We start from the raw sequence: 139,360 nt of genomic DNA, 5'->3' as shown, positions 1-139,360 counted from the left end.
GCACCTCAAAGAAGCAATAGGCCCAGAGGGCAAGGAAATTCTTGGACTCCCAAGCCTGCAGAAAGAATCCCAGAACCTCCACCCCTCCCCAGCCAGAGTTATCTAGGGGAATCAGCCTATTGCCCAGCTCATACCTCATTTGCTCCCTCCTCCCTGCCTGAGAAGGCTCCATTGCCAAAGCCCAAGAGTGAGCCAAGACTCCAGACATATGGGCTATCTGGCAGGCTCACACTCAAACACACATACATTCACAGACACCAGCACGCACTTGTCTTTAGGGTCCTTCGGAGGGAAAGAGTGGGGGAGGCCTGGAGAGAGCGCAAGTTGGGGGGCTGTGCCCCTGGCCACATCTCTGAATGGGCTGTCGTGTAGCTGAAGTCAGGGTCCTGTGGCATGGAACTTCTATCCATTTATCCATTCTGCCATCTAGGATGGCAGGAAGCAGGGCATCTGGAGGATTGTGCGTCTGTGAGTGGTAAGGGGTCTGTCTGCCTGTGTCTGCGAGCGTGACAGGACCAGGAGCCAGGGTTGCACGCCTGTGTGAGCAGTGGTGTGGGCCTGGCTTCTGTGATGCCGAGCCTGGATGCGTATGTGAGCACGCCTCCAGGTGTTCTCAACTGTTTTTGCCTCTTGGGAGGATAATGGTGGGGGTCTTGTGTGCTTAGGGTTCTTGTAGGCCACGGTGTGTCACTCTTTGCGTGTGCGCGCGCGCGTGTGCCTGGAAAAGTATGGCTGTGGCTGTGGCCGCGTCTCCGTGGACGCACGCCCCACCTCGGCTCCCCTCCCGGGCCTATCCGACCCGCATCCTTGCACCCGGCTGGGAGCCGTGCGGCCGCCCGCCCGGGGGAGTCCCGCCCCCTCCGCCCGAGTAAACTTTTCCCAAATCCCCGAGCCGCTTAGGGCGAAGCCGCCCCCGCGGCCTAATCCGCGCCCCCCGCGGATCTGCATAATCGGGTTAGCGGCCGCGCTCCCTCCCGCTCCCGCCGCCGCCGCCGCCGCGCGCGATTCTCTCGCTGTCACTTAGGGAGGCTCAGCGCGATTTGCGGCCTAATCCCCCGGGATCGCTCGGCCGCCGCTCCCCGAGGGGCCGCCAGATTGTTCCCTTCATAATTGATTGACTCTATTTGCCGGATTGGGACTTCAAAGCGCCGGCGGCGCGGGGGCGCCTGGGAAGGAGCGGGGCCCGCGGCGGGTCGGCGGGCTGGGCCGGGAGAGGCCCCTGTCCCGGCGGGCGCCTGCCACCCCGCAGCCCTGTCCTCGGGCCCGGGAGGCCGGAGCACGAAATTCGCCCGCGATGGCCGTGGCGACGGCGACATGGACGGCCCGGATGGCGTCGTCACAGCCGCTGCTGGCGAGGTCTAGGCTGGGCACGGTGCTCAGCGCTTCTGGGGCCCGCGCTTTAAGTCCCCCTGCCAAGCTGGGAGCCTGCAGGGTATTAATATCCCCATTTCACAGGTAAGGAAGCGGCTTCAGAGATGACCCGCCCTTCCTTCTCTGCACACCTTCTGTGGGCAGCACTGTTTTCGGTTCCGGGATCCAGCTGGGGCCAGACTGACCCTGTCTGTGCCTCCAAAGGGAACTTTATTCTGGTGAAGGAGGCAGGTGGCCACACAAGAAACAAGAAATACAGGAAGGGAAAACCACGCCAAGGGCTGTGCGAGTGCCTAGGGAATTGCGAGTGCCTAGGGAGGAAAATTCGACTGAGAGCTCAGGGAAAACTGCTGCTTCTTAGTTTCCCCTGAAACCAAGCCTTGAGGAGCTGGAGGACCGGCCTAGAGCAAAGGGGAAGGCCCTGGGGGCAAGGCATGCCCTTAGCAGGTAGTAAAGCCAAGGGGAACATTCAGGGCTGCCGGCCTCCAGATTGGAGAGGCTGAATCCCTTTTCCACCTGCCCAGCCTCTACTAAGCACCATCCACAAGCTGAGCCCCTCACAGAAATGTCTGGCCCACCAGGCCCAGGCACCTGTCCAGCTCCGCACAGCACACTGCGGGCTCCTCCTGTAAGTGAGGAGGATTGGCCTGTAAGTGCAGGAGCCGGTGGGCTTCTATATCCCATTGATCAAAGACGGCCTTGGTGGGCAGCCCTACACCCAGAGCCTTTTGGAGCCTGCTGCTTCCTCCACTCCTAAGGAGACAGGGGCAGGGCAGGGGGTGGAGCTGAAGGGGCCCAGTACCCTGCCCAGCCATAGCCCAGCTATCAGGAATCCCCAGCCCAGACTCGGGAATCCTCAGAAACGCTTAATTAATTCTTGATTACCCACTGTCTCTGCAGCTGCCATTAGCCACCTTCCCAGCCTGGGCCCAGTTAGGCCATGTAATTAAATTAGCGTAGGGAGAACTCTTCCAGGCAGGAGTAAGATACTCCTCCTCTGAGCCTCCTAGAAGTTGGGGGGTGGGGGTGGTGCGCTGAGGAGGAAGTCTCAGAAACACCAAGGGGACCATACAGGATCACACAGTGGGGCTATAACCGGGGCTCCAATGGAACTCCTCAAAATTAGTTCTGCCCCCCATCCCACCTCTCTTGAGACCTCTACTCTCAGCACATATTTTAAACCTTAAGTGTCTTTAAAATGACAAGAGATTTGCTGCTGTCCTTAATTAAATTTATGCCAATTCATGGAGCTTTTGGAGAGATGGATTTGGGACAGGGGAGGGGAGAGCCTGATTTCCATGGAGTAGGAAGCAGGAGACTGGGGGTTTGAAGCACGAAGGCATCTCCCACTTTCAGGTCAAAGGGGTGGGGCTGGAGGAGGTGGGAGCAGCAGGGTGGTGGCAGGGGAAGGAGGAGAGGGGGACATTAGAAAACTGAGGCTCTGACCGCAGCAGGTCCTATAGGGGAAGGTGAGGCATCTTTCTTTTTTTTTCCTTCTTTTTTTCCCCCCGCCCTGAGGATGGAAATGGAAGCCGTAAACCAAGGCGGAAGGCTGGGGAATTGGGGCCTCTACATAGTGAGGAGGACCTAGTCTTCTCTATGACCACATCCCAGGAGCCAGGATTCCCTCCCTGCATCCTTCCCTCCCTCAATCCTGGGAGATGCTGGCTGACAGCCCTCCCTCCTCCCAAACCCAGCTCCTTGTCACTTCAGAAAATCAGAAATAAGCCTTAGTGATTAGAGGGAGACTCGCGAGTGAGATGGGGCTTAGAGGCCCAGGCTCAGGGAGGTGTTAAGAGGCAAGTGGGACTCAGAGTATTAGGGGGGCAGAGCTAATAGCTTCTCTGGATGCCCCTCCCCTCAGGACTGTAGTACTCAGGGGAGGAGGGGGAAGGAGAGGGGGAAGGCGAGGGATGAGAAGATATGGGGAAGAGACTGGAAAGAAGATGTGGAAGAAGAGAAGGAGGCAGGGAAAGAGAGGAGCTGAAGGAGGGACAGGGGAAGGCGGCAGTGGAATGGAGAAGGAGGGAGTGAGACACGGAAGTCAAGGTGAAGAGAAAAAGTAGGTGAGGTGTGAAAAGTACAAATTGGATTGAGAAAAAAAATAAATGTTATAAAGTTAATACCCAGTGTTGATAAAAGTAGGGACATGGACACTTGGGCACGCACCAGCACAACCTTGGAGGGTCGGGAGGTGGAGGGCATTTGGGCAATAATCATCAGAATTTTAAAGATTTTATTTATTTATTTATTTATTTATTTATTTATGTATTTGACAGAGAGAGACACAGTGAGAGAGGGAACACAAGCAGAGGGAGAGGGAGAAGCAGGCTTCCCACCAAGCAGGGTGACCCGAAGGCAGATGCTCAAGGACTGAACCATCCAGGGACCCCAATCATCAGAATTTTAAATATGCATCCCCAGAGGCCAACCGATTGCACATCTGAGCATCTGTGCCACAGCCACCCTGGCCTGGGGGGCGCACAAGGACAGAGACAGTCACTGCCAGGATGTGGTGCACCAAGCAAGGACCAGCCACATACATCATGGCACAGCCTTCCCACAGAAGACTAGGTCCCTGGGAAGAAGGAGGAGCGAGATCTGAGACTGGGCTTGCATGCTGGTCAGCCACTAGACTAAGTCATTAAACAATAGGAATAGTAGGGTTCCAATTTTTTTTTTAATATTTTTATTTATTTATTTGACAGAAATCACAAGTAGGCGGAGAGGCAGGCAGAGAGAGAGAGAGAGAGAGCAGGAAGCAGGCTCCCCGCTGAGCAGAGAGCCCGATGCGGGGCTGGATCCCAGAACTCTGGGATCACGACCTGAGCCAAAGGCAGAGGCCTTAACCCGCTGAGCCACCCAGGCGCCCCTCCAATTTTTTTTTTTTAAAGCACTTAAAACTATATGGGATATGTGTGTGTGTAAATATATGCAATCGAATATCTGGAAGAAAGGAGAGCCCTAATTACTGTCAGGGGCATATATGGGGTGGGCGTGGGGGAGCATTTAGTTTTTCCACTTTGTATTCTTTTGCTTTATGTTTCTATAAGATTTTTTTTATTATTATTATTTGAGAGAGTGAGAGAGAGAGCACAAGCCGGAGGAGCAGCAGGCAGAAGGAGAAGCAGGCTCCCCATTGAGCAAGGAGCCCCATGCCAGCCTCAATCATGAACCTGAGCCTAAGGCAGACGCTTAACCGACTGAGCCACCCAGGCAACCCTGCATTATGGTTTTAGAATGAGGTTTTTTTTCCCCTCAAACCATGTATTAGTATGTACACTTAAGAATAATAATTTTCTAGGAGGGGTGAGGAAGGAAAGGCAGGCAGGAGGAAGGAAGGAGAGAAGGTGGTCAGGGCTAGGGGTGGGGGGAGCAGGCTGGCCCTAGACAGGAATAGTGATGCATGGTGGGGGGAGGGGTTTTTGCCTCCAGGAAGGTGGGTACCTCCCAACCAGGTAGCTCCCCAAAGTGCCCAAACACATTCCTTACCCCTGTCCCCACCACAGAAAATCTGGCTGAGGCCTGAGTAATTGAAGGCTAATTGGGTTTTAGGCTTGTTAATGCTCCCGAGGATGTTTGCAAGAAGGAGAGCCAGTCGATCCGGATAAATGACTCCCTGTGGGACTCGGGTGTGGGAAGAAACACTGAGGAGAAAGGGAGCAGGAGGCAGTTTTTCAGCTCACTCCAGAGAGGTGTGGGAGGGGGTACAGTGCCCGGTGAAAGCTGAGGAGCCCTTGGACTTCCTGGGGCAGGGGGAGTGGAGGGAGAAGCCGGTCCAGGGAAGCTCAGGGCTTCCCTCATCTGGGCAGGATTCTGACACAGCAGCAGTGGGGACTGGCCATCCCAGCCAGAACCCTAGGCACTGCAGCAGGGGGGTTCCTTTCTCCAAAGGGAGGGAGAAGGTAAGTCGAGCTACCTGTGATAGACAAGGGGAAAACACTGGAAATTCTGCCCATCCCCAGGAGCAAATTATTGGTTTCACAAGGAGATGGGGGCCCTCTTGGGCTGTGCTGAAGGGCATCCCATGACCCAGGCCCTTTATACCCTGTGAAGCTTCCTCTACCTCCAGGCCTACCTCACAGCTCTCTCTCCCACACTCCCCACCACTGCTTCCTCCTCCAGAGACTTCCAGCAAGGAGAGAACTTGCCTGCTGAGCTGGCTGGTCTCTATGTCGCCCCATTCTCTGACCTGTAGACATCTTTGGCTTCTGACTGTTGAGCCTTTTGGAGGCTCCTGACTCTAGTATAAATGTGTGGGTGGCAGGGACGGACCAGAGGAAGGTGGCCTCTTTAGGTCTCCCTGAAGAGACCAGCTGAGGCCAGAGGAGCCCCCAGGAAGGGCAACCAGGCCCAGGCAGCTAAGGAAGAGAGAGGGAGACTCTTAGAGAACGTGAAAAGGTGGTGTTTTGCAAAGTTAGCTTGAGGGGAGCTCCGTGTACTATTTGGGAGCTGGAAATCCCGACTCTGGAGGAACCCACGGTGAGGCCCTCCCCCCACCATAATCCCCACCCTCCATAATCCCCTTCTCTTCTCCAGGGGTCAGAAATACAGGATGCGCTTTTAAAGGATCAGCTGCACATTTGTTTCCTCCTCCTCCTCCTCCTCCTTCTCCTTCGCCTCCTCCTCCCCAGGCCTGACTCGGGGACTCAGGCCCCTGTGACAAGGCAGGGAAACATTTAATGAGTTTGTACCCCCAAGAGTGCAATGACTGACAGCCGCCCCGGGGGTCACCACTCTTCTCATGTCCTGGAAGAGGATGGAGCAGCTGCTGGGCTCTGCGTGTGCATGTGAGTACACGCCTGTGCTCACTGGGCATGCGCACCTGGGGCTCGGGCAGAGGGACTGGCCAGGACCACCCTTCCTGGGAACAGAAGCCTCTTTGAGGGTCTGGGGAAAAGGAAAGGACTTGGGGGACTTCTTGGGGTCCTTTCCAGGGGTGCCTCTAGCCACAAACCTCCACCCTTGCCCTGGTCTCCTCAGGTTACCCTCCACACACTCCACTTAGCCAGGCTGGTGGGAGGGAGGCCTGAGGCTGCCCACAGTGGGGTTTGAAGGAATTGGGGGGCATGGTCGATGGGAAGGCCTGAGTCTGCATGGGTAATGAGGCCAGGGACTGGCTTGTCAATAGCATTTAAGTACTTTTCTCCCATTTTCAGGCCAGACTGAATTATTTATTCGTTTCTGGTCAATCGCTGGTAATGTCATTAACATTTGTCCATCAGAGGTAGGGAACAGAGTGGGAGCGTTCCCCTGCCACTGACCCCCGCATCCCAAACTGACTCTCAGAGGTCAATCCGTCCAGTTCCAGTTCCCTGCCCCTGCTCTCAAGTTACCCTAGGACCAGAATTTCTCAGAGGCCGTGCATCCAGGATGATCTCTATCTGCACATGTCACAGTGTCAAGCCTCACGGAGCTAGGGAGCTAGGGAGCCAGGTCATGGGCATCCTTCCTATTCTTCTCACGTGTACTTGGGTCATTAACTTAGAAAGTCAGTCTTCTCGCATTCAGGCATCACCCCAGCTGGCTGGCCCCTTGGAAGGCAAGCCAGGCCTGGCAAAGGAAGCTGCGGAGGGACAGTGTGGCGGAAGGCCCCGAGAACAGGCCGTCTGGGTAGGGTCCTGCCTCTTCTCTTGGTCTACAGCCTTCTCCGCTTCTTCCAACTCAGCACCTCACATGTTGTTCTTCCTTCCTTCCCCCTCAGACCAGGCTCCCAAGTCCAGGTTCTATTTCTCCCCTCAGACTCACAGGCCCACAGGAAGTGACCTGCCTTCTCCCTCAGATTAAACACTCAGGCCAAGGTTCCTTCTCTTTCCTCAGTCAGTTCTCCAGATAGGGGAGCCTGACTCCTCTTTCAGGTCAAGCCCCCAGGCTGGTCTCCAAGGTAAAACCTGCCTCCCTGCTCAGTCCACAGGACTGCCTACACAGTGAAACCAGAGGCCTCTTCCCTCTACCAGGATTCATCCTCAGGGAAGGGACTGCCGGTCTTGGCCTGGCTGAGCTGTGGGCCTCTAAATCAGAAACTCCTAAATTCAAGCCCTTCAGTGACCAACTGAATCTTCCATGCTCAACCTTAGGACTTAAGAAAGCCAGCAAAGGGAAAGACTTCCTAAGGAGATCCAGGGAGAGACCGCACAAAGGGCTCAAAATGGCGGGAACGGGACTGGACAGAAGGAGAGGCCCAACTGTGGTTCAGTGGCAACAAGCGCCTCAGCCAGGCCCACGGGAAGCTTGAGGCAAGGGGCCAGAACTAGGACTCCTGCACCAACCAAGCTGCCCCCAGGGAAAGGGCAGAACCTGGGGTGAGGCAACTGAGGACCAGTCCCCACAGAGGAAGCTGACCCCGAGCCACGAGTGGCCAGTCCTTGGTAGTGGCTGGAGGAGGCAGGGGGTGGATGGAGCAGCAGGGGTCTCAGCAGGATGGCTCGGTCTGTGGAGATGCAGGTAGTTATAAAAGTCGGGAAGGTGGCTACAGAAGGCACTTTGGATGGGCATGGCAGGATGAAAAGTTTCAGGGTGACAAAGAGGGCTGGGGTCGTGTGAGAGGACAGGGCAGAGATGGTGCGGGGGAACAGCAGTGGACCCAAAGTTTGGAAGACAGAGGTGGTGAGGGGGTCTTCATGTTCCTCCTGCCCAGGCTGGGCCAGGGCTTGAGAGCCGGCCAGGTCCAGGCGGCTGGAGTGGAAGGAAGGCCCCTCCTCAGCACCGTAGGCTCCTCAGTCACTAAGCAGGATTAGCCTCCTCTTCCTCAGGAGGAGGGGCTGGGCTCCTGCCTCAGATACCAGCTCTGGCCCTAATCCCCCTCGCTTTCTAATCCACCCACGACTTTCTTAGGCATTAACGCTGGGCTCTCAGCTCCCTAAGCGCCACCCTGAAGATGGGAGCCGGGCTCTGAAGGGAATTAGGCCAGCCTCAGAGGATGGTGTTGCAGACAACTGGAGGGAGGCCGAGAACAGCCCCCCACCCCAGCCTCTCCCCCTCTGCAGCCCGCCCCCTACCCCCGACCCCACCCCCAATCAGGGTCCAGAGCTTCCCAGGGGTCTCTGCCAGCTCACTGCAGGAGCCAGGCAAGGATGGGGGTTGGAGAAGGTCTGAAGAGAAAGTGAGCCCAGAGGTGGAATCAGACAAGGACATGAGGGTCACTCACAGCCTGGCGAGGGCAAAGAGATAGGAGAGTTGGGGACGCTAAGTGCCACGAGAGAGACTGAAAGGGTAAGCCAAGGTCGAATTGTGTAGGGCCTTGGATGCCAGCTGAGGAACGTGGACTTTACCTTGGGAGGAGTAAGGAGTCATGGTGAGAACATGGTGGGATTCAGGGCCACTGGTTTGATGCCTGTGAAGGACTGGTTTGGGTGGGGGGACAGAGACTGAGCGTGAGGAGGCTGTGATGCCAGCAACAGGCAATGAGACCCAGTGAGGACACCCAGCCAAGGTCCCCCAGCTTCAGCACACAGTCCAGCTAGACAGCGCAGTGCTCCATGTGATGGCAGGGACAGGTGCAGCCCCCGTCTGGCTCGGGGCCTCTGTGCGTATCTGGGGGGCAGTGACCTGGGGCTGCCGCAGAGGCTGGCTGGAGCAACAGCCCATGGGCTGTTGGACGCCCCCTTGTAGGGCCTCTTACTAACCACTATTCCAATCACTGGAAACAGGTTGCTGTGGCTGGGCTACAGCACAGGCCCGGAGTGGCCTGCTGGGCAGGCCCTTCACCTGCCCCAGGACATCTCCCTTTAGGGCTAAGTTATCTGCAGATATTTTTGGGGCGGTGATGAGTATTCATTAACCAACTACATACTAAAATTCTCCTCACCCTACCCCTCAGGCTAGGCAGCTGTTGTTTGCCCCATTTTTTGACAGGCGAGAAAAATGAGGCGCCAAGGAAGTCACTTTTCCTAGACCCGCACAGCTAGCGACAGCGCTGAAACCAGGAAAGCAGAGAGGGCAGGATGACCATGCACTGTCCCAGAAGGCAAAGCAGTGCAGTGGTTGCAGGTGTAACTAGTGACGTCTGATGTGTTGGGGTCACATCCACATCCCGAGTGCTAACTGGGCAGCCTTCTGGAGTTTCTCCTTGGTCAGTGGGTTAATATTGCCAATTCCCAGGATGCCTACAGTGAAGGCGGGAGAGGGGGAGGCCAGGGGGGTGGTGGATAAGAATACACACATGTGCGGTTCCGGGGGGGACCCAGGGCTGGGGGGGGGGGGGGGGGGGGGGGGGACGGCACATGGCTGCCGCCGTTGCTGCCCAAGGCCACAGACAGAGAGGCAGATGTCGATTGCCAGGTCTGTTGGCTTCTTGGATGCACCTTCCCAGAGGTAGGAGCAAGCAGCTGGGGTCCCCAGCCTCACCAAGAGGGGTGAGGCCACAGGGCAGGCAAGTCGGGGTGTTGAGCAGGTGGGGGAATATTAAAAGGCTGGGAGGGTCATCAGGGCAGGTTGGGTAGGCCCTCCCGGCAGGCCCCTCTCATTGGGCCCTGCTAATGAGCTTCCACTGGATTATCCGCTCCCACCTCCGCTCCGTTTACTCTGTCAAATCGAGTTTGCATTTTAAATGGGAATTTGACAAGACGGGCAATTTGTCTGCTGACGAGGTTAATGGGTGTTAGCCCAGCAGACTGAGGAAGGAGAACCCGTGCCCCGGCACGGCCTGGCCTCGGCCCAGATCAATGACCTTGGCTGCCGCTCCCCCCTCCATTGTAGCCCCTCTGGGCCTCCTGGTGGCCAGAGGCTGTCCCTAGCTGTCTGGCTCACCACCTCCAGGCAGTCTTCCCAAAAGCACCGTGCCCTGGGCCACACTCCACTGCTCAAGCTGGTGACATTCCCCTCCTCCTAGAGGGAGACAGGGCTCTGAGACGCTGGGCCACCTCACCCACTCTGAGACTAAGAACCACCCCTCTCAGACCCAGGTACCTAGGGCAGGGCCAGATTTCCCCTCACAGCTGGGCTCCAGGGGGCTGGGCGGTGTGGCCTCCTTCCTGCTCCCACTCCCACCACCCAGGAGATGGAGCCAGGAGAGCTGGAATGGCCACATCCTGAGTCTCAGTGCTGGGATACGGACTGGTCGGCAAGGAAAGCTTTCAAAACCATCGCTTCCAAACTTGGGACCCCATCTAGACCGGGCCCCAGTGCAGGGGGCTCACGGGGGCACTGAGGAACCCTGCTGAGACTTCCTGGTGGGGCCCAAGTTGACCTCCCGGACACCGGACCCTTCCTTGAGCCATGACCTTCAAGGGTGAGCCAGAGCCCTGGTCCCTGGGACCCCAGCCCCAGCCAAGAACAGCACCAGGCCAGGCAGGGTGGGCTGGGGCTGGGGAAGAAGATGTCCCCGCTTTCCCTCCTCCTGAGGGCCCAGCGCCCTTCCCCACCCCAGCTAATGTGCCACAATTACCTCCTAAGTGCCCAGACAAATGTGGCTGCTGGGGAAAGTGACACGGGCTCCAGGTGATGGATTCGTGCCATCGGGGAGCCGGGCGGAGTGGGCCCCGAGCGGGGGGGCAACACTAATATTGTATCAGCGTCGGCGCTGGCGCCACGAGCCGGTGATGAATATGTGTCACTTTACACGGCGCACACTCGGGGGCCTGGCTGCGCAGGCATGGAAAATAGAGTGTCTGGGATTAATGATATTGAAAATGATAGAGAGCAGATTGGAAATGGCTTCGCCCGCCCGACCCGCGGAGATGGAAACGTACCTCACAGCTATCCGCCCGGCCGGCCCCCACCTGCCCTCCCCACCCTGCACCGAGGCCCACGCGCCGTAAGGACCCCGCATCGTGTTCCCACCGGCAGCTCCTTGGGATGGCACATGGTGGGGGGATGGGGTGGGTGGGAGACACACCTGTGAGCAGAGACACAGGACATCAAGGAAATCAGAGCTTCTGACTGACCTTTGACCTGGATCCTGGCAGAGCCTGACCCCAGTCACCCAGTGAAGCTTGACCTTGGCCACAGACCAAGGTCTTGACCCCACTTCCAGCTGAGTCCTGCCTCTGGCCACAGACTGAGTCTGCTGGAGCCTGAGCCTCTCACCAAACCACGAGAGCTGGGGCAGTGGGGCCAGGGAGGCAAGGAATGAGGTGGGAATGCACGAGTCACTCAGCCTAGTGCCTCCCAGGCTACAGAGCAGCTCACAGCCCGGTCTGTTACCCCACGGTGTGGACTCCTGAGTCGTAAGCAAGGGAACAGGTGTCTTCCCTACTGATGTCATTTTAGTGCTTAATTATGTTGGTAATTACCCATGAATGCATACCACAGATATGGGTGTTTACAGTACCTCTGTTTACAAATACAGCTGCAGGGTTGTGTCTAGTGTGTGCGGGAACGTATGTGCCTTGATGTGTTCAGACATCTGGGGGAGATTCTGTGAATGTGGCTTGTCTTAGGCCACTCTGTACAGGGGTCTGAGGAGGTCTGTGGTGAGTGTGTGTGTGTGTGTGTGTGTGTGTGTGTGTCTGTGAAGGTGTATGTACGGTGACCCACAGATGGAGAGGTTCTGGTGTGTGGGCTCTAGTAGAGGGAGGCCCCTCAGGCCTGACCCTGTTTACAGGTGAAATTCCCACCATCAGGGCAAGATGCCTCTCCCTGTTGGAATGGAATCTAGTACACTGGGATTTCAGATCTGCCAGGCAGACAGCAAACCTGAGACCACCAGCCTGGTCTCGGCATCCATCCCGACATCCATCCCGACCCAAACCAAGGTGAGGAGGAAGCATCTACAGCAACATCATCCATTCGTTCACTCACTGGGCTCATCCTATAATACTTACTGTCTTTGATGAAAAGGACAAACATGGTTGTGACTTCATGCCAGGTCCAGCCACCAGAGGAAATAGACATGAAATGAGTGAACAGACAAGTAAACAAATAGTGACATGTTGTAAAAAGTGCCACAGAATAAATAACCAGAAGGCCACGATAGAGTTAATGGGCTGATCCACCATCAGATGGGGTGCTCAGGGTTGGCTCCCTCGAGCTGTGGGGTGAGCACAACAGTGAGTGTGCAGTCTGGACCCTGTCAGGAGGGCAGGAGGGCGAGGTCAGGGGAGCAGCGGGAGGGGGCAGCCCCAGGACAGACTGAGCCTCTGAAACCAGGCTGAGGGAGGAGTCTAGGTTTTTCTGCCAGTGGGTGTAGAGCCATCAGAGGGTTTGTCCAAGAGAGTGACATGGTCATGCCATCATTTTTAAAAGAAATTAGAGGGGTACCTGTGTGGCTCAGTTGGTTTAGGGTCTGCCTTCAGCCTAGGTCATGATTCCTCTCCTGCTCCTCTCTCTCTCAAATAAATAAATAATATTTTTTAAAAAAGAAAAAAAAAGAAAAGAAATTAGAGGTGTTAAGAGTCCAAGCAGGAAAACCTCCGGGGTGGGAGGTGTTCTGGTAGCAGCCCTGGGCCTGGGGTCCGCATTCCTCCACCACCAGCAGCTCCCACACAAACCATCATTACAAGAAGCAACAGCAGGAGCACCAACTAGTGCTTCACAGAGTCCCTTCTGGCAGCGTCTGGGTCCCTTGTGTTCCCTGTCCACAGTCTCCCCAGTCCTGCCACACCAGCCCTACCTGGACCCTTTCTCTGCCTCACTCTCCAACCTGTGGGGTCTCCTGGACATGCCTGCTCCCCCAGACCTCCTGAGTCTGCCCAGGTTTATTCTCACCCCAAGAACCAGTCCTGAGATAGCTAAGAGCTCTTATGAAGCCACGAGTGGAGGAGGGGGCTTCACACTGGTGGCAAGAAGCCAGGTCCTAGAGACAGCCTCCCTCTCCCCCCAACCCCCACTCAGATTCTTGAGGGAGTTGTGGGAACTCTTAACACCGCCCCCCCTTTCCTGCTAATGTGTCCTTTAAGGTCTAGTGCACTGTAAGGCAGGGAGCTCACCTGCCTGTCTGTCTGTCTGTCCCCTTGGCCGTGTGCCACTGAAGAAGGAATCCTAGGTGTCTAGTTCACCACCAGCACAATGCTGGCACTCTGAGAGGCCTGTGGGGAGTGTGTGGAGGGGAAGGACTTGCAGTAAGTCCCACCAGGTGGTGGGCAGAGCTTGGTGACCCGACTCCACCCCCAAACTCAGCACCGGCCTCTCCTGTCCAGGCACCCCGGGCTCCTGGCAGGCAGGCATCTCGTTGGCAGGGGCTTTTGTATTTGGAGGAAGTGGGAAGAGGGGGCTGCTACTCGCTTCCTCTCGGCTTCCATCTTCGGGTCTTCCACTTGCTGCCTTCTCTCTCGGTCTCTCTCAATCTCTCTTCATGTCTCTCCCTGCTCCTTCCTCTCCCTCCTTCCCTGCCTCTCTCTCCCTGAGTCATTTGCGGAGCGGAGATGGCCTAGCCCATCTGGGAGCGAGCGCACGGCCCGGTGACGGAGGCGCAGGTAATAGCCGAGTAGAGGAGAGAGACGGGGAAATTTATGACATTGAAAATGACTGAGAGAGAGTGTGTGTGTGCGCGCGCGTGTGGCAGAAGGAGCAGGAGAGGGTGGAGAGGGAGAGGGAGGGAGCTCTGGCGCTGGCTGGCTCTCTCACACACTCACTCCCAGCCCTACCCGCGCCCACCCCCTCCTGCCAACCTTGTGGAGAAGAGAGGACGTGGGAGATTGGGCTGCCCGCCCAGAGAAAGAAAGACCCACAGACAGACAGACTGTTGGTAGGATACAGAGGGCATATGGGAGGAGGGGGAGAAGAGCAGGTAGACAGATGAAGGCTGAGAACCACTGGGCGGGAGGTGACCTGAGTCTGTCTGTGGGGCCTGCTTGTCCTGGCGCCCCCTTCAGGAGCTCTGGTCTGAGGGGAGGGAAGGGGCGGGGCCTCCCTTTGGCATGTGGTCACAGGGAGTCTGGAATCTGAGCCAGAGATTGTCTAAGAGATGATGCTCAGAAATGGCCAGAATGTGCTTCTGGTTACATGGCACATGTCCTGCCTCCCAGTAGGGCTATATCCTGGAAGGTGCTGGTGTGTGCAGAGCCAAGAAGTAGGTAGACTAGATCTACCTCTTCCCTCTGCACCCTGGCGAATGGCCAGAATGACCTCCCCACATCCTCTTGCAGTCAGAAGAGAATCTGTTTCCTTGGGGTGCTAAGCCCATAGTCCCCCCTCCTCTGGCCATCCCTAGACCACCCAGGATGTTACTGAAGACAAGAGTAATTAGATGTCCTTGAGAGAACTAAGCCTCCACCCTGACTTGTGGCCATCCCAGACCCAGCAGGCCATACTCCACCCACCCCTCTTCAGCCCCATTCTGCTACCCCTTGGCCCTAATGCTACTGAGTCCCCTCCTAGTCACCATGTCTTAACCCAGCGTTCTGTTCTCAGCTCACATTCCTTCCTCCTCTGGGTCTAAGTTTCCCCATCTATAAAATGGGGTTACTAACACCTACCTGTGCCAGTTCTCCTTGGGTCAGTTCTCAGGGTAGACTCTGGCCCACCTGAGTCTTGAGATTCTTCTCCATTGGAGAATGTGGGTCATCTTAACTCCCCAGGAGCTCTCAGCAGTTCTGGCTGACTTTGTGGGTGAAGGTGGAAGAAACAGGACTCCCCGACACACACACACACACACACACACACACACACACACACACAGAGCCATCTCCCAGGGAAGCTGATATATCAGGTTCTCAAAGGGCAGAACCCTCCATGCCCAGACAGGAGGCTGAAGACTAGAGAAGGTGGAGTGTTGCCCCAGTCATAAGCTTCCAGAAGATCTGAGCCAGGTCCTGGGCTACTAGCCCAGACCATGGGTCCTGCCAAATGTGGACAGAACAGGCAGCTTAGGCCTCTGAGACACCTTGTCCCCACTCCCAGCAGCTTGACTATGAACAGGCGCCCAAGGTCACTTTCCAGTCCACAGCCCTGCCCCCTTCTCCCTGCCTGCCTTCCACTGAGGCCCCATCCCTCCCCTCTCTTCTCCTTCTTCCTCTGCTCTGTTGCCCTCCCTGAAAAATTTCTTGGATTAACCCTCCTAGCCCAGGCATCTGAAGAGGTGGCAGATAGAGTGGAGGAATTGAAACCACAAGCTTTAGAGCCAAAAAGGCCCACATCACAGCTCTGCCCCTTGGCTAGGTGACCTTGGGCTCTTCGTTTAATGTTTCTGAGCCTTATTTCTTCATCTGGCAAATGGAACTGTAAAGGTCTGGCTCCAGGACTCCATAGCCATCCAAGTGAGAATCGCATGAAATCATGGATGTAAAGTGCCACACATAGAGGAGGGGCTCAGCCAAGACCAAGACTCTGGCAGCTGGCCCTGGTGCCACATCTATTTCCTAGCTATCTGCTGCACTTGCAGGGTTGAGGGTGTGAGTTCAGGGTAGGAAGAGGAAGAAGAGGTGGCAACTGCTTCAAAAGATTCTTGCTGGGGCACCTGGGTGGCTCAGTGGGTTGAGTCTCTGCCTTCGACTCAGGTCTGATCTCAGGGGCCTGGGATCCAGCCCCACATTGGACTCTCTGCTCAATGGGGAGCCTGTTTCCCCCTCTCTCTCTGCCTGCCTCTCTGCCTACTTGTGACCTCTCTGTCAAATAAATAAATAAAATATTTAAAAAAAAAAAAAAAGACTCTTGCTCACTGAGAAGAGACAGACCCACGCCTACGTTGGGAGAGGCAGGTGAGCCCCGAGAGGCACTTCCCTATTCCGAGAACCAGGGGAAGCCACATTTCAAAAAGCTTGTCCAGTCCGTTCCAAGGCCCAGATCCTCATCCTAGAGGCAGCTCCAGGCAGCAGCAGCCACTGCTCCCACTGGGGAGCAGTGGGGGAGGTGAAGAGTTCACTGGGCCCGTGGGCTGCGCTGGCCTCGGGCCTCCCACCCAGCCCCCTTGCCCTGGCCCAGCCCACTGTGGCCACATAAAAGGTGACGGATGGTTAATGGGGGAGATAACGGGATTCATAAGGGAAATTTATCGGTCACTCTGGTGGTATAAATATGTTTATAGCAGACCAAGGGGAAATGAAGAAGCCCCAATAAATCATTGTGAAGCCACCAGCCACTAATAGGCGAGCAGTCGCGGGAACCCCGGCATTGGCGCCTGTAGACACCCCCCGCTAACTGCCCACTAATGGCACGGCAGGACTGCAGCCTTGTCAGGCCACACACCCAGCCCATGCCATGCAGAGCACAGGAAGCCACGGGCTGCCTCTGCTGGACCTGAGTTCCTCTGCCCACCATGCCACCATCCCTTCAGTAGACCTGGGCTCATTTAGACTGGAAGGGCTGAGAGAACAGGGTAGGGGACACACTGGGCCTCGTCTGGGAAGTCCTACAGCATACTGGTTAAGAAAGCTCCTGAGTCAGACCTGGCTTCGACCCTTGAGGCTCTCGCTTCCCAATCCCAGCCTCTCTTCCTATTTCCCTTCCTGCAAAGTGAAAGTGGTTGGGAAGAAGACAGGGAGAATCCACAGAGCACAGCCCTTGGAACCTTGTAAGCCTCAATAAATAGTAGCTGCTCTGATTCTTTACTTTCCCTTCTGGGAAAGTGCTGTGCACCTGTGAGAATGTTCTTAGAAAGTGGGTAGCACTATCCCCATGTTCTAGATTAAGGACCTTGAAGCTCAGAAGTCAAGGGGCTTGTCCCAGGTCACACAGCTAGAAAGGAAAGGCTTTATTTGATACCCCCAGCTCAGACTCTTCCCTCTGGCCCAGTTTAGACCCTGCTCCTTCTTCAGAGTTCCTGGGGGTTCCCTGTCCCCACCCCTTCCAGGAGAGGCCTATGATTCCAGGGACCTGGAAGTAGAGCCCTGGGAGCTCTGGCAGCAACCTGCTAGTGCTGGGAAGCTAGGCCTCAGTTCCCCCCATCCCACCCACCACTAGCCTTTGTGTCCTCCTCCCCCTGCATAGCAAGGGCTGGACTCACCCCAGCACTGGGGTAGCTGGGAGTTTTCCACGTGATCTGCAGAGAGTGCTTTACACTCAGTCTTGCCCTCCAAACTCTGAGCCTTGATCACAGCCTCAGTTCAACCCATGGTCCCCAGCTCCCCTCACTCCCGCATTCACTCATTCAGCAAATAACTTAGGTAGCTCCCTGTAGCTCCCTGCAGAGGGCCCAGTGGGCAAGGCCCTGCCCTTGCCGCACTCAGGGTCAGGTGGGGAAGAAAGACCTTGATCATGGAATAATAGCACGGGGTGTGCGTGGGACTGAGGCAGGCACAGGGGTCAAAGTGAACAGGAGTCCAGCAGGGTCAACAGGACTTCCAGGTCACACCGAACTGGTTTCACCACCGTCTCTCCATGCTGCGACTCTGCAGACACCCCCAAGTCGGACTCTATCCTCACTCACGTCGTGCCCGTGCCCGTGCCCGTTCCTCACCTGTCCCCCCTCTTCTCCTGATCGCGCTGGCCGGCTCACCTCCACTCGGACAATGCCACAGCCTGCTCCCCAGTTTCCTGCCAAAATTATGCTCCCCACCTTTCCCCCGGGGTTGCAGCCAGCAGTGCAGTCTCCCCAGCCCTGGAGGGATATGGTCCCCACACAGACTGGGGGAGTGGAAACAGCCTTTGAGGTCTTGCCGTGACCCCCCCCCCAACCTCCCCTCACCTCTGACTCTCCGTAGAAGAGGGACCCAAGCTACCTTTGCCTTGTCTGAGTCTCTGCGTGTTTCTTCAGACCTCTGCCTCTCCTTCCCCTCCCAGTTCCTATCTCTCCCTGTCTCTGCGGGTCTCTGGCCCTCGCCTTCTCCCAGTCTCTCTCCCCGTGGCTCTCTCCCTGCCGGTTTCTGGCTCCATCTCTCCCTGTCTATCCCTCCCGAGGCCGGGCGGGGGAAATCGCTCCGTAAATAGGCGGATGGCCCCGGGCGCTCCGGGCGCAGACACTCGTTTTTAGAGCCGGTAATTGACTCCTTTCAGTTGATAATTCATGGCTTGCATATGCGCTTTAATGCCGGCGCCCGGGGAGGCGCGGCGGGCGGGGCGGCCCGAGCGCGGGGCAGGCGGCGAAGCGGCCGGGGAAATAGCCGGACTCTGTTGGCCGGGGTACGGGAGAGGAGGGGGCACCTCTGCGGGGGTCTGTGCGCCCCGGTCACCCGACACAGCTCCGGGTGACGGAATTGGAGTGCGATGGGTTAGGTGGAGAGGCCGGCGGTCCCTGGGCCGGTGGGACGACGCGGGGCTGGCTGGCAGAGCCTTCCAAATGAAGAGGGGAGCGGGGAGAGGCTCGGATCTCCCCTTTCCCTGTGCAACCACTGGGGAAACTGGGGCCTGGAAAGAGGATAGCTCTTACCTGCATGCCACAGCACAGAAACAAGACCAGAACTCAAGGCACCCCCTTCCCCTTCCCAAAGGGTCCTAGCAGGGGGCTCAGGGCCAGCCTTTGTAGACACCCCCTCCTCTTTCCCAGCTAGATTCCTCCCCTGGAGTGACCGCCACCCGACTGCTCTAAGGCTCCTCCAGGAGGAGCTGGCTTTTCCTGGTGAACTCTGGACATCCTGCGACTGACTCCTAGGCTGGGGAGGGGACCTTGAGTCCTCTCCCACCTGGCTGTCACCGTCCGTAGATCGGTCTCATCCTGTGGCTGTGCCTGATGTAATCACTTCGATCTCACAGAAGAAGCAGGCTCAAAGTAGCTGGGAGACTTTCCCACCACCCCAGAGGAGGCTGAGCCAGAAGCTGGACCCGGCACGTGCGCCTTCTACAGTGGAAGTAGCAGCCGCGGGAAGGGGAGAAGGAGGCGAAGCCCTGACCCCAGACATCCCATCTGCACCCACTCACGGCCTCAGCCACTAAGACGAAGGGCACCGAGGAAACCAATGACCTGCCTACAGTCGCACAGACCAGGGGCTGATTTCAGCTGAAGATGGTGCTAGCAGGCTACAGGCCAGAACTGAAGCTGGAGCTGGGGAGGAAGGCAGTTGTTGACCCCAATTTCAGCTCAGGAGAAACAAGAGAAAGCCCAGCCTGGAGGGAAATCGGGCCTGAGGCTGGGCTTCCCATTAACTGGGCCTGCTTGGGCTGGTATCTGCCACTCTTTCCCTAGGCTCATTTCAGACAAGAATAGAAGTCTGCCCCCTATCTCTTATAATCTACTAATGTTTAAACGGCCAGCTTATTCCTATGCCCCCCAATCTCGGTCTCCCCGTCTCTAGTTTTCCCATCTGTGTTTAGACTGGGAAAAGACCTGGAGACCGTGCATCTGAAAGCTGAAGGCAAGGTCCCTGCAGGGCTGTGTAAAGCTCAATGCTGCCCCCTGGTGCCCAAACTGTTTGCAGCCTGTTGGAGTGAGGCAGGCTGCAGAACGCTCTTGAGGTAGAAAAATACCTCCACATCCTGCACCCCTTCCCCCTTCCCCACCCCCAATCATTTTCTCCCAGCCTCTTAGACCTCCCTCTTATGGGAGAGAGAGGACAGAGCAGAAGCTCTGCTAGCCCTGTGTGAGGAGAAACCATGAAGCTCTTTCTCCAGCAAGGATCTCAGACTCAGTGGTAGAGCCTACAAGAGGCAGAGGCCCCAGTGAGGTCAGCAATGACCCTGTCTCATGTGCACCTGGACATCCCAGATGGTTCCTTCTGTGGTAGGTGGAGTCGGGGCTTCCCTCCTGGTGCAATTCCTTCTTAGCTAAACCTCTCCGGTCTTTTTCTGCCTGAAATTCCATCATTTGTGTTCAGAGGAAGTACTCAACAAATGTAGGATGGATGGCCATACAAATGGCTGGAAGGAAGGGTGACATCTATTCCTCCGCATTGAGGTTTTATTTCCAGAAAGTCTCTGCTATTGAGCACAGAGAGGAAGGAGTCCATTAGTTTGCTGAGCTCCCTGGAAATAGTACTCTAAAGAGGAGTGAGAGACAGAAAGGGTAAGTTTTAATGGGGAAGGACCTCGAGAGAGTTCCTGAAGGGAAAGTCATGGGAGAGTTGGAGGGATCAAAGAAGGCTTCCTAAAGGAAGTGGCATTTGATGCAGGGCCCCAAGGACAAAGAAGCAGTGAAGGCATTTGGGTGGAGAGAACAGAGTGACAGAGGTATGGAGGCAGAAGTGCAAAGTGGGCTGGTGGTGGCCCCAAGGCTCTGGGTTGAGGGAACAGAGGGAGGTTACACTGTGGCGGAGCCCTGGCAGAGGAGGTCGGGGAGGACCTTGGGAGCTGCTGAGTGTCAAGCCAAGAAAGGTGCTTTGCAGGCTAAGCACTGGATTATGAGCTTGGGTCTGCATCCCAACCCAGGATCTGTTCTCACTGGGCTTCACTCCCTTGGACTTGGTCTTTGGAATTTTCTTTAGGGGGCACTGGGAGCCATGGTAAGTTCTTGATCAGGGAAGTGCTTAGAAGTCACAGATCACAGAATAGTCAAGTTGACAAGTACCATGGACCTCATCTAATCTAACCCTTTCAATCTGTAGATGAGAAAGCCGAAGTCCAGAAAGGCGAAGTAACTTGCCCAGCGTCACTCAGCAAGCCCGGGGCAGAGCCAGGACTTGGACCCAGGTCACCAGCCTCTCTGTTTGGGGCTCTTTCCCCTCTGCTGCAATCTGGGATATCTTCTGGGGGGACTGAGCTGGAGGCAGAAGTCCACCAGGAAGCTACAGCCCCACCTAGAGCAGAGATCACAAAGCCAACCAGTCAGAAATATTTATTGAGCCCTTCACCCTGTGCCCCATCTTGGGCCAATCTGAGGAGTCCGTGTATTGAATACCCACATAGAAGGACAACAAAGCAAAGAAATCTGGTGGGCTTCTGGGAGGAGGAAACACACAGCAGATAGAGTATTCATGAGAAGGGGCATCGAGAGCAGACTTGGATGAGGATGTAGGAAGGCCTCCGGGAGGAGTAGCCCATCACTCGGGTTCCCTGTGGTTCTTGGCCAAGGTCTCCACCTCCTTCATGAACCGGAGACACAGCTCCTCTTCCCATGGCAAAGCAACGCACTGCACAGCTACAGGAAATCCTATGGATCCTTGTACTGCCTGCCCAGAGAGAAGGTAGATGGACTTAAGAGCCTGCTTTCCACTCTCAGACCCCGTGCCCCGCCTCCTTCACCACTCATAGGCATTATTAGTTCAAACATCTCATCCCCAATCTTTATTAAGAGAGAGATGTCCTGGATCTCAGAGTCCCAGCCTTCCTCAGCTCTCAGTGAAACCTGAAAAAACTATTCTGACTTTGTCTATCTCTAATTCTCCAGGGTTAAGATGTAAAATTTGCTCCTTGTGCAGACAGCCGACTACAATTATGAAATAAAAAATCGAGTATCCACCCAATGTTCTCAGCAAAGGAATAAAGAATATGCAAATCCCTGATCCCAAGCCTGGTCATACTTCCGCTGTGAGAGAGGTACCCTGACCCCAAACACAGACTCAGGAACATGGGGACTGAACCTGAGTCCCGGCTATGAAATCCAAACATACTTAGAGCATTCAGGAATGTTTCCATTGTTTTATGATGATAAGATACAAGCCCTTATTGTCTTTGTCACTGGAGCCAAGTCGACCAGCTTGGAGTCCTGGCTCCCTCCACGTGACCTGTCTATGAGGCATGGCAGCATGGTCGGTCAAGTCTCTTAACCTGTGTGCGCCTCCATTTCCAACTTCGTAAAACCTCACAGGACAGTTATGGGATTTAATGATTTAATATATATACAGCACTTTTAAACAGCTCCTGGAACAGAGTAAGAGCTCAAGACACATTAAATAGTATCATTATTATTATTTTCTCAGAATTCAGGTCAGCAGTTCCACTGGGTGACTCTAGCACTAAAATCAATTTCCAAAAAAGTAAGTTACTTAATGTCTGACTCAGACACACACATACTTTTCAGAGTCAATCTCTCTCTCTTTCTCCCCTTCTCCCTGTCACCCAGGACAAGGCTGTTATCTTAGATCATGCATTAAATATGCACATGAAAATATTTCCTTTTGTGAGCCGCTTCTGAATTAGTAATAAGAAGTATACACTTCCTATTTCCAAAGCCTTATACTGATTGCTTCACTGTTTTTCTTTTCTTTTTTTTTTTTTTTTTTAAGATTTTATTTATTTGTCTGAGAGGGAGAGAACGCACACGAGAGGGGGGCAGGGGTCAGGGAGCAGCAGGCAGAGAGAGAAGCAGGCTCCCTGCCGAGCAAGGAGCCAGATGTGGGACTCAATCCCAGGACTCTGGGATCATGACCTGAGCTGAAGGCAGCCACTTAACCGACTGAGCCACCCAGGTGCCCTATGCTTCACTGTTTTTCAGTTGAGCCTTTAGGACAACCCTGTGGGATAGATATTTTAATTCCCATTTTCCTGGCAAAGAAGTTGAGGCTCAGAGGGGAGCAGGGTCCAGTCCAGTTCCCTAGTAAGCTCCTAACCAGGGGCACTGGCTCCACTCTTCCTGCCTCTGGGATCAACTTTCCCTAACGGAAGTGTCTAGAAGACCAGTGGTTTTGTATTCTCCCGGGGCAAGGACGGAGGCTAACTTGGAGCTCAGAGGGTGTGTTCTCAGAGATGGGGCGAAACCACGGTACAAGCAATAAAGGACAAACACTGGGAATGACTGACCCGGCCCCACACCCACTCTTCCTGACCGGGATGGAGGCAAGACTCAGTCCTGCCTTGTGCCCCTGGGGGAGAGACCTGGAGAGAGAAACCGACCTCCCGGAAACATTTGTCAGAAGTATCTTTGTAGTATCCCTTGTAGAAGGCCAGTTCCTCCTCGTCCTGCAGCGTCACAGTGGTGACTGGCACCACGCCAGCGGGGAAGTTCAGGACGTTGTACAGGCTCGTGTAGGAGGAGACATCTGTAGGCAGAGCCAGGCAAGCACAGATCAGCGGACAAAAGACAAGTAGGGAAGAGTGTTGGGTGAGCGCCCCCTCTGAGGTCATTCTCGGAACTGCAGCCCTCTGGACTCGCAATAGCGCCGCGTTTGGGGCCGAGAATCCACCTGACGGCGGCGGCCTCCTGCTCTCCCCAGAGTGGAGGGAAAGAGAATGGTCGCTACTGAAGCCTTCCTCAGTGCCAGGCACTGTGTGGCCTCTCTCCACAGCGGATCCTTGAGTTCTCTCCACCCCTTGTGAGGCGGAATTGACTCTTCGTGTGAACAATAAGGAAACCGAGGTGGTGGACCGTTGGCTGGTTTTTCACAGACCACACAGCTGATGACCACTGAAGTGTGCAGGGAGGGTGACCTTGAGTTAAAAGGCATCTCCTCTACAGTAGCCACCTGTTTGTAGGGAGTGAGTGATGGAATGAGAAGAAGGAGTGAGCCGGAGGGAGTAAGACGTTTGTAGGGGGGAGTGAGAAGATGGTCGGTGATGTCAGCAGATGCCACGGGCGGGCGCAGGACCAGGTGTGGGATGTGCCTTTGGGCAGTCACTGTGAGGAGACGCAGGGAAGCGGAGTCCAGGCTTGGGGTGGGTTTTCATTCTGCCTTGATAACACCTCTGAGAATTGCACCTGTGCTGGGCAAGGGCGTCACCCCAGGGGGCCTAGGCCAAAGCCACCTTGTGAAGGAGGGCAGCAGGAAGCCAGTTAAGAGAGACTGTGTATGCCAAGTGAAATAAGCCAGACACAAAAGCCTCCTTCCTTCTCATTCCATTTGTATGAAATCCTAGAAAAGGCACGACTATAGTGACAGAAAGAAGATCAGCGGTTTCAGTTTGCAAGGGTGGTGTGAACTGCAAAGGGCCATCAGGGAAATTTGCCGTATGATTAAAAATAGTCTGTATTTTTACTATGGTGGTAGTTACACAGCCAGATGCATTTGTTAAAATTTATCAAATTACACTCTGAAAATTGGTGGGTTTCATTGCATGTGAATTATATTTCAGTAGAGTTCGGGTTTTTTCCTTTCTTTTTTTTTCCCCCCTTTTTTCAGTAAGCTCTGTACCCAACATGGGATTTGAACTCATGACCCTAAGATCCAGAGGCACATGCTCTATTGACTGAGCCAGTCAGGGGACCCTTAGTAAAATTCATTTAAAAAGTGAATGGAAATTGTGAGTGTCTGCTAATAGGTACAGGGCTTCTCTTCTAGAAAATGGAAATGTTCTGGAATTAGATAGTGGTAGTGGTTTCATGGCATTCTAAATATACTCCAAACCACTGAATTGGACACCTTAAAATGGTGAAATTATGTTATCTGAATTTTACCTCAATTTAAGAAATTTTTTATTTATTTCATTTTTCAAAAGATTTTATATATTTATTTAACAGAGAGAGAGCGCAAGCCAGAGGGGAAGCAGGCAGAGGGAGAGGAAGAAGCAGATGCCCCAATGAGCAGGGAGCCCCATGCAGAGCCCAAGCCCAGGACCCTGGGATCATAAGCTGAGCAAAAGGCAGATGCTTAATGACTGAGCCACACAGGCACCCCAAGAAATTTTTTTTTAAGTAGTGAATGGGTGACAGAGTCCAAGGCCACAGAAGCTGTGGCAGGACTCTGGAGTCCTGGACTCCGGATCTCAACCCCACCAGGACCCAGGTTCCTCTCACCTAATGTCATGTTAGAATAGCCTGTACAGAAGGCAGGGGCCAGAACTGGCGTCAGCAGTACATCTAGATCCAAGGACCTCCACTTGGCTATGAACTCTTGCTTATATTCCTGCAGGAACAGTGGTGGAGGGAGGGGTAAGACCAGCAGAGGTCACTGTTTGCAGAACAAGGTCAAGCACTACCAGGCCAGTGGCATTAAACCTCAGAAAGAATTCCCAGACTGTGAGATGCAGATTGAGACACCTGGAGGGAGAGGTAGCGGGGAAGGGTCGGGGCCTTCCCAGGGGCTGAGGTGAAGGGATGGGAAGGGGAGTCTTAGGCTGCAATTATCTGGGAACAATGTATCATCCTAGCCCCAAAGAGATGGACTAAATTAACCTCCAGGTCACCAAGCCTCCCGAACCAGGTATACGTGGGCCTCCCCTACAGGCCAGGCCAGAGCTCTGCCCCCACCCCCATCCCCCAGTCTGGTCACTCCTGTCACCACCCAGGTCTCTGCTGCCCCTGTTCCAGCGGTCCCTTGAGGTCACTTCAGGCACACATAACCTCCACAGCTTTGTGATGCTCCCACAGTTTCTTGGGAATCCTGGGGGAATAAATAAGAGAAGTCCAAAAAGATCAGAATGGGAGGACCCCCTTTTATACAAACAGGGACATTACCATGGAGAGCTAGAGCCTAATCTCAATGCGGGCTGCAAATCAGCTGATGGGCCAGGAATGCCCCCTGTGTCTTGTTCACTGCCCAGAATACATTGTCTGCCCAGTGCTCCCAAGAGTCCACATCCTCTGGTCAATGCCCCACCAGCACCACCACCAGCCACAGGGACTCACAGGCTCCCCGCAAAGCCACAGTTTCTTCCCCTAAACTGTGAGGTCCCCACTCAGCCCTCAGGCCACTCCAGCCCCAATTCCAACCCTAATCCCAACCCAAACCCAAACTCAATCTCAGCTCAGGCCCAGACTTTACCCCAGCCTAAACTAATTCGAGCCTGAACTCAGAGATTAACTCCAAATCAAACCCAGCCCCCAAATAGCCCCAATCTCAACCCCACTCAAAAGCCTAAACTTAACCCGTGTCAGACATGACCCTAAAAACCTAATTAGATCCCAAAGCCTAAATAGCCCCTGCCCCCAGTGGATGCCAACTCTAGCCACATGGCCTTTGCTTAATTCCCCCCATCCCATGGAAGATGCTTGTGAACGTCACCTGAGGACACTAGCACTCACCCCACGCCATGAATCTCTTTAATCTTCTGGCTAGCTCGGGGCTCCTAGAGAGGCGGGGAAGAGAGACCCATTCAGAAACCACAGGGCAACACCTGCCTGCCCAGAATCGGGGTCCAGGAAAAGCAACTCTATTCAGCACACTGACATGGAAGCTTCTACTCCTTTCTAGCCTTTAGCCCCCCACCCTCTCTCTAAAACCCCTTCTTTTTTCTGAGATGCACCCCTCTCTCTCTGAAAGCACCCCTCTCCTTTGGACCCCATCAGCCCTTTCAGTTCCTCTTCTCTGAGCCCCCACCACTCTCTGGGCCCCATTCTGAGTCCTTCTCCTCTCTGGGCTTCTCCCCTCCTGAATGCCTCCCCCACCTCAGGTCCACACTCACTATATACTTCAGGATACAGGCCAAGAAACCTTTGAGTAGGCCTGGCAGACGGAGCAGGTTGACAGTTGTCTTTACACAAGGGTCCACAATGTCCCCCTCACTGAGGAGCCACAAACACGTATCTAGTCAGTTACAGTCTTTCAGCCATCAACCGGCCCTCCTACCTACCCAGCTCCCACTCTGGAGGGAAGCCATGGAAGGAGGTGAGACCAAAGAAATGCATCTGTTCCCACCAGCACCACCCCTGGAACACATGCATCCTGGAGAGGGAGCCCAGGTTGCTGACTTGTTGTTTAAGGTCACACAATTAACCAGAGGCATCCCACCAGTGCAGGCCCACGTAGCCCCTTCCTAGGGCTCAGGGCACCACCATCCCCAGCACCACCATCCCCATCAAGGCACCACCATCCCCAGCCCCACGCCCGACATCTGAGTCCCGACAAACATACAGCTTCTCCAGAAGGGTGGCCCCTCCATCGCCAAACAGACCTCCCATGAACAGGTGTTGGACAGCATACTCTATACGGGGGATGGAGAAGGGGATGATCTGGGGAGACAGAGGCTGAGTCAGGGCCTGGAGTGCTACTCACCCCACCAGGGATTCTCAGCATCCCTCAGGACTTTTTAAAAAATTATTTATTTATTTATGTGACAGAGAGAGAGAGATCACAAGTAGGCATAGCAGCAGGCAGAGGGAGAGGGAGAAACAGGCTCCTCGAAGGGAGCCTGATGTGGGGCTTGATCCCAGGACCTTGGGATCATGACCTGAGCTGAAGGCAGACACTCAACTGACTGAGCCACCCAGGCGCCCCTACATCCTTCAGGATTTAAAGAGAGGACAGGATATCACCTCTCCTCTCCATCCACCTGAGCCCCTCTGCTGCCATGCCACTCCTTCACCCCCCACGGAGAGACCATGGCATTCAAGCGGCCCTCCTTTCCTGCCTGCTTCACTGCGGTCCTGTCTCAGACCACATGCTTCACTGAATCTTCACAGCCACCTCATATGGTAGAAAACTGAGGCTCAGGGGGGTTAAGAGATTGGCCCAAGATTGCATAGATCCATGTGTCGTCAACCAGCAATTCTCAAAAGGGAGGCATGACCAGGACAAGCCACTGGTTGTGAGAGGCAGGGGCTGGGGTGGGGTGGGGGGTGCGGAAGGTGATTTTTGAGGACTGAGATCTCCTCACAGCCATCTGTTGGAGGCAACAGAAACCCAAGCTATAGGAATTATAGGAGTGAGTCCCTGAATCCCCACCCCTGAAGAGGGAAGCTGCAAAATCTTGATGCCTTCCTCACACTAGGGGAGGGGGGCCCACTCTGCTCCCACTGCAGCCCATCAGCTTTCCCCAGGAAGCATAGAGGAAAAACGGTGATGTTAGCAGCTCAGACTCAGATATAACTTCCTTTCTCTCCAAGAATGGCCCAGCCCAGCATGCTCACCAGTCTGGCTGCCTACCTGATGTCCTGCATCCTGGAGAAGCTTGGAGGTGAGCCTCATGGCCCTGGCCATGCTAGGAGTTGGCTGAGTGAAGCCATCGGATTCACAGTAACCAATTCGAAGGAGCTGGTTACTGGAGTACACCTGTGGGCAAGAGGGGCTGGGTGGGGCTCTCAGAGGAGAGTGGGTCTCTTCAAGAGCCAGACCGGGACCTTGGGCCACAGCTGTGGCCTACACCTTGGGCCCGGGGGAATCTACAGAAACTCCCCAAGACCCCCTTGGAGCCTCTCTATATACTTTCCATGCTCTGGGTCCTCTGGAGAAACCCCTGGAAGGACTAATGGATAGGCAAATGATTGGGTGGATGACGTGGATAGGTAGATAGATATAGATTCATGAATGAGTAGGTGGCCATATGTATGACATGATGAATGGGTGGGTGGGCAGAGGGTTGAATGGATAGATGGGTGGGTGGAAGAATGGATGGTTGGAATTGAGTTGGGGTGGGGGGAAAGGTAAGGAAGTAAGTAGATGAATAGACACAAAGACCTTTAAGCTAAAAAACAGCCAGGAGAGGATGGAGATGGAGAAATTAGTAGAGGCAAATAATGGATGACAGAAAATGATCACAGGTTGATTGTATTTGGACATGTGTAGAGATCAGATGAGTAGCATCAACAGAATGGTAGACAGAGACTCTCCCTATGGAGAGGGTTCTAGAGCAGATAGGGCTGGATTCAAAGCCCAACTCTGCCAGTTTCCAGCTTTGTGATCATAGGCAAGTCACTTCATTTCCCCTCAGTTTCCTTCCCTGTAAATGAGAAGCACAATGCTCATTCTATAGAGCGAGTATTAGGATGAACTACCAAGAGCCTGAACATAGTAGATTCCAATAATTGTCACTGAATAAACTAATGCATAAATGAAGCCTGCCAAAGCTGGCAGGGCCTGGAGCAATCTTCCGGTCCAACCTCTTTACCACACCACTGGGGAGCCTGGGGCCTAGGAAGAGATGGGACTTGGCCAAGGTTACCTAGAGGACTGGAAGCCCAGCTTAACCAGATACCAGACATGCTGAGTATCATGTCTGTGTCATGTCTGGAGCCCCTCTCTGGGGGGCAGTGTTAGCTACAGTGCCAAGCAGCTGAGAGGCCAAAGCAGCTGGTGTCCAGCAGGGAGGGGAGGTGAATATGACTGATCATGTGGGCTTCTAGGTCATTGTACCTTGGGCTGGGGGAGAGAATCTTCACAGAAGATAGTCAGATGGTAGACAGGTCAATGAGGAAGGAAAGGAGGGGAGAGGTGGGAGCCCTCCAGACCCAGCTTACCTCCTCCCTGAAGGGCATAAAAGGCACGGTGGGGTCCAGCCGGTGCATGTCTTCACTTAGCAGTGCTCGCAAACACAGCGCCAGGCTCTCCACATCCCGGGCCATGGGGCCAGCCACGGTAGTCACTGAACAGAAACAAGGCAGATTCCTCTCATCCTTTCTGCTCCCGGGGATCCCCATTGCCTGGCATCAGAGGGTGGGGCCTGGGGCCATGATCAGGTCACAGGGTCCTGGGGCCGGGGACAGGGAGAGTCGGCACACTGCGAAAGCAGCTCAGGTGCCTGACAGGAGAATCTCAGCTGGGGCAGAGCGTCAAGAGACAAGTAGGAAAGATTAAAGCTGGGTTGTAAGAAGCACTTCTCACGGAGGGGTTTGGGGGGTGGGGGGGGCGCTTGGGAAACATGCTGTTCCTTCAGATTGCTTTATCACCAGTGGGGCAAGTCTGGGTGAGATAGGGCTGAGTGAAATGTCCTTGGGAGAGAGGAAGGCTTACTGGGTTGTCTCTGGATGGGTGTGGCCACAGGCACAGCGGGTTGCTTACCAGATTTCTTGCCCTTGACAGCACCTGCAACTCCGGAGTAGCTGCAAAACCCCACCCCCACCCAGAGCCCAGCTCAGCGCTTGAAGGAAGGAACAGGCCAGCCAAGCACTCCCCCAGGCCCCAGCACCAGCAAGAGGAGTTGCTTCAACCTTGCTGTGACCCCTAGTACCCACAGCATCAAGTCTAGCCTCTCTGATGGCCTTCAAGGCTCTGCAGTATCAACTCCTTCCACAGCATCCCCTTCTAGCCCTTCCACACACACATACTGCTCCGGGCAAAGAACGCTGCTCGCAGGTTACAGCCTTCTAGACTCTACACCATCTCTGCAAACCCATCCTTCAAAGCCACCTTCAGATTCTGCCTCTTCCAGGAAGCCTTCCCTTCCCTTGCCCCGCCTCTGAAAGTATAAGGTCTAGGCTTTTAAGAAATCTCTGTTGGAGAAAAGATCAGCATCATCCTGTGAATTTCCACAAGCTTTGACCCTCTCCTAGAGCCCCATCACTTTCTGACTCAGCCATTTGCATGTCTAATAGCACAACAGGGGCAGGGACCGGGTCTGAGACTGTTCTGTGTCCCCAGCACACGGGCTACCACAGTGCAGGTATTTGGGGAGGAGGACCTGAAAGATGGGTGGATGAAGGATCAGAGGCGGATACGGATGGACAGATAGATGGCTCGATGAACAGATGGATGGGGAGATGGATGAGTGAATGAACTAATGAATGGAAGGAGGAATGTATATGAATTTGCCAAGGGTTGGGATGTTTGTCCTTTTTTTTTTATCGATATATCCCCAGTTCCTAGTACGGTACTAGTCACAGAGTAAACACTCAATAAATATCTGTTAGATAAATTAAATGGTGGATAAATAGTGAAATTAACTGATGGCTAGAGACTGGGATGATGACTGCAAAAATGGATGAATGGACAAAGGATGGATAGATGGAAAAATGGATAGACCAATGAGCGACTAAGGGAACAGGTAGGTCAATGGGTAGATGTAAAGATGAATGAATTCATGAACAAATAATTTAATGAGCGTATGGAAGGCCTTTTCTCCTGCCACCTATACCAGACATGGTGTGCTGATCTGGGACTGAAGCAGGAGCTATTTGAAGCCCACCTACATTTAGCCGCTTCCCCGAGTACTGAGGTGAGTGGATAAGAGTTGATGTACCAGGCAGGCCTCTGTTCCCCTAGGCTGGGCTGAGTCTCCCCCTCCCCCCAGCACCAGCACCAAGTACCTGAGGCGGTATCCGGTGGTCCTCAAGCCACAGACACCACAAAAGCTGGCTGGTACGCGGATGCTGCCCCCACTGTCGGTCCCCATGCCCAGGATGGAACCCCGTTGTGCCAGCATGACTCCCTCACCCCCTGAGGAGCCCCCAGGTGTCTTCTTCAAGTTCAGAGGGTGCAGGGTCTGTCCGTAGATGGGGTTGCTGCAATAAAAGCTGACAGAAGCAGAAGAAAAAGAGCTGGGAGGTGAAAGTCTCCCCGAAGAGACTGACCCCCTCAGGAGTCAACCCCAGGCCCACTTTGGCTCCCCAGCTCCTCCCCAGGGCTGAGCCCTCCCAGTCTCCCTTACGGCTGAGGTGAGGGCCCAACTGCAGCAGGGAACACCAAGAGGGGACACCAACCACAGCTCCTAACTTAAGGACAGGAGCCCCCAGCCCTGCTGTCAGAATTGGCAACAGGTTCCTCACAAAAGTAGGTACACTAAATGCCAAGGGAGAGGAGAGAAAAGCTGGGATAAACACAGAGATGAAACTCTTCAGAATCTCAGAGCCTGAGGGCCTGTAGAGACTATGAAGTCCACCCACACATTACAAGATGAGGAGGCCAAGGCTCAGAGGGCAGAAACGACATGCCCAAGAACCTCGATCCTCACAGCATGCGTGACTGGTCCGCACCTCACCCCTCCACCCTGAGCCCGGACTTTAAGTTGCTGTCAGTCCTGGGCCCGGCCCCAAACCCAGCCCCGCCTACCCACTTCAGAGACCTGAACAGCGTCTGTGGGATGTTGGTCTTAACGAAGGGAATAGCTCCCTGAGCCTTGAGCACTTCCACAATGACCCCATCCTTGGCTGCTGGCTTCTCCAGGAACTGGGCCAGGCCGCACGTAGAGTCATGGCCCTGCAAGGAAGTGACATTAAGGCCAGGCCCTAGGGATCAGAATGCAACTTCCCAGGGAACAGGCTCTCCTCACTCTGCTCCCATTCCACACATCGTCATGGCCTCTGAGATGTGTGGACCCTGCGCCCTTAGGAGGATTCATGAGCGGCGGGAGAACGTGGTGGGCCAGAGCCAGACGCCTGGGTTCAGATCCCAGCTAGCCACTTTCTAATTGTGGACCTTCAATTACGGAACTCACCCAATGTCCCACACTCAGATGCTCATGGGCTCAGTGACGTAGGGTCACACACACATACATGGACACGTGTGAACATACACCTCATAGCCTACCTTGCAGTCATAGGTGTCCTTCAGGCTGATGGGGACCCCATAGAGGAGGCCCCTCTCAGTCTTCTGGAGCTTCTTCAATGCCTGCAGTTGCTCCTCACACTCGCCCAGGAAATCCGTGAGGCAGTTTGCCTCCTTATGTACCTTCAGTGCCTGAGCGACATTGAGGGAGACCAGACATGGGGCACTCAGTCACCCACCATCCTGACCCAGAGCAGAATAGAAATGGTGGGTGACTGTGGCATGTGCTCCCTCCCATGTCAGCCATAGTGCTGCAATGTTATATCCGTACCCCACCTCCTGTGAGGAGGACAATGGGTGAGAACCCCCACCCCCCTCCAGAGCCAACCGCCACCTCCTCTAAGTAGCTACAGAGGACACTCTCCAGACTGAGCTCGTCATTCTGCAGCTTCTGGGCCAGCCTCTCCAGGGGCAGTTCCAGGATGGCTTTGGGGTCCAGGGAGGGCTCCTGTGGAGAGGAAGGGCAGAGGTCAATGACTGATTCACTCCAGTTCACTCGCACATGCTCAACATCACATCCCCACACAGTTGCTCACCCATCCATGTGCCCAGCCCGTGCCCCTGGACTCGCCCTTAGCATGAAGAACATTTCCAGAACGGGCTCCAGATTGGCATGAGAGTCCCACAGGGCAGATGTTCCCTCTGTGTCTGCCTCCCCAGTGCCCAGCCCGAGGCCTGGCACAGAGGAAGGCCTGCTCCCTCTTGTTGCTACCCAGAAGGGGCACAATGGCAGTGGGAGTGACTCTAGCTGCACGTTTGGAACCCAGGGGTTATGGAAGTGGGCTTCATCTCTGTATGGTTTGCCTTCGGGGGGGCACCTTTCCTTCCTATCCAGCCTTCTCACTCCTGGTGATCTGACTTGGGTATGGGATGATCCAGCCTGAGGGGCAGGAGAGCCGGGACCCAGCCTTGACTACACTCTCTGCTGGTCAGCGGGTTCCCTTCCCTCCCGTGGCCAGCGTTCCTCCAAAGAACAAAGGACTAGAAGCCAATCAGGAGTTACCCAGCTGCTCTGAGCCCAATTCTTCAGGGTATGAGGTGAGGCCTGACACCAGCCCCTCAGGACTCTTGTCAGAGGCAAGCGGTGGCATGACAAGGGCCTAGCACACAGCAAGCACTCAGGAAGGTGAAGTTGTCTTCCTTTGTCCTGCCGCGCCCCAGCTGAGACTCTGATGCCTGCAAGCCGGAGTGGGGGGCTGGATGGGAAGACAGCACGATGGTCCTTCCTTGGTCTGGAGAGTGAGGTGCCAGACAAGGTGAAATTTTCCTGGGAGATTTGGGACTCCCAGTCTCCTTGGTTGTTAAATCTCCTGGACTCTTCTTTTTTTTTTTTTTTTTTTTTTTTTTTTTTTTTTTAAAGATTTTATTTATTTATTTGTCAGAGAGAGAGCGAGCGAGAGCGAGCGCAGGCAGACAGAGTGGAAGGCAGAGTCAGGGGGAGAAGCAGGCTCCCTGCGGAGCAAGGAGCCCGATGTGGGACTCGATCCAAGGACGCTGGGATCATGACCTGAGCTGAAGGCAGCTGCTTAACCAACTGAGCCACCCAGGCGTCCCTCCTGGACTCTTCTTAAATCCCCATCTTGCAGTCCTCGGTAGCATCTGACTCTCAGACACTTTCCTGCTGCAAACTCTCTGTGCCCTCAACTCTCCTGGCTTCCTTCTCTCCCGGGCGGCTCCTTCTCAACCTCTCCTCTCTTTTATTCTATAAATAAATGTTGCTGCTCCTCAGAACTTGGACTCCTTTCTGCCTAATGCCCGCCCTCCCTGGGTGACCTCAGCCACCAGATGTGTCCCAAGGATACCCAGATTTCCCTGTGTCTACAGCCCAGACCTATTTCCTGCCATGCCTCAGACCCATTTTCTGACCCACATATCCACAGATACCCCAGGACTGACTGTTTGTCAAACCCGTTCTTCTTCATGAAATTCCCAATCGATGATACTCACATCACCACAGCAATAATCCTCAGAATCATCCTGGATCACTTCCTCACGTCTGAGCTCCGAAGACAGTCATGATAGCTTATCTCAATCATACGGAACATGTGTTCTAACCCTTACTGAGTTGCAGGCTATATTCCAAGCATTTTACGTATATGAACTCATGGCACTCCTTACTCCCTACCTGAGGAGGTAGGGCGTATTGCTTTCTCTTTTTTTATGGTAGGAAAAGACACTGTGGCCCAGAAAGCTCTTTGCCCAAAGACACTTGGCTCATTAAGTGGCAGAGCCTGGATCTACATGCGGTACTCTGGCCCCAGTGACCATTCTCTTACCCACATGTGTCACTGTTAGGTGGTTCTGCCTCCTTCATATCTCCCATCTCTGACTCTCCAGACTCCTTCTTGCCTAGAACCTTCTCTTGTCTCTCAGTGTTCTCAGCAGCCTCCACACTGGCCTCCCTGCCTCTGGTATCTACCGCTCCAGCCCAACCTCTTCACTACAGCCTAGGTGATCCTATTCAGATAAAACCCATAGGTCCCAAGTGCCCTCAGAATAAAGTTGCAAAACCATTGTCCTCAGAGTGGTTTTCAGGGCTTTCGCCGTAAACATGTAAAGTGCATTTGCGTAGAGATACACCAAGATACACGTTTACCAAGTACATCCTGTGGGGCCAGATTTGCTTTGTTAAGCAAATCTGCCTGCACATTAAATCCTCATGAAAACCTTTGGATAGGAGCTTTTATTATCATTTTCTCCACTTCACCAATAAGGGCAACTGGGACGCAGAGAGGCTAACTCTCTAGCCCAAAGTCATAAAAATGGAGAGACTTAAACCTAAGTTGTCTCTCCCCTCACCACTACTCTCAAATGGCTCTTGGGGAGGGAGGCCTTTTCCGATGAAGCACTTCCTGGGTGCCCAGCACTGTTCTAGGCCCTTTCCCTGCTGGGCGCTGGGAGGCCCATTTCACCAGCCTTCTCTCTCTCTGCCCCATTCCCATATTCTGCTGTTCTAGCCATACTTCCCAGTCCCTTGACTTGTTGTGCCATTTTGCCACCTTAGTGCCCGAGCAAGGAACTCCCCTCCTGTACGCCACAAGGATTTTCAGAAGGGCCCAGATATGGATCCTTCTAGAATACGGTGGGCATTTGGCTAGAAGGCACCACAATGGTTGTGTTGTGGCTAAAATGAAATCCTTCTGAGTCACTTACCAAAAAGCCACTCCCACAAGTGCCCCACCACCCCCAGCGGCCCTAGCCCCTGCCATGGGACTCTGCCCTCTCTTCACAGTCCAGCAGGTAAAAGATTAATGCTCTGCCCAGCAGGGACACTCTAGGCACAGCCCTGATTCGCTCAAGGACTGTGAAGAGCCATTCTGTGCTCATCCCTCACCCTACTCACCCCAGCCCTAAAGAGCCCCAGCAAGCCCCACCAGGGACCATCCCAGCACATGCTGACCCACAGGTGCCCACCAAGCCTGCATGTCAGCCCCTGATTCCTACATGTCTACCTGGAGAGATGACATCCCTGTGGGCAAGTGTCCACTGTTCAGCTGGACCCCTGAGGCTACCACTCCGCTGCAGTTGTCTTCACATGGCTGCTTGTAAAAATGGAAGCCTCTCAGGGAGCTGGGGAGTGGTGGGGAGAACGGGCAGAGGGAGCTACTGGGGGCCACTGGAGGTGGCCGCTGGGACCACTCCTCTGCCAACACGGCCAGCACTCCAGGGACTTGGCGGGATGGATGGGGCTTCCGAGGGCCTGGCAATACATTCACCCACCCAGCTGAGTGTCCCTTGCACCTAATAGAACAAATTCATGGAAACTCACTAAACAGCTGCCCAGCAAGAACAACATTCGTTCTGTTATTACTGAAGTCAGACCTCTGGCATAGATAGTACTTGCTGTGTACACCACCGTAAACATTAGGAACTCACATGAGTACTATAGTTCTAATCATCACACCCAATTGTAGAGATAAGGATGTTAAGGCATGGAGGAGATTGTTTGTTTGTTTGTTTGTTTTGTTTTTTTTAAGTAGAGGAGTCAGGGGTCCCTGAGTGGCACAGTCGTTTGGACGACTGACTTGATTTCGGCTCATGCGGTGATCTCAAGGTCATGAGATCCAGTGTCAGGCTCTGTGCTCAGCACGGAGTCTCCTTGTGACCCTCTCTCCCTCTCCCCTCTCCCTCTGCCTCTTGCCCCCTGTGTGCACTCTCTCTCTCTTTCTCTCAAATAAATCAATCCTTAAAATAAATAAAATAATATGTACAGATCGGAGTTAGGATTCAAACACAGTCCCGCCTCCTCTCAACTACCACACTCCTATTTGTCCTGTTACACAACTTCTCAGGAGGCTCATAAGACTGAGAGAGCTGTAATTTTTTTTTTAAAGATTTATTTATTTATGGGGCGCCTGAGTGGCTCAGTTGTTAAACGTCTGCCTTCTGCTCAGGTGATGATCCCAGGGTCCTGGAATGGAGTTCCACATCAGGCTCCCTGCTCGGCAGGAGGTCTGCTTCTCCCTCTCCCACTCCCCCTGCTTGTGTTCCCTCTCTCACTGTGTCTCTCTCTGTCAAATAAATAAATAAAATCTTTTAAAATATATTTATTTATTTGAGACAGAGAGAGAGCAAGGGGAAGGGGCAGAGGGAGAAACCGTCTCAGGCAGACTCTGGGTTGAGTGCAGAGCCCGACACGGGGCTCAATCTCACAAACCCTGAGGTTTCATGACCTGAACCCAAACCAAGAGTTGGAGACTTAATCAACTGAGTCACCCAGTTGCCCCGAGATTGCTGTAATTTATTTTGACATTCTAAAGATTTTATTTATTTGACAGAGATAGAGAGAGAGCAAGGGCGGCGGCAGACAGAGGCAGAGGGAGAAACAGAGAAGAGGCAGACTCCCCCTTGAGCAGGGAGCCCGATGATGTGGGACTCAATCCCATGATCCCTGAGATCATGACCTGAGCTGAAAGCTCAACCGACTGAGCCACCCAGGCTCCCCTTATGACGACATTCTAAAAACAATGTTTATGACTTAGTTGACAATAGAGATGTTTGATTATATAGAATCTCGGCATTAGAATGGCTGGAGGATTGTGAGTACAACTGCTACATGTTTGGCAGAAGTCAAGAAAGGACTCAATACCAAGAAGTGCCCTCCCCCTCTTGCCACGTCCCACGGCTCTATGGGCCCATCTGGCCTTTTCCACACTCACGGGTGCTGCCTCCTATGATGGTTTAAAAGTCAAAGAAAATATATCTTAGAGTTTTAGTTAATTGATGTACTACCAGTATTTTCAAAGCAATTGTGAAATATGTTTAATATTGTCGAAACTTCCAATGGTCGGGAGGCTAATGTGCCCCTGAGGTGACCAGAGCTTCCTAGTTAGCAGCCTGCTGCCATGAGTGGCTTGTCCATTTACCCCAGTGGACTACGAGTATTATTTTCTACATGCTCTACAGAAACACTGCCTTATCTCAGGCTTTTCTCTCTACGGTATTGCCTTTCCTCTTCCTTCCTCCTTTTGGAAAACTCCTGCACATCCTGTAAGGCTCAGCTCCAACACTACCTCTCCGTGAAGACTTCCCCACCCCACCCTCTGCAGATGGCCCAAAGCCCTTCCTCCCGGGTCCTATAGCTCCACAAGCATTTGGCCTTCACCACACTCAGCTGAGCTGCCTCCCATCGCAGTTTGCATAGCTCTGTTCCCACCATGATACGATACATTCAGACCAGAAGCATCTTTAAGGCAGGTCAAAGTCAGGTGTCAGATTCATTTTGATTACGAATCTGTCCCCAGGGTCCACCAAAAGGCAAGACCCAGAGGAAACCTCCGTCAGATTTTGCTAAGCTGAACTGAACCGGATTTGTTTGAATCCTGCCAGGGTTTGGCCTATGTCTCAGCCTCCTACCTCCCTGGGAGGTAAAGCTGGACACCTGAGGCCTTGAGGGTATCCTTGGCAGGGGGAAGGTGCCCGTGAGGACCTGTGTAGCTTTGTTGGGGAAAGAGTAAGGTACTGAAAGCCAAGAGGTCTGTAGCCTTGGGGGGAAGCTGGAGACACCAAGGGTGACCTCCCCCCAAAACCCTTCCACTCCTCCAGCCAACCAGACCCACACACCCGCACCAGGTACTCAGCCCAAGAGCTCTACATACTAGACGCCCACACATACACTAAGCATGCCCAGACCAACACAGAAGCAGATGTCCTCACACATCAGACACCCGACCACACAGGTAAATGCTCAACCAAAATTCAGACCCAAACCTCAGACCCAAACCAGCCATCCATAGCTAGATGTACACATTCCCATCAGTAACACAATACATACATACCCACCCAGGCACACGTACCACAAGCCCATAACCAAACACAGGCAGCACGCACCCAGGCACACCACTCAACCAGCACACCATCAAAGCCAGCAGGAAACACCCACAAGCAGGTTCTGGTGTGTGCGGTAAGGGAACCCAAATCCGCCACAGTGCACGCACACGTACATGCATGTTCACATGCACACGTGCATATGAACACACACACACGGGAATCTTCTCCATCACACTGATTCACCACAGCAACCCCATTAGCCCAGACTTCTTGCTCACCAACCAGGGAGGGGCAGCTGCTCTCGGGGGGCAGATTGATTTATCCAACTAATTAGCCCCAATTAATATTAATACACATTCTCAGGAACTGCAGCAGCTCGGGCAGAGAAGCTGCCCCTTGGGGCCATCAATCACCATCCAGGGGACGGCAGAGGACACTCAGGAACTCCAGAGCATGGGGATAGCTCCTCAGGCACTGTCCCCAACCCCCACTCCCAGGGCTCCCAGGGAGTCCACCACCATCAGCCACAGTTGGGGACCCTAAGATGCCATGAGCTCACCCCTCATAGGGTAGTTGGGGAGCCCAGGAAGGGGCTGTCACGTCTTCCAGACCTCACAGTGGACCCCAAGCACAAGGAAAGGTGGGCTGCCTCTCCTTCCCACCTTACTCTCTGCTACTCTAGGCAGGTTCTGCGGCGACACCCATGGCTCAGTCCCTTCACCTTCAAGTCCCAGCCCAGCCACGGTGATTGTTCCAGTGCCTTGAAATATCCCTAACCTAAGCTGTCAAAAGTCCTTTTTAAGACACAGAGCTTCCTGGAAGGACCGTATCTCCAGTGACCGCCCTGTGCTTTGCATCTATGAGCTGTTCTCCAACATTTGCAGAACCCGGGGGCAGGGGGATGGGACGGAGAACGTGTAGTCCAGGGTTCCTGTGTCAGTGGGGTGTGGAGGTACTCAGGGGCTGGAAAGAGACCTGAAGGAAGACCATCTGCCTCCAACTGCTTCCATCAGTTTATCTTATTTCAACAAAAAGCTCACCCACCACATTACTGACTCACGTGCGGGGCTGGGAGGACAAAGAAAACGCACGGCCCCCAAACCCAACGGGTTCCAAGTACACAGATGGAGGAGGAACTGACAGTACCACAAAGAGCCAGCATGGGGAGAGCTGGGGATGGGGGACTGCCCCCCCTCCTGCCCCAGGCTCCTTGTCTTCTGGAGGGGATGGGACAATAGCCCTGAGGTGGGATCCTCCCCAGCCCTCCTCTTGAGATGGAGGGCTGGGGAGCCTCCGGGATAGGTGTCCACTCACTTGCTGCCGGAGACGCTGGGCCAGAGCCTCCATCTGCTGCAGGGCCACTGCCCTACGTTTCTGCGCCCTGGAGATCTTGTTCCGTGCGGGAGCACGCAGCCAGCAGAGCCGGGTGGCCCCCAGCAGGGCCAACAGGAGGAGCATCATCAGCCAAGCTATGACAGGCATTATGGAACCTGTGCGGGTAGAGCCCCCTGCTTCCTTGAGAGCCCTGCTGGCTCGTCCACCGGCAGCTATATGCTCCAGCACCCTCCCACTGTGGGCCCATCAAGGGGCAAAAGCCACACATGACCCTGCACGCAGCAGAATCCAAGCTCCTCCCACCTAGTGCTTAGCCCTAGGTGGAATTCCTGGAGCCAAAAGCCATTGGACCTCAGGCCACGCAGAGGAAGAGGCTCAGGCAGAGACAAGCATGGAGAGGAGCCCAAGCTTGCAGCTGGGGAGGTGACCAGGCTCTGATCAGACCTCCCCACACCCTTCTCCCCGATCCCACCCTCAAACACCCCACTAGCTCCCCTGATCTGACCCACAGCAGTTCTTAATGGAGCTGTCCCTGGGGTTTCCCGTTCCTTCCAGAGTAATTGCCCACCCCCTGAACACAGTTCACAGGCTGTATTGAGGTGGACTGAATAGGTTCACTCTGGAGGGCATCTGGTGTCCAGGCAGAGAAGCAAGCAGAGACCCCTGGGAGGCTCTGAAGGCATCAGCCTCTGGGGAGATGATGCCAGGAAGTGAGAATCGAGGTGGGCAGGCAGAGTCCTAACCCCGGCCTCTGTTACCCTCGCTAGGCTCTCATTCCTGACTGTAACACAAGGCCACATCCATGATCTTGGGAGTCCAGACTCCCCAGCCGACTGGTTCTCCCTTCCAGACTCATTTCCCATCGTCTCCTTGTTCCAGGAGCTCCTGGTAGGTTGGGCGGGGGGCAGTGGAGAGAAATATAGGGCTGTGGAGGTAAGGGGGCACCAGTGGTTTCCCAGAGGAGGAGCAGAAATAATGGGAAGTTATAGGGCTGCAGAGCAGGAGGGACTCGTTTGGGAGCCCTCTGGCTCTTGCTGGATCTTCTGGCCCAGCCAGGAGGGGAGAGAGGAGTGGCTGCCCGGGAGAGTGATGGCCCCACCCTTAAGACTGTGAAGTTAGAAGCAGAATTGGTGGGAAGGAGGTGTTTGTGGTTGGTAATATTGAGTCCGAGCTCTGGAGGGTTGCCCAGGGCCAGGTGGCATTTGGCCTATTAGTCACGACCTAAAGGGTAACCCCAGGTGATGAACGGGTCTCAGGGACTAGCCCCTGACATTGGCAAACTCCCCAGGTCCTTCTTCCTCCTTTCAGACTATTTCCCTCCCCCGTACCAAGGCCTCCCTCGATGAACCCTGGCTCTCCCTGATGGCTCAGCTCTCCTAGGCCATCCGGCACCCACACCCTTGACAGCACCTTAATCGTGATCCCTCCTCAAGTTGCACCCCTCCATTAGCACATCACCCCATTTTATTTCTTCATCGCACTTATTAGCTGAAATCGCCTTGTTTACTTATTACTTACCTCCCTCTCTAGAAATTAAGTTCGATAAGCAAGGACGTTGTCAGCCCTTTTCAAAAATGCCTGGCACAGAGCAGGTGCTTGGTAGTACTCCTTAAATGGAGGAACGATGGGCAGACTGAGTTCTTCATTCCCACCTTTTCTTCTGTGTGTTTCTGCTGCCTTCTTCCTAACATGCTTAAGTCTCTCTCATTAATTTAAAAAAAAAGAAAAAAAGAAGAGGGAGCACCTGGGCAGCTCAATTAGTTAAGTATCGAAGGGCTTGATTTCAGCTCAGCTCATGATCTCAGGATGGTGATCTCAGGATTGTGAGATTAAATCCCATGTCTGGCTCTGCACTGGGCCTGGAGTCAGACTGGGATTCTCTCTCTCCCTCTGCTCCCCCAATCCCCCCACTCAATCTCTCAAAAAAATAAAAACAAAACCACAAGTCTTCACTAGGTACCTAGTGAGTACCAGGCACTGTGGTGAGTGCTGGACACACAAGAGCAAACCCCACACACCCCGACCCCAAATGGCCTCCCCTACCAAAGGCACCCAGGGTCAGCGCTCCCAAACCAGGGGGTGGGAAACTTGGGGAGGCAGCAGCCCAGGAGGGCTGGCAGACTCAGGACGTGGTATTGCGGGAGTCTGTTAGAGGTGTGGCAGGTCAGATTGCTCCAGTGGGTGGCCTGGAATGACACACCCCAGGGTCTTTCCTTGGCCCCGATCCGATCAATACATTTATTAGTGAGTTAGATGAAGTTAAAGGGGTGTAGTGCTCAGACTTATGGATGCATGAGCTGAGAGGCAGAGCAGGAGTGGCCCACAGAGCCAGGATCCCAAAGGTTCTCAATAGGCTGAAGCCCTGGGATGATCCCAGAAGATGTGGCTCAACAGGGACAAAGAGAAGCTATTTTCACAGTGTCCTAAATTCCAATGATCACAACCCCAGGGAGAGGAAGGGAGGATAGACAGGGACATGACAGAACCTCCTAGAGAAACACACTAGCAGAGCGGCACCATGAATGGAACTTGCTTCTGTGGAATGGAACAGTATTTGTGGTCCCGAGCCCAGAACCTGGTTAACCTGGGATGTTGAGGGTGTGTTCTTGGGATGACTTGCAAAAGAGAAAAGCAGATACTAAAGTTTGGCTTCGTGGCTTCAAATCTCCGTGCAAGTCTTTGGCCTTGAACAAATTAGCAACTGTTTTTGAACTTGTTTCCCCACCTATAAAATGGAAGTAATAAGGCCCATTTTTTTCCCCATGGGATAATGGGCTAGCAACTCCAGAGGCTAACAGACGTTGGACTTTATTATGAAGACATGGCCCCAGGTCTGGAGTATGGACAGAAACACAAAGAAGCCCTTTTCACACAGCCTGCCAGAGGGCAGACTACCTTCTCCTTGGATAAGTGGGAGGTCTGTAGGTGCAGATGTGAGGAAGAGCAAGTACAGTGAGCAAAAGCAAACTGTGTGGGGGTGGGAGCTGTGCACACTGTCCCAAGCACCCCCCAAGGGCCACACTAGGATGTGGGCACTCAGGAAGGGGTGGAGACCAGAGTGCTCAGCCGCCTGGTTGGGAAAGGCATGGCCTCAGGGTCAGAACCAGGAGTCTGACAGAACACAAATGATGCTAAAGGTTTCAGGCATGATCAGAATGGCTTTTAGAAAGGTCACCCAACTCCGATTGAAAGGACAGTTGGAGAAGAGCAGTCTGGAGTGGAGTGTTCCAAGTACTGGGGCACCAGTGTGACACAAAGGCTCTGGAGCAGGGACCACCAGCTGGCGAAGATCCAGAAACGGAAAGGTGCTCATGTGGCTGGAGTACAAGGAATAAGAGGAAGAGACACGCTAGAGGAGGCTGGAGAGGTAAGCTAGGGCCATGACCCACAGAGCCTTGCAAGATACAGGAGGAGACTGGACTTTATTCTGGGTGGGATGGGAAACCATTAGGTCTTGAGACAAGTGACTCTATCTGATTTACACTTTCAAAGCATCCCTCTGGCAACTGCACAGGAAATGGGCTAGGGAACAGGTGTGGAGGGAGGCAGAGAAGCCCAGTTAGGTTACTGTGTTGTCCAGGGGACAGTCACGTGGCGTGGACTAGAATGCTAGCATAGCAATGGAAACAGGACTCAGTGGCTGCTTCCTGGCCACAGCAACCACCTCCCCCACCCCTTGGCAGCATTTGTCCCTTTGTATAACCTTTCCCCAAGCCCTGATCTCCCAGGGAGCAGATGCGTTCGTGTTAATGGCTAACCATCCCCATAAGTCCCCGAGCCTCTCAAGGTTGGGAGTCAGTCTTGGTAGAGCTCCAGCACCCACTGAGCCCAGGGTTAGGTGAGGCCACACTGGGGCTCAAAGGGTGAAGCAGTGAAGCAGTGAAGGGAAGAGCACAGGCACCCCCATCTTACAGCCTTGTGTCTAAGAGCACAAGGATACTGGAGCACCTGGGTGGTTCAGTCAGTTAAGCAGCTGACCCTTGATTTCAGCTCATGTCATGATATCAAGGTCTTGAGATCCGGCCCTCTGCACCACCCTCCACCCCACCCCTGCGGTTGGGCTCCCTGCCTGGTGGGGAGCCTACCTGAGGATTCTCTCTCTCTCCCTCTGCCCAACACCCCCCCCCCACTCCACTCATGCATGTGTACTCTCTACAATAAGTAATCTTTTTAAGATTTTATTTCTTTATGGGGTGGGAGGAAGCATGAGTGGGAGGGAAGGGACAGAGGGAGAGGGAGAAGCAGACTCCTTGCTGAGCAAGGAGCCAGACTCTGGGATCATGACCTGAGCCAAAGGCAGATGTTTAACTGACTGAGCCACTCAGCTGCTCCCATCACCAATAAATAAATCTTTTTAAAACTAAAAAAAAAAAAAAGCACAAGGATATCAAAAAGAGAGAAATGGGGCAGGAGTAAGAGGCTTGGTGGAGGGGAGGTGGGTACAGATGATTCTAGGGAATGATATGAGGCAAAATGACACAGTAGTTACAAGGAATCTGGGCAGGGCCCAACAACCTGGCCATCCCGATCTAGGTGCCCGTGTAAGTTAGGCCCTCTGATCAGCCCTTGCGTCTACCCTGAAACCGGTCCTACTGAGGCAGGGACACCACTGTCAGACAGTGCAGTGGCCACTGGGCACATAACCTGGTAGAAAAAGCCCCTCTGAAGGAGTAGGAAAGTCAGGAAGGAGAAGGAAGCCTTGGGAAAGCAAGGTGCCCTGAAAAGAATCTGAAAAGAGCCAGATAGAACCGGGCACGTGCCTGACCCGAGGGCTCAGGCTCAGAAACATCTTCTGCAGTAAACAGGGGAGATAGGGCTGGGGCCAGTTGAGAGTAAGTTCTGGCTTAAGGGGGCCAAGAAGTTCCCAGATTAGTCACAGATTAGCCACCCTCCCACCCGCCAGTCAACGCAGTCGTGTAGGAGGGAGGTTGACAGATAGGGCAGAGGTGAGACTCTGAGCAGAGACCACTCACTTCCATCCCAACTGTCAATTCCCAAACCACTTCTTTCCCTACCCCTGGGCCATGGCCTAGCTCAGGCTCCATGCCCCCTTCCCCAGACTAGGATCATGGACATGGAGCAGCCTCCTCGTCCCTCTCCAGGCTCTGGTTGCCCAATCTACTCTCCTCACTGCAGCTGTGGGATCCTTTAAAAACTCCCTGTTGCCCTTGAGACACGATTCAAGTTCCTGAACTGACCCCCAAAGTTGACCTTGGTTTGGCCTCCACCTACATCTCTGCTGCTCCTCCTTTGCCCATTCAACACTACCGTCTACTGAACTCTTCATGAGCTCTGGGTGTATGGCTCCTTCACCCTGGGATGTCCTTACTCCCATCTCAGCTTCTGGGAACCTTCCACACTCAACACAGGTCCTTCAGGAAGCCTAGCTAGAACAATCCAGTCCTTAGCCAGCCCTGTGAGCACTCTGTACCAGATCACCTTGTCTCGTGCTCTCTTCCCAAGGCCTTTGGGCCTTCTCCGAGGGGGGGGGGGGGGGGGGGACGACGACAGCGCCACCTCCTGGCCAGAACTCCAGACTCCCTGGTCACTAAGAACAAAGACATAACATTAGGGTTCCTGCAGTCAAGGAGAGCCAGTGTCCTAAGAAAAGCAAACCTGCCCACAGAGGCCCACTACACAGGATAGACTGGGAAGAAACAGCCCACCTATTTCAGGACCCAGAGGAATGGGGGAAGGCCTTCTCAAGAAAGAGGGATCTGAGCAGGGCCTCAGAGGATTTAATGGCAGAGGAGCAGAAAGGAGAGGGAAGGAGCAGAGGGAAGGAGCAAAGAGAGAAGGGCAATGCCTTGTAAACCAGCAAAGTAGGGTTTAGTCTAAGTGTGGGGGGAGTGGGGGAGGGGAAAGTGCTGGGGCCACAAGAAGCCAGTGTCTCTCCTGTGGGGGGCTGGGAACCAGGAGACTGACAAGGCCCAAGGCCCGAGTATGGCTCAACCCCCAGTGCTCTAACAATGACAGCCACAAAGTACAGAGACTAGAAACATTTCTTGATTGTTAGTGGGCTTCTGCCCAAGTCATACCCACTGCCTGCCACAAGGAGGGGTGTCAGGGAAGAGGGAGGGGACCAGAATGGGGAGCAAGGTCCAGACTCAGGGGGTCTGTGCTTCTTGTTGGGGGAGAGGGACAGGGAAGCCTCTGCCCCAAGCCAAATTTCTCCTCCCAGGGCAGCAGCTGTGCCCAGACAAGGCTGGGCGAAGACCAAGAGGGTCTCAGGTCCTCCGGAGCCAGACGGATGGGCAGGCCGAAGTCAGGATGGCTGCTTTTCAGGGGTCATCAGTCGCTCCACCTCCCGCATGAACCGCAGACACAACTCTTCCTGCCAGGGCAGAGCCACGCACTGCACGGCCACGGGCATCCCCACGCTTTTCTTCATGGCCTGCAGGGGACACAGGTACCGGGATGGAAGGCGATGGAGACAGAACCCCACCAGGGACCAGGGAGCACCCCAGCTGGAGAGGAGGGGCAGCACAGCAGAGTCAGGCCGCAGTCTTTCTGGGAACTGCCAGGGGTAGCCTGGCTGGCTCACCCAGTAGAGCCTGCAACTCCTGATCTTGGAGTTGTGAGGTTGAGCCCCACATTGGGTGTAGAGCTTACTTAATGGGAAGGGGAGGGGAGGAGGGAGGAGGGGAGGGGAGGAGGGGAGAGAGGCAAGGACTGCACGTGCTTATGCTGCATCCCTCCCAGCAGCCAGAGTTGGGGTATGGGTGGGAGTCCAGGGGAAGGGGGTGCACAGGGGCTAGGCCAGGCCCCGTGGCCTCACCTTCTGTACCACATTGTCCCAGATATCCCCAAAGTAGCCCCTGTAATGTTCCATCTGGGCCTCATCGTCTTCGGTCACCGAGGTGACAGGCACCACCCCCGCAGGGAAGTCCAGGCAGTTGTAGAGCAGAGTGTAGCTGACTGCGCCTGAAAGGGACCACAGGGAGCTGGAGCCCTGCCCCCACCAAGTGAGACAGACTATCTCCCAGAGCCCAGACTTGAGTGAATGACAAAGCCCAGGGATCCAGATTCAGGGCAGGCTGGAGAGCCTGCTGAGTCCTGTCCTGTGCCTTTGCCCAGGAAGTTTCCCCACCTGGACCCTTGTTCCTATTTTTCCTGGCTTTTCTAAATCCCATCTGGACTTTAAACTGCACCTCCCCAAACCACAGGCTCTGGATCTCAAGATCTCCAACTTCAGCATGCAGAGCTCCCAGATGACTCCCATCTCTCCAGCCAGTCGGACTGTGAGCTCCTCAAGGGCAGGGACCTCCTGGAGGGGTGCAACCCTCCCCAAGGCTCCGCTCGTACTTCCCAGCAGCCTGTTGGGCATTGGGCTGAATTCACAGAAGAGGGAAGGCGGGTGGGAATGTCCGAGATATGTGCTGGGGCAGCTGACCTCACCTGTGGCCTTGCCTGGGGCGTTCAGGTCCAGAGCAGGGCCCAGCATGGGAGTGAGCAGCACATCCAGGTCCAGCGCTCTCCACTGGGCAATCACAGAGTTGCGGAATACCTGGGAGGAGGCCAGCACACCAGGGGAAGCCCTCAGACCCAGCCCATTGCATGGACTCCTCAATGGAAGGACAGTGATGGGGCTGGCTGGGGGCCCAGCACCTGCCCCTTCTCTGGATTAAGCCACACTGGGATGGAGGTCCTCAGGGCATCTAGCACAGCTGCTTCCAGGAGGCCTCCACTGCTCTACCTCCCATGTGAACTGTAGACATCATTTTTCCTGCCAGAGCAGGGCCACTAGTTCTGGACAGTACTGGGGGTGGGGGGGGGAAGGGGGCAGTGAAGGGGGCATCCAGGACAGATGCTGCAGACTGAGCCAGCACCCACGGATGAGCACCCAGACGAGTGAGGACCAGAGAGCAGGGCCAGAACAGACCAGTCCAGGGAGTGGAAGGGGAAATGACAGACCACTCCAGGGGTCCAGAGGGAACCATGGCTAAGAGATCCCACTGGCAGGTGCTCTTTCCAATCCCACCCCATACCCTGCCTGACTCTAGTCAGTAGGGGGTCTGGCCTCACCTCGATCTCATGCTGCAGTTCCCAGAGCTTGCCAGCCGACCTGGGCAGAAGAAAGGAGGTCACTGGCCCTCAAGGTCACAGCCATGGGGAGTAGCAACATCAGACCCCTACTCTTAACACCACCTCCCAGATCTCACTCCTCCATGGACCGTTCTCAACTAGGGGAGCTCTGAGAGGAAGGTAGCACAGGAAAGAAGTTCAAATCCCTAAGTTCACATCCTGTGGAGAAAAACAGGCCCCACAAGGGATGTAGACTGTGTCACTTGGTGACTTTACAGCAGAGCCAGGCCAGATCAGGCCCAATTCCCAATGACCCTTAGGATACCAGAGACCAGAGTTGTCAAAGGTCCTGAATGCCTGGCAGTGAGAGAAGGGGCAAGTCCGCAGGATGTCAGGGCCTGAAAATGAGGCCATTCGTAGCCTGCTTTTCCCACCCGAGCCACTAAGGGGCCAGCAGGACCCAGTGCAGCTCAGCTCCTGTCAGACCTCTAAGAGCAGGTCTCTCACAGTTTCCTCAGTAGCCCCCTCTACCTTGGGCCTCCCCAATGCTTCCTTTCCTGGTCCTTACTACCCTCATCTAGCCAGGTCTCCTCTCCACCTGGTCTCTTTCTGTGATCTCCTTCAGGCCCCTCCTCTCTAGCTGGACCTAGACTCTGCGAAGACAAACATCAAGGTCCCATCTGAAAGCTACAGAGGTTGCCACCCTGGCTGGGCCACTTCCAGCCTCAGCACCCACTTCCCTAGGCTCTTCCCATCAGAAACCACTTAACCCCAAGTCAGAAGAGGGGGGCAGGAACTAGGCACAGGAAATGTCCTTACCGGGGCTTCATGCTGTTAAGAAAAGCTGCCATCCTTGGAAGCTGCGAAAGACAAAACAGTGTCAGTGACTCAGTTCTGGGCTGAGAGTGGACAACAACCTTCTTCAGGCCAAGCTACCTGTGTCTCTTCCCTCTGTCCCTTCCCCCAGGTCCCAGGTCAGCCCCTCTTTCAGCATGTGACTGGCTGAAGATTGCAGGGCATGGGGAGAGGAGAAGAGTCTGGGTGGGGGGTAGAGAGAAGAGGAGGCTGTGCTTGCCGCTAAGGCGAGAGGGGAAGAACCCCAGAGGCTCCCTCCCAGCGCCCCCCAGCCCTTTGCTCCTGTGCCCTCACCAGAGGCTTCAGCAGGAAAGCCAGCAGTCCTTTCAACCACCTTGGTATCTTCAGAATGGGGATCAGGTCCCCCAGGCAGGGGTCCACGAAATCACCTTTGCTGGGAGACAAAGGGTCCAGTCCAGCACTCCCTCCGGTCCTCCCTCCTGCCCTGCCCCTGCCCACAGCACCCCCAGCTCAATGTCATCTACTCTATGAAACCCCCACCTCCGCGAGACTCGTAACCGCTGGTCTCCAACCCCTTCATCTGCCTTCGTTCCTTTTTTTTTCTTTTTTTTTAAGATTTTCTTTTTTTTCTTTAAGTAATCTCTACACCCAACATGGGATTCAAATTCACAACCCCGAGATCAAGAGTCCCATGTTGTATGGACTGAGCTAGCCAGGTACCCCTATCTGCCTCCTTTTATTTATTTATTATTTATGTATTTTTAAAAATTAACATATAATGTATTATCTGTTTCAGGGGTATTTTTTATTTTTTAAAAAGATTGTATTTGTGTATTTGAGACAGAGAGTGCCCCTGGGGTGGGGGGCAGAGGCAGAGGGAGAAGCAAGCTCCCCATTGAGCAGGAAGCCTGACATGGGACTTGATCCCAGGACCCCAGGATCCTGACCTGAGCCGAAGGTAGACGCTTAACTGTCTAAGCCACCCCGGTGCCCCCTACCTGCCTCCGTTTAGACATATGACTTGTTTCTGCTTATCCTTTGGGACACCCGGACTCCACTCCATATCCCTGGAGCTTCTTGAGGCAGGACTCTGCATCTCCCTCCCTGGCTCACTCAGCTCAAAGTGATAAGGACTCCACGAGGGCAACATTTCCCCGGCCAGGACCTGACACTAAGGGCATCCCCTACTGATGCAGATGCGGGCTTAGAGAGACAAGTGGAGCCGCAATGACTCTTATTTCTGAGGCTGTCTCTAGCTCTAGAGCTTGGGGAAAGGTCTCAGGAGGCCGACCCTAGGGCTTTATCCCCAGAGCCAGAGTGAGGGGCAGCCCCTCGTGCTGAGGCCTGGGCCCTACTCAGCCACAAGCAGAGGTCTCGTCAGCTGAGCCCACATCAGCAGGAGGTATCGTCACAGGTCTTTCTTGCACCTCTGTCAACCCTTAAGGACTGGAAGCTTCTAAATGGAACCAGCTTCTCTAATGAGCTCTGTGATGCCTGGCTGACTCAGTTGGTTAAGTGTCTGCCTTTGGCTCAGGTCGTGATCCCAGGGTCCTGCGATTGAGTCCTGTATGGGGAGTCCTGTCTGGGGCTCTTCTCCCTCTCCTTCTGCCTCTCCTCCTGCTTGTGATCTCTCTCTCTCTCTGTGTGTGTGTGTCTGTGTGTGTGTCAAACAAATAAATAAAATCTTTTTTTTTTTTTTTTTTTAAAGAGCTATAGGGGTGCCTGGGTGGCTCAGTGGGTTAAAGCCTCTGTCTTCAGCTCAGGTCATGATCTCAGGGTCCTGTGATCCAGCTCCGAATCAGGCTTTCTGCTCAGCAGGGAGCCTGCTTCCTCCTCTCTCTTTCTGCCTGCCTCTCTGCCTACTTGTGATCTCACTCTCTGTCAAATAAATAAATAAAATCTTTTTTAAAAAGGGCTATAAAAAAAATAAACATGAGCTCTGCAAAGTTCCTTAAAGTAGGTCTGATCCAACCCACCCACTCTACAGAAGAGAAAAGTACTCAAAAGACAGGCTTGGCTCAAGTCAGAGGAGCCTGAAGTCACAGCATGATGTGTAGACCTCTCTCTTCTTGCTTCACCCTTTGCTTATCTCTCAATCTTTCCCCAGTAGACAAGCAACTCCCCTGCCCACCCCCTTCTCCCAGTGAGTTTTCATCACTCGGGCTCTGCTCAGTTCAGCCTCCCCTCGAGCTGGTGCCTTTCTAAAGTCTCCCTGGCCAGGGATCTCCAGGCTCCACCTGCACAGTTAGAGGGGCAGTGAGGTCCCTGCCCAGAACTCTCGGACCTTCTTTGTGTTCAGTGGAGGCCTGGCCCCCATCTTCCACCAGAGCAGCCCATCCAGGGAGTAACAGGACCCAGCTGATCTCCCTGGGTCTACCCATGTCCTGACCCCACCCCAGAGCCCAAAGGCCAATATCACTCACAAGTTCTGCAGGAAGCTGTGGCCGCCATCACTGAATAGCCCACCGGTTGACAGGGTCTCCAGAGCATGGGGTATGTTGCTTGGCAGGAAGGGAACCAGCTGCAAGATTGAGGGGTATAAGGGCCCCTGAGAAACGCTTGACTCCCATGCCCCACCCCCCATGCTGCCCAGGCAGCCCTGAGGATGGGTTGGACCAGCCCTGCTGCCGTGGGAGCCCTCCCTGGAGCCACAAAGGCAGGTGTCCTGACCCATGCAAACTCCCTAAAAATTCACATCATGAGAGGAGTCAAGCTACCCATAAACTTGTCTCAGATGAACAGGCGAAAACCACAAGCACACTGTCCTCAGATGGCAGGAACCCCTGGGCAGTATGCACCACTGCTTATGGTGGACGGGAGCTTCCCAGTGCGATGCTCCCTCATCTCCGGCACAGAGCTGAGCTCCCCAGCCACCACGTAACCTCACACTTCTGATCAGCCCTCTATCTGCGGGTCCTGCAGGGACATCGTTCCCATCCCAACCACAAAACCATCCCTTGGGTGATGGGTGAAAGGACACTAGGGACAGGTGACAGTCACGGGTACCAGGAATGTTTCCCTGAAGGAGGGGCCATACCAGGACTTCCGGGTCCCCACAGCCATACCGTGTGGCCAGCAGCCTCAAGGCTCTGCTTCGTCTCCAGCACGGCCCGCTTCATGGCCGGGGTGGGCATGGTATATTTGTCGGTCTCATAATACCCCACACGCAGTGGCCGAGAGCTTGTGTAGACCTGGACCAAAACCTCGGAATCAGAATCGAGTCAAGAGGGTGGCCCAGTGTAGGGCTCCCAGAGATCAGAGATGCTACTCAGCCCCAAACACAGCTGCAAGGTTGCAGCCCGGATCCCCAGAAAACTGGGTGCCAAAGAGGCTGCCCCTTTCTGCATCTGACCCTTTCACAAAACTGTTTCACAACGACTCTGCATTCTCACTGGCCATATGATGAAACTGAGGCTTCGGGTCTAGATAAGGAGATAGGCAAACGGGCTGGAGTCGGGCTGGGACTCGCCCAAGTCCACCCAGCGCAGACTGATAAGACTAAGTCCAGGAACCAGGTAACCTGTCTCCTGAGTCGAGGAGTCTACTGCCTGTTTCAGGATTGCAAGTCTTGGCTCCCATGATAATTCTTTCCAGACCACATCACAAGGACCGCATTTCCTCCTTCCCTTCCTCTCAGGAAGGAGGGTTTTTTTTGTTTTTTTTTTTGTGTGTGTGTGTGTGTGTTTTTTTTTAAGATTATTTATTTACTTGACACAGAGACAGAGAGAGAGATCACAAGTAGGCAGAGGCAGGCAGAGAGAGAGGGGGAAGCAGGCTCCCCGCAGAGCAGAAAGCCTGATGCAGGGCTCTATCCCAGGACCCTGAGACCATGACCTGAGCTGAAGGCAGAGGCTTAACCCTCTGAGCCACCCAGGCGCCCCAGGAAGGGGTTCTTAAACCACTGAGTGGTTAGAATAACCTCTGCTAGGGAGGGGGAGCTCACCCCACCCAGCCCAGATTTTCTGCCTGCCAAGAAACACCCTAGTTCTCCTACAAATGGTTCTTGGGCTGAGAAGTGACTCCTATCTCTCAGGGTCAGCAGGTGAGGCTGAGGCCAGAAGCGGGGCATCTTTCCTCCAAGGAAGCCTCCCAGCCCAGCCTCAGAAGTCCTAGGGTTGCCATAGGTGGGCAAGGGCTCCATCTGGCGGCTCTCTGGAGCAGCAGCTGAGCCCAACTTCAGACCCTTGGGTGCTTTTCAAGAGACAGAGCCTCCAAGACCTGCCCACAGTGCCTGGGGCTGCTCTCTGGGCTCCAGAGCACCAGCAATAGCCAAACTCAACCCCACACCCAACCCCACCCCCTGCTCACCTCCTCCCTGAAGGGCAGCGGGGGCACTGTGGGGTCCAGACGGAACATGTCTTCACACAGCAGTGCTCGAAGGCACAGTGCTAGGCTTTCCACATCTCGGGCCATGGGGCCGACTGAGATCTGCACTGTGAGGGCAGGGAGGGGAAGGAAGAAAGATCACCCTGCCCTAATGGGCTCTGGGGCTGGGTCCAAGCAAGGGCTGGGCCATGGCCCAGGAGTGTGAGCCGAGACAAGGAGGTAGGAACTCAGACCTAGACTAGCCTGGGAGCCAAACACTGCCCCCAGGAGAGGCAGGAGCAGAGGTGGATCAGGCAGACCCCCCCTCCTCCAGGGCACTGAGGGAACCCCAGACCTCACCTGCTACCTGTCCATAGACACAGCCCTTCAGGCCACTTTTGCTGGATAAGAAACACAAGATGTCGGAAACAGGAAATGGTCACCCTCTGCCCAACCCCAAACCCACACAGCAGCTTAGAACTCTCACCACTTTGGAAACTAGGAACCAAGGCCAATGGCACTGACATTCCCTCCCAGCAAAACCCCAGCAAGGGACTCCCTGCCTGGGGCCTAAAGAGTTTGGAAGCTAGACTAAGACCACACAGCAAGAGACCCAGAAGCTCCTTCCACCCACCACCCACACCATACCTGATACGGTTCGCCGTGGGCTTGAGGCCACAGATGCCACAGAAGGAGGAGGGAAAGCGGATGCTGCCTCCAATGTCAGTGCCTAAGCCCAGCGGGGAGCCTCCAGCCCCAATAAGGGCCCCTTCACCCCCGGAGGAGCCTCCTGGGCTTTTGGAGGGCTTCCACGGATTCAAGGTCTGGCCAAAGAGGGGGTTACTGCAGTCATAGCTGGGGGAAGCAGGAACAGGTCAGCCCGGGTGCACTGGGGCCAGAGTCCCTGGCCCCGCCCATGCACGAGCCCACCTGAACATGGACTGAGGGACGTTGGTGTGCACAAAGGGCACGGCGCCTTGTAGCTTCAGGACCTGCACCACCACACTGTCACACTCTGCGGGCACGCTCTCGTTCAGACTCAAGCCCAGCGTGGAGTCATGGCCCTGGAGGGAGGGACCAGCACCAGAGGGCTGTGGCTGACACCTCAGGGGCCCTTCAGCGGCCCAGGACCCACTGCCACCGCCATCCTGCGGGCCAAGGCTAAGCCTTGGAGGGCCCCAGGTAAGCCAGGAGGCAGAGCCAGCTGACAGGGACAGGGGTGCAGGAGTGGGGTGGGGGTCAGAGCCAGACAGGAGGTGGGGCACACCTTGCAGCTGAAGCACTCCTTGAGGCTCACAGGAACGCCATAGAGCAGGCCCCGCCGTGGGGCCTGGGACAGCTGAGTCTCACAGTCTGCCAGGTAGGTAGTCACACAGTTGGTTCCTTTGTTTACTTCCCAGGCCTGGAGGAGGGAGAAATAGACACAGGGCAGAGTGACTCTGGCTTTTGTTTTTAGCTGTGGTCAAATATACATTATATAAAATTGGCCTCTTTAAGTCTACACAGGGAAAGGGTGACCAGCAACAAAGCCCAGAGCCAGGAGCATGGAGAATAATTGAGAGCCCAGCACCCACCTCATCTGGGACATCTAGCCCCAGCGTCACCCTGGCAGCATCTGGCCTCAACCCCCAAGATGGAGAGAGCACCTCCAGGGCCAGGGCCCAACCCAGGCACCCAAAGGAGCAACAAGCACTGGCCTCAGACACTCCCCAGAGGGGATGAGCTGGGAGGGAGATGACCTTTGACCTCTAAGCCACATCTCTGTCAGTGAAGCAGACAAGGGCAGGTCCCCACCTCAGGTCACACTGGGAGTCAGCACAGAACACGGATAGACCCAGCTGCCAGCCTCCCAGAGGCCAGCAGTTTCTCTCCTGCACTAGGCCTGGCCCACACCAGCCCCAGCTAAGCCTCCCCACCCCCGGAAACTCTTGAATCTGATAATCAAGGCACACAGAGCAACTGGCTGATACCTATCAGTTAAAGGAGTGGAAGCTTGCCTAAAAGGAAATGATACTGCTGTCCCTGTGAGACATCTGAGGAAAATGGGTGTGGACTGCACTGCCACACCTCAGCCCGTGAGATCTGTGGGTGAAAAGGTAGGGCAGCCGCTTTTCAGGGACACTGAAAGAGGAGACACATTGGTCTGCTGAGCCTGCCTGTGTCCCCTCAGAGCATCCAGGGCAGGGGTCCAGGGTCCTCCCTCCATTGTCAGCCTCCCTCCCCCTCGCTCAGTAGCTGTCATTCACCCAGCTGTCACTCACGCCCATGGATCGGCTTAGTGGTCATACTCACTGCCACACACTCTGCTTCGAGAAACCACAAGCAAAGAACTCACAAAGCACAGAGAAACCACAAGCAAGGAACTCACAAAGCCCAACTCTTTCTTTCCTTCCCTTCGTTTCAAACAGATGCCTGGAACACTTACTACGTGAAAAGACAGAGGGCCCAGCACTAAGTATAAAGACAAGTAAGACAAGCTCTATCCACAAGGGACCCATGTTGACCCAGAAAGAGGCCAAGGCAAGTACAAAAACACCCAGAGAAATGTGTTAAAAAGTGAGCACTGAAGAGGGAACCCTAATTCGGGTTAGGAGGGGAGGAGGGTCAGATCCCTGAAAGAGGATCTCCTTCTCTGAGCCCCAAAGGTTCAACTGGCAGTGCCTGTTGCCTCAGATGGGGCAAAGAAGAGGGAGAAGAGCCTTCCAGGTAAAGGGAGTCCCGCACAAGGCAGGGCTCCGCATGGCAACCTCTGGGTGCCAGGAAACCCCCGACAGTAGAGCTACTGAGGCCCACCCTCCAGAAGGCCTTGGCCAGACAGGATGCTGGAGTCAGCAAGGAGCCGAAGAGCAGAGTTTGAAGAACTGGAAACCTGAGAGGGCATCCAGCCAGGAGGCTGGTGCTCCATCATGGAGGGAGATGGCTGCTGGTGGCATGGGGACCAGGGATTGGACTGGAGAGAGCTATAGAAAGAGAACAGACCACACTTGGTGACCGATGGGGTGGAGGCGGGCGGGAGAGGGAAGTCTGGGCTGAACGCCAGGCTCTTAAGCTAAGACAACATGCTCTGTGTCGCCCCCACAGAAGCACACACACAGAGTCAGCGCTTCTCTCTCTTTCTCCTCTCTTTCTCTCTATTTCTCTCTCCCTCATGCAGCTCCTGGTAGCCCCTGGCACTGTCCCACCCTGGCCCTCAGAGAGATGAACTCCAGGCCAGGTTTTCCCCACAGCCTTTGCAGAGAGAGGGAGGATCCCTGGGGTCCAGGCCTTACCTTTCCAACATAGGTGAAGAGTGCAGCCTCAGGGGACAGCTCCCCACTGTGTAACTTCTGCACCAGCTGGTTCAGGGGCAGGGCCAGCAAGGCCTCTGAGTCCAGGTCAGGGTTCTGAAAAGACACCCCAGGTAAGTAACCCCTCTCCACATATGCCCCAAGTGCTAACAGCAGACACATGTGGCCCAGTGCCCCTAAGTCCCCACACCTGGCAAAGCAGATGCTCACTGTCATGTGGGAATCTACGATAGACACGCCCACCTGCTGCTCTGACACCAGACATGTGGCCCAGCCTAGGCAGGTCCTTGCCACCTACAGACAGTACAGATATATCTCTTCCAGAAGGTTATGGGAGAGGCTGCCCTGGGAAAGGCCACGCCCAGGCTGAAATGTTATGTTATGAAAATGTTATAAAATCATTACAAACCCCCACCACTAACAACTGCCTATAGCCTCCATGCTGGTACACTCTGGGTGTTGATTAAATCTTGTTACCATTCCTATTGCACAGGTAAAGAAACCAAAGCCCTGAGAGGCTAAATGCGTCACCTAGGCCCATACAGGTAAACTATGGTTCTCTGCCCACTCAGCATAGCCCGTCTACTGGCTATCCACCTGCATCTAGCCACCCACATCTAACCCCTGGCAGGGGAGGCAAAAAAAAAAAGGGGGGGAAGAAGAAAAAGAAGACACTGTGCAAAAAAAAAAAAAAAAGAAGAAGAAGAAGAAGAAAAAGAAGACACTATCCTGGGTGGTTGGGGCTATAGCTAGAGGTTATCCCTAAAGAGGGATTTTTTTTTCCCCTTCTTTCCAGATATGTATTAGGTGTCTGCTCTGTACCAAGCACCAAACTAGGCCTGGGGATACAACTGAACAAAAAAGACAAGAAGTTCATGCTTTGGGAAGTGAGCAGGTAATGAAAAAGTAAACAAGAGTCTGAGTCAGTGAGAAATAACTTGAAGAAAATAAAACCCATTGTGGTGCGTGGGGTGGGGGTGCAGGACACACAGGTACGTGCAGTGAGAGAAGAGCTCTCAGAAGGAGGGGGGACAATTTTTCAGACACATGACTGCCAGGTCTGGAAGGCTCCCAGAGTCTCTGAGGTCAGTCCCTGCCTGCAAACCCAGCTCACTCCCTCCTCAATGGTACAGAGCCAGTTAGCAAAAACAGCTAGAGGAGGATCTCTGAATCACAGCCACCACTTCCCAGCCCCACTCCGGCCTGGGCTCTCCTCTTGCCAAATCCAAGAGATACTTGATTCTGTTCTTCACTCCATGTCTTCATCCACTTGCGGGATTCAAACGTATTGAGACCACACACTGGCTCCCTTCGACTTCCTCTGGTTTTCTCCTGCTTCTCTGCTACTTCTGTCATCCCTTTATTCAGTCAGTCAACAGACATGTTCTGAGCACTTACTGTGTGCCCAGGACTAAGTTAAGGGTTATGCATTTGGAGGTAACCAAGACAGACAAGTCCCCGCTTTCAGAAAACCCACACTCAAGAAAAGAAACAAGTTAATAAATGATGGACAGCTCATGGAAAGTGCAAGAAGGCAAGTACACACTGCTGTGACGGACACAGCAGAGGACTGGCTCAGACGGGATGGTCAGGCCTGGCAGGTGACGTTTCTTTCGGCTGTGACCTGAAGGATGAGAAGGAGCCAGATGTGGGAAGAGACAGTTTCCTCTTGTTTCCTCCCTGATGCTGGGAGAAGTGAATCCTCTTGTGGCTTCCAGTCAGGCTCTCCACCTACCCCATGGCCTCTGGACCCTCCATCCATCCCGACCCAATCGAGCTGTGGTGTTCAGGGGCCATTCCCATTGCCACCCACCCCTGTGTCCTTCCCCCGGAGCTCACTGCCCCCCCGCTTTCCACCGGCTCCTGCTCCGTGCACCCTTGCTCGGGGAAGGGCTGCCATCTCTCTAGGTGGTACATGAGGACAAAGGAGTCATCCCAGACCGCACTTTCTCCCTCCCACCCACAGCCAAATCCAGTCAGTCACTGTGCCCACTAAGTAGCTCTGGAACACGGCCACTTCTCCATCCTCTCTACCAAGACCCTTGCCAGTGACCAGCCTTTTTCTCTTCGCTCACACAGGGGCCACCTAACTGCCTGCCTTGCCCAAGGCTTGCCCCACCCATCACCCTTCCTGCCAAGCCAAAGTGCAAAGCCAATCAATCCCTGCCCCTACCCTGCAGGTCCCTGTCACAGCACAAGCCCAGGGCTTGCCAGGAGGTGCTTTCAGGCACCGGTCAGACCCCTCTGCACCCCTCCCTGAGACATCGCCTACTCATGCCCTCCACAAGTCCTTGGCACCTGAGCCTTAACAGCAAGAACACTCTACCCCCTTCACCCCCTTCACTCTAGCCTTCATTTGTTAAACAGATATATTACTTACTTGGGATATATATATATATATAATACAGGGTGCCACAAAGAAGAAAAAAAATGAATCTGTGATCTCTCCACACACACTTGATAATCCCTGGTGATATATTTCTTTTTTTTTTTTTAATATTTCATTTATTTATTTGAGTGAGAGAGAGATAGAAAGCACAAGCAGAGGGAGCATCAGGCAGAGGGAGAAGCAGGCTCTCTGCCGAGGAAGGAGCCTGACAAGGGGCTCAATCCCAGGACCTCGGGATCATGACCTGAGCTGAAGGCAGACATTCAACCAACTGAGCCACCCAGGTGTGTCCCCGCTGGTGATATATTTCTTAAAAGGAGACACAAAATGAAAAATGAACACTTTCCCCACCCACCCCGAGGACCACCCTGACCAGTCCCTCTACTGAAAAAGGAAACCAGAGTTAATGGTTTCTAATGAAAACTTAGAGAAAAAAAAATGTTTATGAAAAACCCAGCATGTATGTAATTATTTATATATGTAGGCACAAAGGAGTCATGCTATATGCACAATACTTACTAACTACACCTTGCCTTGCTCACTTGATGACGGAAATAGCAAAATGGCTCTTTTTTTCCTGATTATATAAATGTGCTCACTGTAGAAAAGAATGCCTAACAGTATGGCAAAGAAAGTAAAAGCCAGCGAAGAGCTCCCCCCCCACCACTAGGGTAATTACCACCAACAGTCTGGTCACCACCATTTTCCACCTTGCGACAAGACACCAAGAGCCCCTATGTGCCTCAATTCAAAGCTGTCAGCAAGCTCTCTCCATTCTCAGCACAAATTTTAACTCTGTCCTTTGTTCTTGAATGCAGATGGCTGATGACACCGTTGCTAACGCTTGTTTTTTTTTTTTTAAGTCTTCAGCTAGTTATCAGGCAGCTGAGACATTCCCTGTTTCACAAGACACCCAGGAAAGTCTGAGCCTCCAAGAGGCCAGTCCACAAACACGGGGGCAGTGACATTTGAATGGAGAATGCAGAGATGTGTACAAATGAATTCTAACAGAGAACAGCAGACACCTGTAGCGTTCTTTTTCCAGGGACGGATACTAGAGCTATCGCTGAACGGCTGCCCCCCACTAGCTGTTTTTCTCCTTGAGGTCTCTACTGCTCTAATTTCTGGAATCCTCCGTGGTCCTCCACGTCTTTTTCTTTTTCCCTCATGGTTTTTATCATGTCTGTTCTATTTCAAGATATCTTTTCCCTTTGGTTACGGAGGCCACGGATCCTGGTCTCAACGAATAATTCATCTACTGAATCATTTCCCTTTAAAGTTAGGTTCGAGTGGGGCTTGGAGAAGCCCAGGAGATGGAACTACAGGTCAGATCCAATGGAAAGACGTGGTGCTTGTTAAGACCAGTGGGGTTCTGACAAAACGGGTTGTAAGTGATGAGGGCAAAGGCACAGAGGCGTGAGCCAGTGCTCTGGTATGTCTCTCCCAGCCATCATATTCCATGCGTGCTAGTCCCTCTCTTCGGCCTAGAAAGGATATTAAAACTCATTCAGGGGGCAGAGTGGGTGGGGAAAGGTGGCCAAAGGGTTGTTACAGATTAAGCCTCACAGGGTCAACAGAGAGTTACCAGAAACAGGCCTGACTGTAGAGTTGCTCAAGGTCGAGAGAGGTGAACCGTTTTGTGATGACTTAGGAGAAGCTTAGGATTCGCCCTCCTCCAGCGATGCCTGGGAACCCTGGAGGCATCCGGGCTCCCAAGCTTTATCAGCAGTCCATCAGGCCAGACCTGTACTACCAGCTCCTGTAATGCCCCCAGGGCCTGCGCAGGGCCCTGCTGAACTTCCTGCCCCTTGCTATTTGGGGCTGGGCTGAAAAAGCCCCAAAAGAAAGGCTGCTGAAACAGCCTCAAATCCCACATCCCCATCATCCAGTGACTCCAGAGCCAAGCAGAAAGGCATCCAGGCGCAGGAAGGAGAAAGGAGCTAGACCCAAAGTCCCAAGGGACTGAGTTCAGCTAAACCACCTCCCTCTTAACTGCCCTCAGCGCCTTCAGAGCTACTGTCATCAAGACCCCATGCCTTTGGGGCACCTGGGTGGCTCAGTGGATTAAAGCTGGGTCATGAACCCAGGGTCCTGGGATCGAGCCCCACATCGGGCTCTCTGCTCAACAGGGAGCCTGCTTTCCTTCCTCTCTCTCTGCCCACCTCTCTGCCTAATTGTGATCTCTCTGTCAAATAAATAAATAAATAAAATATTAAAAAAAAAAAAAAGATCCCATCCCTTTGAGAATTGTTCACACCACTGAGACTACTGAGACACTGCTATCTCCCCCACAGTCACTGGAAAATCAAAAGGTAAATTTCACTGTTTACCTGCCTGGAAAAGCCAAGCATTGATGTTCTGAGGCCAGGCTTTCTTGCCTGGTGCAAAAACAGCATTTTCTATTTCAGAGCCAAATCTTCTACCCTGGAAGGTTTTGTTCTTGAAAATAATGAAGGGCAGGGGTGCCTGGGTGGCTCAGTGCCTTCGGCTCAAGTCATGATCTCAGGGTCCTGGGATCAAACCCCGCATCGGGCTCTCTGCTCAGCGGGGAGGCGGCTTCCCTCTTTCTCTGCCTGCCTCTCTGTCTACTTGTGATCTCTCTCTGTGTCAAATAAATAAATAAATAAATAATCTTTTTTAAAAAGTAATAAAATAAAATAAAATTAAAAATGAAGGGCAGTTGCTCCAGAGGGAAACTGTAGATGCTGGCGCCTGGAGCTGAAGTGAAGGTAGGCCTATCCTTCTACCACCTCACTCTCCTGCTAGCAGGTGGGTTTCTTGTGACGAGGAGGCAAGTTCAGCAGGTGGGAACCGTGGGCTGATCCCTGAAGCTGCCCCCACACAGTTCTTGCTAGGAGAACCGGCTGGCAGTATTCTGGCTTTTGTTGCAGAACGGGGGCCTGGGGAGCATCGGAGGGTACCAGGCCGAGCCAGGCAGCACTGCAAGGATCCGCGAGTGGGGCACCGTAGAGTTCAGCCAGAAGAGGAGGATTAGACAGTGAAGAACTTGGGCTCAGTTAGGGTCAGTGGCCTGTCTGGGCTGAAGCTCTAAGAACTGACTGATGGCTTTTCAGCCAGCTTGATGAATAGAAGCTGGAACCAGATACATATTTATATCAGCAAATAAATAAATATGACATATCCTGGCCCGGGAGCACTATGGAGTAAATTCATACCATCTAAAACCTCACTGTGATCAAGGCTGCGCCCTGGGCCCCTGGGCCTGGCATACTTTTTTTTCTTTTTTTTTTTTCTTTTTTTTTTTAATATTTTATTTGTTTATTTGACACAGAGAGAGAAGCAATACAAGCAGGGGGAGTGGGAGAGGGAGACGCAGGCTTCTCGCTGAGCAGGGAGCTCGATGTTGGGCCCAATCGGAGCTTGATCCCAGGACTCTGAGATCATGACCTGAGCTGAAGGCAGATGCTTAATGACTGAGCCACCCAGGTGACCCTGAGCCTGGCATCCCAAGGCCGGGTCTCCCTACCTATTATTCCCCCCACAATTCTCCCAGGCTGGAATGAGGCTAGAGAGTCCCACTGGGCATCTAGGTTCTAGTTCCAGCTCTGCCCCAACTCTAAAATCACTTGCCGCAGCAGAGCATCTGCTAAGCGCAATTTTCTGTGACTCCATCCTCCTGATTCCTATTGTGTCCCCAGTCACCTGGAATGCTTTCCCACCTGTCAGATCTGAATCCTCTCAAACACAAACCCTCACAAATGATCGTGGCAAGTTTTTCCTCTCTCCATACATAAGAACATCTCTTGGAACTTATCATTTTGACTTCTACCTGGGTCCTGTGCCTCAAACACCTGGAGAGAAAGTCCCCTCCTCTAGGCCCCTCCCTGGGGCCTAAACACACACTGAGCTGATCCGGAAGGAGAAAAGCTTGTTGACAGATCATCCAGGGAAGGGCTAGAATTACACCAGCTCAAGGAAAGGGGCCTATCAGGGGTTAGAACAACACCTGGGCGGCAGGAGCTGGGGAAACTGTTCCAGCCTGGTCCCCTTTGCACTTAGGCAAGTCCTTCCCTGGCTGGCTTTCAGGATCATCATGCACAATTAACCACTTCGAACTGTGAGTGCTCCACATTTCCTTGGCCATCACTCTCTGATTCCCAAGTCTTTCTGTTGTTTTTGTTTTTGTTGTTAAGATTTTATGTATTTGACAGAGAGAGAGAGAGAGAGAGAGAACACAAGCAGGGGGAGTGGGAGAGGGAGAAGCAGGCTTCCCCCTGAGCAACGAGCCCCGATGTGGGGGCCCAAGCGGGGGTTCAATCCCAAGATCCTGGGATCATGACCTGAGCCGAAGACAGACCCTTAACGACTGAGTCACCCAGGCGTCCCATGATTCTGAAGTCCTAAACCCGAGCATCCTAATGGTTCTCAGGCTTGCATTTTAGTGTCCCAACAATCTTGAGATTCTTTGCTACTGAGCAAAGCTCCTCTTGACTCAGTGCAGTGATGTCCTTTCATGACCTGCCCTGTCCCTTTCGTTTTCCTGACTCTCCCCACGGCTGGCTCTGGCTGGCTCTACCTGACTCGGAAAGAGTATGGAATGCATTAGGGCGTGGAGGGGTACCGAAAGTAAAACCTGCGCTGCTCACCATCTGCTCCCCCGCCCCGCGCCAGTGCGCCTGAAAATGCGGCTAGGGATACCCCCGCCCTGTGCCTCCCCCCACACACCGGACTCGAGCGGTCACCTGGAGGCGGAAGCGCTGAGCCGCCTTATCCATGGTCTCCAGGGCTGCCTGCTGCCTCTGTCGCGCCCGGGCCGCCGCGCGCCGCGCGGGCCGGCGGCTAGACCAGCGCAGGGCCACGGCCGCTGCCACGAAGCAGCAGGCCAGGGCAGCCCCGGAGGCGCCAGACAGCGCGGCCCACAGTTCGTCCAGTACCATGATCTCCTGCGGCCGACCGATGCCAGGAGCGACAGACGAGGAATCAGCACGCGCGCGTGCCGCCTCAAAACCCGGCCTGGATCTGCCCAGGATCCCGCGCCCGCCTGCGCGGAAGGGGCGGGAGGAGCGCAGCGCTGCCGCCAGCCCGCGGGGAAGCGCGCTGTTGCTTGGCAGCGGGCCGAGGCAGCACGCGCGCAACGGTCAAGGGCAAGCCCGCACCCAGCCCAGAGGGGCGGGAGGGCCAACCGCTTCCCCCAGCCGCCCCACGACCCCAGCTCCCGAAGACGTGACTAGCCGGAGCCCCCTACGGCAAAGGACTGCCAAGAGGACAGGGAGCAGCGATCGACTGATGGGGTTCGCTGACCTGATTAATCCCTGCAAACAATTCAGAAGCATCTTTCCAGGAGACCTTCCCCAGGTGCCCACCTCTCCCATGCTCGGGGCTCCCAGGGGCACCAGGAGGGAGGGGCCCAGGAAGTCCCGTGGGGAGCCCACCTGCTGCCCCTTCCGTTTTCCCAACCCTGGAACCCCATCTCTCTCTCCCAGGGCTCTTCATGTCCAGACTACCCATCATTTGTTTTGCCCAGCCACCTCCTGCAGACTGGCTTTCCCAGAGTCACCCTTCTCCAGTCATGGGCCCTCCTGGATTATACATCCAGAGAGCAGTGAGAGGACTCCTGACCCGGAGTCTGGGGACCCAGCACTCTTCATTGGGTGGGGTGGGGGTGGGGGGTGGGGGTGTTACATACACAAACAAAATACTCCCACCCAGGCATGTCTCATAGGACTTTATGCGCTTTATCTCGTCCTCCCACGGACCTACGAGGAAGGCGTTTTTATTATCCTTATTTTATAGCTGAGGTAACTGAAGACAAGAGGGGTTCAATGACTTCTGTGGGCCACACACGTGGCTGAGTGGGGACTGAAAACTCAGCTCCAATCTCAAACCATTGCTCTTAACCATCATGCTTTACCACCATTACTGCTCCTGGAAGAGAAACTCTGTGGGGTGCGAGGTGGGAATGTGCTTTGTGGTTGGAAATGCTGTCTGCTGGTTAAATGCTCTGCTGGTACTCCAGTTCTAGGTTTACTTCTCTGAATCTGTGCCTTAACATGTAAAAGGGGGATGGTGAAAATGCCTACCTCACGGGATTGTGAGCAGTCTACGAGGTCCTTTAGGATTGGCTCCTGGAACATAGTAGGCCCTCCTACTTTATTGACCGAATGAAAGGCCCGCCTGTGAAGAGCCTAAAAACTATCAGTGGGTTGCCTGGATGGCTCAGTGGGTGAGTCCGCTGACTCCTGATTTTTGGCTCAGGTGGGGATCTCACTGTTGGGGGGGATGAGCCCCACCACCACTGCCACACTCAGCTCGGAGTCTACTTGAGATTCTCTTCCTCTCCCTCTGCGCCTCTCCTCCCTCTCTCTCTAAGATAATAAAATAAATGTTTAAAAATAAATAAAACTTGGGGCACCTGGGTGGCTCCGCGGGTTAAAGCCTCTGCCTTCAGCTCAGGTCATGATCCCAGGGTCCTGGGCTCCAACCAGAGGTCAGGCTCTCTGCTCAGCAGGGAGCCTGCTTCCCCCTCTCCTTCTGCCTGCCTTTCTGCCTACTTGTGATCTCTGTCTGTCAAATAAATAAATAAAATCTTTTGTAAAATAAATAAATAAAATCATCAGTTATTTTAACAGCAAAATGGTTTATTCCAGAATAGCAGAGAGTTGCAACTCCTGACAACCTAGTCAGGCCAAAAGCCACAGGCAAGTCCAGGGAACAAAGGAGAGGACAGCTCTTTTACAGGGAGAAGGGGAAAATTAGGAGGCGCTATTAGAAACAAGAAGTCCACTGGAAATTTGAAGTATAGTGGCTTTTCATTGGCTGAGTTATGATATTCTCTCATTGGCTGAGGTGTTGCTGGGGGAGGAGAAAATCTTTTTTTCCTCCAGCTATGTATTAAAATAGTGTGAATTGGTAAGGTATGTCACTTCTGGTTGGGTCTGCCATTGAGGAGAGAGAAGGTGTGACAGCTCTTCCCTCTGGCCTGATGATTCCACTTTAAATGAGATTTCCTGGGGCACCTGGCTGGCTCAGTTGCTAGAGCATCCAACTCTTGATCTTGCGGTGGTGAGTTTGAGCCCCATATTGGGGTGTAGAGTTTCCTTTAAAAATATAATAACAGGGGCGCCTGGGTGGCTCAGTGGGTTAAGCCGCTGCCTTCGGCTCAGGTCATGATCTCAGGGTCCTGGGATCGAGTCCCGCATTGGGCTCTCTGCTCAGCAGGGAGCCTGCTTCCTTCCCCCTCTCTCTCTGCCTGCCTCTCAGTGTACTTGTAATTTCTCTCTGTCAAATAAATAAATAAAATCTTTAAAAAATATATATATAATAACAAAAAATGAAGTTTCCTTTTATGGGTTTTCACACATGCATTGGAAGAATCTGGACCTCGGGGTCCAGTAAGTTGCTGTCAGGCTCTTGAGTGTATTCTGGAGGGGTCCAAAGCCTTGTGTTTCTAAGTCTTCAACCCCAGTTGAATGCTGCTGAGTTCCTACTCAGCACTCATAGCCCTTTGTAAGTTTGCCTAGGAAAGCTGACAATGCAGGATGATGGAAACTCCAATCTGAAGTAGGTCTTGCAAGGTCATCCCACCCCATTTCCTGATAGAATAAAGGGATTACAGCCCTCAACGCTTCAATTTCTGGGTGACCTGAGGTGATTCAATTTCCCCCCAACCTTTTTTAAAAGATTGTATTTATTTATTTGTCAGAGCACAAGCACGGGGAGTGGCAGACAGAGGAAGGAGCAGGCTGAGCAGGACCCTGGGATCCTGGGACCCTGGGATCACAACCTAAGCCTAAGGCAGACATTTAAGCAACTGAGACACCCAGGTGTCCCTCAGATTTCCCTTTTGCAAAATAAGCATTCTTCCTGACACACACTCCCTCTCAAGAAAGAGAAACTAAGATTATAGTTATAGGGACACTTTGGCCATTCTAAGGCTTAATCACCCAAATTTGTAACCTGCTGTGAGTTGGGCAACAATTTGTTAATTTAGGAACACTGTTCACAAAATATTCACTTGTATTTCTTGGCTATGATGATGTCTGCTCAGTAGTAGCTTCCTGGAGGCATATTAAACAGGATTTAATTTATAAAACAGATCTGGGGGTATCTGGGTGGCGTCTGGAAGCCAGGGCAGCAAGTCCCGGACCAATTCTAATGTACAGGTCATGGAGCGGGGCCACTTCATTCCTCTGAGAGAGGATCCCTTCACCTTCTGACATTCTGTGATTTCATTCAGCAGGCTGTCACTGACCCCTGCTACTATTTGATAGGCCTCTTGCTGTGAGCTGGGGAAACTGAGGCAAGTACCAAACTTCAGATCTGGCCTTGTGGAGCTCAAGGTCTGGTTGGGAAGGAAAAAATGTGCATAGATCAAGAGACAAAAGAGATCCTTTGGTGGAAATGCAGAGATCATACTTCAGAAACCCAGAGAGCCTTTGGATCCTGGGCCCTTGGGCTTGGGGCAGCAGATAGTACAGATGTATAAAGCTTGGCTCTGAGGTTAAAGTGTCTGGCAACCCATCCCTGTTGTGTAACTGTGTCTGTTTCTTTACCAGGAAAAGGAGGACAATAATGGCTCTCCCCCTCCCCCAGTTCGCTAGTACTATTATAAGAATCAAATGAGTTAATGCACCTAATACAGCCAGAACAGGACCCAACATACAGTAAGAATTCCATGTATCTTGATCATTATATTATTATTGTTATTACTTATTATTAAAAAAAAAAAATAGAGACCCACAAAGAAGGGTTTTCTAGCCTGAGGAGCTCAAGCTCAGGAACCAGACTGCCTGAGTTCAAATCTGAAGTTTGCTACTTGCTTACAAAGTAACTTACAAATTACTTACAAGTAACCTTGAATAAGTCACTTTGGCCTCTTGTGCCTCAGTTTCTTTATCTGGAAAATGGGGGATAATGCCAGCAACTACCTCACAGAATTGGGAAGATTGAGTTAAATCAAGGGAAGAGGTTAGAATAGCACCCTGCCCTTTGTCAGAGCTCAGTAAACATCAGCTCATGAGAAAGCAGGAATGTGATGCAATCTTACCAGTGTTTGGGGAAGGTAACTTGGAAGAGGAGTGGGAGCAGAGGCCATAGAATGGAAGAGCAGGCAGATCTGAGGATGGGGGTGGGGTGGGGTAGATTTCCAGGGCTCTGCCTCTGTTATCCAAAAAGCATCTGTCAATACCATACCATTCTGGGAGTCACACAGCAGGGGATATGGTGTCAGGTGAGTTGCTCTTATGGACAGCCCCTCAGGCAGGTGCTGGTGGGTTCCCTGAGCAGGTTTGGGGGTCCTCCATTAGTTGGTCACCTTCAGTAAGTCATCCTTGTGTGTCCTCAGTTGTGGGGAAGACTGGTAATACCCTGCCAAGTCCCCTTGGAGGTGGGAGCAGGGTTGCAAGAAGGGGAAGGAGAGCTTGCAGAAGGGAAGGGAGATTCTCAGATTCCAGAGGCTTTAAAGTCTGTCTTTGTTCTGAGGGTGAGAACACAGATTGTGCCCCGGTTGCCAGTAACTGCTCAGCTTCTGCATTTCCTTTCACGTAGGTGAGACTTTCAGTCCCGAAGAGGAGAGCCAGAGAGGGACACAGCCCTACTTCAAGGAACTTACCATCCCCCCACCAGGTGATGTGGGACACCACGCTCAGAAGCACTAATTGTGGGGCGCTTTATCATTTCCCAAGCACTATCAAGCCTTTGACCTCAGCTGTCTGAGCCTCCTTAGCACCTTAAAGGCCCTCACTACCCCAACACTGTGCTCTGGGTTAGGGGAGTCTATCTCCTGCAGTAAGTGGATTACATAAATGATCCCAAGACTCCACCCATTTCTAGATCTGTGCTTTTTGCAGAATCACTTCGTAGCTCCTCCCTTCAGGAGGTGGAATCTATTTCCTCACCCTTGGAAACCTGGGTCGACCTTTGTGGCTTGCTTTAACTAACAGAAAGTGTGTGCAAGGAATGTTGTCCTAGTTCTGAGCTGAGGCTGCAAGAGAATTTTCCCTCCCTTTCCTGAAACCCTACCACTACCATGAGAACAAGTCACAAGCTAGATTGCCAGATGATGAGACCACATATGGTGGAACCTACTCGCCCAGTCGTCCCTGCTCAGGCCCTTACACAACTGGCAGTACCCTGCCAAGATAACCAGAGCCACTTGCGAGCTGATACATGAGTGAGCCTAGCCAAGCCCAGCCCCCAGGTAGACTCAGAAAATAAAAAATAGTGTTGAAACCACTAATTTTGAGGTGAATCTGTCACAAAGCAACAGCTAACGGATCTACCTCCTGATCCCTATTGCCCACACGAATAACCGAGGACCACAGACAACTAGCGACTTGCTCAGTGCTACATAGCCAGCGCAGGGAGCGGGGGGCAAGGGGATAACCTTTAGGCAAACCTGGATCTTTGAGAACTGCTGCCTCTGGAATATGGACACAGACATTAGACTTATTAAAAGTTCCTTTTGGTTAGCTTGGAAACACATCAACCTCATCTCCCCTTAAATTTGTTTTTCTTAACCCACTTGGACATTCACACAATGCTACACTCTCTCTCCTAAAAGTATTTGAAACCGTGGGGTAAGTTTCCTCGCCATTCTGTCCCTGAGTTGCCTTATCTGTAACCTGGGGATACTGCACTACCTCATTGGTTATGAGAATTATTAAATGAGTTAATATTTGGAAAGTGTCTAAAACAGGGCCCAACATCTAGCAAAGGTTGTAGAAGACAATAAAACGTGACTAGAAATAAACTATAGCAGTAGCAATTTTACTAGGGGCAACATTTTTATTTTGATCCCGAAAGCTGCATGTTTTTCACTTGGATCTGGTGACATCAGTATGAGCGTTGAGTCAGCTCCTGTGCCATAAGCTCTTCTCTCCAAGATGGCGTGGGAGACAACACCTCGTGGGTGGCAAACCAGTTTCTGAAAGCCAGACGTGCAGAAAAGCACATGCCTCCCTTCCTGAGAAGCACTTGTAGTTAGGCCATTATCACACATTTACCTCTTATCTCACGGACAGCATATTCTTGGTAGGTTGCATGTAGATAAAATCCTATCATAAATTTGTGTTAGAGCTCAACTGGGGATTCATTTTGCAAAGTGAAGAGGGCTTTTGTAAAGCAGATCGGTATCCCTTTGAGGGACATTCAAAATTTGGACCAGAGATGGATCGAATTTCTTTGTGTCTAAAACAAATCTGCCACCCAGGGTTCCCTCAGGGGATTCTGGTCCTTCTCTCTTTCCAGCATCCCCCCCATAAGTTCCAGGGCTGCCTGCTGATGAGCCACAGTACAACCCCAAGAGTCCTCCTCTCACTTGGCTTCTTGCCCTTGGCTCTCCAGGGCTGGGACCTGTGCGATTCCCGGCTCCACCAACGACGTGAATCCCCTTGAAACCAGCAGGGGCAGAGCTGTTGTCTGTGGGGACTCTGATGTCACCCTGCTGGCAGTCTGGACATGCAGCCATAAAGCCCTCTGGCTTCTTCCCTAGTGGGTAACCACCTGCTTAGAATTTCCATCACCAAAAGGGACATCTAGGACAGCCCACGGTTCTAGCAGATGCCCACATTTGGTTCTGTGGGTTGGGTAAACATACAGAGGGGGTTAAAACTCAGTAGCTGATGATTCTGGCAAGCTGATGGAATGAGCATGAGTATGAAGAAAGGTTAACTTCTCAGCCTTCCTCAAACACTTGGCCCCAGTGTTGTCCTCTCCTTTGAACACACTATTCCCTTGACCTCTAATGCCCAGTGTTCCTCAGTACTCTTCTTCCAACTACCCCTACTCTGCAACACACAATGCCTGGTTAACTTCTATTCATCCTTTAAGACCCATTTCAGAGGTCTCGGTTCCACATGGCAGATAAAGCACACAATTACCTTCTCCATTAAAATAACAGAAAAAAAAAAACTATTTTTAAAAGAAAAATAGGTTTTTATTGGCAAACTGGGAAAAAAAAAAGTAAAATTCTTAGAATATCAAAAGCAGGTGATATCAAACAATAAAAGGGAGAAACAGTTCAAGATACCAGGGGGAGCCCAGGTCTTCTCCTGGGGAGCTCTGGGGGAAGATCCAAACAGGAATGGGCCATGAGGACAGTCATGGGAATACAGACAGCACTGCTTGGAACTGTGGAGACTTTGGGGTCTATCCTTGCCATCCTCAATAAATAATAGTCCAGGTTCAAGTCTGGAAAAATACTCTGGAAATAAAGTGCCCCAATCTGGGAAGGGCAACCACTAAAGGCATCAGGGCTTGAAAGGAACAGAAAAGAAAGGAGCTGAGTGACTCCGGTCCACTAGAACAGACAAAGAGCGGGGGACGGGGGGAGAGAAAAGGACATTGATATTCTGGAATCCCAAATTACCTGCCCACTTCCTGGTCACACTCCCTCTCCTGACCAGTCAGCCCTCAGGATCAGGGGAAAGGATTCCTAGGAGGCCATCTGACTCCACTTCCTAGGAAACACACACCACCAGCACCTTTACTAAGGTTTGTTCATTGTTCCATCCTGTACCCTCAGATACAGATGACTGAGTTCCTCACATTCCTCAGTTTCCAGTACATAATCATCATGGATCCATCCAAGTCCCTCTCATATTTTATCTGCCCATTCTTTTATCTTTGCTCCCCAATCTTATCCTCCCCCAGCCCACCCAGTCACTCACTGATCTGCTGACTGTCACTACACATTGGGGTACTTCTGGTATCTTCTAATCTCTTTCACTAAAAATGAGAAGCTGGTCTGTGCCCGCTGCAGGATAGGCTGAGATCTACTTCAGTCACAACACAAATTCTCAGTGGCTTCACACAACCCCAGCTGTTTTTCACTCTCACCACATGCCTCATGCAGGTCCATGGGGGCTCCGCTTAACACAGTCTGATACCCAAGCTGATGCAGCTTCCATCTCAACCAATGTTCCCGTGGTGGGAAGGACATGGCAAATCTGAGGCTCGCGCTCAAAGGTTCCATCCAGAAATGTGGAAGAAAAATACCGTTTCTGCTAATATTTCATAAAACAAGTCACATGGCCGTGCCTAACCGCACAGGGAATGTGGAAGGCAGATCTGCTGAGGACCCAGGCAGATGAGTAACTAGGTGTCTGTGAAAAGTCCTACTGTCCTCCATACCCACAGAACGGATTTCATAGCCACTGATGAATCATGGTTGTGAACCACAGCTCAGAAAACACTAGCTTGGGGGCACCTGGCTGGCTCAGTCCATGGCGTGTGTGACTGTGGAATTCCTTGCGGAATACAAGGTTAGAGAAGCAGACAGAAGCCAACTGTACCAGGAGCCCTATGTTGGGTGTAAAGATTACTTAAAAATAAAATCTAGGAACGGGACGCCTGGGTGGCTCAGTCGGGTAAGCATCTGCCTTTGGCTCAGGTCATGATCCCAGGGTCCTGGGATCAAGCCCCACATCTGGCTCCTTGCTCAGCGGGGAGCCTGGTTCTCCCTCTTCCTCTGCTGCTCCCCTTGCTTGTGCTCTCTCGCTCTTTGTCAAGTTAATAAATAAAACCTACATAAATAAATAAAATCTGGGATAGGGGAGGGGGAGAAAACACTAGTTTAAAGATTTCTTGAGGCGCCTGGGTGGCTCAGTGGGTTAAGCTGCTGCCTTCGGCTCAGGTCATGATCTCAGGGTCCTGGGATCGAGTTCCGCATCGGGCTCTCTGCTCAGCAGGGAGCCTGCTTCCTCCTCTCTCTCTCTCTCTCTCTGCCTGCCTCTCTGCCTACTTGTGATCTCTCTCTCTGTCAAATAAATAATCTTTAAAAAAAAAAATTTCTTACGGTGACCAGCAATCTGGCCCTCTACACCTTCTCTCCACTGCCCCCAGCTCTGCCCCTGGGGACACTTAAAACACCTCTGCCCACTCTGCCTCAGAACATTCGTACTGAGAGATGGCATTTCCCTTGCCCAGGTGTTCCCCTATCCTGGCGTAATACTCTCAATTCCCTCAACTCCTCTTCCCAGGCTGAGACTTTCAGTTTCCTCTCCAACCTGGTCACTCTCCTCAGGCTCCACCCATTTGGCAATGTACCTTCTAATATGTCGCCTCAAAATGCAGTCTGAGCTGCTTGGCATTCAGCAATTCCCACTTACTCAGAGAAAAGAAGGCTGAGTCAGCTGAAGGAGAGGACTGACCTTCAGAAGTATGCTTCGTTCAGCCAGTTATCTAATTTCCTCGTTCAGCAAATACTATTGATAATTATATTCCCAGTGGGAGGCCAAATGGAAATCCGATCAGATTATTTTCTAGCTTAAAAATCCTAGGATGGCTTCCCATCCTAGGGGATTGTTAAGGGGATTACTGAAAATTAGTATAAAATAAGTAAATTAGCAGGACTGGGTGGCTCAGTTAAGCATCTGCTTTTGGCTCAGGTTATGATCCAAGGGCCCTGGGATCAAGCCCCACATTGGGCTCCCTGTTTGGCAGGGAGTCTGCTTCTGCCTCTCCTCCCCATTTGTGCTCTCTCTTGCTATCTCTATCTCTCTGTCTCTCTCTCTCTCTCAAATAAATAAAATCTTTTAAAAAAATGAGTAAATTATCTATGGAAGAAAGTTACCTTAGGAAAACCATTGGTGAGATAAGGACATCCCCATATTTTACCTAAAAGCTGAAATGTACACAAGGTCATATCCACAATTAGACAATCATTGCTTCCCTAACAAATTATGTATCAAAATATGTGTTGTGAAAGTTGTTTTTTGACTAAAAGAATAAAAGACCAAAAAAAAAAAAGAAGAATTACTTTAGTGGTTCTAAGCTTGTTTCTTGATCTATAAAATGGAACTATAAAGAGTACCTACCTATCCCTCAGGGGTTTTGTGAGGGTAAGAAACAATGATGCCTATAAAGCAATGCTTAGCATCGGTCTGGGACAGACACCTGCTCAACACGCAAGACCCATTACTGCCACTGCTATTACGAATAAGGCGGCAAGAGTAGCCACAGTCCAGCCTGGGCAGCAGGGCCCATGGCAGCGATGTGTTGGGAGGTGAAGAACGCCCATAGGGACAAAAAGGAGGTTGGCAGAAGACAGAGTGGTGATTTGAGTTAGCCATCGGGGTTCTGCCTGCCCCCCTTGCCCTCCTCTAAAGACCCTCAAATCCTGAGCCCTTCTAATCCAAAGTTTTTGGTGGGGTTTTTTTTCTAAAGGTTTTTAACTTGGGGTTTGCGGATGATCTTTAGGGAGTGCCCAAACCCCTGAGACTGTGTGTAAAAAGCATTTTTCCCGAGAATGCCAAAGCTTTTACCAGTCTCTCAGACAGATTTATGACTCCTGCCCCTCACAAGGTGAAAACCACAGACTCAAGCCATCTCTCCAATGTGACCCCACAGCTGCCCCAACACTTGGTCCTCTGTGAAGGATGGGCTAGTGGAGGCCACACAGAAAGGGGAAGCCACAGGAAGACTGAGGCAACACTGCTAAGCTTCCAGGTCTCCAGATAGAGCCCCTCCCACAGCCCATATTAAGCCACATTTGGCACTCTTTTTTTTTTTTTAGATTATTTATTTATTTATTTGACAGAGAGAAATCACAAGTAGATGGAGAGGCAGGCAGAGAGAGAAAGAGGGAAGCAGGCTCCCTACTGAGCAGAGAGCCCGATGCGGAACTCGATCCCAGGACCCTGAGATCATGACCTGAGCCGAAGGCAGCGGCTTAACCCACTGAGCCACCCAGGCGCCCCACACATTTGGCACTCTTATACTTCAGGAGCTGGTTTTCTACCCTCTATTTTTTGGTCATCATGTGCACAAAATTGGATTAATCATAATCCTTTTTTTATGACACATTTTAATCATTTTTATCATGTGCAACATACTTTTATAAATAGCTTTTTACTAATTTAATTGACAATAACCTAATCTAACTATGTTTTCTCCAGCTCCATCCTGTCCCCCTACCTGTGGGAACCATTATCCTGAATGCAACAGTGAGAACCCTTCCATCCTTTTTACACAGTTTCATGGCGTATGTGTTCATTAAAAATGTTTTTAAATTCTTAGTTGCGTTTAATTCTAAAACATGAGATAAATACAAATTAAAACCACAATGAGATACTCAGACACACCCCCTGGAATATAGTTTTAAAAACTTACAATACCAAGTATTAGCAAGGATGTGGAACAAAGCATTCTTTTGTTTGAATCACCATGATCTTTGTAAGGAATCTTGGCTTTGAGAGAGCTCAAATTCTAGGTTTTAGGCTACTCTGGCCATGAAATCAAACCAGACACAGGTAACCACTTAGGCCAGTTATAGACCATTAGTAAAGCAGTAGGTTTACTTATTCACCATAAGTAAACAGTAAAGAAAGTGACCTTGGGAGCCATCAGGGGAGCTTCAGACTTTAAATGGCACATTAGGACTTCTAGAATAGGCTAAATTATAGTGATAGGAAGCAGTGATTTCCTGGGACCAAGGATGGGGGAAGGGGGAAGTTCAAAGGAATATAAGGAATCTTTTTTTTTTAAAGACTTTATTTATTTATTTGACAGAGAGAGAGACACAGCAGAGAGAGGGAACACAGCAGAGGGAGTGGGAGAGGGAGAAGCAGGCTCCCCAAGAAACAGGGAGCCCAACACAGGACTTGATCCCAGGACTCTGGGATCATGACCTGAGCTGAAGGCACACACAACTGACTGAGCTACCCAGGTGTCCCAGGGAAGTTTTTTAGAAGACAGAATTATTTTCTATATTTTGATAGTGATGGTGATTATATTATTTTCAGATTTTATTTATTTATTTATTTGACAGGCAGAGAGAGGGGGAAGAAGGCTCCCTGTTGAGCAGAGATCCCCATGAGGGACTCTATCCCAGGACCCTGGGATCATGACCTGAGCCTAAGGCAGAGACTTTAACCCACTGAGCCACCCAGGTGTCCTGGTGATATTTTAATTGTCAAAATTCATTAAACAGTACATTTAAAATTGATTATATTGTATGTAAATAATAACAAATTCTTATAAGTTTTTCTTTTTTTTTTTTTAGGGGCATCATGCTACATTTAATCTTTTGGGACTGAACTTTTTTTCATTTAATATTATAAAGATTTATCCATATTGTTATGTGTCACTGGGTCTCATCTGACAGTCATATAATCTCCCATTGTGTGAATATTCCAGTTAATTTGTCCACTCTGCTGCTCATGGCCATTTGCATTTCCTTTTGGGATTGCTATGAACATTCTTGTACAGATCTTCTGGTGTCCTTCTGGATTTATCCCCAGTATTGGAATAACTGGGCTGTAGGGTAAGTAAATGTTCAATCATAGGAGATAATTAACTATTTTCAAAACTAGTTCTTTGCTTTTCCAACCTGAGTCAGTCTGTCCCCAGATGGACTGGGACCCCAGGGGCAGGAGACCCAATCTCTTCTTGAATTAGCACTGCTTAGCATTCTGTCAGCACCAGGCTGGATACCCGGGAGGCCAAGGGCAGAAACCCAGGGACCCGACGCCTCCCAGCCTCAGCCAGTACTGCGAGTAAACAGCGGGCAGGGGCCACACACCACAGATGGAGGCTAATTAGAGTCCTACTCCCTGGAGCTCCATCTTCCTAGTTCCACTTGACTTTGAGTCTGAAAGATCTTTCAGGGCCCTCAGTTACAATGCAAGTCCCAAGAGGAGAAAAGGCTTAACCTTATCCAAAATCCTTCTCAGCTGACACCTCTAATACCAAAACAACGATCAGCAGGAAAGGCATAAAGAACAAAATGAGTGACAGAAAGAGGAAGAGGAGGGATAAAGAAAGTGGGAGGCACCAAGAACATGAGTATTCTAAAATTATGCTCCCTTTTCTGCCAAAAGACCAGTTTTTCAGAAAAAAAATTTTTAATTAAAAAAAGCAGTATTTTGCAAGTGATCATAAGCAATTTTTAATATCCCTGCCATTGAGGGATTACCTTCCTTATGCTGAGTTACAAAGACAACATAATTAGCATGCAGTCAGCAATGAAGTAATATTGCTGACCTTTAATATAACCTTCACATCCGTGAATATAACCTTCACATCCGTGAGGAAGGGCGGCCCTGTGCTGCTGGGGAAGAGCTCTGAGGGATTTGGGGCTGGGCCAAACCACTGGAAGCAGAGCTCAGCCACAGATCAGGAATTTAAAAAAAAAAAAAAAAAAAGCATAACATAACAGAAAAAGATATCAAGAGATGCCTGCCTACGAGCTCAGAAAGCAAAAGGAGGAGAGTTCCTGCGAAGGAGGAAGAGGAGTCTCACGGCCCACAGTCCCATATACCACTCCACCTCTAACAGCTCCCTGGCTATCTGTCAGATGGGAGCTCCAGAAACGCTTGCTACATGAATGAACAGGGCAGAAACACACAGCAGAGGATCACAGCCCTGGGGCGGCAGCAGCTTCCCCAGCCACACAGGGCAGCAGAGCTGTGGACCACAGAAGGAATTGGCAGCTCGGGAGAGCTTTCTTGGTGCATGTAAGCAGATTATCATGATTGGTTTACCATTGAGACTTTCTAGTTCCTTAAATTAGATCATGGGCCAGCTGTACTATGGAACTACAGAGGTCTGTTTGGGCCCATCGGTTGCTGAAGACTGATCACACACAGAAGTCACTTCCAGTGTGAGAGGTGCTCTGTAACCAGAGGTCTGCCACCAAGCTGAGTTCCTGGGCGTTGGGCCCTAGGAGCGGGTGCTCAGTAACAGGAGCTGGGACAAATGGCACTAAGAGTACTCGCACTGACAGGAGGCCCCAACTACAGCCTCAGCTCAATGGAGCTTCAACAGTTTTATTGGCTAAATGCTTCTTCCCCAGTCTACAGCTGAAAGTGTAGGCCTGCTCACTGCCTCCTCCCCTAAGCTCTTAATGGAGCAGGAACTTTTAGCATAGGCTTAGAAATGGGGGGAGGTATAATAAGGGAGTTAGGAACCTGCTCATGTGCCACAACTGGACAGCAGGACAGAAAAACTCCTATTTTCTAATGCTGAAAACTGTCTATAGAAAGACTTGAACAGGATGGAGACAGGACCCAGAGTGCATCTTTGCCACTGGTCTCAGTTTCTGGTGCCTCCATGGGAGTATACCCTTTACCTTCCTACACCGGGACTTGGGGAACAGGGTGATGCTATGTCAGTCTACACATTTTGCAAAAGTACATGGGCCCAAAATTGGCCAAGAGGTTTGGGATTACCAGCTCCCCAACCTGACAGGATGGGAAGAAAGAAAATGTGTCCATGAAAAGCTTTCGGAAGTGACTCAGGTCTTCCACCTGAACCTTGATGCTGTACTGATTGGCCAGGAACTCAACGGTGCCTTGCACTACATATTCGTTCTGTAAGTGTGAGAGCGAGCAGGTAGAATAGACAACATGGCCTCCTGGCTTGGTGGCAAGCAGTCCAGCCCTGAAACCAGAAACAGAGAAAAGCAGAGACTACTGAGCTTCTCAGAAGCAGAAGGACAACAGGGGGAGCTGGAAGCATGGATAGCGGAGTCTACTGAGGGATGGGCAGCTGTGTTAGCTTCTCAAGTCCCTTCCACAGAGATACCACCAGAAGAGTCTTTCTCAAAGCAGAGAGCAACCCAGCCTTACTCCATGGGCTCTCCTCTGGAAGCAATCCCCTGAACTCTGACTCTGGTTATGGTCCAAACTCCTTCTTTTTTTTTTTTTTTTTTTTTTTTTTTGAGATTTATTTATTTATTTGTTAGAGAGAGCGAGTGAGCACACAAACAAGGGGAGTGGCAGGCAGAGGGAGAAGTAGGCTTCCCGTCAAGCCAGCAGCCTGATGTGGCACTCAATCTCAGGACCCTGGGATCATGCCCTGAGCCAAAGGCAGATGCCCAACTGACTGAGCCACCCAGGTGTCCCTATGGTCCAAACTCTGATGCTAGTTATGCACTGAGCCCTTACCAGCCCTACAGACCCTTGACGTTAGTCACTTTTTCAAGCTTTCAAGCTTGTGCTACTCACTGGGAATGGGACTAGCATGGAGGTAAGGTAACGTAGTGAATTTGTGCAACCAACCCCATGTGTGTCCTACCGCATAGGCTTTTCATGCTCCAAAGGACCCTCCTATCATGTCTGTCTCTTCCAGGTATTCTTCAGTCAGAAGGCCCTTCTGTGGGTGATGGTTGTGGCAAGAACTTCCAATCCCCCAGGTGACCAGCCCCCCGGAGCACTGTGGCACAAAGTCCCGAGTTTCTGTAAATCTGTTACTCACGCGAGCAGCTGCAACTGAAGCATAGGCAACATCTGCCGCTCCTTCTTCCTCGACCGCTGAAAGATATTGTTCTCCTCCTCATGAAGGGAGTGGCGGTCTGTGGTACAGGGCACATCCACCAGCACCTGCCCAGCAGTACAGGGTATAGTATTAGAGTATTAGAGTATTAGTACAGTATTAGAGCTCCTTATAGGCTCCCTCCCCTAGGCCCTGCCCTGAGAGGCTTCCCACAGTGCTCTCTCTGCCCATCCTTCCGTTGCAGAGTAACCGACAAAGCTTCTCATTTTCACCTGGTAGACAGCTGTGAAATAATGAGTGGGAAAACAGTATATTTAGGTCTACTCATGGCTGGTCAAAAAGAAAAACCAATACCCAAATAACTATAATTAAATAACTGATATTGATCTAGAAAGATGGCTTCCATTTTCTTTCCAAGATTTTATTTTTAAGTAACCACTACCACCAACATGGGGCTCGAACCTACAACACTTGAAATCAAGAATCCTGTGTTCCAGGGTGCCTGGGTAGCTCAGAAAGCTTCTGCCTTCAGCTCAGCTCAGGGTCCTGGGATCAAGCCCCACATCAGGCTCCTTGCTCATGGGGGGAAGCCTGCTTCTCCCTCTCCCACTCCCCCCACTTGTGTTCCCTCTCTCTCTCTCTCTGTCAAATAAATAAATAAATAAAAATGCTGTGTTCTATCAACTGAGCCAGCCAGGTGCTCCTAGAAAGAAGTCTTTCATGCTTTAGGGCTCTTTCCTTGCCTCTGTCCTTAGCTATTTGAATGAAACATCCTATTTACAGGTGATAGAATGCCCAGAAGGTAGCTGATAGATTGAATAACAGGATCAGGATTCAAAATTATTTTTTGCTGAAACATATCCAATGTGGAAAAGCTTTAAAGTAATAAATATAAAATAATTCATGCATTCATTATGAGCCTATACTCTGTGCTAGGCACAAGAGACGAAAACAAAAATTAAGACAAAAGAAAAAGTCCTATATTTACATTTCCAAAAAAATCAGCTATGGAAGACATCTGTGCATTTTAGTAAAGCAGAAACACAGGCAAGAAGCAGGCCTCAGGGTTGCTGGGGGATTGGTGGGGGAGGGATGGGGTGGCTGGGTTATGGACATTGGGGAAGGTATGTGCTATGGTGAGTGCTGTGAAATGTGTAAGCCTGATGATTCACAAACCCGTACCCCTGGGGCAAATAATTCATTATATGTTAATTTAAAAAAAAAAAAAAAAAAAAGAAGCAGGACTCTTAAGCCTAGCCAAGATTCTATAAACTTGGTCTTTCAATTTCTTAGAGTGGTTGAACCAGAATGGTGAGAACTGGACAGATTAGATCAACGAGTCAGATGATAACAGAGAGACAATAGCTATATATTTTTTATATTTTTAGAAGTATATGTTTTAATAAATACCTTTAGAATATGCCAATTAAAAGAAAATGCAAATAACTTTAAAACAGGAAATGAGGGACGCCTGGGTGGCTCAGTGGGTTAAGCCGCTGCTTTCGGCTCAGGTCATGATCTCAGGGTCCTGGGATCGAGTCCCACATCGGGCTCTCTGCTCAGCAGGGAGCCTGCTTCCTCCTCTCCCTCTCTGCCTGCCTCTCTGCCTACTTGTAATCTCTCTCTGTCAAATAAATAAATAAAATTTTTTAAAAAATAAATAAATAAATAAATAAATAATAAAACAGGAAATGACTTTCAACATCATTCATAATAAGAGAATGTAAATTAGATGCTTATCAGTTTGGCAAAACCCAAAACATCTAGTAACACGAGTGGTGACAGGATTTGAGAACACGGTACTCTTCCGCATTACCAGTAGAAATGAAGCCGATGTAACCTCCACAGAGAGTTAAGATTTAGTACCCTCTGTCCAATCTTAGATGCATATAAACTTATCTAGCAATGATACTTAAAAAACATAAAACTGAAAAGGATTGAACCCCAGGGTACATTATTAAATGAAAAAACTACAAATACCAAACAGTGAGAATAATATACCACCACTCCTTTTTTCGAAAATACACACACATTGGGGCACCTGGGTGGCTCAGTCAGTTGGGCATCCAACTTTTGATTTTGGCTCAGGCCATGATCTCAAGGTCGTGAGATTAAGCCCTACATCAGGTTCTGGGCTGAGTGTGAAATCTGCTTGAGATTCTCTCTCTCCCTCTGCCCCTCGCCCTGCTTACATGCACACATGCATACGCTGTTAAAAAAAAAAAAAAGAACCACACAGATTTGTATTTGTGTATCCACAAGGGATACATCTTAAAGGATACAGAAGAAAATATGAACAATGGTCATCTGTAGGGAGAGGAAGAAGACAGCCCTGAGACAGGAGCAAAAGTGAAGGATACCTCTCACTAAATACCCTTTTGTACCTTCTGAATTTTGCACCATGTGCTATATTAATATTCAAAAATAAATTAGCTTATTCATACTCATTTTAATCAGAGTTTCTGAGCAACCAAGTGAGTTGAGAGTCTAATAACTCTTTTCCCAATCAATCAGGTTCAACCTCTTTCCTGCTAATTATCTCTAATGAAGATATTACCAACAATTGTGCAGATAGCTGTGTTCTCCCAATCACCCATGGAGAGCGGGCCAGGTCCAGAAATGGCTCTCCATCCTCAAATATGGAGGACTGGACCCTCCCTGCTGAGGGTCTGGAGCTGGAATGGGGAGACCAGATTTGGCCAGATGGATGTCTCAGGTCAGGAATCACTCACCCGATCATAGGTGTCCCCTTCCAGTTCTCCCCACTTCCTGCCATCCCATGAGGTGACTCGAACTCGATTTCTATCCCTGATATTTTGAGGCACATAGCTGTGAAGGACCCTCTGAAGTCTGCCTGTTCGAGAAGTGGACAGATCATTGGCAGCGAGATTGCCTGTGGGAATATAAATTTTAGCATTGTTTTTCCTAATTCTGGAAAAAAATGTCATTGGAACCTTGATAGGGATTGCACTGAATCTTTAAGTGGTTGTGGGTAGTAGGGATAGTTTATACCTGTGAGAATAAAGAACAAACAAAACATCCTACCAGCAATGGTGCTAATGGAGAGTCAGACCAATTCTTGGGAATAGCCAATCAATGCAGACCCCAGAGGCAGAGGCAAGTGGAGTAGAAATATTTATTATGTATACAGCACAGTACTAGACACTCTTGAGTAGGAGCTGCAAAGGCAATCACAAACCCAGGCCAGAAAGGATATGTAAATAAATAAATAAAGCAGACCAAGTATGAATATTTCTAAGTAAGTATGCCCTCTCCTGCTTTTCTGAAATGTGTCTCTCTCTTCATCTTTGGCAGATACTACACACTTACCAAAATTTATTTTCCTTATTCTTTAGTATTAGAACTCCAATTTTATCTGAGGGAAAGGGGAGCAATGTGCCCTATTTCTCAGCCTCCTTCTATAACTAAGTTAGGACTAAGTCAATGAATTATAGGCATAATTATGGTGTGGGACTTATGGGAAGATGTTTAAAAGAAGCTAACACTATTTGGTGTGCCCCTTTTACCACATCTTTTCTTCCTGCCTTGAATCTGAATGTGATAACTGGAGTTCTAGCAACCATCCTGGACCATGAAGCAATCCTGAGAAGGGAAGCCAGAAATAAAATAGGCTGCAAAAAGAAAGAGGGAGCCCAAGTCCCTGATGATTGTGGAGACACCATACCACCCCTGGATTGCCTATGTCCCAGCTCTCTAACATAAGAGAGAAAAACTTTTCTTCTTTAAGCCAGTCATTTTCTATTGTATATGACCAAACCTAATCCTAACTGATTCACCATCTATCTTTCACTTTCACTTTCCCTTTTGTGACAAACACAAAGTTCAAGAAATAGTTCAATTTGCTCTTGGCTCTCCTGTAAGAATAAACATTACCACAAGCTTGATGATAAATGGTGATTGATACCTGGCCTCAGAGTCAAGAAGTGAAAGGGAAAAGTCAGAAACAATGATGAAAACCTAGAGTACATACCTTATACCTTATGGGAGCGATCACTACCATGAATGAGCTTAGTGTTCCCACAAAGGCATAGAGTCTCAATTTTTGAGGGCACTTAAAGAGGTAGAAATTGGATTCTCTGCTCAGGAGGAATTTGCAGAAAGACATGAACCAAGAACAGAAAAGCTGGGTTCCAGTTCGGGCTTTATCTCCAACTTGGATAAAAGTTAAATTATTTACTCTCCTCAGGATTCAACTTCCCCTTCCCTAAAATAGGAGGGGGGCTAAACTAGAGAAACTCCAAGTTTCCTTCTTCCACTGGGATGAAGGACTCCCTTGGATAAGGAGTTGGGATGGGAACAAGGTGCTGGTAATTTAGTACACCTTAGAAGAACAACTCTCAATGACTTCTCCTCAGCCCTTCTCCTTCCTCTTAGTGCAAGTTCCTCCTCTTCCAAGTAACCCCACCTTGCGTTGGTGGTATAGTGGTGAGCATAGCTGCCTTCCAAGTAACCCCACCTTACTCATCCCCTTTCTCAAGGATTCCCGCAGCACTCAGGCAGATCAGCACAGCCTGGCACAGAGGCTGGAACCTCCTGCACTGGACTCATTAAACCGTATCAACACTATTTCTCCTCTCCCTCTGCACTTCCAGAAGGTAAGATCAAATGTGGTACCTTGCAATCACCCACAGGGCTGACCATGAGGCTGGAAGCCAACCCTAACTGTGCAAGTTGGCTGACGAAAACTAGAAGAGAAGGGGTCAGCACCCCCAAAAAAAGCTAGGGCATAAGGCAAGAGGAGCCTGGCTGACCTCCAGCATGAGTGGAAAAACAACAGCCCCTGTCTGGATATTTCTCAGGTCTCCATGGAAAAAACACTGTCTTTTAAAAAATGGGATGTCGGGACGCCTGGGTGGCTCAGTTGGTTGGGCAGCTGCCTTCGGCTCAGGTCATGATCCCAGAGTCCTGGGATCGAGTCCCACATCGGGCTCCTTGCTCCGCAGGGAGCCTGCTTCTCCCTCTGACTCTGCCTTCCACTCTGTCTGCCTGTGCTCGCTCTCGCTCGCTCTCTCTCTGACAAATAAATACAATCTTTAAAAAATAAATAAATAAATAAAAATAAAAAAATAAAAAAATAAAAAATGGGATGTCAGGGTGCCTGGGTGGCTGAGTGGGTTAAGCCTCTGCCTTCAGCTCAGGCCATGATCTCAGGGTCCTGGGATTGAGCCCCACACCAGGCTCTCTGCTCAGTGGGGAGCCTGCTTCCCCCTCTCTCTCTGCCTGCCTCTCTGCCTACTTGTGATCTCTGTCTGTCAAATAAATAAGTCTTTTTTAAAAAATAAATAAATAAAGGTGGGATGTCAGCCAGTAGATAGCTGAAAAGAACACTTCCAGTGCACATGGCCTGAGCCGGGGGCTGCATTTTGAGATGAATAAGACTTGGGCCTGTCGCCCAGGAGTTCATTCTTGAAGAGGGAGAAGATGCATACCAGGTAAAGTTCTGATGCAAGGCTAACAGTGCTAACAGTTGCAAGGGTGACACCCACTGCACGGGAGCATAAGGAGACAGGCATCACTTTGCAGAGGTCAGGAGGGAAGACTTCCAGGAGGTGGCACACTTGAGCTGAGACTTGAAAGCTCAAAGGCTACAGGCAGGCTAGCTGGGATAGGGTGGAGGGTATTCTAGACAGAAAATGTAACGAACAAAAGATGGAGGCTGATTCAAATCACACCGAGTAGCAGAATGTGGCTGGAGCACATTCTGGGGAAGAATGACCTAACGCTATAAAGGGACGCTGAAGCCAGATCTTACTGCTTTCGTTGACAGATGAAGGAGATGAACTTAATCTTAGAGACCAAAGTAAACAGATACAGAGGAATGAAGGTGTCATGTGTAGATTGATCAGGGCCCTGCTTGAATCTGCCTTCAGAGACCTTGCTCGGCTCAGCAACCTTTCTTGGCCAACTGACAGAGGAAAAGAGGAGAAAACTGCAAACAAAAATACACCACCTTAGCAAGCAAGCACTATACCCTCTTTGACCCTGGGACTAGAGCCCAGCCTATTCGGGAGGTCCCTGGCTGGGTGAGGTAGGGACCCCTCCCACCCCAAGGCACCAGCCCTCTGACTTACGGCAACAGCCAGTCTGAAGCAGTGCTAGTGTCTTTCCCCCGGGCGCTGCACATAGGTCAAGCACAGTGTCGCCGGGCTGGAGGCCAAGGGCCAGGACAGGCAGCAAGGAAGCAGCATCCATCAGATAGTAGTCCATGACACCCAGGCTGCCAAGCCTAGAAGAGAGGAGACCACCTGAGAGTCTAATACCAAGTCAGGAGACCCAGTGGAAGTCAAGGCCACCAAGTCCATGCCCTTAGGGGCTACTGAGTTCTACTCCGCAAAAATTCATTTCTCAGACCCACTCTCTCACTCATTCATCCCCACTGCAGCCAGAGGGACCCTGAAAACACAGATCGAGGGGTGTCTGGCTGGCTCAGGCAGTAGAGCATGCAACTCGATCTCAGGGTTGTGGAGTTTTTTGTTGTTTTAAGTATTTTATTTATTTATTAGAGAGAAATAGAGAGTGCATGGCATGTATTAGGGTGTTGGGGGGAGAAGCAAGGTGGGAGGGAGAGGGACAAGCTGACTGGTGCTGAGTGCAGAGCCAGATGTGGGGCCCAATACCAGGACCCCAAGAAGCCAAGAGCCAGTGGCCCAACCAACTGAGCAACCGAGGTACTTCTGGGGTTGTCGGTTTGAGCCCCGCACTGGGTACAGAGATCACTTAAAAATAAAATCTTTAGGGGCGCCTGGGTGGCTCAGTGGGTTGAGCCTCTGCCTTCCGCTCGGGTCATGATCCCAGGGGCCTGGGATCGAGTCCCGCATGGGGCTCTCTGATCAGCGGGGAGCCTGCTTCTCCTCATCTCTCTCTCTGTCTGTCTCTCTGCCTATTTGTGATCTCTCTCTCTGTCAAATAAATAAATAAAATCTTTAAAAAATAAATAAATAAAATAAAAAAAATAAAATCTTTAAAAAAATCCAAAAAAACAAAAACCAACCCACAGATCAATTTACTCCAATCCAGCCAAGCTAGCCATCTTGCCCTGCCTTAATTAAGCCAGGCATACTCCAGTCTAAGGCTTTTATAGCTGCTCTACTTTCTGCCCGCAAAACTCTTCCCAAACAGCCCTGATTTGATTCCTCATTTTTTTCAGTCTCTCCTTAAAGTTACTCCACAAAAGTTATCTCATCAGAGAGGCACTGGCATTCCTTGACTACTCTATCTAAAAATAGCACCCCTTACTCCCATTACCTCTCTATGTGACAGTACTTGTCTCTGAAGCACTTGTTGTTCACTTTACCTATACAGATGTGTGTGTGTGTGTAAGTGTGTGCACTCTCCTCCCTCTCCCTCTTTAGAATGAAGGCAGAGACTTTGTTCACTATAATAACCCCAGCACATGAAACGCCACCTGGCATATAGGAGGAACTCAGTCTTATTGGATCACATATTAAGACACAAAATGCTTCGTGGGTTTAGAGAAGAAGGCCATCAACTGTGCCTCTCACAGTTACCTGAGTCAGGCCTGATGAAGAAATAAGCCCTCATTAGGTAAGAAAGGGGAAGAAGGGAGGAAGGGAGGAAGAAACAAGAGCATTCCAAGAGCAGAAAGAAGAAAAACAAGCAAAGGCATGGAAGGAGGCAAACTCATCAAACTCATCAAAAACGATGAGAAATCTGGTGTAGTAGAAATACAAGGTGAGGGGCGCCTGGGTGGCTCAGTGGTTTAAGCCGCTGCCTTCGGCTCAGGTCATGATCTCAGGGTGCTGGGATCGAGTCCCACATCGGGCTCTCTGCTCAGCGGGGAGCCTGCTTCCCTCTGTCTCTCTCTGTCTGCCTCTCCATCTACTTGTGATTTCTCTCTGTCAAATAAATAAATAAATAAATAAATAAATAAATAAATAAATAAAATCTTTAAAAAAAAAAAAAAAAGAAAGAAATACAAGGTGAAAGAAATTGAAGTTGAAAAACAGAGGCCAGGTTATAAAAAGCCTTAAACCCTATTTTAAGGAGTCTGGACTGTAACAGGCAGGCAATTACCAAAGTCTGTAAAGAAAGGGACATGATCATCTGAATAGAGTTTTAGAAAGCTAGGCAGACTAGAAAGAACAAATTAGAAATAGACACCAGTGAGAAGGCTGTGATAAGAGTCCAAGGCATGAAGACAGGCAGGAACCATATGAGTAGAGACAGAGGGACAACAGATAGCAACCTAATGGTCACAGGACTCCTCACTCCCAGGCGGGTTGTCATAAGTCACTCTCCTGCCTGAGACACAGCTCAGCCACTGGAGACAGATTCAAGGAGACAGAAACCTGCCCTGACAGGAAGGCTCTGGAAGAAAAATGCTACAAGACAAGAGATACAGCACCACTGAGGGTCCACTATAAGAGCTACGTCCCCAGGCTTGAGGTTGTGACACCTTCACAAGTAAGCTCAGACTATGATGGGATATTTTCAAAGTCAAATCACACTTGGATTGTCCCTGAAACTGTGTGCCTCATGCCTCATGGAAGAGAATGATAAGAAATCTGAGAAAAGCACAAAATTCTTGTCATACTAGCACAGGTCTAAGAAACCTATTCTTATCAGTTCCTTCCTTTTGGAAGCATCACTCAACCTTTTTTTGGTTCACAGACAATTTTGAAATCTGCTGAAAGCTAAAGTCCCTCTTTCCCAAAAAAAGGGAGGGGGGCACAACACTTTTTCAGGAAATTCTTGGACTCCCTAAATACATCTTTGACCTCCTAAGAGATTAGGGCTCCCTTGATTTATACGGAGCCTATCAAGACAAGAAGGAAACCCAAACCTCTCTGGGTAAAAGCCAAGCACCTCAGGCAACTTGGTAAACCACAGGTGCTGTGTCCATGGTTCTGCCTAAAATCGATGCCTCCAAACTGATCTCCAATCCTGCCCCAATCTCTCTCCCTCTCACTTCAATTTAGTAACATGATCTTCCTGAAGCATAACTTTGATGAGAATACCAGCAACAAGAGGTACTGTTTTTGAGTGCTATACTGTAGGTGCTGTACTAGTGTCTCAGATCCATCACTTAACTTAGTCCTCACTAGGAACCTGCGAGGCAGAACACAGATTCCAGAGCCAGACCATCTGAATCTCAAATCCAACCCAGCTGCTCAACAACTGTGTGCCTTCAGCAAATTATTCAACTTCTCTGTGCAGCAATGTCCTCATCTGTAATAAGAGTGCCTACCAGGGGCGCCTGGGTGGCTCAGTGGGTTAAAGCCTCTGCCTTCGGCTCAGGTCATGATCTCAGGGTCCTGGGATTGAGCCCCGTGTCGGGCTCTCTGCTCAGTGGGGAGCCTGCTTCCTCCTCTCTCTCTCTCTGACTGCCTCTCTGCCTACTTGTGATCTCTCTCTGTCGGATCAATAAATAAAATCTTAAAAAAAAAAAAGGGTGCCTACCAGATAAGATTATTGTGAGGTTTAAAGGAATTAATAGAAGTTAAGTGCTTAGAACAGTAGCCAAATATGAGCTAGAGTATCGGTGCCATTATTTTCCAGATGAGTTTCCAGTAAGGAAACCAAGAGTCAGTTATCCAAAGCTACATGTCTAATAAGTGATGAAGGCAAATCCCAAATCTAGGTTTTCCTGACTCCAAAGCCTATGCTTATAACCACTGTACATTATTTCCTTTCCCCTACTCAGAAACCCTTTCCAGTGGTTCTCTAGAACAGATCTTGGCAATTTACCACAACATGGACTATAGGGTACATGGTCTGAAGCCATCCAGCCCTGGAAAGTCCAGCCATTTAGAAGCAACCCTGGGCCATCAAAATCCCCTTCTTCCAGGCATGTGCACCCCAAAGTTTATAGCGGCAATGTCCACAACAGCCAAACTATGGAAAGAGCCTAGATGTCCATCAACAGATGAATGGATATAGAAGATATGGTATATATATATAATGGAATATTATGCAGTCATCAAAAGATTGAAATCTTGTCATTTGCAGTGACATGAATGGAACTAGAGGGTACTACGCTAAGTGAAATAAATCAATCAGAGAAAGAAAATCATCACATGATTTCACTGATTTGTGAAATTTGAGAAAAGAAGCAGAGGATCATGGGGGAAGAGAGGAAAAAATGAAATGGGAAGAAACCAGAGAGGGAGACAGACCACAACAGACTCTTAATTGCAGGAAACAAACTGAAGGTTGCTGGAGTGGAGGAGAGTGGGAGGGATGGGGTGACTGGGTGATGGATACTGGGGAGGGTATGTGCTACGGTGAGCACTGTGAATTATGTAAGACTGATGAATTACAGACCTGTACCCCTGAGATAAGTAATTCATTATATGTTAACAATAATAAAAAAATTCCCCTTCTCTCAACCTGTAGCTTCCTAGCATTCAAGATTCCCACACATGCCCCCCCACCACATACTCTTCTACCCTTACCTCCTAGTTTTCCTAAGCATGCAGCCTTCCCTCCAGCCAGTAACTAGAACCATTGCAAAACCTTCCTAATTTACATCCCCATTTCATATGTCATTCACGGACTTGCCCCTCTCCAATCAGTTTTCCACACAGCAGTCAGAATTTTTAAAAAATCCAAATCTGAGCATGTCATTCCCCACCTTAAAACTTTTCATGGCTGGGGCGCCTGGGTGGCTCAGTGGGTTAGAGCCTCTGCCTTTGGCTCAGGTCATGATCCCAGGGTCCTGGGATCGAGCCCCGCATCGGGCTCTCTGCTCAGTGCAGAGCCTGCTTCTCTCTCTCTCTCTCTGCCTGCCTCTCTGCCTACTTGTGTTCTATGTCTGTCAAATAAATGAATAAAATCTTTAAAAAAGAAACCTTTTCATGGCTCCTCCTTTCTTTTAGAGAAAAAGTACGAAATCCCAAATGGCCTAGAAGACCTACAAAGCCTGGCTTTTGCCAGCTTCTATAGCCTCCCATCCCCATCCCCATGCCACCAGCTTTAATGCCTACTCATTCTCAGGTCTTAGCTTAAATTTCATTTCCTCAGAAAAGACTGGGTTAGAGCTCCTAATTATAAAACTTAATAGCATCTTGTACTTTTCTTTGGAGCACTTATCACAATTATAAATAATTTCTTAATTGTTGTCTTCCTCACTAGGAAGACAAACTGCTCCATGAGAGCTTCAGCTGAGCACGGGATAAGAAGACCAGAAGTCCCCTCACCACCAACCCCTCTGGAACTAACTTTTGTGTCCCTAGGTAAGTCTCACTCGTTGTCTTGTATCAGGAGGTTACTTGTCCTCAACTGGATGGGTGGCTATGAGGGCAAAATGAGAAGGCAGTTGTAAAAAAAATACACATTTTAACTGCAGAGGGTACAGTAAGTGTGCAAGTTAGAGATAGCTGTCTTCCATAGGGTGCAGCAGAGCAGGTTCTGGGGTCAAACTGCCTAGATCTAAGCATGAGCCATACCAACCTGCTATCTCAGGGACCTAAAGCAAGCAAGTGCCTTAACTTCTCTGCACCTATCTCCTCAAATGGAAAAGAGAAATAATATTACCTACCTCAGAGGGCTGCTGGCAGAACAAAAGGAGATAATGCACATACAACACTTAAAGAAAACCTAGCATATATAAGCACTCAATAAATATCAGCAATATTATGATCCTTATGAAACAGGACAAGAGCTGGGTCTCTTTCTGTCGACTTCGAGCACACTCAGGACAGCCCCAGATCCTACCTGGCAGGAGGGAACCGACTGACATCCCCTCTGGCAAAAGTGAAGCATCGAAGGTTCGGGCTGTAGGCCCCAGAGGCTGGAGTTGGAGTTTGGTCACCATGAGGCTCCAGTTCCCCGTGGGAGATGGCTTCCTTCACAAAGTCCCTGGCCCTCAGTTGCTCCAGCTCATCACTCACATGATCCCAGGCAGCAAAGTTATTGACCAGTGCACTGTACTTCTGCTCTGAAAGGAGACTGACCCGGATGGATGGCCAGAGATCACCAAATTGCACGCTGTAGGTCATGTCAAAATTCTGCAGAGCCAGTTGAGTGGCAGGAAATTTGGGCTCTGTGGCAGCCTGAAAGAAAAAGAACGGGCTTATTGATCTTCCAGACTTACCTCTCCCCTACCACCTGACCTCACCAATACCTCAGAGCCCTGCAGCAAACACGGATCCAGCCACTGCCCACTCCTGTGTTTGCATCCTCCCTCTGCCGTCCAGAAAAGAAGTATGAAAGAGAAAAGTATTAGGGAGCAGGCCTTTCTATCTCAGGCTGTGAGAAAGCAAGCTGCAGCTCTCACAACGGCATATGCGGGTGGGTCACCAAGAAAGGGGGAATCCTTAAGGCCTGGGAGTAAGAACTTAAGAGAATGGGAGCTCAGGATAGGACTCTTGAGGAGAGCCTACAGAAGGCTGGAAGAAACTATGAAGGCCCTGGGGGAAGCCTCAACCTTAAAAACAAAAGATGCTTTCTTTTTGAACAGCCATTTCCATCCTCTAAAGCACTTTCTTGCCTCCTAGCTTATGTGAGCTCCAAAAAAGGCAGACAGCTCAGTGGGATACAAAAGATATCAACCTTCCACATTTGATGGAGAGAGAAAGGTAACTTACCTACAGTCATGCGGTGACTGACACCATAATGCTGAGAATCACAGAGTTGAGGGTCATTTGGGGAGAGTTCCTAGAGCTTAGGAAGGTGGGACAAGGAGGCCTCCTAGAAACCTTGTGGTGTAAACCAAAATGGGGACTTCTATGGGGGGAGCAGAGACGGACGGGATTTGGGCTTGCAGAGCATAAACAGATTAAAAGGAAAATGAAAACATCATCTGAGGGGTCCTCAGTTCTGTCCACGTTGCCACAGCTGGGATCCTCACTTGGGCTATTACTAGTCCTCTTGGGCTAGTCCTATTACTGTCTGTTCATTTCGCTATGGCCCATATTTTGGTTTGGGCAGAAATCTTCCTCTGGCCCTCATTTCTTGTTACGGCGAGGACTCTTGTTCCGACCATGACTTTTGGCAGGGCGAGGACTCTTGCTCCGGCTCCTGCTCTGGTGGGGACTTTTGCTGCGGCCCCGCCTTTTGCCGTGGCGAGGACTCTTATTTCCACTCTGACTTTTGTCATGGAGGGTACTCTTGCCCATGCCCTGGCCTTTGCTCCGTTGAGAACTCTCACTCTGGCCCTGATTTCCACTACATTGAAGACCCTCGCTCTTATCCTGACTTGGGCTTTGGTGGGGACTACTGCTCGGGCTCCGACTTCTCTTGCTACTGGGACTCCCATTCCGGCTCTGACTTCTTTGAGGACGGAGACTCTTGCTTTGACTTCTACTTCTTCTGGGGTGGTGGGTATTCTCAGCCTGGCTCCGATTTCTGCCTTGGTGGGTATTTTTGCTCTGGTTGTCACTACTCTGGCAGCACTCACTGATAACAATAGCTGAACTACAGCTGAGATCAGTGCTACAGCTGGAATTCTTCGTCGAAGGCAAAGGACAGCTATAGGGAACCTTGGGGGGCTCTTTGCAGCAGCCTCGAGGAGCCACAGAGTAGACATGGAGGCCACAGGGCATAGTATCACAGGCCATAGGATGGCCCCGAGCTTGGGGGGCAATGGGTAAACTTTGAGGATCAAAGGGTGTTCGCAATGGGATAAAAGAATAGATGTGGGTGGAACAGGGAGGTGGCACAGGCTGGCGATGAGGTTGGGGTGGGCCCCTGGGAGCGCTAAAGATGCCACAGGGGGGCACCATGGTCAGTTTATGACACTGAGGGGGACCAAGGAGTGGGCAAGGATCAGAGGTCGGGGGAACCACAGAATATATATGGGTACTACACGGGGGTCCTACAGGAATTCCGCAGGAGGTGCTCTGAACGCAACTACTGGGCGGAACGGGACAAAAAGGAAGGCGAAGGGGAAGACAAGTGGGGAGAACAGGTTTAAGAGTTCTAGGGATCACAGTAGGTAAGGGAGTTCCTTGGGGAAGTTCTTTAGGGCAGGGATTTGAGCAAGTGGTAAAGGATGTCACCGTACAAGAAGGACCAGAAGGGTGGGAGGGAGGTGGAGGAGAGGCACAGGCCTTGGGGGGTCTGGGGAGGTCAAGAGTAGTGTGCTGGAGAGGGATGATCAGGGAGCGACATCTGTGGAGAGCACGTGGTTGTTTTAACTCTGCGGATTTGGGGGACTTCACTTGTGGGCCAGCTGGGGTAGGAAGAGGGGGTTCGTTATAGCTTCTGCGGGGGGGTGACTGGGGTGGAGATATAAACTGGTTGCTCAGGGGTGAAGGGAAGGAGAAGACAGAATAAGGACAATGAGAGGTTAGGGAAAGAGGTGGTTCCTTGGGGCAGGGAGGACAAGAAATTGCAGTGCCTGGCTCTACAAAGAGGCAAGAGTTCCCACCAGTCTCCCAGGTGAAAATGGACTCAAAGCAAGGCTTCACGGGAGCCTGGCACTGAGGTGAGCAAGGAGAACAAGTACTCCGAGCAGGCAGGCGGAGGGCACAACACGGGCTCCCAGGGGCAGGTATGTGGGTCTCTTGAGAAATATGGGAATAGTGAAAAGAGCCCTCCTGAGGTGAGCTGGGAGAGCCAGATTTGCCTGCCTGAGAAGAAAGTGGGGAGCCACAGCAATTTTTCCCAAGGGGCAGGTCAAGCTGTGGTTTAGGTTCACAAGGGTCTGGAGGCTTAAGTAAGCTATGGCAAAAGCTGTCAGTGAGTGCGGAAGATGTTGGGGAAGGTGGAGGGTCATTGTAACTTCTGCCTGAAGACCAGGGACAAAGCAGAGGGGAGATCACGGGCCCAGTTTCCAAAACCCTGTGAGAAAGGGGTGGGGAAACTACAGATCTAATTTCCACCGCCCGGTGAGCAAGAGGAGGTGAAATAACCAGGGCAGTTCCCAGGGGCCTATGAGTAAGAGTAGGTGAAGTGATGGGGCAAGTTCTCTGGGACCCAGGAGTAAGGGAAGATGAAATCACGTGGCCAGTTTCCAAAGGCCCATGAGGGAGCATAGGAGAAGTCACGGGACTGGTTCTCAAGGGCCGATGAGCGAGAGAAGGGGAAGTCCCCGGGCTAGTTATCAGGGCTGAAGGGTATCCACCACAATAGCAGAGGTAAGTCTGCTCGTCAATGCAAGGGCTTCGGGGACAGGGACGCGGTACTCTCGGGGGACTGATCCAGCTGCAATAAGGGCTCCGTGGACGAACAGGGGGTGACCCCAGAAGGCTGAACCGATCAAAACAAGGGCTCGAAGGGGGCGAACACGAGAGGATAGGCTCGCGGCAGAAAGGCCTTCCAAGGAGTGGAGAACAGGGTTCAAAAGAACATCTCCCGGGGCGCAGGGGAGGCTGTGGAGGTGGGGAGGGAGGAGGTGGGGGTAGGGAGGGGGGCGTGGCGATTAGGGAAGAAATTCCAGGCCTACAGGTGAGGCCACAGAACGGGTCTCTGGAGAAGTTGGGAGACTCCAGGGGGAGAGGGGAGTCGCTACACACTTTGCCTGGGTTTGGGGAAAGGCCAGGAGCGTGGTCAGGGTGATCACTGTAACCTTTCCTGGGCGCGAGAGGCAGCTCGAGGGTGAGGATGGGGTTGAATCCTTTCCCGGAGGGCGGCGAAGACCCAGCAAGGTAGGGGCTGTCGCTAAAACATTTTTCGAGAGGTGAGGGCGGCCGGGCTGAAAGTTCTAAGACGAAAGGCGGAGAAGAGGTCATGGAGGGAGGGAGATAGAGGGAAAAGGGGTAGGAAGGAAGGGGAGGGAGGGAGGGGAGAGGGAGGAGGGGAAGTGGAAGGGGTAGTGGGGGCCAAGGGGAAGGTAACCGAGAGCCGGGGAACAAGGGGCGGTGACATAACTGAAAGAATGTGGGCGACGGTGATGACGTAACTTAGAGGGGCGGAGTCGGGAGGGCTCAGACTTTACGCGAGCGACCACCCAAACCTTGTGACGAAACAAAAAGGCGGATAGAAGAGAAAACGTAACAGACGTGAAAGGGAGGAGCCTAGTGACGCCTCCTGAGGGGCGGGGAAAAGAGGCCGAAGGCGTTCCAGCGGCGTCGGAGTTGCGAACCAGTCCGGGGGGGTGGAAGTGCGGGGCTGAACAAGTTTCCCGGCAAAAGGCTGCTGTCGCTGTTCCCTCCTGGGCCAACGGCCGGACCTTACCCATTTCTTCTTATGTCGATGTCTCCGCGGGATGGTCGCGAGGTGTGCACGCTTCAGCACGTCCCGAGCGCTTCTCACAACCAGCGCAGCCATATCAGCGTGCGCCGCCGAGTAATTCCGACCGGAACCGCGACGGCGGACTCGCGGGTTCCGGAGAGATGGTGGCGCCCATCGGGGCGAAAAGAGGAGGGAACTGCGGCAGTCTCTCTTCCGGGACTCAGCCCACCTTTGTAAAACAGGTGCAAACCCTGCTCCGCCAGGAATCTGTGGGTGTTGGGAAAGAGCAACCGCTGGCACAGAAAGAGATGCCAATACCTGGAGCATTGGGAGAGACTCCGTAAAGGCCTCTAATCCAGTTGGGGGATAGAAGAGGACTAGGAGCTGGCAGTTGAGTACTGAAAGGGTTAGCCAGGCAAAAAGGGGCGGGAAGGACCTTCCAACCAGAAGTTGCACGGAGAAAGAGTCTAAGGTGGAGAAAAACGAGGACAGATTTGTGGGCTGAGGCGGATTTATAGAGAAGCTAACTAAGCTTGAAGTTTCAGAACCTGTCATTTGCAATGCCCCTTCCAAGGCCCTGTCCTTAATATTGTATTGTTTTTCTTAAAGAGGGCCCTCAAATTGTGTAAGCTGTAGGCGCCACAAAAGTTGACTCCACCATAGGGAGCCAATTAGAAGGGAAGGATATGATCAAATAGGTGTTTTCAAAAATGATCATCTGGGAGGTTACCGGTTGGTGAATATACCGAAGGGCTGGGAGAGCGCATGGAAGCCCCGTGTCCTTTCCCTGACTATACCTTGCACTGTGCATCTCTTCCATCTGACTGCCCTAAGTTATATCCGTTAATAATAAACCAGTGATCTAGTGAGAAACGGGTCTCCTGAGATCTATAACCTCCTCCAGCAATTTGCTAGCAACCAAGGAGGGGGTGGTGGGGACCTCTTATCTCTAGGTACTGAGTCAGAAGTACAGATGTGAGCTTTCAGCCAGTGGAGCTTAAGTATTCAAAAGTAATCAGCCATCTGATTTTTAGACAGCAATCTCTTCGGTGCCATAGAAAATGAGAAGTGTGAAGAACCCTTGTAGCACTTGAGCATTTACAGTATTTTATGGATTGTGAAATGTCAAAGCTACATATGAATGAGGGAATGTTTAACCTTTGCTCAAGCTGTATTCTTCTTTTTTTTTTTTTTGAGATTTTATTTATTTGGGGGCACCTGGGTGGCTCACTTGGTTAAGCGACTGCCTTTTAGGCTCAGGTCATGATCCTGGAGTCCTGGGATGGAATCCCCCATTGGGCTTCCTGCTCATCCAGGAGTCTGCTTTTCCCTCTGGCCCTCTCCCTGCTTGTGCTCTCTCTCTCTCTCAAATAAATAAATAAAATCTTTTTTTTTTTTTTTTAAGATTTATTTATTTGACAGGGAGAGAAATAGTGAGAGAGGGAACACAAGCAGGGAGAGTGGGAGAGGAAGAAAGCAGGCTTCCCTGCGACACAGGAAGGTCCTGAGCAGTACCGTGGAATCATGACCTGAGCCTAAGACAGAGGCTGAACGACTGAGCCTCCCAGGTGCCCCTCAAACTCTATTATTCTTAGTGTGAGTTGTAAAGTTCCAGTGAAAAACATACACCTTTATTTCCACATTTACAGGAGTAGTTACCAAAAACCTTAAATATCACAAGTAGAATCTTGTGTTTATCACTAAAAAAAGAAAATAGTAGATGATTGGAGTAAATAGGATTAGGTCAGGGAAATCAGATGAGAGTAGTTCTGGATTAGTGTAGTGCCAGTGAAGATAGAAAAGGATTGATTCCACTTACAATTCAGAGGGAATTACAGGACTTCTTGATTGATTGGCCCCATCTATTTCAACTAGTACATGCTACACCACCAGTAAACAGCTGTCCTTTAACCTGCTTTTTTATTATATGTATTTTTTCCACACAGTCTGCTAAACTATAATTTTCAAAAGATTTAAAGCATAATTCTTATATAAAGATAAAATGAACACATGCCAAAGATTTTATTCATCATAATAAACTCTTCCTCCGTTATTATCGTAAATAATGAGGGAACCAGTTAGATGGTAAGACTTGTTCAAATGAAACTTTGAGTTTCAGAGATTTAGGCTATTGGCAAAGGGATACTGAAATGAATTTGCTAATAGTTGCAAAAACATTAATACCTTATTAAGTAATAAACTGTGATGTTTGGGATTATTGCTTCTATGACATAGAAATCAGTTCCATCTCTACTGATCAAAATTCAATTACATTACCATGGCTGGGAATCATTTGCATTGCCATTGGTTTTCCACAAGTTTACCTTTACCCCTGCAAAGTTCTGCAGTAGCCTGGTCAATATAAAATCTATAAAAGGTATACCTTAGCACTGTGGTGAAGGAGCCCCCAGTAATTCTCTTCTTCCCATTTACAAGTTCTGGACAACTTTTCTTACTGTTTTTCCCCTTAGTAGAATATAAGATTTTAAAAATCAAGGATTTCGTTTATTCATTGTTGAATTATCAGCACCTAGGACTGTGGATGGCACATATTTGGGTCTCAATAAATATTGATTGAATGAATGAGTGAGTGAAAGATGAGAAGTTTGTTACAGGGACCTAGCAGTTGTAAGAGATGGAGGGAGATACGTGCATAGAGAAAAGGCTTTTTAAAAAAAAGTTCATGGCAGCTCTTTCTCCCCACCAGTACTGTCCCCATGCTATAATAAAAACACCTTTTTGCACCGAAATAAAGATGGAAATAAAAAGAAAGAGAAAGAAAGAAAAAAGAAAGAGAAAGAGAGAAAGAAAGAAAAGAAAGGAAAGGAAAGAGGGAAGAAAAGGAAATGAAAAAAAGAACTGCTCATATTATTAAAATCCAGATAAGGATCCAGGGAACAGCTCGAATACACTAAACAAGAGATGTCCCAGAATACCTGTTCTCAAAGGTTTATACCAAATATGGAGTGTCAGGACCACAATCACCATTCCCTAGGAAGGACCCCTCCCAACCCCCAGCCTCCTCATTTTGCCCATCTATAAAATAAGGGATCAAGAGAGAGAGGGTTGGACTATATCAGTCATTCTCAAAATTTTGGTCTTGGGACCCCTTTACACTCTTTTAAAAAAATTTTTTTTCAAGATTTTAATTTACTTGAGAGAGAGAGAGCATGAGCGGGTAGGAGGTGGAGGGGCTGAGGGAGAGGGAGAGGCAGACTCCTCACTGAGCAGGGAGCCCTATGCCTGGGATCACGACCTGAGACCAAGGCAGATGCTTAACCAACTGACCCACCCAGAAACCCCCCCATTTTACATTCTTAAAAATTAAGAATTATTAATTTTTATTTGTTTCATCTATCAATATTTGCCAGATTAGATATGAAAGCAAAAATTTTTTTATATTCATTAAAAATAACAATAGTAAATCCATTGCATGTTAATATAGATATCTTTATGAAAAACAGTTTTCTAAAAGAAATTTAGTCAGAACAGTTACAGATTCATTATTTTACAAATCTCTGGCAAATTAATGTCTGGCTTAAGAGAAAGTTAGATTCTCATTGTTGTTCTAGTGGAAGTATATGTAGAAAATCCAGCCTCACACAGATAGATAGATTGAAAAGAGAGGGGTATTTTTTTTTTTTTAATTTTTATTTGTGTTTAGAAATCTCTTCACCCAGCTTAGGGCTTGAACTCATGACCCTGAGATCAAGAGTTACACACTCTTCCCACTGAGCCAACCAGGCGCCCCGAGAGGAATATTTTAATAGCCTGTGTAGATAACTGAATATTCTTAGATACTGTGTCAAAGTTTAACATGTGGTAGTTTTCTTAAAAGTTAGTGGCAGTGTGGAATCTGAAACCGTATCAAAGGACTTTTCATACTCTGTTACAGAGATCCATTGATCTGTCTTGTAGTTAGAATGAATCTTTTACCCAAGCTTGATTCTGTCACATCATACAGTGGTTATTTGGAAATTATCAAGTTCACTGCGTCCTGCTTATCTTCCATATGTTTTCACATTTCATTATACAATATCAAAAACCACATTTGTTAATATCACTACTGATCTCATCAGAAAAGAAAAGTCTTGAAATATTAGAAAGCTGTTAAGTTCACAGTAATGGGTGCAAGTTTTTCAAAATCCTAATTTATTTTATTTTATTTATTTATTTTAAATAATCGCTATGCCCAATGTGGGGCTCAAACCCACAATCCTGAGGTCAAGAGTTGCACACTCTACTAACTGAGCCAGCCAGGCACCCCTCCAAAACCTAATTTTACTTGAAAGCTCAATTTTTATGTCTGGCAACTAGTACTATCAATTGTTTTTCTTGAAGTGACAGGCTTACTTTGTTCATTTTTCAAGAGAATGCCATTAAAATATGATTGATTTTTGTCTATTGATCTTATATCCCGAGACCCTGCTAAGCTAAATTGTGTTTTGGTAACTTTTCTGGAAATATTTTCACCTTTTCTATGCACGAGGTTTTGTCTTCTATAAAGACACTTTACTTCTTTCCAGTCTGAATTCCTTTTTTTTCTTTTGGATTATTTTACTGTTTATAATTTACAGTACACTGTTCAATACAGGGGTAATAGTAGACTGACTTTTTTTTTTTTTTTTTTTTTTTAAGTAGACTGACTTTTGTGCCCATTCTTTGGAGGGAAAGCATTCAGTAGTTCATCATTAACTATAGGGGTTTTTTTGTGTTATTTTTTTTTTTTTTACAACGGGTGTCCTTTACTAGATTGAGAAAGTTGCCTTCTTTCCTAATTTGCTAAGATTTTAAAAAACCATGAATGGTGGTTTCTTCTAATGCTTTTCCTGCATTTATTGAGTTGATCATGTTTTTTCTGCTTTATTGTTAATGTTAATATGTTAAATTATATTGACTGATTTTCAATGATGAACCAACTTTGCATTCCTGTAAAAAAAAAATACAAATTCATGATGTATTATTCTTTTTATATATTGTTACATTCTTGCATCTGTGTTCATGGAAGATATTGACCTGAATTTTCTCTTTCTGTAATATCTTTGATTTTGATGTCAGGGTAATGCTGAACTCATAAAAATGAGTTTGGGAAGTATCTCTTTACTTCTATTTTCTGAAAGAATTTTTATAGAATTGGTATTCTTTCTTCTTTAAATAATAATAATAATAACCATTATTATTATTTTAGTTTTATTTACTTAAATAATCTCTCCACCCAACATGTGGCTCAAACTCACAATCTCAGGCTCATGCTCTTCCAACTGAGCCAGCCAGGCACCTCTCTTTTTGAAATTCTTGTGAATTCAGCAGTGAAATATTCGGGGCCTGGAGTTGGGTGTTTCGGTGTTTTTTGTTTTTGTTTTTATTTTGCCAGGGGTGGAGAGTACAGGGTGAGGAGGAATGGAAGGTTTTTAATTATGAATTCTATTTCTTTCATTAATACAGGGCAGTGATTTTCAACCAGAGATGATGCCCCCTTTCCCAAGGGACACTTGGTAACTTCTGGAGATATTTGGGATTATTATAACTAGATGGTGCTTCTGGCATCTAGTGGGTTGAAGCCAGGAATACTGTTGCAAATCCTATCCCCCACCATAAAGAATATTCTAGCCCAAAATGTCAAGACTGCTAAAATTTGAGAAACCCTGATATAGGGCTGTTTGGATTTTCTAGTTCTTCTTGTAAGTTTTAACAACTTGAGACTTTCAAAGAATTTGTTCATTTCATGTAAGCCGGCACATTTCTTCCTTTTGGTGTTTAGGGCAAGGGGTGTCAAACTACAGCACAGCCAAATTTAGCCTCCAGCCCATTTTTGAAATACTGCTTTATTTTTACACAGCCACACTTTTCATTTACTGTGGTTCCTTTACTACTACAACAACAGAGATGAATAGTTGCTCTAGAGATCATAAACCCCACAATCCAAAAGTATTTGCTACCTGAATCTCTACAGAGAAAGAGCTACTGACCAGATTTGTATGATCTATAGTAATGTCCCCTCTCTCATCACTGATATTGCTAATTTGTGTCTTCCCTCTTGGGTACTTTTTTTTTTTAAAGATTTTATTTATTTATTTGATAGAGACAGAGAGGGAGAGAACACACAGGCACATGAGCATGCACAAGCCAGGAGAACAGCGGAGGGAGAGGGAGAAGCAGGCTCCCGCTGAGCAGAGAGTGGGATGTGGGGCTCAATCCCAGAACCCCATGACCTGAGCTGAAGGCAGACACTTAATGACTGAGCCACCCAGGCACCCCTCTCTTGGGTACTTTTATCAGCCTACTCTAGAGGTTTATTTTATTGAACTCTACAAAGAAACAGTTTGTGGCTTTGTTGGTTTTCTCCTTTCTATTTCATAGATTTCTTTATAATTTCTTTCTACTTAATGTGTTCTTTTTTATTGCTAACTACCTTTTGTTTAAAAGATTGTATTCATTTTTTGACAGAGATCACAATATTACATTAAATTACTATATATATATGTGTGTATATATATATAATATAAATAAGAACTTGAAAGAAACAAGGGATGCCTGGGTGGTTCAGCTGTTAAATATCTGCCTTTGGCTCAGTCAGGATTCCAGGGTCCTAGGATCAAGGCCCAGATAGGGGATTCCTGCTCAGTGGAGAGCCTGCTTCTCCCTCTCCCTCTGCAGCTACCCCCTGCTTGTGCTTTCTCTCTGACAAATAAATAAATAAAATCTTAAAAAAAAAAAAAAAAAGAAAGAAAAGAGATGGGTAAATAGAATAGATATTTAATTTTAAAAATTTATTTAAAAGGTTAGCAATAGGGCGCCTGGGTGGCTCAGTGGGTTAAGCCTTCGGCTCAGGTCATGATCTCAGAGTCCTGAGATGGACCCACATCGGGCTCCCTGCTCAGCGGGGAGCCTGCTTCCCTCTCTCTCTCTCTCTGCCTGCCTCTCCATCTACTTGTGATTTCTCTCTGTCAAATAAATAAATAAAATCTTTAAAAAAAAATAAAATAAAAATAAAAGGTTAGCAATAGGGGCACCTGGGTGGCTCAGTGGGTTAAGCCTCTGCCTTCCGCTCAGGTCATGGTCTCAGGGTCCTGGGATCGAGCCCTACCTACATCAGGCTCTCTGCTCAGCAGGCAGCCTGCTTCCCCTTCTCTCTCTGCCTACTTGTGATCTCTGTCAAATAAATAAGTAAAATCTTAAAAATAATAATAATAAAAAAAAGAATCTCAGGGCACCTGGGTGCCTCAGTAGTTAAGCGTCTGCCTTTGGATCAGGTCATATTACCCACAGTGGGCTCCCTGCTCGGCAGGAAGCCTCCTTCTCATTCTCCCTCTATGCATGCTCTCTCAAATGAATAAATAAATTTTTTTTTAAAAGTAATTTTGGTAGGGCGCGTGGGTGGCTCAGTGGGTTAAGCCGCTGCCTTCGGCTCAGGTCATGATCTCAGGGTCCTGGGATCGAGTCCCGCATCGGGCTCTCTGCTCAGCAGGGACCCTGCTTCCTCCTCTCTCTCTCTCTCTCTGCCTACTTGTGATCTCTCTCTGTCAAATAAATAAATAAAATCTTTAAAAAAAAAAAATCTTTAATTTTGGTAAAAAAAAAATTTTTTTCTCTCTTCCCTCCAACCACCCCTCCCCTCTTTTCTGGGCCAATTTGATACTATCTCACAGCTTACCTTTTCTTTGTTCATCTATTTTCAGTGTTTTTCTCTTATGTTTCAAGTTTTTATAGTTTCTGCTGCTGTGTCTTCAAGAATCTACAAGTATACCTATTCTTTTTCTTCTTCAGTGTGTAATCTTTTCCAGTGTTAAGTGAATTTTAAATTTCAGATATTTTTTTTTGTTTTGAGAGAGAGAGAACACTTGAGTTAGAGGCAAGGTGAAGGGGGAAAGAGGGAAAGGGAGAGAATTTTTTTTTTTTAAGATTTTACTTATTTGGTAGACAGAGGTCACAAGTAGGCAGAGAAGCAGGCAGAGAAAGAGGGGAAAGCAGGCTCCCTGCTGGGCAGAGTCCGATGCAGGGCTTGATCCCAGGACCCTGAGACTATGACCTGAGCTGGTGAAGGCAGAGGCTTAACTCACTGGGCCACCCAGGCGCCCCAAGGGAGAGAATTTTAAGTAGACTTGGCGCTGAGCGAGAAACCCATCTGGAGCTCAGTCTCACAACCCTGAGATCATGACCTGAGCCGAAACCAAGAGTCAGACACGTAACTGACTTGAGTCACCAGGATCCCCCAGAGATTGTACTTTTAAGCTCCAAAAATTTTGACTCATTTTATGTTTTCCACTTCTCTCATTATGTTCATTTCCATTAAACCCTTGAGCATATTTGTAATAGTGCTTTCAAAGTCCTTGTCTACTATTTTATCATCTCATCATCATGTGTCTGTCTTTATTGACCACTTTCCTTATGGTCACATTTGCCTCTTTTCTTTTGCATGTCAGGATTTTTTAGTTAATGCTTGGTTTTGTGAAATTTACATTGTTGAAGGCTAGATTTTGTTGACTTCTTTTAAAACACCTTGGACTTTGTTCTGGCAGGCAGTCAGGTATTTTGTGAATCAGCTTGATCCTTTCAAGGCTCCTTTTTAAGTTAGGGTATAGCCCATCTTGAGTGGCCTTCTAGGGCTAACTTTACCCCTACTGCTGATGCGCCCTCTTCTGGAGTTCAAGTTCGATGCTCCAGGTGTTCAACAAGTTCAATAGGAATTTCCCACATTAGTTGGTCAAAACTCAAACATCTCCCAGCCTTCTGATAACTTTGGGAATTATTCAGTTTATAGGTACCCAGTAGTTCATTAAATGGCTACACAGTGTTTTGCCCTATTCATTTGCAGCTTAATATTTAGCAACAGAGTCAAGCATCCTCTAAGCAGAATTCTGGAGCTATTTCTCTGGGTAATTCCTCCTTTCTCTGGTAACACTGATGAACACATTACTAACCATTCACTAAAATCTGAGTAATGAGTTTAAGGATGTTCACCATAAAATTTCAGCTTTGTCGTATGTTTGAAATTTTAATGAGATTTTTGAAATAATCAGATTATATACAACAAATACAATGCCACCATTTTATAAAGGTATTTGTGAGATTATACATCACCATGAAATGGGTTCTAAATCAGAAATGGCTGGGAAATGCTGGCCATTCCTGTAGCTAGGACAACAGATTGGAAGAGCTTCTAAGTTCAAGTAGCCCTTTACTGCATTTTTGCAAACATAGTCCCTCAAATTGTCTCCTTAGTGGCAATGTAAGCTTTCATTTATGCTATAGTGTGTATATTCTCCTTCTGTAATTAGTATGTATCACCTTCTTCTCCTAACTTTTGATTCATTTATTAGTATGGATTCATGAATTATTAGATTCAGTGAGTTTAAATCCAGACTATCATATATTTTGATGCTCACATTGTTCTAGATTTGGCTAGTGGCATTTGTGTACTTCTGACGTGCCCCCATTGTTCTTTGAGCATTTTCTTCTTTCTGCAACAAACAACAAAACATTCAAGGCTCATCTTGTACTTTGCCAGCCCTGGAATCATCCATTTCTCCAAGGAGCCCTGGTTCTTTTTGTTAGAGTGAAGCCCTCTTTGTGGGCTGAGCTAGAGAAGTATGTATTCCCTACATACACACTGGCCTCTATATTTACTTACATTGTAAGCTATTTATTTAGTATACAAATACCTCACCACTGCTGGATTCTTTCTGGTTTTTTTCCTTTCCCCTATTTGTAACTCTGTTCTCTGCTAGCACCTATTAACTTCCAGTATATTAACTTACCAGGTGACTCCCCACCATTGTACGTATGTAACCAATTTCCCATTGTCAGCACTGCCTACCCAGGTGTCTTTTTCTGACCATTCTTGGAATCCAGTATCCCACCCCTCACAAATCTATATCCTTCTCACTCCTTTTTAAAATGCGTATTTTTTCAAAAGCAACCTTGAGGGGTGCCTGGGTGGCGCAGTTAGTTAAGCGTCTGCCTTCAGGTCACATCATGGTCCCAGGGTCCTGGGATGGAGCCTGCTTCTCTCTCTGCCCCTCCCCGCATTCATGCACACACTCTTTCTCACTCACTCTCAAATAAATAAAAATCTTTTTAAAGAAAAAAGCCACCTTGGGGCACCTGGGGTGGCTCAGTTGGTTAAGTGGCTGCTGCCTTCCACTCGGATCATGATCCGAGGGTCCCACATCAGGCTCCCTGCTCAGTGGGGAGCCTGCTTCTCCCTCTCTCTCTGCCTGCCTGTCCTCTATCTCTGTCAAATAAAATCTTAAAAAAAAATTTTTTTTTAAAAAGCTGCCTTGTTGGACACTGAAACTAAAAACTGTCAGGACACTTCTGTGGTCAGAGACTTTCTTATGGACTGAGTAGCCAATGAAATTAAGCCATCACTGTACATTTTAACTGTGATAATGGCATCAAGGTAAATTTTTTCAAAGTCCTGATCATTAGTTACATTACTTGCAGGAGCCTAAGCGGACAATCAGGTAAGCGTCTGACTTTGGATCAGGTCACAATTTCAGGGTCCTGGAATGGAGCCCTGCATCAGATGCTCTGCTCAGCGGGGAATCCCCTGTCTCTCTGCCCTCTCCCCCAGCACATTCTCTCTCTCTCAAATAAGTAAATCGTTAAAAAAAAAAAGATACATGCTTGCTAGGTGATGGGTACATGGGAGCTGATTATTGTTCTACCTAGTCTTGTGTTTGAAAATTTCCAAATAAAAAAAGAAAAAAAAAGGAAGCTGCAGGTCTGCAGATCACTGGACTTTTATTAAGAGGAATCACAGCTAATTACATAGAAGTTACTTGCCTAAGCCAAAATCCATGAGGTTTACATGAACATACAGTTACACTTATAAGGAAGAAATGGCATGGTCAAAACCATGAAATATCCTGATGCCCGAGTGATGAAGGCTGGGGTGAAGTAAGCACATTTATTTCAAGCTGTTGAAGAGTTTGTGGGCCACCTACATGAGGGGGAAAAAAGATGGTCATCAACTGCAGCTTTACTGTCATAGCTTACAAGGTCCTCCATGATCTAGCATACTGCCTCTCCTCTCTCCACAGAATTCACACACACCCATACCCCTCCTAAGCCCTAGTGAACTAACTTCAGTTACCTGAATTGATCTCCCTTCTACCCAGAACTCTCTACTTTTTAAGAAATCTTCCTTTAGAACTTAGTTTACATGTCATGCTTTGTAAGCCATCTCTAAACAAACTCCTATCCCCACAGAAATCTGTCCCTCCTCATTCTTCCCCATAGGAACTTATACCTCCCGTGTCACAATATTTTTTAATGTAACAAATATTTATATAACATCTTCTATATGCCAGCTACCCTTCTAGGTGCTGAGTGAGCTACAATGGAAACCAGGCAGTATCTCTCTTAGGAAACGTAGAGACTAATAAGAGAAATGTAATATACACCTAAGGTAAACTTGACAGTGATAAAAGCCCCGAGGAAAATAAAAAAGGGGTTGGGGGTAGGGGGAATCAGCAGCTTTAAATAGAGGATTAGTGAAGGCCATCCTGAGAAGGTTATACCCAAAGAGTTAGGTATTCTACTTGTCTCCTATGCAGGTTCAACTAAATAAAGGAAGGACCGTGCCTGTCTCATTTCTACCTTTCAACCCAGTGCTAGGCTCATGAAAGTTAAATAACATACAATTTACCATTTTAACTAAAGTCTACGACAAAACCCCGAGATTAAGAGTCACAAGTTCCACTGAATGAGCCTGCCAGGGGCCCTCATTTTAACTATTTTGAACTCTATAGTTCTGTGGCATTAAGTAACTCATACTGTCCAGCAATTATCAAGTTCCAGAATTTTTTCATCTTCCCAAACTGAAACTAAGTAATTCCCCATTTCCCCTTCCCTGAAGCCCCTGGCATCCACCATACCACTGTCCATGAATTGGATTACTCTAGGTACCTTGTAAGTGGAATGACATATTTGTCTTTTTGTGATTGGTTTATGTAACTTAGCATGTCTTCAAGGTTCATACAGGTGGTAACACATCGGAGTTTCTTCCCTTTTTAAGGCTAAATATTTCATTATAGGTATATACCACAATGGACAGTTGGATTGCATCTACCCTTTGGCTATTATGAATGCTACTGTAAACATGCATGCACAAATACCTGTTCAACTGAACAGACTCAGTTCTTTCGGGGTATACAAGCAGAAGTGAAATTGCTGGATCATATAGCAGAGTTTAATTTTTTGAGTAAAGTGCTTCATTTCTTTTCACTGCCAAATAATATTCCATTATATGGATATATTACATTTTATTTACTTATCAACTGATGAACATTTATGTTGTTTCCACTTTCTGGCTATTATGAATAATGCTCCTACGAATATTTGTGTACAACCTTTATTCAGACATAGGTCTTCATTTCTCTTGAGTATATATACCTAGGAGAATTACTAGACCATATGTTAACTTGATGTTTAACTTTTTTTTTAAATGAAGGTTTATTTATTTATTTATTTGACAGAGACAGACAGCAAGAGCAGGAACACAAGCATGGGGAGTGGGAGAGAGAAAAGCAGGCTTCCCACCGAGTGGGGAGCCCGATGTAGGGCTCAATCCCAGGACCCTGGGATCATGACCTGAGCTGAAAGCAGACGCTTAACAACTGAGCCACACAGGTGCCCCTATGTTTAACTTTTTGAAGAACTGCCAGACTGTTTTCTACAGGGCTACACCAATCTACATCTCCAACAGCAATTTCTCCATATTGACAACACCAATCTGTTTTTTTTAATGATACGGAGAATTACAGATGCATGTTTTGTTTATAAATTTTCCTTCTTTCCACTAAAATTATGTTGAAAAAGGAATATAATGCCTTTATTCATATTTTATATTAAATGTATTTGGATTCCATTTTTGTTTAAAAATCTGATAGTATATATGAGAAAACATGGTTATCTCTAGGCAGTATGATTTCAGTTCGATTTTTTTTCTTTTTTTTTTTTTTTAATTTTATTTATTTGACAGACAGAGATCACAAGTAGGCAGAGAGGTAGGCAGAGAGGAGGAAGCAGGCTCCCCGCCGAGCAGAGAGCCTGATGCGGGGCTCGATCCCAGGACCCCAGGATCATGACCTGAGCCAAAGGCAGAGGTTTAACCCACTGAGCCACCCAGGTGCCCCTCAGTTGGATTTTTCTATCTTTATAAAATATCCTCCTTGTCACAACGTGTTTAATGGGGCGGGGGTATATGTACATTTGTGTATTTCCACTCTATATCATAGAATTAAAACACCTATACTGGATGGTTTTTTTTTTCCTCCCTTTCAGAAAGCTCTACACCCAATTCAGGGGCTTAAACTTAAGACCCTGAGATCAAGAGCTTCGTGCTCTACCAAATGAGTCAGCCAGCATCCCTGGGATTGCTGAAGCATAAAATTGGTAGAGGGGAGATCATTAACTTTTTTCAGGGGGAAAAGAGTAATTTATTTTTCCCTTTTGACCCCCTTCACCCATTTCTCCCTATCTTTTTGATTATACCCATCCAGGCAGGTATGAACTGGTGTATCACCGTGGTTTTGATCTGTATTTCCTTGAGAGCTAATGGTGTAAAGCACCTTTCATATGCTTATTAAGTACCCAATTGTTTTAATTAACATATAATACATTATTTGTCCCAGGGGTACAGGTCTCTGAATCATCAGGCTTACACATTTCTTCACAGAATTCACCATAGCACATACCCTCCCCAATGTCCATATCCCAGCCACCCTATCCCTACCAATTGGTTTTAATATAAGCAATCATCAAACTTTTGCCTGCTCTGCAATTTATTTAAAATATCTGTCATATGTGGGGCGCCTGGGTGGCTCAGTGGGTTAAAGCCTCTGCCTTCAGCTCAGGCCATGATCTCGGGGTCCTGGGATCAAGCCCCACATCGGGCTCTGCTCAGCAGAGAGCCTGCTTTCCCCTCTCTCTCTGCCTACTTGTGATCTCTCTGCCAATTAAATAAAATTAAAAAAAAAAAAAAAGTCTGTCATATGTAAGAGAGTCAAATTTACTTAAAGAAAAAAAAATATATATATATAATAATAAGGGGGACCTGGGTGGCTCAGTCCATGGTCCTGGGGTTGAGCCCTGTCAGGGGTCGGGCTCCCTGCTCAGCAGGGAGTCAGCTTCTCCCCTGTCCTCTGCCCCTTCCCCTGCTCTCTCAAATAAATAAAATCTTAACATAAATAAATAAATAAACAAACAAACAAACAAACAAACTTTTTGGGCCAACTAGCACATACAAGACATACTGGAGAATATAAATGATTTTAAAGAATAGCCTGCTGCTTAAAGGTACAAAATCCAGCTTCCCCAATGTTTTGCAGTCCAAGTTGGGACATCATTTCTCTTCTTTAAGCCTCAGTTTCTTATCTGTAAAATGGGGCTAACGAGACCTATATCCAGGAAAGTAGCAGAATTAGGTGGATTATTTATGTAAAGTGCTCGGCACCGTACCTAACATATATGGGCCAGTAAGTGAATGCTTATTGCTGGATCTGCCCCTAGTATGGAGAAGCTGTCAGCACCAAGTCTGCCTGGCCACTAAGCTTTCCCCTCCCTGATTAGGCTGACTTACGCAGTGGTCCCTTGCATGCAGGAAGTCAAAGAGCTCCTCCGTGCAATCCTCCTCTGTCTGTGACCTGGAGGATACACGCTGGTCACACATCTCTAGCCGCTCCCGAGCCTTTACACATTTCTCCAGCTGCTCGCATTGCTCTCTCACTGTTGCTAGGGGATCCTGAAGAAGAAACACAGAAAAGAACGGATATGGGGGGTTTTAGGAGGAGACCCACAAACCATCTGCTTTGATTAACACAACCACCAAACCAAGGTGCTGCCTCTGAATTACCGTGCAGAAGGCCAGCTGGCAGAGCCACACTGCCGCCAGAAATGGGAGAATGGGGTCTCCCATTCAATTCTGATGCTAAGTAGTAGGGGAAAGTTTCACATTCCTGCCTTCCAAGGTTGCCAGTATGCACTGAAAGCCTCAGTCCTATCTGAAAAACAAGGTGGTAAAGGAAACCTAGCCAAACTTGGAAGTATATCTATAGGAGGCCTTACATGTTAACAGCATTTGGGGATATGTGATGTCTGTGAATTTGAATTCCCCTCATATGACAGCCAGGCCTATGTACCCCAGCTGCCCAGCTAGAAAGGCAATGTTAACATGGAGAAGGACTGTATAAGAAAAGTTCCTTCCTGAGTTCTTTATTAAACCGCAAAGAGCAGACAGATAACTGAATACCAGGCCCTCAAGATGCTGCTCTGCTCCCTGACACCATGACTGAAGAAGCTCCAAACCCAGAAGACTCAGCTTCCCAGACCCACACCCACCAAACACCCCACAGCACAAGAAGTGTTAAAGGCTTCTTCCATTTCCACTCTCTTCAAGGTGTCAAATAAAGACTCCTTAAAATGCCCTTAGAGTTTTCATTAAGTTCAAACTTCCTTTTACTGAGATGGTTCCAAACCTTAGATGGCTCTTACCACTAATTCCTCCTCCTCCTCTTCCTCCTACAAAAGGAAAACAAGATTAATGTCAGCAGCAACTTAGGACACATATTACTAAATCATACTGATGTAATTACTGAGGATAAACACTGTATTAGTTGTTTTAAAATTTTCTGTAATTTTATGATGCTTTCACATTTTAGGGGCTTTGCTAATCCGGGAGAAAGCCCCTGCCAGGGGACACACCCTTCATATGTGAACCAATCAATCCAAACCCCTATCACCAATCACTTCCTGTATCTCCCAAACTAAACCAATTATTGCTCCTGCCCTAAATACCCTACCAAACAGCTAGGGACCACACCTATATCCCAGAACCCATAGAAATTACCCAAATAATCCAATCCTAAACTTGCCAGAGCTTGCCTATCCTGACTCACCCACTCTTTCCCTCAGAAAGCAAGAGTCTGGTTTCCCTTGCTCTTTCTGGGGGTCCAGGCCCTTCTCCAGGTGGCTCTGATTGGTGTGGCCCTCCCCGCCTTCTCTTGGGACTCATAATCAACTCTTCTTTCAAAAACAGTTGTCTCCATGCCTGTAAACTTACCATACGTAATTAATACAAACCCTGAGTACAAGGACACACTATCTGACATTCATTAGCAACAACCTAGTGTGTAGGACACTGAAGTTTATAAAGTAGGGCACTGGGTGGCTCGGCTGGTTAAGCTTCCATTTTTTGCTCAGGTGGTAATCCCACCATCCTGGGATCCAGCCCCATGTCCAGCCCCACATCGGGTTCCCTGCTCAAGGGGAGTCTGCTGCTCCCTCTCCTCCTGCACCCCCCCCTTGCTTGGTTCCCTCTTGGTTTCTCTCTCAAATAAAATCTTTAAAATAAAGTTTATAAAGTACTTTCATATCTGTAATTTGATTAATCACAACAGCTCCTTAAGGGCTCCCAGTTTAGAGTTAGCAACATTAATTATTTTGTTTTTAAAAGCTCTATGATGATGAACATGGAGCTTGAACCCACCACCTAAGATCAAGAGTCACATGCTCTATTGACTGAACCAGCTGGTGCCCCATTGAGAAATATTCTGATACAGATTCGAGCTGATGTTCACTTATATAACTTATTTTGTTTGAAATTCTGGTAGGCCCTAATATTATGAGAAACAGCTCAATTTAGTACTTACAAAGTACTAAACAAAGTTAAGAGGAAAACTAACATTTTTTCTAAACTCTGAACTGGAACTGGGAATATGAAAATGGCCAAACCTAAACTTTTCTTTAACCAGAGCTTAACTAGCTAGAAACGGTTAGTTTTTAGATTAGTTTACAGTCACTGCTCTTTGACCCCAGGACTAAGCAGATTATCAGCATTAAGTCAATCAAAGGTCTAGAGTACGCACTCCATTCACAAGTTGTCAAACACCAGTATTCTCACCTATCTACTTCTGATTCAAGCATACAACCTCAAATTTAGTTTCCTTTCTTCCAAGGAGGGCAGTGTAAAAAAGTCCCTGTGGGAGCATCATTATAGGCGAAAATCTGGGGCACAGGAAAATCTGATCAATATTTTAACCTGTCAAGAGTAAGCTGTTTGCCTGCCTGCACGTGCACATACCCACATCTGGGGGAAGAGAAGAAAAAAGTATACAGGAAAATAAAAACTCAGCAATCCCTCATGTTTTCAAAATTCCAACAACACAATCTGCTTCATTCTCAACCATGCCCTTTGCAGAAGAGACCAAACCTCATGTAAGCTGGGAGGGCTAAGGCAAGTTTAACTATAATTCATGCTATTTATTCTCGCAATTAGCAAAGATCTCTTCTAAACATGATGTCAAACTCTAGTTTTTCATTAGTTTCCTAACACTGCTCTTTAAAAAAACTCATACTGAAAAAGTTTTTCCAAAAAATTGAGATCATTTATTTTGCCTCAGAAACCTGAAATTAGAATCCTAGAAGCAAAAACAAAAAACAAAACAAAACAAAACAAAAAAACAAAACAAAAAAAGAATCCTAGAAGCAAGACCTTTGTATCATTTCCCTATTAGCAATGCTACTACATAGATCATTTTCATAATTTTGTGTCAAAAGTATCATGGCATGTTTTGGAAAAACAACTCCAAATACTAAGTCTGAATATGCACTGCTTTATGTAAAATTTCTAGTCAATGACACAAACCAAACCAAGGTCACACTAAATACAAAGAATGCCCAAAAAGTATACGTTCTTCATAAATGTTTTCTTTTCTTTTTTTTTTAAGATTTTCTTTATTTGATATACAGAGAGAAGACAAGCAGGGGGGAGCAGCAGAGGGAGAGGGAGAAGCAGGTTCCCCACTCAGCAGGGAGCCAGATGCAGGGCTAGGTCCCAGGGCTCCAGGATCATGACCTGAGCCAAAGGCAGATGCTTGGGCGCCTGGGTGGCTCAGTGGTTTGAGCCGCTGCCTTCGGCTCAGGTCATGATCTCAGGGTCCTGGGATCGGGTCCCGCATCAGGCTCTCTGCTCGGCAGAGAGCCTGCTTCCCTCTCTCTCTCTCTGCCTGTCTCTCCATCTACTTGTGATTTCTCTCTGTCAAATAAATAAATAAAATCTTTAAAAAAAAAAAAAAAAACAAAGGCAGATGCTTGACTGAGCCACCCAGGCAACCCAAAGACCTCAGCTTTCTTAATTTTAAAACTGACTACCTTTTTTTCAACTGCTGTGGTGAGCCCTACTAAACTTTCTGGTATACTTCCTGCTAAACTTCCTGAGGCTGGCTCCATTTTGTTCTGGTTCCCTTTCTGAAAATAGTAACACTAGGGAAAAATCATGGGATAAACTAGTTTCCAACTATTCGGAACCCATAAACCCAGAACAGCTGCCCTGAAGTGACTAGAGAACAAAGGATAGGAAATGTGATTGAAAACCAAAAGCTAGATGACCTCTGAAAAGCTGGGTAGCACCGTGGCTAAGTCTTGGCTCTGAAACCATGCTGCTTGGGTTCAACTACCCCATCCATGATTAAAAGAGTGGTCCTTAGAGAAGATATTTAGCCTTTCTAAACTAGTTTTTCATCTGTAAAAAGACTATAATAATAGTAGCCAATACTTACCTCGTAGGACTAACGTGTGGCTTAAATGAATTAGTCATATAAAGACTTGGGAATAGTAAGCAGTCAATAATTATCATACCGGTATTCTTATTCCGGGATAGAGCTCCCTCTTCCATCATCGCAGTTATACTGGCATATTCCCCAAATATACCTCCCACCACCACTCCTACCAAAAAAAAAAAAAAAAAAAAAAAAAGAAACCACTTCTTCACAGAAACTAGCGTTAAGGCCAGATCTCCGGAGCCTCCATCGAAGATGTGGCAGGATTCCTGACCTGAGGGGAGAGAAGCACTATGTCCGGTCGGCTTGACCCCTAAACCTGTCAAACCAGGGTCTCAGGTCGTCTGGTTGGCTAAAAATAGACTGTTTTTACAAAAGTTTAGGCGACCCAGCATTTTCGCTGTTGTTACACCTTCACCTCATTCACAGAATGGGGAAACCAAGCCCAGAAAAGGGGTGGTTATCTACTTGTCCAAGATGAGTAGACAAATTCTGGGGAAGGGTCGAGGGAACTAGCAATCGTGACCATGAAAACTCTAGGGGCGAATCTAGGGCCAACAGGGGCGCGGGTGTGTGTTGGCGGGGTAGGTCTTGAGCCTCAGGGCAGTGTAGAGGGTCGGGTCGGTCGCCTTTCCTTACCTCCTTGGGATCTCCGGACCCGGTCAGCATCTTTCGCTCGTCCTCCAGCCCCATGACCCGCTACGGTTCTGAATTCAACACCAGCAGCAACAGCGGCACCTATTCCACTTCAGGATCAAGAAGGACTTGTAAGGGTCACTCAGCGGATATCCGGCGATCTGGCCGGAAGTGCGGCAGACTCGTCGTAGTAGCGAACACACGCTCGGATTGGCATATACTACCGTCCAAACGCAAGGGATAGGGGGAGCTGGTATTTGCACCTGAGGAGGAGTTGCTAAGTAATGTCCCCTTAATCGCGCCAGTGTCAACTACATATATCTGCATATTTATTTAAAATATTGACTTCTAGGAGACTTGGAAAGAATGCGGATTTATTCGATGTTCCTTTAGCGCAGTTCCCGGTCTTACCCACATCGCTGATGAAACCGTCCTAACTGCTGACCTTTTCAAGATGGCGGTCCGCGGGTGCCACTCTCGGGCTCGCGCACCTCCCCAAGATGGCGGCGCCCGAGGCCTGGCGCGCCCGGAGTTGCTGGTTCTGTGAGGTAGCGGCGGCAACGACCATGGAGGCCACGTCCCGGGAGGCGGCGCCAGCGAAGAGCTCGGCCTCGGGCCCCAGCGCTCCCCCCGCCCTGTTCGAGCTGTGCGGGCGGGCGGTGAGCGCCCATATGGGGGTTCTGGAGAGCGGGGTGTGGGGTAAGTCGCGGGGTGAGGGGCTACCTCTGGCAACGAGCGGAGGCGGCCCAGCGGCCGGGGGGCGCGGGGGGCGAGGCCGGGAGGCCTGGGGCAAGGCCCAGCCCGGGGCGCTGGAAGCCACACCGTCGGGTTGGAACATGAATTCCGTGCCTGACCGGGCTAGACAGAGTAAAGGCGGGGACCAAATCGGCAGGTGGACGCGCACTGCGGCCTGGCTGGGGGGCGCGGGGGGCGAGGCCAGGAGGCCCGGTCTGGGGCCAGACTGGCAGGGCCCGGGAGACAGAAGCTGGAATGACGGGCCGGCCGCGGGCACCGAACTGACGATCGGGTCGGGCCGGGCTGGGGAGTCTCGGATGTCGAAGCGACGGGCAAGGATGGCCCTGCTGCTTGGGGGCGGGGGCCGAGCTTGGGAGGCCCGGCCTAAGGCAAGGAGTCCAGGCCCGGGGCCACCTAGCCTGACTGACGCGCGGGGCCTCCAGCGTCTGCTTGACAGACCGCGGGTGCCGAGACTCCGGAGACTAGGCTGGTGGGCGAAAGCAGCCCAGTGGATTGGAGAGCGAGGGGCTGGCGGAGAGGCCGAAGGGCTTGGGGCGCCGAGGCCTGTCGGGCGACCCGGGGTCGAAGGGAGCGCACTGACGACCCGGGCCTCGGGTGCCAATTTGCTGGAGCGCTGGACTGACGGGCAGGGCAGGGAGCGCCGGAGGCCACTCGTATTGGCCTGAGCGGAGGAAGGGCCCGGAGCGGGTGAAGCAGGGAGGCTGGAGCGGGTCAGCAACCGAAGGAGACTCGAATGACGGACGGGCGGGAAGGGCCAGGGAGGCCCCAGGCGGGGCGACGGCCCGGGGATCCCGAATGGGAGGGGGCGCGTCGCCGCTAGGAGGCCTCGGGCTGAGTGCGAGCGAAAGGAGGCCCCGGGTCTGAAAGCTGCCGGGGACCGACGGCCCGGCTCGGGCTCAGGGCGCCCAGGCCGAGCGGCCAAGGCGGGCCCGCGCCGCCGGGCCGAGGGGCTGGGGAGGACAAGCTGACGAGGCCGGCTGTTGGGCCTGGGATTAGGTCGGGCCGGCGCGAGCAGGGTCGCGCCGGGAGAGGAGGCCCGCAGTCGGTGGGCACGCGGAGGCCCGGCTTTGGGATGGGCGCCGCTGGACCCAGATCGGCAGCTGATGAGAACAGCTCGGGTCGGCCTTGTGAACACTGATGGGGAGCGTGAAAGAGAGGAGAGTGAAGGCTCTGGGGGGTAGGCCTGCCCGCATAGGGGATGAGGGAGGCCTTGGGCCTGACAGACTGGTGGTGTGAGGGGGTGGGGTCCAGAGGCCAGGGCTGAAGTTGACTGAGGAGATCCAGGCCGGGCCTAGGGTCCAGGGAAGGGGGAGGGAGTGGCAGGAGAGAAGGCCTCAGACCTTGAGGGGGTGAAGGGGTGGGGTTCTGGAGAAGGCCTCCGGAGTCCTGGTAGTGCCTTTGCGAAGAGGGAAGCCCCGGTAAGGTCAGGAGAGAGGGCTTGAGGTCCTGGGATTGGGGATTTGGGGGGGTTACACTCTGAGAAGGTGGTTGTGAAGAAAAGGCCCTGAAGTTTGGGGGGAGGGGGTTGGGCCTCCAGGAATAAGCCCCAAGGCTGTGGAGACTGGTTAAAGAAGGTCCAGGGATGTGAGAAGGCCCTTGGTGAGGTGGGGGTGGGGCACTGATCCTGAAGGGGCCCAAGTGTCTTCCTGCAGTGGGGAAGACTGTTAGAAGTCCTCAAGCTGGTAGGGGGAGGGGATTGTGGAGGCCCTGTGCCCACAGCTGAAAGGAGAAGGGTCAGGCTGACCCATGGGGAAAAAGGAGTAGTCTCAGTGGAACGGGGCAGGGAGCTCAAAAAAGTCCTCAGGAAAATGTGGAAGAAGGCAGAGAAGATTGGCTGTATCAGCTTGGAGCTTCTAGGATGCTAAACTTGGCTAGGAGGGAGGAGGACTGGGAGTGAAGGCCCGGAGTTGGGAAGAGGAAGCATTAAAGGTGTAGGCTGGAAAGAAGCAAGGAAGAGCCTGGCTTAAGAAGAATGGAGAAATGAAGAGAGGAGGTTGTGGATCATAGGGGATGAGACTCCCCAGTGGCTGTGAGAGGAGATGGCTAAACAGAGAAGATTGGAGGGACAGAGGAGAAAGAGCTCCTATGGGCCTAGCCTAGGTAAACAGTCACAGAGAAAAAGCTGAATCAAGTTAGGCCTCTTAGGAGAGCCAAGTAGGAGGCCTGCTAAGAAGTGCTGTTTTGGAGGAAGGTCTCAATGTGGGCTAACAGCCAAGAAAGGCTTCCTGGAGGCGGTGGACTAGGGTTGCTTTGTGTAGGGAGAGGGAAGGGTAAAGTGAGTAGAGGGAGCAGGAAAGGAGAATACAATGAGGAAACAAGTAGAATAGGTATGTTATATCTTGAATGCTAGGATATGGAGCTTGGACTTTATCTTGAATTTAATAGGGGCCTACATTAATGTAATAGTTTAGGGAATTAATACTTTCATTCAGCAGGTACATTGAGTACTATGCACAAAGAATTATATCAGACTCTTGGACATCAAGATTTAATTATTCTACAAGTAGAGATAAAGGGAGACCCTAGAATAGAAGTTTTTGAAAGATTTTCCTTAGATATATTATACTCTAAGATCTAAGACTTGCTCTTGGAAGGACAGAGAGGCTATTGACAGATAAGAATAATAATAGACAACGTTTAATGAGCTTCTTATGGCCAGGCATTTCTTAAAAAGATTACAAGCATGATCTTCTTTAATTTTTAAATGGTTTTAATTTTGATAACAATATTGTGAGGTAGTTATTACTACCTCCATTTTAAAATTGAGGAAACGGAGTCTTAAAGATGTGAGTTTGCCCAAGTATTCATAATTAATAGAATCAAAATTTCACCCAGTTTTGTCCAATTCTAGAGACTGAACCATTTAGCCACAATATTGTAAAGCTTCTCAACCTGGACATCAGCAAGAAAAGTTTTGTTTTTATGATATGTTCAATTTAGAGTTAGGGCCTAATTATATCTGTTGTTCATAGGAAAGTCCTAGTTCAGGATATTGCAGGGGCCCAAAGAATGGGAGTCACCAGCCTGGAAGAGTGGGAAGGGAATTCAGGAAAGGCTTAATAAAGGGCACATGCTACTTGAAAGATGAGTAGGTGATATGCTGAAAATGGCAAGGACATTCTTGGTAGGGAACAACTCAAAAAAGGCACAGAGGTAGAAAGCAGTGTAACATGTTAGGTAAATGAGGAAAGTAGTTTAGTATGGCTCAACTAGAGGAGGCAAAGCAGGGAGCTGGAGAAGTTAGTAGGGGCCAGATTATGATGGACGTCTTTGACACATATCCAGTAGGACCTTTTAAATGCAGTAAAATGATTAAATGGTTCATTATGCTAGGCAGAAGTGAACTGACCAGCTCCTAAATGAGCATATCAGCTTGCTTTGTCTCACCCTTGAAGATGTGAATGCCCCTGAAATTCCAGCTGCCACCGAAGTGGCTGAAGATAAGTAGACTAGAGTTTGAGTTAGACTTAGGTTAGCTTCTGTAGGTTCCATTTGCCAAATGAGAAGTCAGCCCTTCTGTTTTCCTTTCCATTAAGATAAATAATGCTTGGAACTCTGAGAGAAAAAAGTAAATTTTGTGTTTTGGTTTTTGTAGCCCTCCCAGGCCCAATACTTCAGAGCATCTTACCTCTGCTCAATATATATTACTTGGAGAGGATTGAGGAAACTGCCCTCAAGAAAGGTAAGTGTCTTTCTCACTGTTTCTCAGTCAGTGATTTTAAGCAAGGCACCATGATGTCTTCAGGTAAATATTACACCTGATACCCACATAGAACTTAAAGCTTTTCAAAAAGTACCCTCATACCTACTTTCTTACATGATTCCTCAGAGTGTCCAGTGAAACACAAAGCAAGTAATGATCCCAGCTATACTAATAAAAGTGAAACCACAGGCACACCACAATTAATAGCTAACCCAGACTAAAGCCCAGATCTTCTGAATCTTTGTTTTTCTATTTTACCATGCTGTCTTCCAAACCTCTCATTGGGCAGATCTGTTAACAGCTAACATTTATCTAACTAATCCTGATGTGACAAGTGCTGTCCTGTGCACTTTACTTGGAGAACTTATTTAATCTTTTCAACAACTCTATGAAATAACTTTTTTTTTTTTAAAGATTTTACCCATTTATTTGACAGAGATCACAAGTAAGCAAAGAGGCAGGCAGAGAGAGAGGGGGAGGCAGGCTTCCCACTGAGCAGAGAGCCCGACGAGGGGCTTGATCCCAGGACCCTAGGATCATGTCCTGAGCCGAAGGCAGAGGCTTTAACCCACTGAGCCACCCAGGCGCCCCTGAAATAGCTATTGTTAATTACATTTTGCAGATAAGGAAACTGAGGTACAAAAAAAAATTAGGTAAACTTGCCCGGGGTCACAGAGCTAGAGTGTGGTTTGCTGATACTTAAACCCAGGCTGTCTTTAGAGCCATCACTCTTTACTAGTCTGCTCTATTGCTCCTGTGAACCCAGAGAATGACAACATTAAAGGCTGATGTGCTTCACTCATGGTGGCCCAAGAGCAGCCAAGTCAATGTGATATTTCTCCCCACAGGCCTCTCCACTCAGGCCATCTGGCGCCGACTATGGGATGAACTGATGAAGACAAGGCCTTCCAGTTTGGAAGTAAGTTAAGGCACCAGGTAGAACTCTGGCCTGACTTTGCACAGTGGAAGCAGGAATAGCTTACAAACACAAACTGGGTACTGGTAAAGTGCAGGGACAGGGATGGAGTGAATTTGGGAGGAGATGGCTTGTCACAGGGTTCTTGGCTCTGATGGCTTGTCACAAGGTCTTTCCGTTTGGCATTTGTCACTGACTTGATTGCTCACCATGTTTGCAGGTAACATAAAACAGGGAAAGGTAGTGATCACAATGGATGGCAGAACCCAGATTCATAGATGTCTGGACAGGGCTGGAGCAGTGGTCAAACCTGACAAATGAAATTTAACAGAATAAATCAATTTTTCACTTAAGTCTAAAAAATTCCAGTTGCATGACCTCAGGGTAGGAGGTGGAGGGGTCTGGCTTAGCAACAACTTGTACGAAAAAGATTAAGGGGGTTTAGTCAACAATGTGCTAAAGCTACTGATATAATGACTCTACTCTGAGCTATGTGAATCAATGTAACTATAATATAAGCTGAAGGACAAGGGAGATGATAGGCCTGCGTGGCTCTGCAGTGGTCAGGCTATCCTGGAATATGGAGAAAGAAGTCAAGGCCACATCACGTGAGTCACATTTGGAAGACTGGAGATGTTGTTCCTGAAAAAAGAAGAGTTGGGGAACATGAACTATTGTAGTATTTGAATGATTCTCACATAAAAGAGGGATTAATAGACTTGTTCTGATAGAAGCTAAAGAAGAATAAATTTCTGCTAAACTGAATGTAGAATTTTTAAGCTCTGAGCTTATTGGTGATGAAACAAGCTAATGCCAGAAGTAACCTTCCCATCTCTAAATGTTCAAATTGAGTCTAGATAACTACCTGACACAAGGGTATTGTAGAAGAAAATCAGCATTTTAAGAGAGGTTGGACAAGATGACTTTAGGGTTCCTTTTAACCCTGAGATTCTGTTATTCTTTGGTTCAGATATAACTTGCTCTTATTTAAGCAGAATTTCTTCTGCTGTTCCGTAACTAGAGTACAGCACAGATTGAGTTCAATAAACATATACTAAACTTCCCACATACCAGGTCTTATGTTAGGTATTAGAAGCACAGACACAGTCCCAATCTCTCACATTTAGCGGGGAAGCCTGCAAACAAATACATTGTGCATGGTAGGGAAAGTGGTGTGACAGTAGCAAGGAGGTTGAGGTAGAAGGGAGCATGACAGTCTTTCCTGGGAAGTAGTATTTGAACTGGGCTTTAAATGGTGGATGAGGCCAAATGTTAGACAAGTTCTTATCAGGAGATTTAATTTCTGGGGATGCACTGGGTTCAGTAAAATTCAGCTCCATGTCCTTCAGCTTTCCACTTCTAGATCTGGACACAACTCCTACTAAAGTTCAGTAGGATAATCCTAAGGCCCAAGAAAGTCCTCAGGCACTATGTACAGGAATTAGACCTTATGAGGAAGAAAAGTGAATGCAAGATTAGGAAACACTAAGTTTCCTGAAACTTAAAGGTGTATGAGATTCACTTCGAATCTCAACCATCCCAACCATCCCAAGCAGTATGGTTGACTAGCAGATGATGGAGATCGGAACATCATCTTAGAGTAAGCTTTTTTTCTCCAGTATTATCTCGGGCTTCCTGGTAGTTTGTTATCTTTTCTTGTCTCAGAGCATTTCAGAATGCTTGGGAAGCCCCAGGCTTGGTAACCTAACAGTCCCCTAGACAGAGGTCATTCCAAAGGGTACCTTCTTCTTTTTTACATGATAGTAACCTTAACTTCATAATTCAGAAACACTTACTGAGTGCCTGCTCAATTCCAGGCACTGTGCTATGTTCTAGGGATACAGTGGTGAACAAGATAGAGATAGCCCTGAATGCTTATAAAGAAATAGAATTTCAAACAGTGTAGTACTACTGTATGTGTTTTAAGAGATCTATAGAATAAAATAGATATTCTTGAGACAAAGCAATGGGGAAATGAAGGCTTATTCAATAAAGGATTCTCTGGTTATTGGTTAACTATGTGGGGGAAAAAAAGCCTCATTTTACAATATACTCAAATAATTTCTATATGGATTAATGATTAAATTGTAAAAAGTAAAACCACAGAAAAACTAAAAAAAGAATAAAGGTGATTGGTTATTTAATCTCAAGTTGGAGAGTGTTAATTATTAAATGGATAGAATCAAAAAAGCAAGCATGGTTATATTTGGACATATAAAATGCCAACACAATTTAAAAGGCACATAAACTAAGAAAGAATGTTTGCAACAATATTTGTAAAACAAGAGGATAGAGGGAATAAGAAAAACTATCCTAAAAGAATAAGATTGGGACAAGTCACAAAATATACAAAAATCTTCAATAAAATATATTCAATCTCAATAGTAAAAAAATGGGAAAGTATATAACTCTTAAATAAGTATATATATTATATACTTATCATATAAAAATAAGTATATATAATATAAAATATATATATTTATATACAATATATATTATTTGGCTAGAAATTCTATTTCCTAGAATTTATAGTATATAAAAATTGAAATACTCATGAAGATTTCAGGATGTTCATTACACAACTTAATATCAAAAAGCTAGCAACAGTTTATTCATTATGCAGGAATTGATTATAGTACATTCCTATTTTTAAAATATTAATAAAATCATATTCTGCAAACATCTAAATACATGGTGGTAAAAATGTGATGACACAGTGGCATAATGTTTTAAAAGCCCAGCATTTGAAACTATTCAGAATTGTCTCACTGTTATAGAAACAATTATCTGTAGTTATTCACATTTACATATACTGGAAAGAATGGGTTTACAGATTTTATCTTTCCACAAACAATGTTTCTGTTATCAGAAAAATAGTGGACAATAGTTTATGAACATTTGCTGCTCTGTTTAGTAAAAGAAAATGTTTAGCCTTCCCTAGTTTGTACACCTACTTCTTCCCCAACTAGTCCCTGAGCCATCAGGCTGTGGATGGGCTAAGGACTTAGGCAAATGTCATTTCACCTCTTTGGTGGTGCCTCATTTCCCCTACTCTTGCCCAAAAGAATATTTTGAAATCACTTTGCATTCCCTGAGCAATAGTGTACAAGTCCACAAAATAAGTGCCTTGAACTATTAGCTATTTTTCAGCTTTGAAGTTTAGCAGAGATTCTTCTAAGGGGTGGTGATGGAATAAAATGCAGTGAACTACTGTCAGCTCATAATTGAGATAGTTGTAACTAACTTTACTCATTTAATTCTTACAACCCTGATGTAGGTAGGTTACTTTCTGACTTTACAGATGATGAAACTGAGGCAGAAAGAGGTAAAGTGGCTTGTCTGAGGTTATAGTTAGTGAATGGCAGACCCAGGATTCAAGTTGAGGCAATGTGGCTGTGGAGCTCTTGCTCCTAATCACTATGTCATGCTGTTCTCCCTCCAATTGTCACCTGTCTGGGGTGTTCCAGTTTCAAATATTCTCTTCCACTGTCTTCATCAACCAATAAGATGGGGGTGAAAAAAAAAAAACTAAGTTACCTAAACTACATATTCCATATGCCATATGGTCAGAAATAGCCACAGTGTCCTGGTTCATATCTTTGTCCATATTTTAGGCCTAGAATATCCCACTTGTGAAGTTAAAGCTTTGCTAGATTACCTGCAGGTGTTTTCCAAGGCTGTGAGGGTGGGCCAGCAAATGTGTAGGAAAGTGTTAGAGGTAGGATTCAGGAGTACCCTCTCTGCTTCCACTCGAGGCTGAATGGAGATTCTGTTGCCAGATATTTTTCTGGTCCCCCAGCGCCCCCAAACTGTTGCTGGTGAGAGACGTCCTTCCCTCTTCTTGCTACCATGCAGTTCAAACATGAAGTCATTCCTAATTATTACCACAGCAGGCAGTGTTATGGGGAATAGCCAGGGCAAAGGGAATGCCACTTTTGCTGAGAACTACAGGGGTCCAACTCCTACCAAGAACCTCTGATATAAATTAAGGGTCCCTCTGGTATGAGGGAATGCATAGAGGTAGGGAAAGAGAAGTGTCCCTTAGTTTTAGGGAACCTCAGGCCCCCAGTATCTTTTGCTGCCGGCTGAATAAGCACCCTGCTTAACAGGCTCTGCCTCCATCAAGTCCATTTCACATTGCCCATCTGGACTAATTATTACCATTAGCAGTAACAGAAATAACATTTTGTATTTTACAGTTTATAAAGTGCCTTCACTTGCACTGTCTCATTTGATCTTCACAACAAACCTGTGAAGCAATTGATATTATCCACGTTTTACAGATGAAGAGGTTCAAGAGGCCTGAGTATAGTGGCAGAGATGACACCTGTGTCAGAGTCAGCAGATTTTGTTGTGCCTGAGAGAATGGGGACTTAAAAGTCTGTGTGTCCTCTGGTGGGGGGGGTCGGTAAGCAGTAATTGCAAACCTCCTACATACATCAGAATCATCTGAGGGAGGTTTAAAAACACAGACGCATGGGCCTTACTGCAGATGCAACATAAGAGAATTCCCAGATACCTGGAATATTAATTTTCAAAAAAGAAAAGCTCCACAGTCAATTCTGATGTGCACCAAAGGTTGAGAAATACTTGGATTCAGAGTTTTTCTTAGAAAGTGTTCCGGGATACTCTGATAAAGTCTCATATGATCAAAGCCAATTAACTACTGCCTTGGAGAAAACCAACCTAAGATTTGGACCCTGATCTCCAGGAATTTCTAATCTGGTTGGGATAAAACATGTACACCATGAGACAGGCCTACCAACGATTAAGACCTGAATAATCGGAGTAGCAGAGGAGTCCCACAGGAGACAGGGAGTGGAGTAGAAGGGGGCATACAAAGAGACACTGAGATGAACAACCTCAACAAGAGTAAAATGTTAGGGGGCGCCTGGTGGCTCAGTGGGTTAAGGCCTCTGCCTTCGGCTCAGGTCATGATCCCAGGGGCCTGGAATCAAGCCCCACATCGGGCGCTCTGCTCAGTGGGGAGCCTGCTTCCTCCTCTCTCTGCCTACTTGTGATCTCTATCAAGTAAATGAATAAAATCTTTAAAAAAAAAAAAGTAAAATGTTAGTAGGTCCTCTCAGGAAGCCAGCAATGAAGAGCATTTCTGGCAGATATAGGAAAGGGCACAGAAGGCAGGTTTGGGTCAGTAAGATGATCAGTTTGACCAGAGCAAAGCAAGATGTGGGAGATAAAGCTTCTCAGAGGCCATATTGTGCCAGGCTGAGGAACTTCAGATTAGCCCTCAGCTGTGGAAAGATTTGGGAGGGGGGTGTGGTTAAAGCAGAAGGTAATCAGATGTGTTTTGCAAAGATGAATCCAGTGGACTTGCACGGAAGTTTGGGAAGGGGAAAAGGAGATGACGGGAACAATCAGGAAGCTAATGAAGTGGTCAGGTGTGAGGTGGTAAGGGTCTGAACAAAGGTGGTTAATGGTAAGAATGGAAAGTTGGGATCAGGTTCTAGAAACAGACATGGAAAAGTTACAGGATTGTTTCACTTGAATGGCAAGCAAGCACTATAGCAAAATCTCTGGAATCAAATTTCCTGGGTTCCGTCTCGATTCTACCACTTACCGGTATAACCAGAGGCAGTAACCAACCTTTGTGCCTTGTTTTCCCTACCTGTAAAATGGGGCTAATAGTAATACCTCAAAGATGTGAACATTAAATGAATTAGTGCAAATTATTTAGAATGTTGCCTGGCTCAGCAGATAGCCATTCGAAGGGAGGAACCCAGGATGAGGATGGTTCAGTGGGTATCCAGTTAGTATCACAACTGTTCTCTGCTTTCAGAGTGTGACCTGTTGGCGAGCCAAGTTTATGGAAGCCTTTTTTTCCCATGTTCTACGTGGGACCATTGATGTATCTTCTGACAGGCGTCTCTGCGACCAGCGCTTCTCACCTCTTCTGCACAGCTCCCGCCATGTCCGGCAGCTCACCATCTGCAATATGCTGCAGGGTGCGACGGAGCTGGTGGCCGAGCCCAACCGCAGGGTTCTGGAGACCCTGGCCAGTTCCCTGCACACCCTCAAGTTCCGCCACCTGCTGTTCTCTGATGTGGCTGCTCAGCAGTCACTCCGGCAGCTTCTGCATCAGCTTATTCACCATGGGGCTGTCAGCCAGGTGTCGCTCTACTCCTGGCCTGTGCCCGAGTCAGCCCTTTTCATCCTTATCCTCACCATGAGTGCTGGCTTCTGGCAGCCAGGCCCTGGCGGCCCACCTTGCCGCCTCTGTGGAGAGGCCTCCCGAGGCCGGGCCCCATCCCGAGATGAAGGGTCCCTCTTGCTGGGCTCACGCAGGCCTCGCAGGGATGCTGCTGAGCGATGTGCTGCAGCCCTGATGGCCTCTCGGCGGAAGAGCGAAGCCAAGCAGATAGCCAGAGCTGCACCTGCCACCCGGGTAACACGCCGGAGCACACAGGAGAGCCTGACAGCAGGTGGGACAGACCCCAAGAGGGATCTGCACCCTCCGGCAACTTCCCATGAGGCGCCTGGCACCAAGCGGCCATCCTCTGCTCCAGCCACCAGCTCCTCTGCCTCTGCCTCCTCTTCCACATCCTCATCTAAACGGGCTCCAGCTAGCTCAGCCCCACAGCCTAAGCCCCTAAAGCGTTTTAAGCGAGCTACAGGGAAGAAGGGTCCTCGCACCCGTCAGGGGTCTGGTGCAGAGTCTGAAGACCTGTATGACTTTGTTTTCATTGTGGCTGGTGAGAAGGAGGATGGGGAAGAGATGGAGATCGGGGAAGTGGCTTGTGGAGCTCTGGATGGATCAGATCCCAGCTGCCTGGGGCTTCCAGCACTGGAGGCCTCCCAGCGATTCCGCAGCATCTCCACCTTGGAGCTGTTCACAGTTCCACTGTCCACAGAGGCAGCTCTGACACTGTGCCACCTGCTGAGCTCCTGGGTGTCTCTGGAGAGCCTCACACTCTCCTATAATGGTGAGTGTCCTGCAGGGGCAGGGATGGGTCTCACAGTGGCACCAGCCGTGTGCCCAGCCCTGTGGAGGGGAATAGGAAGTATGATCAAGCAGCTGCACATGAGGCCCTGCCTGCTTCACAGTGGGACGGAAAGCACACACCTGAAATAGGGGCAGACTTCCATTGCTGGGGAAGAACATGAGGTCTATAGGCTTGATTTAGAGTTGTAAGCAGAGGTTCCTGAGAGGCAGTGAGGGCCCAAAGAAGGGGTACATTTTAGCCATGGTAGGCAATCCACAGGCAGATGGGAGCAGTGGAGTGTATTTAGGGCCCAGCCAGGGCTAAGGTTGAGTCCCCCCAGTCCTGTCAAAGCAGCTGTATAGACAAAAAGGTATAGAACACATTTTTTTCAGACCAGCAATCTATGAAGCAGTCCTCAGTTCTTCCCCATGCCTGGCTGTGCCCAGCTAGCCAAACTTCAACTCTGGGCAAATCCACCAATCTCCGTCACTTGCTGAGCACAGATGGAGAAAATCACACTGTGCAGACTGGTGCTACTATACGTTCAGTCTTCAATCTTACATGGATCCTGTGTTTGCAACATTAGCTCCCATTCCTTTCCACTACTTCTAAATGTTTCCCCCTTTTCCTTTCTCAGCAGAGGACTTCACTTCCTACTTCAAAGAACATAGAAGCCATCACACATGAACTTCAGCTTGTTAACCAACCCAGAATTCTACATCTACACTCATCCTTTCCTCTTTTACAATGGGAGATGGCCATTCTAACTAGGGCAGCTCTATTACCTGTGCTCTGGACCCATACCCTCTTGCCTTCTTAGGAAAGCTTGTTTCTCAAATGCCTTAGTAATAACTAACTTTTATATACTGCTTAATATGTGTCTGGCATAATTTAAGTATTCTGTTAATTGGATCTTTACAACAACCTTATGAGGTCAACTGGCTTACCCAGGGTAACCTCACTAGTAAATTGTAGAGCCAGAATTCAAACCCAGGCAATCTGATTCCAGAATCCCAAGGTTTTAAACTCAATGTTGCCTACCTTCTCCAAGGTCTTCCTTGTCACTAAGTCCAATACATACTTTTCAGTCCTCCTCTTATATTAATTCTTGGCAACATTTGCTGCTATGAAACAGCCTTCATGAAATACTCTCATTTTCACTACCTCAAAAAATTTTTTTCTCCCTTTCTGGACATTACTTCTGAGTTCCTCAGAGCTCTGCCATTTTACACATATGTCCTGGATGGTTTTGTCCATTCTTTTGGTTTCAAAAGCCAACTATGCTGAAGACTCCTCAATCTATGATAAGGGTCCACTCCAAATCTTTTTCCTAAACTCTAGAACCATTTCAGCCAGGTGACTACTAGATATTTCGTAAACCAACCTGAATGCATCTTCTCCCCTCGGCTTGATCCTCCTATTCTGTCAGTGACCTTACAGCTCTCAGCTGCCCAGAAGACTGCTGGGTTCTTTTTTTTTTGCACCACATCTATTTTTAAGATCTCTCAAATCCACTTATTTATCTCCACATCTTAATTCAAACTACTGTTCTCACTTGCATTCATCAACAGTTCCTCCCGTCTACACCCTACACCATTGCCCCAGCATTTTTTTTTTTTTTTTTTGTAATGCAAAGGCCATTCATTCACTCACTCAAAGCAGTTAAGTGAGTTTCCTGTCAGTTTCCTGTCACATACTTAATTTACTTACAGGTCATTCTCGTTCTCACCCCTGCTTACCTTCGTAGTGGCATCTTGAACATCCTCTCCCCTACTTTACACACCAGTCCCACCGAGTGTTTTTCAGTTCTTGGAACCTGCCACTCTTCTTCCTTCGGGCCTTTATATATATGGAGTTCTCCCTGCCAGTCACTCCTCTCCCTCTGTTTAGCCTGTCTCCTTTGTGTTCTTTAGGACTTAATTGGAAAGTCTTTACTGTTAGAAGCTGGACTGGGTACCAAGTACTCATCCTTTGTGTTTCCACAATATCCTACTTCCCCAGCTCCCCTCGCACGTTTTTGTTGTCCATCAGGCTACATAGCCAGGAATGAGATCTGCTACTCATAACTGTCTAGCAAAAACTATATTTACTAGGTACTGGGTAAGGTATAGCAGGAGGAATGAGTCCAGAGGAAACCTCAGTCCAAGGGGAGATAATACTTGCTTTGTGGCATTAAGCCTTTGCTCTAACCCTTCTGGATTCTGCTCACTTTTGTAGGGTGTGGTTACCCTTTTTTTGCTCTATTCCCACCCAGTTAATCCTTTAAAGTATTCCCTACTGGGTCATTGTCACTCCACCGTTTAGATTTCAAATGTTCCATGTGACCTATAAGAAAAGTCCAGAGACTGCTGCTGCCTTCTGGGCCAGTCATTCAGCCTGCAGCACAAAATGCCCTTCCCCCCTTCCTCATGTTACTATCTTCTGTTTTGTGACTGCCCTCACTGATGCAGTCACAGTAGGGCCATGGCCCAGTACAGTAGACATCAGTTTGCTGGTTACCTGAGGAGAAAGCAAGACAATGAATGGTTGAGACAAATGATTTTAACTAACCTGTGCTCGCTTCGGCAGCACATATACTAAAATTGGAACGATACAGAGAAGATTAGCATGGCCCCTGCGCAAGGATGACACGCAAATTCGTGATTTTAACTAACCTGATCCAAAGCTCAAGAAATTTAGCAGTTATCAACAGAAATATCTGGAGTTGTCTCTGAATGTCACTTCTACTGACTTTCCCACATGACTGACCTAACTTCTTTCCTGCCATAGGCCTGGGCTCTAACATCTTCCGCCTGCTGGACAGTCTGCGGGCCCTGTCAGGCCAGGCTGGATGCCGCCTCCGAGCCCTGCATCTCAGTGATCTGTTCTCACCACTGCCCATCCTGGAGCTGACACGTGCCATTGTGCGAGCCCTACCCCTACTGCGGGTCCTCTCTATCCGCGTGGATCACCCCAGCCAGAGGGACAACCCTGCTGTGCCAGGGAATGCAGGGCCCCCTAGCCACATAATTGGAGATGAAGAGATACCAGGTGAAGCAGTGTGTGTGTGTGTGTGTGTGTCCCAACACAGATATGAAGGTGCATTTGTGTCCACACAAATGTGAAGTTGAGGAAGGTGGGACAACCTCTGGTTCAGGCCTGGTAAACTCATTCCTCAAAAAGGGAATGAAATCCAATCCCTCTTTAGAGCCTGCTGTTCAAAGATAACCATGGCCTGAAGAGGGCCCAGACCACTATAAGCCCAGTAGGAAGTGACTGTGTCAGATTAGTCTCTAGAAAGGCAGTCTGGGTCACTCTTGATATTCCTTTAGGTCCTGTTTCCTATGTCACCACTCTGCACACACTTACTTGCTTGTTTGAGTAGTCTAGTCTTCCTGGACTAAAAGTTCCAGAAGGGCAAGGACCAAATCTCATTTAGTGCTGTTCTCAGAACCCAGCACAGTACCTAATGTGAAGTGCATACTCAATGACAAGTAAATGAATCAAACTTTTTAGTGAATCTCTAAAGAACAGGATGGGACCTACTCGGGGACAAGAAGGGAGATGGCCAGCGATAACCTTTTCTCCCTACCATATCCAGAAAACTGCCTGGAACAGCTGGAGATGGGATTTCCACGGGGAGCCCAACCAGCCCCACTGCTCTGCTCTGTACTGAAGGCCTCAGGTTCTCTGCAGCAGCTGTCTCTGGATAGTGCCACCTTTGCCTCGCCCCAAGATTTTGGGCTTGTGTTACAGACACTCAAAGGTAGGACCCAGCTAGAATGGTAAAGGGAGGGCAGGAGACCTTGCATCATTCTTTGGCAAAGTTAAGGTCTATGGCCTCTGCCCCCACACAGAGTACAACCTGGCCCTGAAGAGGCTGAGCTTCCATGACATGAACCTGGCTGACTGTCAGAGCGAGGTGCTCTTTTTGCTACAGAATCTGACTCTTCAAGGTAAGTTCTTCATCCAGAACCTGGGGCATTCCTGGATCTTCACTGTGGCTCTGCCACTGTTTCACTGAATGAGCAAGCCATGTTCTGCTCTTGGCCTTATATCTTCAACTATAAAATTGCTGTAGAACCTGCATGATCTTCCTTCTAAAAGGTCCCAAACTCAATTCCTCCTGTACTGCACATGGGAAAATTATTAACTTTTAGAGTGCCTCACTCAAATTTTTCTTACCTTTCAGTGGTTGGCAGAAATGGCGGTGGTTAAGGATAAATATGCCGTGTCAGCCTCCCCTTATAGACTTGCCCCTAATGCCCACTCCTGCAGAGGGCAGTTAGTAGATAGAGGTGGGGAAATTAAATGGAGAACCATTCATGTAGAGAACCTCCCAACCAAGTATCTGGGATCAGTCTCTTGTCTGAATCTGATTTAGTTCCAGTCTTGCTTGGGGTCTTGGAAAATTCCCTTCTTTCTGGGCTTCTTTAAAAATGTTCACACCTCTTGCTAGGGCCAATTGGGACAGGAGGGGGAGCCCCAAGTCCTAATGATAGCCATCAGAATTTATTCTAATTTCTCTTGACAGAGATTACCTTCTCCTTCTGCCGTCTGTTTGAGAAGCGCCCGGCCCAATTTCTGCCTGAGATGGTTGCTGCTATGAAGGGCAACTCCACACTGAAGGGCCTCCGGCTGCCCGGGAACCGCCTGGGTGGGGGCAGGGCCCTGGGAAGGGGTAGGGGGAAGGAGCCAGTCCTTGGACTTAGAAACTCAGTGGATGAAGGCATAGGTCTCTCCACTGGGAACATGGGGGTTGGAATATAGTTGTGTGCTGGAGCTTCAGGAGGCTGGGCTTCTCTCTACCAGAACTGGATTGGGATACCCTTATTCCCTGTTGGGTGATTACAGACATTTCTCCCCTTCTCCCCAGGGAATGCTGGCTTGCTGGCCCTGGCAGATGTTTTCTCAGAGGATTCATCCTCCTCTCTGTGTCAGCTGGACATCAGGTACATGGGGAGGGGGAAGGGACAAGGGACAAGGGACAGAGCTTCAGGGATAGAGGGATTAGTTGTTTCCTGGGTGTCTAATCTGTCTCACCCCTACCAGTTCCAACTGCATCAAGCCAGATGGTCTTCTGGAGTTCGCCAAGCGGCTGGAGCGCTGGGGCCGTGGAGCCTTTGGTCACCTGCGCCTCTTCCAGAACTGGCTGGACCAGGATGCAGTCACAGCCAGGGAAGCCATTCGGCGGCTCCGGGCCACTTGCCACGTGGTTAGCGACTCGTGGGACTCATCCCAGGCCTTTGCAGATTATGTCAGCACCATGTGATGGGGCCCATGCTTCACAGGCCCATGCTCAGTACCATCAGCTTGCAGGGGCTGAGACATGGGCTGTGACATGGGCTGCCCAGAACTCCCAAACACCAATTCTGTCTTTCTCTTTCTGCCACCTTTTTTTCTCTTTTTTCCTTCTTCCCTTGCACTGAGGTCCTGGTGGCCTTGATGGGGCTCAGCAAAGGTATTCCCACAACTGGATGTAGAGCCTCTGGGCCCCTTACCCAGTACTCTGGGAACCCTGGGCCAGGTTACAGTGCTCCTCAGTCACTGAGGACAGCTCCCCTCCCCCTTGCCCAAGGTTCCTGCTTTCCTTCCCGAAGCAGGCACCCAGGCTTTAGAGAAGTTTAGGAGTGTCCACTACCAGGCCTCTTCTCCGCTGGGCTTACCATGCTGCTCCCAGGCCTCAGTCCCTTTCATACCTTTATTCCTTTCTTTTTTTTTAACCAAAAAAGTTTTTCTTATAAAATAAACTTTGGGCAAACATCACGTGGCCCTCCTTGATGATTTTTGTCCCAGAGAACAAAATTCAGTAGGGTCCTATGGGGCAAGGAGCCCCTTTTCCCTGTCTCCTTCCTCTAACAGCTATACCCAGACCAACTGGTTTATCAGTGGAGGCCCCGCTGCTCTTCATGAGAACGCTGGTGGAAGACGAATGTGATGGCAGTGGAGGCAGCATCCCAGGCAGCCTGGAGTACCTCATCCTTGAGCCCCCGCTTATCAGTGTTATGGTTCCACTGAGCCAGGTCTGAAGTACAGTCAGAACCATCAGGGGGTGGCCGGACCTGGTGGTTGTTGACACAGCGGCGGCAGCGCAGCCTGGGGGCAGAGAACAGAGCTGTGATGACTATAGAGCCCATCTCCATGCTGTGCAGGGAGTTCAGAGGTAATGCCAGTAAGGGCATTCCACGCACCTTTCATGAGTGTCGCTAAGGCTAGCCTCATCGAGAGTAAACAGCTCCTTCAACTCGCCCAGAGAGAAGTGCCGCTCCACGTCCTGCTCCTCATCCACCACACAGCTGCTCAGTGCCTTCTTGTGGCTCTGGCGCTGAAAGATCTTCTCCTCAATGGTTCCGGCCTGGGGTGCGGAGACCCGGGGTACATGGCTAAGTCATCCCCAAAAATGGGGCAGGAAAACCCAGGAGTTGAAACTATAGCCACCCAAGAGAAGGAGAAATAAAAGAAAACCCAAAATCCTACAGCCACACATCTGCTTAGCTGAGCCCATTTTCCCAGTCTATTTCTTGAGAACATGACTCGTACATGTCTGCTCACCCAGGATATTTTCTGTACAAATGGAGGGTTTCAATGGCCTGGCTAAATTCCTTCAGAGTGAGCTGAGGTTTGCAGCAGCTTCACCAGAGCTCCACACCAAGCCCAGGTCTCTCTCTCTCAATAAATATCATTAAGGTATCCTAGGCCAGGCCCTGTGCATGAGGATACAAAGAAGAATAAAATATAATCCCTATTCTTGAGCTCACAGACTGGTGGGAGAGACAAAAACTAATCGGTACAATAATAAAAACCTGTATAGGATACCCAAGGGCCCAAAAGAGGGATGGTAGTAGAGCGGAATGCTGGGAAGCTTGAAAGATTATCCTCAAGTTGAATTTTAAAACATGAATAGATGGTCTACAAGGAAAGAGAGAAGGGAAAGCTCCTAGGTCCCACGTAGGAACAAAGGAATAAGCCTGGCCTACTAGAGGAGTGAGAACTTGAGCATGTCTGGGGGACAGTGGGAATGTAGAGTGGGAATCTCAAGCTGGGATTGAGAGTCAGCAGAAGTCATACTGGAGAAATAATGGATGCCGGGCTGAGAGAGGTTGGCATTGTTCTGCAAGTGATGAAAAGCAAAATCAGAATTTTTGCCAAGTTTATTCTGGAAGCAATATATGAAGAACAGATTAAGACCAAAGGTAAAGAATTAGGAAGCTGCTGCAATATCCAAGTGAGAGGACTGTGACCTTAGCAATGGTACAGAGAGGAAGTTAAAGAAATTTCCAGAAAGTAAAAACAACAATTTGTTTTTAGGAAACAGAATGGTCCAGTAGGATGATACCCAGATTTGGGTTGGCTGGATAATGGAGCCATTAAATGACAGAATTCAGAAAGAAAATGAATTTAGTCCACCATACATCTTAAGTGTTCATAAAACAGGCAAGTGGAATTGTAAAACAGGTAATGGAAATATGGGTCTAGAACTCAGGTAAGAGATCCAGGCTAAAAATTTAGAGATTTGCCAATATAATGAGTGTATGTAATCACAAGAAGTGGGAAAACCAGAGTGGAATTTCTAGAGAGAATAGAATTTTAAGGATTAGTGGTAAACAGTGTCAGATTCACAGGAAAAAACACAATTGTTTTGGCAATTAGGAAGCCAGTAGTACATTCAAAAGCAGGTTCGGTGGCATAACTGGTCTGATGAGTGAGTAGAAGATGAGGAAGTGAAGTTAGTTTGTAGTTTTTATGTTAGCTTTGGAAAAACGTGACTATGAATGAATGGAAAGTAACCCAAAGTAGTAGCTACAATTGGATGGAGGCTTAAGAAACTGTTTTCAGATGAGAGCTACTTGAGCATGTTTGTAGACCCAGGGAAATAAAAGAGAACTTAATCAACTAAGAAAGGAAAGAGTCTAGGGCAAAGCTAGAATGATGAGCCCCAGAAAAGAAGGAAATGATCTTCCTCTGAGATGGGAAGAGAAGAGCCAGGTGTAGAGATTTACAAAAGAGAGGCTAGAGAATTCAAGCCCGGTAGCCTAGGTTTTCTCTTTGAAGTAGAAGATAAGGTCTCTGCAAAAAGAATGACAGGGTTAGGTAAGAAACTTGAAGGAAGTGGTGAAGGCTAGCAGTGATATGGCCCAGTCCAAAATAGAATATGTGAATTTGTGCTAGTTCTGATCTGTACCTGCAAATTGTACGTGGTGCAGAACCTGAAAATAGTTGTAATGATCCAAGTGGAGAAGATTTTACAGAAAGAGTGGCTGAAAGAATACACAGTAAGAATCAGACCAAACAGAAAGAGAAGTCGAGCCAGACTGGGGGAAGGTGGGGTACTAGGGACATTAGTTTGAAGCAGATGTAGGAGGTATGAGAAAGCTGGAAGGACAGGAAGTGAGACTAGAAAGATAGCTATTAATGTTTGGAACTATGTATAGTTTTGGCACTATTAAAGTTCTGGAGTGTGGCCCTGGGAGTAATTAAATGGGGAGTTAAAGAGCTCATTAGGAGGTCAAGGAAACATGAGGGCCAGAGCGCTAGAAAACTGCATAGTCCCTAAAAGTCAAGATGATCTGGGGAAAAATGAAGACTGCACTGGTATCCAAAGTCATCAATGAATTAGGAAAATAGCATAGAATAGAGAAGTATAACAAGGAAAAAAAGTAGTCAAGTGAGATAACATGAGCTTTAAAAGAGAACTATAGTGTGGATGGCCTGAATGATGACTGAGAACTTGGAGAATGCCAATACCTCTTAGCCCCATGGGACACATGGAGTGTGAGAAGATTACAAGGCAAGTGGCATGGCAGAAATCAAGCATGAGGCAAAGCAGGTGTCTTGGGAAAGGAAGAGTTAACCACTGAACAGGTATCCAGATGGCATAGTAAAGGTTTTGAAGGAATGGGGTGGAGGGAGGAAGAAAGAACAGAAGAATAAAGGGCTCTGGCTAAGCTGCATAGCCTAGCCACTGCGAGAGGCAGAGGGGCCAACGAGAGGTACTGACAAACAACCCAAGAAGGTCCTGAAGGACTTCTTCCATGACCCACCCCTACTATGACCACTGTCACCATCCTTACAGACAGCAGGCGATAGATATAGCATGTCTTCTTTTGACCGTCACGCCAGACCCGGGCCATGGCTTGTTCATCATTGGCCGGGTTCCAGTCAGGGTCAAACATGACCAGTCGGTTAGCCCCAATGAGATTGAGGCCACAGCCACCAGCTTTGCTGCTCAGCATGAAGACAAAGTCAGGGCTCTGGAAAGAGAGGAAGCAGGAGAAAAAGAACCTCTTAGAGCCTGAACTGGAATCCTATTCAGTCCAGCAGACTGTTCTCTCTCTCACACATTTGTACTCTCATGCTGTAAGAACCACCAATTTGTCTGCTTGCCAATTTCCCAGCCCAGCTATCACTAACTTGCCGAACCCCACCACACCCACCCGAAAAGGGGGAGAAAAGAGACCCTAAAGCAGAGCACCCTTATAGTTTCTCCATCACCCCTTGACTCTGGTGTTACTGCACTGGTAGTGTAGGAACAGGGGCTGTACATTTACCGATGGATTGTTAAAGCGCTCCACGACCTTGGCTCGCTTCTTAATGGACATTGTGCCATCCAAGCGGACATATAAGTACCTGAAGGGGAATCCAAAGATCAAAACCCAAAAAGGAAGCAGAGCCCTGCTACCAAAGGAACTGAACCATGCTTGAGGCTACTCATCTACAGCTTGAGGCCCTAAATTCACAAAGGGATGAGCAGGGAGTTAAAAGCCAGAACTCTGTCCTCTGGAAGTACCTGGGGCAGGACCAGGGGCTATTCTGCTTGAAGATGGAGCTGGGACCATCACAACAATAAGAGAACAGATATTTTCTGGGAAGCCCCTACCATACCCGTGTCTTGGTCCATATGCACCAGTCAGAACACCTACTCTGCATAGCAGGATGGTCGGGGAGACACTGCTTTGGCAAACTGATGAGGCCCTTCCCTACCTTCGGGCCCGGCAGAGCTTCTCAAAGAGATCCAGTGTCTGAGTGTAATTGGACACCAGCACTACTTTGTCACTGCTGTGGCTTCGGGTCACTGCCAGAATGTAATCAAGGACCAGCATCTTACCTGGAGAAATCAGCAACTATTAGCCCCCAGCAGGCCATCCCAATGCCCCAGGAGTCTTACTCCTGATATCATACCTTGAGACAAGGATACATCTAGCACAGAGACAATCTCCCACTCCTCCTCTCAGAGGAACCCAAAGACTGGCTTACCTGACAGCTGGGGCTCTAGAGCCTTGGAGCTATAACCAGGGGGAAATATTTCCAAAGCACCTTCAAAGCCATCCTCCTCTTCCACACACTTGTCATAGATTAGAGCTGGATCTGGAGGCGGGGGGACAAACCACAAGCAAAATGCAAAATGCCAGCTATAGTGCTTTCAGAAGTTTCCACTTCAGTGCTCACTGGAACCCCCTCTAGAAGCCTACCCAGCAAGACCTTCCTCAGCATCAGACTTGCTTGGCTCCAAATCCCAGTATCTAGTCAGTTCCATCTGGGACCACATTGCTCACTAGTACGCTCTCCCAACAAAAAGGGAACTATACCAGCGAGGGCAAGGTTTGTTATTTTTCCTCCAGTCCAATATTTTATTTGTACATATGTGTGTGCGCATACTCACACAAGAGTCCCATATACCAAGCATCAAGTATGGGCTGGGCAGGGAATATGCCAAACCTTTCAAAACAAAGGGTCTGGTTTACAGAGTACACAATTAGGGTTCATACCTCAGGGAGGGCTAGAATCACATGTGGCCTTTATGAGGACTCTAGCCAAGTCTGGAAGGTGTCTGAACCATACTGGAACCTACCCTTGCCTTGCTCACTCTCTCAGAGAACCCCAGGACATGGACCCAACTCACGATTACAAAGCTTCTTTAGTAAGGTTATGGAAGAAAGGGATGACACAGTCATTTTGCCCTCACGCAACTCTTCGGCTGGCTTGGCTTGTCTCAGAAACCTCTTGTACAATTCAGTCTGAAGGGGTGTCAGCCTGAAAAAAAGGTAGCTGGGTCAGTGGGAAAGGCTATGGACCATACTTCTGCCCTGAAGACAATGTGAGAGCCCAGCCATGCCTCACGGGCTGAGCTTTTTTTTTCTTTCTTACCACACTCACTCTACACCCCTCAGTTGAGTTCAGTACCTACAACAAACCACCTGCTCGATCTTCACAGGCAGATATTTAGACAGGATATCAGATGTCCTCCGTATCAGACACCTGGGGAGACAGGTAAAAAGGCAAGAGGCTGGTAAAAATGCTATGCTAGCTACTGGAATAAAAGCTACCACCCAAATAATCCAAAAGATTATCTCTCTTCTGTAGTATCAAATGTCAGAGACCCATCAGCCCTATGGCAAATATATCTTTATAAGGGTCTCAGTCATGAAACAAAGACCCTTTCAAACAATCTAGCTTTTGACAATGCTTTGTCTTCCTCTTCAAAAGTTTAGTTGGTCTTCAAGAGAAGGTCAAGACTTCCCCATTGAGCCTGGTATTCAGACAGGGAAAGCAAGCTGCAAACCACTAAGTCCTTAGGGGAATTTCTGCTTATACTCGCACAAATACCACATGGTCCAAGGTTCAATGAAATTAAGCTCATACCTCCTGGCAAACCAGAATGGACAGGGATCAAGCACCTAGGGAGTAGCTCCTGAGAACTAGGAGTAGTACCTAAAACACAGTACTCTCCTTCCTACCATCTAAAAAAAATTGGGAAGAGGAGGGGGCAGGACTCCAGGATATAAATCATCAAGTGTATTATCTACAACAGAGCAGTCCCAAATAAACTTGTTCCCTATGCGGGCCCTATGGAAAAGCCCTCTTAGTATGGGAGCTACACCCATCCTTCAGATTCTATTTCTACCTGTCAAAGTAGGCTATGGGGCCTGACAAGGGAAGCCTGGTGCTTTAGCTCTGAGATTAACTGACAGAAAGCGTCTGAAGTACTAACAATGCTTCAAGGCTCAGGGAGTCTGGCAACATCAGAAAAGGCTTCCTCAATGGTGCTCAGCAGCCCAAAAACAGACTACAGGGCCCTGGCCAGGAAGAAAGCAGGGAACTGACCTGCAAGACACCTCTATTTATTCAGTGGCTCTGGAGAGTGCACAGATCCCACTCCCTAGAATCCTAGCCTTTATAGGCCATGGCCCCAAAGGATTGGACTTGGATGGTTTAGGAGGCAATTCTGATGGCCTAACTTGGGAGAAAATCCTGAAGAAAGGTGCTGCTGCCCAGCCCAGCCACCTGCCCTACCACTACCTATTCACAATGCTGGTGAGCTCCCGCAGCCGCTCCTCTCCTAGCCGTCTGTCCGCCTCACTGGCAGCTGCATCTCGACCCTTCAAAATTGGCAACTCAAAATGCTTCTTGAACTCATGGGCAGTTCCTAAGACAAGACAGAAGGGAAAATTAAAGCACTAAAGAATGTAAAAAAAAAAAAAAAAAAAAAAAAAAAAAGGTGAGGGGATGGGGGGAGTCTCACTCTTTACTGTCCTCGCTTCTAATCACTTGTTGTGCCAGCCACATGCTCCCCCAGGGGCCCCTGATAGCCATGCTGCAAAAAACTGAAGAAATAAAGGTCTTGCTGCTGATCAGCAGATACCTTTAGACCTTGGTCATCACAAAGAGAAGGCAGAGAAACTAAAGCAATCCCAGCTCCCAGGTTTGCCAGTGAAGGAGCTGAAATGAACCTGGCACACTGATTTGAACTGTATTAAAAATTTTTTAATTAAAAAAAAAAAAGAGGGGCACCTGGGTGGCTCAGTGGGTTAAAGCCTCTGCCTTCGGCACAAGTCATGATCCCAGGGTCCTGGGATCAAGCCCTGCATCGGGCTCTCTGCTCAGCAAGGAGCCTGCTCCCTCCTCTCTCTCTGCCTGCCTCTCTGCCTGCTGCTTGTGATCTCTGTCTAATAAATAAATAAAATCATTTTTAAAAAAAAGAATGTAAAAAAGGAATGATTAGCCCACTGCCAATAGAGGCAGACTACTTTGTTTCAGATCACCTT

General features: G+C 49.4%; 6 protein-coding genes and 1 non-coding gene across 10 annotated transcripts in view; 2 read left to right on the top strand and 5 right to left on the bottom strand.

Moving 5' to 3' along the window:
* Positions 1-20,875: 20,875 nt before the first annotated feature.
* Positions 20,876-39,976, bottom strand: LOC132000820 (fatty-acid amide hydrolase 1-like). The gene is made up of 15 exons (XM_059374619.1): positions 39,708-39,976; positions 32,458-32,571; positions 32,106-32,255; positions 31,642-31,775; positions 30,887-31,093; positions 29,643-29,683; positions 29,102-29,226; positions 27,792-27,917; positions 26,781-26,878; positions 26,332-26,431; positions 25,952-25,995; positions 25,271-25,310; positions 24,725-24,833; positions 22,888-23,033; positions 20,876-21,224 (listed from the first exon to the last, which is right to left on the bottom strand). Exons 1-15 carry the CDS (start codon positions 39,873-39,875, stop codon positions 21,096-21,098), a joined length of 1,731 nt encoding a protein of 576 aa, XP_059230602.1. The 5' UTR covers positions 39,876-39,976; the 3' UTR covers positions 20,876-21,095.
* Positions 39,977-45,712: 5,736 nt separating this feature from the next.
* LOC132000817 (fatty-acid amide hydrolase 1) lies at positions 45,713-63,543 on the bottom strand. The gene is made up of 15 exons (XM_059374612.1): positions 63,254-63,543; positions 56,144-56,257; positions 54,142-54,276; positions 53,805-53,938; positions 53,523-53,729; positions 53,235-53,275; positions 52,878-53,002; positions 51,635-51,760; positions 50,993-51,090; positions 48,903-49,002; positions 48,573-48,613; positions 47,754-47,793; positions 47,127-47,235; positions 46,507-46,652; positions 45,713-46,122 (listed from the first exon to the last, which is right to left on the bottom strand). Exons 1-15 carry the CDS (start codon positions 63,446-63,448, stop codon positions 45,994-45,996), a joined length of 1,740 nt encoding a protein of 579 aa, XP_059230595.1. The 5' UTR covers positions 63,449-63,543; the 3' UTR covers positions 45,713-45,993.
* Positions 63,544-69,315: 5,772 nt separating this feature from the next.
* On the bottom strand, positions 69,316-96,554 carry NSUN4 (NOP2/Sun RNA methyltransferase 4). Of its 3 annotated transcripts, none has more exons than XM_059374615.1 (6): positions 94,827-96,554; positions 90,423-90,760; positions 84,818-84,972; positions 81,458-81,618; positions 78,708-78,832; positions 69,316-69,435 (listed from the first exon to the last, which is right to left on the bottom strand). In XM_059374615.1, the coding sequence occupies exons 1-6, from the start codon at positions 95,376-95,378 to the stop codon at positions 69,345-69,347; spliced, it is 1,422 nt and encodes a 473-aa protein (XP_059230598.1). In that variant the 5' UTR covers positions 95,379-96,554; the 3' UTR covers positions 69,316-69,344. The 3 variants fall into 3 exon arrangements, with proteins under 3 accessions (XP_059230598.1, XP_059230599.1, XP_059230597.1); XM_059374616.1 differs by lacking the exon at positions 69,316-69,435 and adding an exon at positions 70,441-70,969 and having other exon boundaries at positions 94,827-95,739; XM_059374614.1 differs by lacking the exon at positions 69,316-69,435 and adding an exon at positions 70,977-77,891 and having other exon boundaries at positions 94,827-96,553.
* An 8,996-nt stretch (positions 96,555-105,550) lies between these two features.
* Positions 105,551-114,184, bottom strand: LOC132000819 (cytochrome b-c1 complex subunit 6, mitochondrial). Of its 2 annotated transcripts, XM_059374618.1 has the most exons (5): positions 114,026-114,072; positions 110,322-110,348; positions 109,684-109,831; positions 109,411-109,572; positions 105,551-105,768 (listed from the first exon to the last, which is right to left on the bottom strand). In XM_059374618.1, the coding sequence occupies exons 3-5, from the start codon at positions 109,744-109,746 to the stop codon at positions 105,736-105,738; spliced, it is 258 nt and encodes an 85-aa protein (XP_059230601.1). In that variant the 5' UTR covers positions 109,747-109,831; positions 110,322-110,348; positions 114,026-114,072; the 3' UTR covers positions 105,551-105,735. The 2 variants fall into 2 exon arrangements, with proteins under 2 accessions (XP_059230601.1, XP_059230600.1); XM_059374617.1 differs by lacking the exon at positions 109,684-109,831 and having other exon boundaries at positions 114,026-114,184.
* Positions 114,185-114,288: 104 nt separating this feature from the next.
* Positions 114,289-132,083, top strand: LRRC41 (leucine rich repeat containing 41). The gene is made up of 10 exons (XM_059374610.1): positions 114,289-114,721; positions 118,374-118,460; positions 119,330-119,400; positions 125,195-126,338; positions 129,108-129,368; positions 129,919-130,083; positions 130,175-130,273; positions 130,852-130,974; positions 131,194-131,269; positions 131,370-132,083. The coding sequence occupies exons 1-10, from the start codon at positions 114,523-114,525 to the stop codon at positions 131,587-131,589; spliced, it is 2,445 nt and encodes an 814-aa protein (XP_059230593.1). The 5' UTR covers positions 114,289-114,522; the 3' UTR covers positions 131,590-132,083.
* Positions 128,891-128,997, top strand: LOC132002303 (U6 spliceosomal RNA). The gene has a single exon (XR_009399805.1). It is a non-coding gene; the product is annotated as a U6 spliceosomal RNA (small nuclear RNA).
* The window catches only part of RAD54L (RAD54 like), a 28,892-nt gene continuing 21,536 nt past the window's right edge, over positions 132,005-139,360 (bottom strand). The window contains exons 10-18 of the mRNA XM_059374611.1: positions 138,615-138,741; positions 137,499-137,573; positions 137,218-137,348; positions 136,572-136,682; positions 136,299-136,422; positions 135,866-135,944; positions 135,389-135,568; positions 132,509-132,672; positions 132,005-132,413 (exon numbers count right to left, since the gene is read on the bottom strand). Coding sequence (XP_059230594.1) covers positions 132,203-132,413; positions 132,509-132,672; positions 135,389-135,568; positions 135,866-135,944; positions 136,299-136,422; positions 136,572-136,682; positions 137,218-137,348; positions 137,499-137,573; positions 138,615-138,741 — 1,202 coding nt within the window. The 3' untranslated portion in view covers positions 132,005-132,202. The remainder of the gene's footprint in view (positions 132,414-132,508; positions 132,673-135,388; positions 135,569-135,865; positions 135,945-136,298; positions 136,423-136,571; positions 136,683-137,217; positions 137,349-137,498; positions 137,574-138,614; positions 138,742-139,360) is intronic.

The sequence above is a fragment of the Mustela nigripes genome, chromosome 14, assembly GCF_022355385.1.
Source record: "Mustela nigripes isolate SB6536 chromosome 14, MUSNIG.SB6536, whole genome shotgun sequence".
NCBI classification, from domain to species: domain Eukaryota; kingdom Metazoa; phylum Chordata; class Mammalia; order Carnivora; family Mustelidae; genus Mustela; species Mustela nigripes.
Note: the sequence above shows the minus strand (reverse complement) of the source record. Positions and strands in the feature narration are given on the sequence as shown.

What these genes read in the sequence shown, in the direction of transcription:
- LOC132000820 (XM_059374619.1), bottom strand. Translation starts at nt 39,875, where the DNA reads ATGCCTGTCATAGCTTGGCTGATGATGCTCCTCCTGTTGGCCCTGCTG. An exon ending in AGGACACCTATGACTGCAAG is followed by an intron (nt 31,776 to 32,105) that starts GTAGGCTATGAG and finishes ACTTCCTTGCAG; the next exon opens with GGCCATGACTCTACGTGCGG. An exon ending in TCCAGGATGCAGGACATCAG is followed by an intron (nt 26,879 to 27,791) that starts GTAGGCAGCCAG and finishes CTGTCTCCCCAG; the next exon opens with ATCATCCCCTTCTCCATCCC.
- LOC132000817 (XM_059374612.1), bottom strand. Translation starts at nt 63,448, where the DNA reads ATGGTACTGGACGAACTGTGGGCCGCGCTGTCTGGCGCCTCCGGGGCT. An exon ending in TCTTCACCTATGTTGGAAAG is followed by an intron (nt 54,277 to 56,143) that starts GTAAGGCCTGGA and finishes TCCCTCCTCCAG; the next exon opens with GCCTGGGAAGTAAACAAAGG. An exon ending in CCCACGGCGAACCGTATCAG is followed by an intron (nt 53,276 to 53,522) that starts GTATGGTGTGGG and finishes TTTCTTATCCAG; the next exon opens with CAAAAGTGGCCTGAAGGGCT.
- NSUN4 (XM_059374614.1), bottom strand. Translation starts at nt 95,378, where the DNA reads ATGACAGGTTCTGAAACTTCAAGCTTAGTTAGCTTCTCTATAAATCCG. An exon ending in AGTCGGTTCCCTCCTGCCAG is followed by an intron (nt 84,973 to 90,422) that starts GTAGGATCTGGG and finishes CCTCTCTTCTAG; the next exon opens with GCTTGGCAGCCTGGGTGTCA. An exon ending in AAGGGGACACCTATGATCGG is followed by an intron (nt 78,833 to 81,457) that starts GTGAGTGATTCC and finishes ACTGCTGGGCAG; the next exon opens with GTGCTGGTGGATGTGCCCTG.
- LOC132000819 (XM_059374617.1), bottom strand. Translation starts at nt 114,079, where the DNA reads ATGGGGCTGGAGGACGAGCGAAAGATGCTGACCGGGTCCGGAGATCCC. An exon ending in GGTCCGGAGATCCCAAGGAG is followed by an intron (nt 110,349 to 114,025) that starts GTAAGGAAAGGC and finishes TTCCTTTTGTAG; the next exon opens with GAGGAAGAGGAGGAGGAGGA. An exon ending in TGCATGCAAGGGACCACTGC is followed by an intron (nt 105,769 to 109,410) that starts GTAAGTCAGCCT and finishes CCCCTCATGTAG; the next exon opens with GTGGCCCACAAACTCTTCAA.
- LRRC41 (XM_059374610.1), top strand. Translation starts at nt 114,523, where the DNA reads ATGGCGGCGCCCGAGGCCTGGCGCGCCCGGAGTTGCTGGTTCTGTGAG. An exon ending in GGAAACTGCCCTCAAGAAAG is followed by an intron (nt 118,461 to 119,329) that starts GTAAGTGTCTTT and finishes TTCTCCCCACAG; the next exon opens with GCCTCTCCACTCAGGCCATC. An exon ending in ACAGAATCTGACTCTTCAAG is followed by an intron (nt 130,274 to 130,851) that starts GTAAGTTCTTCA and finishes TTCTCTTGACAG; the next exon opens with AGATTACCTTCTCCTTCTGC.